This window comes from Pipra filicauda, unplaced genomic scaffold (genome assembly GCF_003945595.2).
Source record: "Pipra filicauda isolate LSUMZ 115617 unplaced genomic scaffold, ASM394559v2 scaffold36_size6622888_pilon, whole genome shotgun sequence".
NCBI classification, from domain to species: domain Eukaryota; kingdom Metazoa; phylum Chordata; class Aves; order Passeriformes; family Pipridae; genus Pipra; species Pipra filicauda.
Genome location: NW_024104498.1, coordinates 5,126,440 through 5,231,912, shown reverse-complemented (window position 1 = coordinate 5,231,912; position 105,473 = coordinate 5,126,440). Strand labels below are relative to the sequence as shown.

At 48.6% G+C, this 105,473-nt stretch overlaps 6 protein-coding genes across 9 annotated transcripts; 3 read left to right on the top strand and 3 right to left on the bottom strand.

Annotated features, from left to right (window-relative positions):
- The first annotated feature begins 22,453 nt into the window (after positions 1 to 22,453).
- Positions 22,454 to 31,379, top strand: LOC114001782 (fatty-acid amide hydrolase 1-like). Its single transcript, XM_027747245.2, has 15 exons — positions 22,454 to 22,845; positions 23,972 to 24,085; positions 24,791 to 24,934; positions 25,240 to 25,373; positions 26,364 to 26,570; positions 26,973 to 27,013; positions 27,589 to 27,713; positions 27,898 to 28,023; positions 28,292 to 28,389; positions 28,774 to 28,873; positions 29,160 to 29,200; positions 29,776 to 29,815; positions 30,379 to 30,487; positions 30,804 to 30,949; positions 31,041 to 31,379. The coding sequence occupies exons 1-15, from the start codon at positions 22,678 to 22,680 to the stop codon at positions 31,167 to 31,169; spliced, it is 1,722 nt and encodes a 573-aa protein (XP_027603046.1). The 5' UTR covers positions 22,454 to 22,677; the 3' UTR covers positions 31,170 to 31,379.
- A 2,676-nt stretch (positions 31,380 to 34,055) lies between these two features.
- Positions 34,056 to 44,807, top strand: LOC114001766 (vitamin D3 hydroxylase-associated protein). Its single transcript, XM_027747223.2, has 15 exons — positions 34,056 to 34,348; positions 35,353 to 35,466; positions 35,803 to 35,946; positions 36,288 to 36,421; positions 36,742 to 36,948; positions 37,482 to 37,522; positions 38,097 to 38,221; positions 38,587 to 38,712; positions 39,429 to 39,526; positions 39,986 to 40,085; positions 40,318 to 40,361; positions 40,946 to 40,985; positions 43,103 to 43,211; positions 44,102 to 44,247; positions 44,542 to 44,807. The coding sequence occupies exons 1-15, from the start codon at positions 34,130 to 34,132 to the stop codon at positions 44,668 to 44,670; spliced, it is 1,776 nt and encodes a 591-aa protein (XP_027603024.1). The 5' UTR covers positions 34,056 to 34,129; the 3' UTR covers positions 44,671 to 44,807.
- A 2,342-nt stretch (positions 44,808 to 47,149) lies between these two features.
- NSUN4 (NOP2/Sun RNA methyltransferase 4) lies at positions 47,150 to 59,988 on the bottom strand. Of its 2 annotated transcripts, none has more exons than XM_039384732.1 (6): positions 59,834 to 59,988; positions 58,677 to 59,098; positions 58,370 to 58,533; positions 58,067 to 58,221; positions 57,303 to 57,427; positions 47,150 to 51,050 (listed from the first exon to the last, which is right to left on the bottom strand). In XM_039384732.1, the coding sequence occupies exons 1-6, from the start codon at positions 59,963 to 59,965 to the stop codon at positions 50,915 to 50,917; spliced, it is 1,134 nt and encodes a 377-aa protein (XP_039240666.1). In that variant the 5' UTR covers positions 59,966 to 59,988; the 3' UTR covers positions 47,150 to 50,914. The 2 variants fall into 2 exon arrangements, with proteins under 2 accessions (XP_039240666.1, XP_027603027.1); XM_027747226.2 differs by lacking the exon at positions 47,150 to 51,050 and adding an exon at positions 56,100 to 56,526 and having other exon boundaries at positions 59,834 to 59,980.
- Positions 59,989 to 60,920: 932 nt separating this feature from the next.
- Positions 60,921 to 62,210, bottom strand: LOC114001749 (cytochrome b-c1 complex subunit 6, mitochondrial). Its single transcript, XM_027747177.2, has 4 exons — positions 62,115 to 62,210; positions 62,001 to 62,021; positions 61,648 to 61,809; positions 60,921 to 61,173 (listed from the first exon to the last, which is right to left on the bottom strand). Exons 1-4 carry the CDS (start codon positions 62,136 to 62,138, stop codon positions 61,141 to 61,143), a joined length of 240 nt encoding a protein of 79 aa, XP_027602978.1. The 5' UTR covers positions 62,139 to 62,210; the 3' UTR covers positions 60,921 to 61,140.
- On the top strand, positions 62,095 to 70,961 carry LRRC41 (leucine rich repeat containing 41). 3 transcript variants are annotated; one of them, XR_005564827.1, is made up of 10 exons: positions 62,095 to 62,580; positions 62,660 to 62,746; positions 63,246 to 63,316; positions 64,083 to 65,211; positions 65,628 to 65,873; positions 66,756 to 66,920; positions 67,143 to 67,241; positions 67,730 to 67,852; positions 68,731 to 69,089; positions 69,992 to 70,068. XR_005564827.1 is itself a non-coding variant. In XM_027747173.2 (10 exons), exons 1-10 carry the CDS (start codon positions 62,454 to 62,456, stop codon positions 68,934 to 68,936), a joined length of 2,148 nt encoding a protein of 715 aa, XP_027602974.2. In that variant the 5' UTR covers positions 62,095 to 62,453; the 3' UTR covers positions 68,937 to 70,076. The 3 variants fall into 3 exon arrangements, 2 of the variants coding, with proteins under 2 accessions (XP_027602974.2, XP_027602973.2); XM_027747173.2 differs by having other exon boundaries at positions 68,731 to 68,806; positions 68,912 to 70,076; XM_027747172.2 differs by having other exon boundaries at positions 62,097 to 62,580; positions 68,731 to 68,806; positions 69,992 to 70,961.
- Positions 70,823 to 90,291, bottom strand: RAD54L (RAD54 like). Its single transcript, XM_027747176.2, has 18 exons — positions 90,225 to 90,291; positions 89,990 to 90,079; positions 88,725 to 88,844; positions 87,913 to 87,973; positions 86,159 to 86,294; positions 85,304 to 85,373; positions 82,937 to 83,225; positions 82,352 to 82,476; positions 80,392 to 80,542; positions 78,366 to 78,492; positions 76,219 to 76,293; positions 75,684 to 75,814; positions 75,466 to 75,576; positions 75,199 to 75,322; positions 74,817 to 74,895; positions 74,544 to 74,723; positions 73,031 to 73,194; positions 70,823 to 71,834 (listed from the first exon to the last, which is right to left on the bottom strand). The coding sequence occupies exons 1-18, from the start codon at positions 90,225 to 90,227 to the stop codon at positions 71,633 to 71,635; spliced, it is 2,238 nt and encodes a 745-aa protein (XP_027602977.1). The 5' UTR covers positions 90,228 to 90,291; the 3' UTR covers positions 70,823 to 71,632.
- Between the last annotated feature and the right edge of the window lie 15,182 nt (positions 90,292 to 105,473).

Genomic DNA, 105,473 nt, shown 5'->3' with positions numbered 1-105,473 from the left:
AGACACAGAGCCTGCAAGGTGTTTGACTGTCTGACTTCCACTGAAATCAACAGATGTCAGGGAAACAGTTTTCTCCAAGCCCTGATTTACCAAAGACTCATCCAGGCAGCTCAGCCAAGACCAGTTAGTGCCAGACTCACATCCATGTTGCAGGACTAGGAGTAGGGTGACTGTATTGCACCTTGCACCTGCATCCCAATTGTTTTCCTCCTGGGAGCAGGGCAGTGCTGGGACAAGCCAAGTCCATTTCAACTGTGCTTTTCTGGAAGCCACGAGGCCAGAGACCATGCTCAGTGACTTTGAGCTTCCAGCAGCATCCACTCCCCACAGTTTTCCAAATCACTTTCCTGACAAGTGCCAAGCAGGGAATGCAGTGGCCTAAAGCGAAGTTAGTTCGCTCACACACATAGAGGCAAAAAGCATATCCAGTCCACCAGCAAGGTACAGATTTCCTTCAGCTTGGCTTTCTTTCAAACACATTCTCTCTGCATTAGTAAGGCAAAATATCAGTGTTGGACTGCACCGTATCCACAAGAAAACACATAGACAAACTGATACACAGCAGTGTGAGGTTATTTCAACATAACTAAAGCTCCAATAAAAGGTGGTGTTGGTAGGACTTTTCATCTCCCTGGAGATCAAACTTCCTGCTTATGTTTTTTTTTAATAGGCTTTGCAGTGGAAAAACACATCTCATAATGACGGGTCCACTGTAGGACTGGACTGAGAAACCTGGGTAGGGTTATAACAGCCAGCCTAAAATGATGTAAACTGACCTAAAGTGCTCTGTGTTGGTGACACTGTCTGTGCAGAACTGTTTTCCACTCCAACACACACTGTGACTGTCCAGCTCCCAGCACTGCCCATGTGAGGTTTGCAAAGCCCCCCAAACCACGGGGTTGTTCCTCTTGCAATGGGGAGAACAAGGGCACTGAATGAACAAACCCAAGGTCACGCCACCACCTGCAAAACAAACCAGGGAGGTCTCATTTACAGAAGGCATCTTTAAGTGGGAGAACTCCTTGCTACAGGACACTGGGAGGCTAGAAGTTACATGGTATTGGGCATGGGGAAGGAATCTGATGGGGATGGAACTCTTCGATATGGGAAGATGCTCATGAGGTGACCCAAGGGGTCACACCACCATCAGGGAGTTCGTTTGAGGCACCTGCTATTTCCAGACTGACTTTTTAGCTCTCATTGTTGTACAGTAAACTACACCATCGCTTACTGCAAAGGCAGCTGCAAGCACAGTTAAATCTGACATGCAATATTTCTGCTAATTTCCTCATTATTTCTTTCTTATTGAGTCAATTAATAGGTCATGAGCATCACAAAGGCTCTGTGAGTTAAGCCAAGTGTCCATCTCAGTGGTTTGGTGGCCATGGCTGGGGTGGCTGTTGGGGACAGGAGACCATCTCTCCAATGACACTGCAAAAAGAAGCAGAGAAACACAAAGCAGTTCCAAAGCCGGCTTAAAATCTCCATGCTGGTCCCCACAGCTGCCCTGGGAAACATATGAGAGAAACTGAAATCCACTGTGTTACCCTGGAAAAACCTTTGCTGATGGATTTTCATGTGTACAGTCTCGTTCTTTAGTTAAAAAATGAACTTTCCTGTAACAAGATAAATCACTCGCCTAGTGGAAGCAACTCAGCTCCCTTCAGCTTGGGCTTGTTGAAAGGAAAAAAATACTCCAAAGTTGTGCCAGCTTCAGTTTTTCTTCGTGTCACCAAAAGAAAATCTCGTCTGATATCTTATGGAGTCCAGCCTCCCCTCTTCTCCAGGTAGAACTGGGAACCATCTAGTAAAAACTTCTTGTGGTTGCCCAGTGGAGACCACCAAAGATGAAACTCTGCCCCCAGGAGATTATCTGCTGCAGAGAGACCCGCATGTGGAATTAAGGACATATGTATTGCTGTGTCAAGAGAAGAGAGAAGCATCACAGCCTCCTGAAGATCAGCCCTGCTCCCCCCCAGCCCTCCCACCCCAGCTAAGCTATCCAACGTATTTCCCTCACCTCCCCACAAGAGGCACCTTAAAGGAGAAAAAAATAGGCCTTCTGATCCAGTCTGAAACATGAGATATCTCTTGAACCCTCAATAACATCTTAATTTCCTCTCCTCACTCTCTTTGCTGGAGACAATTACTCAGACAGGATTGTTTCTCAAGTAAGAAAAAAAAAAATTACATTAGTGGGGAACAATGGAGGGGAGACCTGATGGAGCAGAAGAAGTGAATTAGTTTTGCCTTTGGAGACACCCACGGAGAAAAGGAAGGTGTCTGAGTTGCCTCTAAGTAATTCCTCTTTGCACAGAGCTCCTTTAAACAGCTTAAACAAAGAGAGACGAGAGACGGGCTTTTGAGTTCAGCCCCATTTCCCCAATTTTGTTTGTTTGTTTTGCTTCCACCTGCGTTTTTAAGTCCCTCCACCTCCCAGGCCGTTTGCAGGGCTGTGTTACCTGCAGGAATGTGTCATGTCTCCCCCAGGTCTCAGCACCAGTCAGGGATGGGAGGGGGCTTCACATCTGCCCATGTTCCTGAAGCTTTCCGCAAGGATAAGGGGAAGGAAGGGAAAGGAAAGTGTCAACTGAGATAGAACTGTTGTGTTTTCCAAATCAAAAATTTAAGAACAAATTGACCTGGGGCACCCAAAAGAAGCAGAGGAGGCTGCAGGGTAAGCAAGGGAAAACAGGAAAGCAAGGAAAGAAGAGTAGTTTTTCACGTAGGGAGTCTGAAAGGGCTGAAATTCCAAATAGAATTTTATCTAAGTGCTCTTTAGGTCCAAGCAGATGATCACATATTTTTCCTCATTTCAGTTCATTTTTAACTGAAAAAACATATATTTCTTCTTGGCACTAAACAGACCATTGCTAGTAGACCAATCTTTTTTCTTTTCATTTCCCACCAGTACCTGAAAAAAATCTCTGAGGGAAAAAACCCAACAACAACAAAACCAAAAAAACAAAACAAAACAAACAAACAAACAAAATACAAAAACAACAAAAAAAATTGCTTTTTACTCATCTTTACTTCAAAAACTGTTGAGGTTAAGACCTCAAAGCTTGAATTGGGACCTCAGCTCGGCCCTTCCAATTGGCCTTTAAAACACCTCTTTTTGGCACATCTCTAGGGGCACGAGGGGCTCCCATGTCTGAACTTTCAGACTGTCAGGCCAAACAAAAGTGAGCGGGGCTCTCTTTTTCTTGGGGATGAAGTGGAACACACACCAGCCAGGATGCCTGGTACATTGAAAAATTCCTGTGCTGTCACGCTTAACTAATAAATCGTTGAACTATGTAAACAGGGCTGGGGATGCTCTTTATTTATTTATTTGTTTAAAAGGGAGGGGAAAAAAAGCAGCTTGTCCATAGGTTGCTTGCCAAATGCTTGTCAAGCGGTGGGGGAAGGAAAAATCAACAACAAAGGAGTTTAAAGACAAAATATTAAGAACCCCAAATTGGGTGAAAATTGCTTTCTGACAGATATCACCTATTGCAAATGAGACAGAAATACAAGTAATCTTGTAAAATGAAAGCCAAGGACAGACTTGTACCTGCCTTAGATGAATAAGTATCCCATTATCTTGAAGAATGAGGGCCCCAGGCTGTGATTATGCCACTATTGTATTCTAAACAGCGTGGTTTGTCAAATGGAATAAATCCTAGCAAAATCAAATAAAAAAAAAAAAAAAGGGGGGATCCAATTTGAAGCCCAGCACACGATTTATTATTTTGTTTAATGTCGCCCTCTCGACGTTACTGATTATCGGGCAGATAGCGCCGTGTTTAAGCATGTGTTTAGAGTCACCCGTCCCCTGCACGGGCTCCCCGCTGTCCCCTGGCTGTCACCCAGTGCCAGCGAGCCATTTGCAGCTGCTGACTGCCATCACCAAGCTCGACAGCCTCAGTGTGGCTTTAGGTGGCCGTGGTACAGGCCGGCGTGGTGGGGAAAGAAGCTCAGTATTTGGGTTTCCGCTTGGAGGAGTCTGGTGGTGACACTGAGTGACGTGACGAGGGGCACTTTGCACCGTGCTGGCAGTGGCAAAACAAACAGGAGCTAAGGGCACAAAGCTGCATCATAAATTTATGAGGTAGAAGCAAATCGTCCACCGACCTTCTTCTCTTTTATGGATTTGGGGTAACAGTCCATTTCCCGGCGATTCCTGTAAATGTTCCTCCCCTTTCAAGGGTGCCATCTCTTGTTTTACGATGTCTTAAGCTTGATTGAAAAAAAAAAGAAAGGAGATTAGAAGGGCCAAACAGATAATACAGGTTATTAGATGTTACATGAAATACTTGATTTTGCTTTACCTGCTCGAGTCACAGGGTAGGACTGGACATGAAGCTGCCTTTGCACAGGGTGGAGGCATTACAGTAAAACTGGAATGATGAGTATTAAGGAGCCAGATCTAGAATCATAGAATCATTTAGGCTGGAAAAGACCCTTTAAGATCACTGAGTCCAACCGTTAACCTAACATTATCAAGTCTAGCCCTGGTTTATATTCAGTTGACTTCCAAAAGCTGGAAAAAGTTTCCAAAGGTTGGAAAACTCCTCAGAAAGCCGCCCCTGGCGTCTCCCACTTGCACTCAGAAGAGGATGTTCAGGAGAAGCTGGTACAACCACAGACAAATGCAAAATGGATGGAAGGAGCAGGCTCACTGCTCTTGGAATGTGCCTGGAGAGCAGTTTGCTGAGGAAGGAGTATTCCTGGATCACCTCAGTGGAATTACTGCAATTTCTTGACATTTATTTGATGGTGCTCTGAGCTCCTCAGCTGTGAGAAGAAGCTAATGACACTGCTTTTAACTGGCCTAATCTATTCATGTGTTTTCATCTGTATAAATCTTTGAGTTACATAAAAAAACACTGACCCAGGAGCAGAATGGGAGAAAGAATACGTAAGTGATAAAAATGGACATTGACCACAGAGCACCTTTTTTGTCTGAGCCCTTGTGATGGTCCTTCCTCCTCCCATAACCCCATCTCCTTGCATTTGCCATGAATGAGGAGTGGTTGCTCATGTTCTGGTACTTTGAATGACTAAAGATTATTGGAAGCATAAGTCTTAAGTGCAAAAACACAGCAGCTTGTCAGGTCCTTGGGGCAGGAGCTCTTACAGCATGCAAGTAGATTGCCCTCACACAACAAGGGCTGATTGTAGCAGCGAGTGAGCTGACAAAGTCTAGGAGTAATAGCAAGGAATGATGGATTTAAAGAGTCAAAAAAAAAAGCGGGTACATTTTATTTAGGCAAAGTTACAATTGAAATCAATAAGAACTACAGAATGTAGCCTTGTAATTTCGCTTGAAAGCATTATTTGTTAAGGACTATGAAAAACGGAGGAATTTTAAAAATCTAATTTATTTTACATTAAGTTTTTGTGGGCTATTTAACTTTCCTGAACCTCGTTGCTTTTGGACATGGTAATGGCACTCAGTCTCTGTTTCACTCAAGTTTCGTAGTATTGCCAGCCATTAGCATAAAGAAAGTTACTCTCAAGTTTTTAAAATAATTAATGAGATTTTGTCATGTAGATAAAGGACAACTTGACTTCAGTAGTTGGCTCCCACAGGGGAGAAACTTAATTTAAAAGCAGAGGTGCTTTCATACTCCCAGATCTCTGGGAGCTGGATTTTAACCCCTCTGGCTTTCACCACCCTCAGTCCCAAAGCAGTGCAAATTCTGGGCAAACAGTTCCTCTTGCTGGATTTCTGCAGCTTCTGCAAAGTTCTTATTCATCGATGGATCTCTTGACAAAGTTTTCTCGGTGCTTTAAATCAGGCAAGGGCTATAGAAAAATGCAACCCCTCACTATAGAATAGCTACAGGTAGACATTATCCAGAAAAGCTAATTTGTTCCTTTCCCCAGCTATTTTGAGCAGCCCAGAAATGACATTACCTGCAGGACTTCCTTTTCCAACACAAACCAGAAATGATGGCAAGGTTTCTGTTTGCTTTGTGCAGAACAAGTGAAAAACATTCCACACCCACATAGTCAAACGAAACCCAGATTTTCCTAAAGGAATCTGAATATTTTACCAGAAACACTTTCTTTCTGGTGAAACATACACATCCAAGAGGTCTCACATGGGTCCATCTGTCGTGTTTCAGGCTGGGAAAGGTGAGGACACCGGCCCCTTCAAAATCTCTCTCATAAGGTGCTAATCTGTAAAAAGACAAAAGCATCTTACAGGTGGAAACATCAAAAGCCTGCATGACCTTAGCTTTCTGAAATGAGCACACAGGGGAATTTAATACTACTTGATTCCACTGCCCAGGCAAGCTCAGTGTGTTTGTGTTTTTGTTTTATATGAAAGTAGCTTCAGAAGTTTCCAAAATTTTTTCTCTTTCGCAACTGTTTTTGCCTCTTGGTTTTGAAAACACACTTTTGGTTTTCAAAATACACTTTCTGTTTATTTCAAAATTCCTTATTTCAAAAGTCTTCTGCTTTTCTGGAACTTCTGTTTCTTATCATCTGGAACATTCAGAAGCAAGCCCCAAATATTTCCAATTAAATTCCCACCAGGATTCCAATCCCACCTTAAGAAAAGAGGGAGAAAAAGAAAAAACAGTAACTCATATGCCCAGTGAAAGCCATGAAATCCCACGTGAAAAAAAAAAAAAAAAAGAAAAGAAACTGAGCTTGAGACTTTCTAAAGGGAATATCTTCCCTTAATATAGAGATTTGCACCTAAAAATCTTCCAGCCCTTTCAGCACCGCTTTTATTGTAATTATTATTATTTTTCCCAAGCTAACCGTGCTGCCTGCCCGTGACACCCTCAGCAATCCCCTGATCCCCTCTCCTGGCTTCTGAGCCATGTGGAGAAGCTCTCAAGAGCCCACCTCCCCATTCAGGGCCACGATTATGCTTTCCCCACCACGCTGAAAGCCCTGTGCAGAGGGGAGGGAAAAGAGGGGAGAAGAATCCAAAGGCATTCTGGCACCCCGGCCCGATAAGAAACTTTAGCCCTATTCAGCGACTGACAACCGCTTGTAGAATATGATCTTAATCCTGTTTCTAACATTCTTTCGCCCTTCGGCCGCCCTATTCCAGGCTGTATTCTTCCAACCGCCGCTTTAGCAAATCCCCCCGAAGAGAATTACTGGGGGGAGATAAACATCAAAGGGAAATTCAAGAAATCTACAGTAGGTTCACACAGTGGGGGAAAGAGGGGCAGGTGGGGGCCGGTGGAGAGGGCTGGCTCTGCCCTTGCCCTGGTTGCATTCCTCAGGGCTGCCTCGCTGGCTCTCTGCAGAGCAGCAGCCCCCCCCCCCCCAAACCTGCTCAGCAGAGTGCTATTTTTAGGATTTATTTTTTATCCTGCTTGAGGCTTTTTTTCTTTCCCTTGGGAGTATGAGAGCCCGGTGATGCAAAGCTCCGTACAGAGCCATTGTGTGTAAAAAAAAAAACAACCTTTCCCCAGAGAGATGCATCACCTAAATGGAGAAGATGGAGGTGGGAGAAGGAGAGGGCGTTTTCCTGGTAGGAGGCAGAAATTGGGAGACACCAAGGGACTTGCCCATCAGCACATGAGAAGGCTGATGTAGAAATGAAATGAGTGAACATCATTTGGGAGTCCCCAGTAATTCCCATCAGAAGCAGGAACCTTCAGCACTCAGAGACACAGTCCCATGGTCTTTCCCTGAGGAGCTTCCAACACAGGTTATCATCTCTGGTCTGGAAGCAGCCTGCATCTGAGCCCATGAAAAGCATTCATGTCTGGCACAAAACTGTGAGTCTCCTCTGATGTGTAATTAAAACAGCACCAGTAAGCTACCCCTCCAGCACTAAGGAACAGGTGGGATTCTGAGGACAATGCCAGTCTTTTGATCTTGTCTTACTACAGTCTTCTAGAAACCAGTGACCTTTCTGCTTAATGTGCAGCTGATGGAGAAGGATGAGCTCCTACCAACCCCAAGTTCACAAGCTGTCCAACATGACCAAGGTGACATATGGACCAGAGATCCTCCAAAGGCCCCTTCTAACCCAAATTACTGCTGTAAACACTATGATTCAAGAGGAACTGACTTACAACAAGGCACAGAAAAATCAGGTCATTAAAGAGAGCGCAGAAAATTGAGAGACCTAAGTTACCCCCAGCACTGCAAAAGCTTCCCCCTACTAATTCTCCCACGATCACCATCTTTCTTGTTCACACTAACTCCATCAGCACTTCTTTCCCAGCCCTTTCTAGCTGCAGGGAAACTTGGGTAAACACAGTTTGACTTGGTGCTGGCAACAGCCTTGATCCAGACAGGAGGTGAGTCTGAAGAGCTCAGAGGTGCCCTAATACCACCCAAGCATGCTCCTCAGTTCCCAAATGTTTAAAAAGCAGTTTTATTCTGAAAAAAAAAAAAAAAAATGTTGCAAGACGAGCACTATGAGCCTGTGTAGCAGCTTCCAGGAGGTAAAAATCTGATCAGCTAAAAAAGAATGCAGAGGCCTAAAAATAGAGCTCCCACCACCCACGCTGAACGATTAACTTTCAGTTGGGAAACAGGACAGCCTTGACCTTGAGCAAGTCAAAGATGCCTGTCTCACTGCCACTGTCTCTGCTGCACCATTACGTGTGGTTTGGAGAAAGAGCTTCACATTCTTGTTTCTGGTTTTCCTGTTTGTCAAAGGAGCCTGAATATCCCTGAACGTTCATTGATGCTCTAGTTTCACAGATTTACCCCAAATAATACTCCAGGACCCAGCTGAATCAACAAGGATCATCACCTGTTATCAGGGTATAAGCTATGGTGGAGCCCTTTCAGCTGTTTTCTCTTGCAATTATACTTCCAAACTTGTTTTATTTGATGCAGAAAACCTTTGAATATAGCACACTGATGCAGAGGTTCACCTTACAACAGTTATTTTTCTTTCTTTTACCTCATTTTGTAGTTTTAGCATCTAACCTATGCAGAGAAAACTGGGGGGGATGGGGTGGGATGAGACATATTCCACATTTCCATCACATTCAACAAGAAAGAAAAATCACAAAAGAGTGTTCCATTTTCAACCTACACAACTGCTGTCACAGATTTTTGGTGTAACCTCTTGATTAAAGCCATGCAACACCCATGAGGTACTTTTACAACCATGGACAACCCTGAGAGAGGCCATAAGATGCATCTTCTCTCTATTCATCTCTGGTTAAACCTGAGATAGAAAAACATGTCTGGTTTTGAAAACCAGTTCAAGAAGGATGTGTGTTAGCTGGAGAGAGTCCAGAGAAAAACAATAACTGGAAAACAGCATTCATAAAGAAAAATTAAGACTATTGGTGTTGTTTAACCTGAAGAGAGAAAGCAAAGGGAGTTTCAGACACATGCGTGCTGTAACTACGTAAAGGGCTGTTATAGAGCAGGAACTAGTCCTTTCATTATGTCCTCAAAAACAAGGCAAGACCCAGGCTTAGAAATATAATCTTTGAATTTTGCTGATCAGAGTATATTTAGGGCTTTCTACCCTTTTAGCACTTCCTAGGTCTCATATCTCTTTGGGATACGCCCTCCCACATCATTTGATATGTTGGGAATAGTTATTCACTTCTCACAGTATGTGTGGCCTGAGGACTCAGCTACTGCTAGACAGGTCCCAAAACCTCTCTTTCAGCTTCATAATCTAGTCTGTCACTCCGCACATCACAAGCCAAAGGACTTTGGTGAATTGACTCCCCCTTGAAGCAGCGAATCCATCCTCCAGTCTAAAGCCTGCCAACAGGGAGGTACCCCCCACCTCACCTTCAGCAAATAATTAGCATGGTTAATTACCCTCACAGCCCATGTTAATCTCACTATGAGATCCTGTCTCATCCTAAGGCTCCTACCTCCTTCTCGGGTTGCTTGAGATTTCACCCCTGATTGCTGATGGCATCCTTGGTCCTGATGGTTATGAAAAGCTCAGTGAGATCAGTTGCACAGGGAGGCTTAAGTGTTTCCAAGACCATAATGAAAATTCCTTTCTGTCGAAACTGTGACCCAGACATGAAACCCAACCCTCAGTGGGAGACTTCTGGTTTCATAGGAGACAAAGCCAAGCACACTAAAAAAATTGTCACTCTGTTGGAGAATGAGAATTTATCATTCAGGTGCAAAGTGCTCCATCAGCCTCCACACACTGGTTTACCTAGGGATGTTTTTCTTGGGATTTATTTTAAATCAACAGAATGAGTTTGGGAATACTTTTTGTCTGCCAGGTCTGGACAACAGGACAACCAAAACATTGGGAGGTTTTCAGCATCCAAGACACCTTTATTGTATCATCCTGAAAGTGTTTATTTGGACTTGAGGGCTACTTTGTTAAAGATTTGGAAAATGTAGTGGTGACTACACATCACTCATCTAGATGGTTCCACTAGGCAGAGAAAAAAACAGGGGGAAGCTCATCCTATCCATAGAGATGGAGTATTCAGCCACCCCAGCAATTAACTCCATGTATTGTTTGTCTGCTGGCAACTGCATTCACCAGAGTCTGCTCTGTATATCCAAGATGCGTGTCCACGCCTGGCTTGATGTCAGGATGTGTGAGCCCAGAACCAAAACTTCCATCACATGGAAAAAAGTAAAGATATCTGGGCATCCATTGTTATTTGATTTCACTCATGACAATGTTAGCTCTGACTTACATTTAAGTAGGAAAATATTCCCACAAAGTCTGTGCCTAAGATAAAAAGAGCACATAGAAATCCTCATCTCCACCCCAATGGGTTGCTACAATTTTAACAGAGAAGGAGAAACTAGTCGAGGGGAATGGTGGTGTTGCCCCATATTGATACTGCAGCTTTGAGTTTTAGAGTCCCAATTCACTTCTTTTCCTTGAATTTGCCCAGTGACATCTCTGCTTAAGTGGGGCAAGCAAGAATGTGTCCACGTTCAAAGTGCTGGGTTACAGATTTGGGCTTTCCCTGTGTCCAACAAAAGAGATGCTTTTGTACGACCAAGCTCGGGGCTGATCCTGCATGTTCACACTCAGTATGTTCAGGCCAGATGAGTCCCAGGATTCTACCATATTCCCACTCCCCTTTCCCAGGGTAAACAGTTGAAGAGGAGAGTTGGAGGAGCAGGATTTGTGGGCTGCAAAGCTCCCACGTGCCAAACAATGTGATCACAGCCGCAAGGATGTCCTCATGCCAGGGAGGCTCTCGCTCTTCCTCCATACCAGATCATTGCAAAATCAGTTTCTGGGAGGATTCTGCTTCTCATTTATTTCTCCTGGGTCTGTCCATGCTTTCCCCCTTTAGCTTTGCCAAATTTTAGCTCATTCTGAAAACAGTTCCAATTAAATGGCTTTTCAATCAGTTTGATCACAAGTGTTCTTGCCAGAAGTGCGGCACGTCCATGAAATCAGGAATTTCCTGCAGGACAGCTCTACTTTCTGAAAAAAAAATATTTGGATTTTTTTCTTGGAAAATGATCAGTTCAAAAACTATTTGGCCCTGTAGCCAACATTTTTCTTTTTATTTCTTCCAGAATTTGGAGTAATATTCTCCCCCTCCCCCTAAAATTTTGTTCTCGACAAAATATTTCATGGATAAAAAGCAAACCAAAAGTACTCTGTACTGGCTTGGAGTTCAAACAGGCGGGAATTTTCACACAGCCCAGACCTGGGGCTTGGAAATACTCTGGCTTCTTGACAAAGCCCATTTAGTAAAGTAGCTCAGAGTGCCCGTGTTTGTCCAAGGCACACCTCCAACCACTTTAACACCGGGGAGGCAAACCTAGTTTGAATAATTTCTAATATAGATCTGCTGAGGCTTTCCTTGCCAGCAAATATTTATTTTTGTTAGCAGCAACTATGCGAGAGACATACTTTTGGGGTTGGCTCTCTTCCCCTTTCTCAGCTTCTTGAGGACCAAGTCGTGATTTTCTGTACATCATGGTTTTTTTCCCCTCGTTCCACACTCACCAGTCCGGAGGATCGCTGTGATTTATTCAAGCAACAAGGGTGCACCCCGTGGTTATTCACCGGACCAGATTGATGCGAGATAGAAGAGCCAGGCTGTGCTCCCCCCTGCTCCTGATGCAGAGAGATTAGATGAGGAAGCCTGATAGCCTGGCTCTGGAAGCGAGCAAATGAGCAACCCTAAATACCTTCCTAGACCCGGTGACCGTAAGTCCTTGGCGGTGACTGGTCCTTGTGGGATAATGCCAGGAATAGGCATATTAAGCACATGAATGTCAAGTCCTAATTCATCTCTCTAATGTTGTACAGTAGCAGGACTGTACCCCCCTGCTGTGGTGTAATTTCACGCTGAGGAGTCTGATGGGGCTTCCTGCAGACTGATCCTTTATGGATCAGAAAACTCACTTTCTCTTTGTGTTAGAGGGTCCGGAGATTATCTTATTAACCACCTCCGTGCCAGCACAGATTAAACACCAGGCTCTGCCTCTTCTGAGGGCTTCTTTTTGTGCGGCTTCTCCCCTCCCATGGGCTCACATCGCAGAGGTGAAGATCGTTAAACACCCAAGCCTCTACCAGCAGGTTTCACACTTGCGTGAGCAGATGGACTGTTTTGCTCAGATTTTCTTGGCTCAGATGTGACACTGACCTGACTTGAACCCTACATCAGTTTAAGGAGCTTGGTGCATCCACATTAGGGTTCCCTTATCCCCTTTCCAGGTTCTTTTCTCCTCTCCTTTCCCCAAGAGGAGCAATGTTTAAACAACTTCAGGGCAATGCCCTGCAGGCACCACCTGCCCCAGAGCAGGTAGTTTGACTGCAGGAATGGGTCCACCTTGAGTGCTACACTCTGTGGGACCTGGCCACCTGGAGGAAGGGCTTCTTTTCCCCCATCTCAGTCCACCAGACTACCACTCCTGTACTGACTCCACAAACATCTCCAGACCACACCATGGGGACAGCAAAGTGTGGCAGTGACCATTTAGGATGTTCTTGTGGCCTCTAAAGGTGTCAGGCACTGCACATGGGTCAGGAAAGGCTGCAGGAGGGAAGGAAGAACCACATATATTCTCAGACACTCCTCAGGATGTGGGCTTTTCCAATCTGAGGAGACAAAAGCCTTCTACTTTCAACACTAGACCATGGCTGCCTCCCTGAATGATGCCAGAGGGCCACCCTGTAGCCACATCCCAGCGGGTAACAAGGGATGATAGTTTATAATCTCATTTTCTAGGCTGGCTGCCCTTCTGGTGCCCCTCATGCTCCATGTAAATCATCTGGAGTCTGATTTCTTTGGCTCACAGGGCTGTTCTTTCCTCGTCTGCTTCTAACAGGCTCCTGGCTGAGCAGGGACCTTGTCGGTGAAGAAAATACCAGGACAGCCCCACCAAAACCAACTTCAGTCTTGATTGAACAAAATGCTGCAGTCAGAACCAGGCTCCCATCCACGTGCAGTTTCAGCAGACTGGGAGTGGCTCCAGCATGTTCACATCTCCTGTTCAATATATATGTACTTCCCAATCCATCAGCACCGTCTCTTGAATTAGGGTTATCCTATTCCTTTATTCCTTCACCTGATGCACTTTAAAAAGGCAGTTCAACGCAGCCCTCAGTGGATTTCAGTTATTTTTAGGATATTGCTCCTATCTGCTTGTGTTGTGTCGAGCCACAGAGCTGGTGGCAAGTTTCACCACCACCAACAGGCTTTTTGCAGCTAATGAAAAATAACCTGCTTTTTATCTGCAGAAAATAGCATCGCCTGGGTCTCACCATGGCAAATTATTTAATAGCCCTCCAAGCATTAAATAGTTCTCCCCTGTCTATAGGGGTGTGTGAATCTCTTCCCAGCTGTTACCTTGCTGCATTGCTGAGCACCTCGACTTGCTGAGCAGAGCCACAAATTACAGCCATAGCTGTCCTGTCTCCTTCTAGACAGGGGGACAGAGTTCTATGTGTTTGCAGAGGAGGGAAAGCCACTGATCCCATCCCAGCACCTTGTACACAGCCACAGCACCCACAGAAGAGCCCAGAGCAGGATTCCAGCCTTCAGCTGCCTTGCCCTCTGCCATGAGCAGTGCCCTGGCATCATGGTCAGGAAAAAGGGATCTATCAGAGGGAAATTGTGATGCTGGGGGATCGTTTTAATAATTGGATCATTAATAGAGTGGTTGGGTTTTCTTTTCTAATGCAGGGAAATTAGTGAAGGTTTTGTTGTTTTAATTGTAATATTCTTCTTGTTCTTATTTTATTTTCCCATGAGGGAAGAAACAAACCCCTCTGTTCTACCCCAGCTTCCCTTTACAGCAATATGACAAATGGACAGCAAATGAGAAACATCTTCTCAAATTCCTCAGGAGGAACTGAACTATTCCTTTTTTTTGCAAACAACCTACTCAAGAAATACCCTTGGAGAAATGTGTTACTTGAATCCTTTATTTTTGCAGTTACAATCTGACAACTCTCTCTGCCCATGTGATCTGAGTCAAGTTTGGCTTAGGCTTGGGGCATTTAGGTTCTTTCCAGCCAAGCCTACGAAGGAGATGGCGAAAGACTTGGGAAGGTGATGGGAGAAGGCTTATTAAAGGTGATGGAGAAAGGTGCTTGAGGTTGTGCATGTCCTGAGATCCCACTGGGTGTGGGAAGCAGCTGGCAGCTAGAAGGAAGGTCTCCAGCCACAGAAGCAGAGCTGAAGCCATCACTGGCAGAGATCACTGCAGGTCACAAGGCAGCCCCCCAAAGGACATGTCAGAGTGACCCAGTGTAGGCAGAGCTGCTCACTTGCTGCGGGGCTGGAGCAAAAGCCACGGGAGAGCTTTTGCCTCCCTGCATGGCGGGAGCAGAGCTGCAGGTCCCTGTGCTGCTACTGCCCACACAGCTGCGGGCAGAGTTAAGGGGACAAGTGGGGATGGCAGCATCCCTGTGGCACAGAGGACTGCCTTCATCCTGCAAAGGAGAAGATTTTCAGCCTGAATAAATGCAAAGCCCCCTATTCTGCCTGGCACAGTGGGTTTCCCTGAGACTCAGCCCACGCCTTACCGAAGGACCTTTTCCAATCCGTGAGCTGTCAGATCCCAGAGCAGAAGGGAAGACTGTTTGTTTAGACCTATGTGGGTTAGGCAGCTCAGACTTTATTCTTGCACTTTGATAGGTTCCTAAATGAAAATCCAGTAATATTTTAAGCAGAACGAGTTTCCCATGAAAGTCATTTCTAAATCGCCCGGCTCATCCTACCTGTCGGCTGGATTCTCCATCCTCACTGGCCTAAGCCCGGTGTAACATCACTGGTCCCAGTGCTGTTACTCCAGGAGCTGAGTCTGGCCCTGCCACAGAGAGCATCGCTGCTGCCTGCCTTTAATGAACATGTAAATAGACGGGAGGCTTCGGAGCAGAGTAACCCTGCAGTCAGGAAGTTCTCCAAAGCAGCTCGGGAGAAATAATACTTTATTCCTGGTGGTGCAAATAACTGATAGGGACTGGCTAAGAAGGGTTCATGCAAATACTCCTGAATTAAGCTCCGTCTGAAGTTAGAAAGGAAAGATGATAAACACACCCGGCTTTAAAACTGCAAAATATGCTTTGCAGGCATGAAACCGGGGGAGTAACAAAACTATCTGACATCATATTAAACAGCAAAGCATTTCTTATTCTCAGGGATGCAGTTACCTAAACCAGAGTCCCATTAAAGAGTCCTAACTATTATTTACATTTCTAAATCTTAAAACCATTAACAAAAGCCACTTAATTCAATTACTTTCCCTGAGCACCGATGTTATTACATTATTGTCACGAAGCCGAGTTTTGGCTCTGGGTTTCTCTTTTTTTCTTTCTTTAAATTCATTCCTCTTTTCTCCACGCCGAGTGCCTCCCTCCCACCTCCCTGTCTTCCTCTCTCCCAATGTCATTGTGTAGAACTAATGGGGTAAACTGAAATGGTATCTGTCCTCATTGACAGGTTTATGAGAATTTAATAAAGCGTGGCGCGGATAAAATGAGATATTACAAGGCCACACAAAGCTGATTGACTTCTCCACGTCAGCATTTTTATTTGGTTATTTATTTATTTATTTATTTTCAACACAGGGGTGATCTCACCAGTCCTTTGGTGGTGCTGGCCCGGGAGGGATGAGAGGGGAAGGGAAGACATGGGCAATGGGAGGGACCAATCGATTGATTTGTTTGCTGCGAGCACGGGCCACAGTGCTTTGTGGCTTTCCAATAACTCTTGGAAGACGATATGGCAGGAGTCAGGAAGGACCTTCCTGCCACTGCCTGTGTTTGTCCCTGCCTCTTGAACCTCCACAGTGCCCGGTGAACTCGCCAATAACTGTTTGGCACGAGTGTGGGTCCCCACTTTTCCATCGAGGGGGTCTGAACCAGGGACCAGCTGCTGGTTGTACAGGACATTGCAGAGACACTCGGCATGGACGGAGCAGGGGGGGCCTCAGTGTTGGGCATGATGTGTCCCTATAGAGGTGACAGCTGTGGTGATGCTGAAATGGACCCCTATAGGCCACCTGAGGACCCACCTGAGACACAGGGATGTTTACACAGATTAACACAGACCAATCACAGCCTGCAGCAGGGCCCAAGAGGTCACCAAGAAGAAGGATGTCACCAACCAGATCCTTCAAGGCATGGTCCTGCTCCGTGCCTCAGTTCCCCCTTCTGCCTGATGCCCACCGTGCTTGTGTAAATGTAAATTGAAGGTGACCCGGGGGGGCTGCACAGATCAAATCTCCCCCTGGGAAAATCAACATGTATGCCTAAAGTGTGTTAGCTTCCATCCCACAGCAAACAGGGCTAGCTGGAAATCTGGGCTGTGCAGTAACTGGCTGGCTGTCTCCCTCTCCTGGTCTGTTCAGAAAGCAGGGATCTCAGAAAAAGAAAGGGGAAGGGAAAGGAGAAAAGGAAGGGGAAGAGGAAGGGGATGGGAAAGGCGAGGCAAGGAAAGGCAAGGAAAGAACTCAGTGTTTGTGTACTTTTTTTTTCCAGGCAAGGAAAACCACAATGCCAGTGGCCAAGGAGGTTTGGATTCAGCCCAGTCACACTCAGAGATGTACAAGAGCTCAGGACCCTGCTATGACTCAGGACCCCACTTAAATCTTGACCCCACCCTATGGAATAACATAACTTTGGGAGAAGACTGTCAGGATTAAAGTTGGGGCTGCCCCTGTTAGCCTCAAAGTTTGGACTGTGGGGCTCCAAACACAAATAATATTAACTGTTTCCCTTTCTCTGCAATGTGCATCCAGAGAGGGTGGAGATGCCCTGGCTCATTCAGTTTATTCCAATGTCAAGCACTGGAAGAGGCTGCCCAGGGAAGTGGCTGAGTCACAAAACCTGGAGGTATTTAAAAGATGTGTAGATGTGGCACTTCAGGACACAGTTCAGTGGTGCACTTGGCAGTGCTGGGTTAAGGCTTGGAGTCAGTGGCATCAGAGGTCCTTTCCAACCCAAATGATCCTATGATTCTACTCAAAGGCTCAGGCAGCCTGCCAGACTTGAGGCACAGTCCTGGTCATGGCAACAAACCCTGGCAGCAGCAGAGCTGCAGGTCTCTTGAGCACTAACAGGTCAGAGGATCAAGTCCTGCTGGGATGTCCTCCTTAGCAAAAACAATCTGGCCCAAATGGACCAACAGCAGAACTCCCAGCATCTTAAGACAGCAAAAAACCCACCTGAAATCAAGGCACTGCTCCCCACAAAAGCTTGGTCCATCACCCAAGGGCCCGAAAAGGGCTTTTTGCATCGTACAACGTTCCTTGTAAGTTCAGAGCATACAGAGCAGGGGTTTAGGATGCAAAAGCTTTCGAGCAGGAGATTCCTGTAAGGACAGCAGCTCAATCCTGCTCTCTGGTGGCTACAGTCGAAAGGCGGAACGCATCCAGCAGCCTCTTTCCTCGATGCAGCAAGAAACGCTCACCTGGTACTCCCCTTGGGCTGAAAAGGCTCTTTGGTCTTTATTTATTGATTTAGCTCAAGGTTCAGCTCAGAAGGCAGCTGTGCAAAAGGAGATGGAGATCACGGAAGGTTTTAGGTTCCCTGCTTGAGCAGAGCATGGGGCCATCACTGGAGGGGACCCATGGGCTCCATAAAGGGGCTGCAACCCACCACCCTTCCTTTAAAAGCCCCTCAAAATCCTTGGTATCATGGCAAGCATCCTGCTACTCTGTACAGAGCGCTCACAATCCCTGCAACAGCCTTTCCTGCCATGTCCCAGTCTGTAAACATCCCCCTCAGCATTATGTGTCCCTTGAAGGGCCACAGGGTGGGGAGCAAGCTGGGGAGCATTTCTTCTACATTTCCTCACCCCGTCCCTGCTGAGATGCACCCATGCTCCCAGCCCCACTGATGAGGCAGCACGACAGGCTCTCCCAAAGCACGTGGCATGAGCAGATGTGCCTTGGGAACACCATCTCTACCACTCCCACCACCACCATCAGTCTCCCAGGTCTGGGCAATGACTGCCTGCAACCCCAGGGTTGGTTTTATCGGTTCACCACACCGTGAGGCAGCATCCTATGAATACTGAACTCACCCCTTGATATTCTGAGGAGCGTTTAACCATGTTCTCCATACTGGCTTCGCCCTGTAAAGTTTTAAACACAGAAATCACCCCCGTTCTTCTCTCTGTGATGAACAACAAAGGAAAAGAAGGGGTGAAACTTGTCCCTCCATTCACCTGCTTTGCTGTCCTAGCTCTGCTTCCCCCTGCTCGAGTGCCAGAGCCGCTCGGTGTGTATGTAAATCTGTGTCAGTACCCACAACAGCCCCCATCTCCTGCTCTCTTCCTCTGAGCAGACAGAGTAATTACAGTGCAGCAGTGCCAGCACAAGGCATTTCTGCTGATGAATGCACTCAATCTAAGCACAGTTTTATGTATCATTAATTCCTTTAGTGTTCAAAAAAATAACTTTTTTGATGGCAGATAATACTGTAATCACTCACAATTGCCAATAAAATTATCTTCATTCAGCTGTGTAAAACAACTACATGAGTAATTTTACTCACTTAGAATTTCCTTTTTTTTAATTTATTTTTTAATGCAAAACTGTTTAGATTCAGATTGTTTTAACACAGACGCAACTAGAAATAAGTTCCCACTCCCCCATTTATATAGAAAAGAGGTTTTCAGAAGCTGAAACTAGTTGCTTAAGGTGTCTTGAGCAATCTTAGGGATCTCCCAAAGGGTCCCTTCCATCCTAGGGATTCCACTGCTATGATTTCTTCAGCTTTTCTGTACTCTCCATCAAGCTACCATGCAACAGCTGCCAGGTGCACAAGTAGCAAGAGAGTTTGTGCAAGTGCAAGTTGCACATGCAAGTCATGGTCCTCTTCTAGGTCAACTCCTCCTCCACTCTGCTGGAAAACACGTGAGCACTCCCTAATCTGCTTCAGAACAGAGTCCACAACGCTGGCACAAACCATGGGTTCAAACTGACCGTGGTACCTCAGACACTCCAGTTTGAGGCAGCTTTGGAGCTGTCAGCCCTCCCACTGACAGACCTCTGTAGCACAGGCAGCAAGGAGAACAAGAATCTTCCACAGGCAGAAGTGACTACAAAACGAGCAATACAAGTGTCAAGGAGTGAACAACTTGGTTGAAACATGCAATTTTCTTGCAGGGGCAAAAGGAATCACTCCCACGTGACGCTACCTCTTGCCCAAGCTGCTGGGCAACCTTCTCACAGGGGTTAAACTCCAGCTCTGAGAGGAGTTGCTTCACCTTTTTGCAGATCATGTTGACTAATCCCACTTCAGAGTCAGGAACCTAAAAGGAGAGGAGAAATTAAGCAAGAGGGACTATTGGCTGTTCTAAGTGTAGCTTGGATCTTCTTCCAGAGGGCTAGATCCTGGGAAGTGGGTGACTGGCAGCTGGTGGCAGGAGCAGGTTGTTAATCTCTGGGAAACAGTCCAAAACAGTAGGGTGAAATGGAAGAACAGAAGTGTAGAATTCCTGGATGAACAGTTTCTGATTTCCTCTTTGAAAATAAGGGGAGTAAATGAAATTAGCTGTGGGAGGCCAACAGGAGATGCTACTTCCCTCTAGAACACAGATAAACTGTGGATCTCCCTACTGCAGGAGGCTGTGAGTGCCAGAATTGTGTTGCATCACACAAGAAATATGTGTGTGAGCACACAGCTATTAGTCACTCTAACCTAACCTCTGGCTTGAGAGGCCACAGCATTCCGGACACCAGGAGACAGTGCTAAGGAAAACACCGCCCGTGTGTTTGCCGTGCTCTTGGCACTGCTCTGGTGTCAGGTGAACAGGAACCAGCTGATCCTTCAGCCTGAGCCGGTCTGGCTGACTGTGTGTGATTTGTCACAGATAGGAGATGACGCCTTTCTGCCCCTCCTTTGGTAACTGCAGGGTTACAGCATCTCTGGGTTGTGGTGTCCCAGTCACAGCTCTATGAACACGGGGGGGGGGGTGGGCAGTGGGGAAAGATGTTTTCATGGATCCAGCTGATTCTTTCACCTATCCTTATCCACAGGCTGCAGCCCTGCCAGGCAGCGAAGGAGGAGCAGGGGTAGGATCAATCTTTGGTTCCAGTACCCCAAGATTCAAGCCCCTTTTTGCAGCAGCATATGGGCAGTCCTGTGGACATAACAGCAGAAAAGTTCACTTGCTTATCTGGCGAGGACACACCAGTGTCCCAGAGGGACATCAGGGTATCACTTTCCCCACAAGCCAGCAGTTGGCCCCCACCCCAGCCCACAAGGAGCAAGATCGGACCCCTTTAACCTCTCTTAGACCTTCCCAGGCACATCCTCCTGGGCAGGGCATTCCCAGTCGCCACCTGCATACGCTGGAGCCCCCCATCCTCTGCTCTGTGTCATCCCCTGGCCCTTCTCTGCTGGCAACTGGGTCATAGCACAGACCCACTGTGTTTTTGGATTTCCCATGCTCTGATTTAACTTTCTGGAGCTGGCCAGCCCCAGCAGAGACCCAAGCTTTACCACTGTCCTGCCTGATGCCTCAACCCCACTTATTCACCCCCATACGCTTTGCCAGGAACGGGGAGAAAGAGAGTCTCTGGCAGCAGCTCCTGGCATAACACTCCTGTTTTGTTTTCCTCTCTTTCACAAGATGAACTGCAGAAGTTGAAAATTGTTCCTGCATGAAAGATTTCAAACAGGGTTTAAACTAGGGGGAAGAGGGTTGGAGAAGTAATTTTGTCTTCCACGAGAACTAGTTTTAACTTCCGTTTCTCCAAAGTTCCCCACCTTTCTTGTTCTCATGTTAAAACACCTCAGGTGCACATGGCTTTACAGCCTGCAAGGGATCAGCCCTGTTTTGGCGCTGTGCTACCACGGGGTGAGATCAGTGCAGCTGAGGGTGAGATCAGTGCAGGAGCCTGAAGCCTCCAGGGTGAGAAAGAAGGAAAGATTGAGATAGGCATGGCAGACAACATCTGCTCTCACCAACCTTGAGCTGATTACATGCTCCTGACTCAGTTCAAGGGCACTCCCACCAACCCAATCCCCTCACAGTTCCTTGTGAGTAGTCTGCAAGCATAGGACTGCAGCGTCCTTGGGAGTTTGCATTACTGTGTAACCCTCTGAGTCCCACCGTCTGAAAAGGGAGGGGAAGGGGAGGGAAAAAAAAGAAGAAAAAAACCCCAACTCAGCAGGGAAAGCCGCCATTCTTGCATGTAATTTCCTTGACCCAGATAACAGGCAGCTGCTTGTCCTCAGAACAAGAAGCCGTAGGCCACAAGTTCAGGAAGGGCTGAGTATTTCTCAGGCTTCCACATAGTTCAGCAAAGAGCCCCAGGACATGGTGTACGTACAGTGCAGCAGTTCCTTCCGAGGCAGCCAGGCACTGGCACAAGTGGTTCGAGTGCTGCCAGAGCAGCCCTGAGATCCTGAAGACTGAAGTAAAAAAAGCCAGTGGCCTGAGCAATAAAGGAAAATCGAGTCTGGATGCATGTAACTCCATCACATTTTCTAGCTCAGCATCTGCCCGCGGGTGGGTTGGGCACAGCTCGTCCTGCTGGGAGGCAGAGAAAGTGAGAAAATATCCCAGATCCTTCCCAACAGGTTTTTCACAACCCTATGGGCAGCATTAAACCGGATAGCTTGAAATATTTGCTGACTAACTTTTGGGAGTGGTGAAGTTTTTTTTAAGGACAAGACCCCATGTCGGGCTGGTGGCCAAAGAAATTATTCTGGACTTTCCCTCTAAACGAAGTGCAAGGCAGCGGGGAGCAGGGATGCCAGAGTTCTTTTGTTGGAAGCCGCGGCACTCAGCATAGCGCGGGCACACCCATGCTCTGCCCGTGACGAGTGAACTCCGCTGGCCACCTCCTGGGACATTTACTGTTTCTTTTTCCCATAGAGTTGCTTCGCTCTAAGAAATGCAAAGGAGTCAGGTATCTTTGGGACTCCCCTCGCTGCTGTTTTGATGCTCCAAGCCAGGACTGGCCCCAGAGGGACGGAAAAATTACGGGGATATCAAAGCCTCGCTCCGGGAACGGAAAAACGAATAAACCTCACCAGATAGAGACCACCCAGCACAGGGAGGGGCGAGCTGTCACCCAGGAACTCTTCCTGCTGCCGAACCTCCCCCTCCCTGCCCGCGCCGCGCCCGCACAGCGGCAGACGGGTGAAATCCCTCTCCGGCTCGGAATCCTGCCCAGGTTTTGCCTCGCTCTCCGCACCGGCGGGCGGGTGCCCTTGGCCGGGCCGTGCGGGCGGCGCCGGGCGCGGGCGGAGCGGGCGGTGGTGCCGAGCGGGGCGGTCCCCGCCGGGCCGGGGGTCCCCGCCGCAGCCCCGCCATGCGGGTCCCGCTGCCCGCCCTGCTCGGCGGCTCGGCCGCCCTCCTGCTGCTGCTGCTGCGATGGCGGCGGCGGCGGGGGCTCTGGAGGAAGGTGGCGGAGGCGCAGCAGCGGCAGGAGCGCAGCCTGGTGCAGATGGAGACGGCAGCGCAGCGCTTTCGGGAGCAGGTGAGTGCCGGGAGCCGCAATCCTCGCTCCCAACACCCAGGCGGGTGGGCGAGCCGAGCCGCCTCTGCCCGCCGGGGGCTCCTCACCTGGGCGCTTTTCCCGTCGCACAGCCCCTCCGTGCCGCCCTCCCTGAGAGGCGCGGCTGCTCCCGCAGGGCTGGCCCGGCTGCCAAGCGGTATCCCGGCTCCTCATATGGACCCACGGGGATTCGGTGTTGTTATTTTCCCTTTCTGAGCCAACGTGTGCGTGTACCCGTCGGCATCGCAGCGATCGCCGCTGTCGTGGGGATGAGGAGGAAGCGCTACCTGGGGCAGCGGGGGATAACGGGATAAACAGTCACCGGCAGCGAGGAAAGGAAAATCCCTGTCTGAAAGCTTTCCGGCACCTTCGCCGTGGTGGGAGGCTCAGGCCGGTTGAGGGGGCAGCTGGAAGAGGCGAGAGGCGATGTGTTATCAGCAGGGGCCAAAGTGCAGCCGCAGCTGCAGGGGGAGATGCGTTTGTGCCCCACGATCCCGTTAGGCAGCCCAGCCTTAGGCTGGAGCAGAGCCATTCGGGTTCAGAGTCCAGCTTGAGGGGAGAGTTTTGACACGTTTTTCATGGTATTTAGTAGGTGGTGAGGAAATTTCTGCTGACCCAAAAGTGACCTGACTGCTGCCAGCCAAGGGGCTCCCTGATTTTTGCGCTTCCCTGTAGGATATCTTGGTGGTGCCAGAAGAGCTGGCTCCGGGTCCGGGTTTGTTCCTTGGCGTAACAATGTCTATAATCATGATGCCAGCTCCCACTCTGTAATTCAGCAGAGAGCATTGCACTAAGACGTTCCCCCAGGCCTGGCCATGACCTGTAAGAACAAGGCTGTGTGAAAGGCAGTATTTTAATCAGCACATGCTTAATGAGGCTGCTCTAGCTAGGAAGCAAGCCTGAGAAAGCCTGGGCTAGTACTGGCCCTGCAGGTTTCACACCATGCTCGCTGGTATCAGGTAGAGCAGGATGTGGTCTTGAGGCAGATTCTACATTTAGCTACTAAATTGAAGATATTTTTTTGTGGGGGTTACAAAGGGGACCAAGGAGAAAGCAATCCACCAGCTGAAGTAGAGGTGTAACATTGCCTGTTCAACCTTTCCCATAGAATCCTTCTGTGAACGTAGTCTCCATCCTCTCTCTGCCTTTGCCGGAGCTGTCCAAGAAACTCCGTGATGGCTCCCTCCCTCTGGACCACGTCTTCTATGCCTACGTGGGCAAGGTGAGGAGCAGGGGTGGTGGGGCAGCATCTTACCCACAGTGAAGCTGGCTTTTTTTTGGAGAAGCCCAGCACAAGGTTCAAACCTGGTTTAAATGCTGCCACTGCTCACTGGTTAGTGAGCCCTTCTGTGCTTTTCTGTGAGTGAGGAGAGAGCTGGGCTTCTGACTGCCATAGCTCTCAGCTTGGTTTGGAACAAAAAGTAGCAGCAAATTCAGCATCTGGAGAGCCCATACCTTCCTAGGTGAGTCCACACCTTCCCTGGGCAGGTATACCCGTAGGGAAGTCACAGAGTGCTGCTGTTGTCTTCCCTCCATCTCCAAATGGGTTGGTAAACCTCAAAAAGTCGGTGTTCATGTTCATTCTCTACTTTTGCCATGATGTCCTGATCACCTCCTAGGTTCCCTCTTTGGGATTATCATTTTTGCCACCCCAGAAGCTCAGTCAAGTCCATGGTATTTATCTGGGCTGAGTGCCTCCTTCATCATGCACCAGCTGGTGCTATGGCCCACCCTGTGTCCAGAAATAATTTTGAAGTTTGGCATGAAAATGTCTTGAAAAGGAGCAGAAAGGGCTGCCCTGATACCGACTGCTCAGATGGGGAGATGGAAAAGGGGGAAGAGGGAGGTATTCCTTTGCAGAACAGAAGGCCGCTGTGCAGTGCTGCAGGCTGTGTCTCACCCGTGGGCTTTGCCTGCTTTCCCCAAGGCCCTCCAAATCACCACAGAAACCAACTGCATCACGGAGTACCTGCAGGAGAGCGAGACCCAGCTCCGGAAGGCGAAGCTGACGGGGAAGCAAGGTTTGCTCTACGGGGTGCCAGTCAGCATCAAAGACTCCATCGACTGCCAGGTACTGCCAGCGTGATTTTGTGCGTATCCTGAGATCCGTGTGGTTTGAAGTTTGGTGGCAAGGGGAGGTTTGACCTCGGCATCTGGCTTGACTTTGTCACAGCTGATGAGGGAGTTTGCTGCCCCGTCTCCCGTATGAGCCAACAGAGAAGGCTGGTCAGATTTACTGTCAATGCACTAAGAAATGTGTGTGTGGTGGATGGGTTGTTGGAGGTGTGTGTATATGCTTAAATATATAGATAAAAATACGGGGGCAGGGGGGATTGTGCTCCTCCATTTGGAAACCTCGTTGTCCTGTGTTCCCAGGGTCACGATTCCACCATGGGTTTTATAAAGAACCTCAATAAACCCGCAGCAGAGGACAGCGTGGTGGTGCAGGTGCTCAGGAGACAGGGGGCAATTCCATTTGTCAAAACCAATGTTCCCCAGTCCCTCATCAGGTAGGTGGGTGCTCCATTCCCTCAGCATAGTGTTGGTACTCCCTTCCTCATCTCGAGGGAGGGTTTCTACCCAGTCTCATTCTCATTTCCCTCATCTTTTTATGTAACAACACCTGGTCCCCATCCCTTATGTCTTTGAGTTTCACTTAAAGTAAACACATTTACGCTGAGGATAAAAATTAACTCTAGTTCCAAATGAAATAAAGAAGCAAAAGAGGACGAGGAGAGAAATTGTTGCTCTTCTTTCCTGTGCTGGGTGTTTTTAAATCACTTTTTTTCCTTTTTTAAATTAACCTCTCAGAGGTGATCCTACAGTGCAAACACATATTCATGGAAGGGGAAGCTAGTTTAGCTAACAACCTCAAATTATCCTGCCCCCAAACATCCTGCTGTATCTGGCAAGACCACTCTTGGTGTCATTGATATGGGGTGAACTCAGGTGTGCTCCGCTGCACAGTGTCCCTGCATCCTGCCAAGTGAGCTCTGGCAAAGCTCCTCTGTGGGTGACTATTGCCCAAGTCCTATGAAATGCCTTCCTTAAGGTGATGTGGCAATGGCTGACCATGTTTCAAAAAAGCCACACAGACGTGTTGCCTCAGGAATTATCAGATTTTGCACCAGTTCCTGGGGAAGTCCAGTGTCAAATATCGCTGCAGTTGGCATTTGGCCTGTTCTCAAGCAGGGGCTCAGCTTTGGGTGTCCTGTGGCACTTGGGACTAGCTGAACAAGGAGACTTTCCAGAAGGCTTAATGTATTTGTGCTACCAGAGGTTCTCTCTGGGGAAGGCTTAGTGACACTGAAATTAGCTGTCAGTGAATTCAGGTATTGGGACCACCAGGAAAAGCCTGGTGGTCTTCATGGGATCTTTAAGAAGCTCTGTCAGACTAAGTGATGTCAATGTAACAACCTTCTCACGGTCTTTTTGTTGTGACTGGGCTCCACAGCAGCAGATACCTGCATCCCTCATTTGCAATCTCTCTCTCTGTTTAGCTATGACTGCAAGAACATAATCTTTGGTCAGACGCGCAACCCTCTGCTCTACACCAGAACTCCCGGAGGCTCCTCTGGTGGAGAAGGGGCACTTGTAGGAGGTGGTGGGTCCATCTTGGGCATTGGGACGGATGTAGGAGGGAGCCTGCGTTTTCCTGCTGCCTTCTGTGGGATCTGTGCACTCAAACCCACCGGGAACAGACTCAGGTACTGTGAGAAATGCAGCGATGTCTGTAGGTGGGACTCACCCTACCAACCACTGTGCTGGGATGATCCTACTCCTGTGGGCAAGGGGAAACTTGGGAGGAACTGGGAAGGGCTTGTTTATCACTTCTGCCTGGGCATTTTCTGGAGCTATATGGAAGGAAGCATCTGTTCTCCCAGAATGGAGATGGGGAAAGTTCTCCATCCAGATGCTAAGGGGGTGGTTGTTCCTGACTGACGGGACACTTGGGCCTAGGCTGGGGTCTCTCTTGGATTTCCCCTTGACTCTTCCTTCTGCCAACCTTTGCATCTGCAATTTTAATTAATACTTGCTACTGCTTAAAGCCTTTACCTTCAACAAAAAGTACTCAGCTGCTGTGTTGTGTGTGTCTCTTCTCTTTGCAGTAAAAGAGGAGTACTGTCTGGAGTCGTTGGGCAGAAGGCAGGTAGGAATTGACGGCTATCCCCCAGGGAGGGCAGCAGGGCAGGGAAAAGAAGGACCCTCAGATGGTTATGGGGGACTTTCTCCAAGACCCATATATACAGGCAGATTCCCTTTCAGGGACTTTTTCAGAGAGCCACCCCCATACCATGATTTCTGAGAAACTGAAATATTTGTGAGCCCAGTGGAGCCGTTTGGGTTACACATAAACCACAGCACACTCTGTAACCCACAGGTCGCTGCTGTTTTTGCCACTGCTTCATGGGAGGTGGGATTAGCAGTCAAAGGGGGTGTTTAATGTTGTCCTTGTGTCATTATTGACAAAGCTTTTTGTTTATTTGTTTTGTAAATCATTAAATGGAGACGCCAGGGCACATATTGATGGACAACAGCTCTGGGTCCATAATGATGGACCTGGTGGTGGGAAGACACTTGCAGGCATATCCCCAGCCCAATTCTTAAAGAGGAACTGTTACCAACATTACACTAAAGACAAAATGATTCCAAAAGGTCCTGCTTTTGCAGAACATGCCCTTGAAAGATGCCCAGCCATGAATGTTCTCTTTTGGTTTCTTCCAGTGGCTGCAGCAGTGGGGCCATTGGCAAAAGACGTGGAGAGCCTGGCGCTGTGCCTGCGGGCGCTGCTGTGCGAGGACATGTTCAGCCTGGACAGCACAGTGCCACCCCTTCCCTTCAATGAAGAGGTACAGGACCTCAGAGGGGCTGGAGGTCTCTGGGAAGAGCTGCCATCACTCAGGGTGAAAACACCTGACCTGCGGGTGGGCACGTGGGCGAGAGAAGTGCTGCTTTCCAGACCTGCCCTGTGTCACAGGTGTACTGCTGGCTGCCCTGGTATCCTTCCAGCTGGCGCTCTCCCTTGCTCTGCAGGTGTATTCCAGCACGCAGCCCCTCCGCATAGGGTACTATGAGACCGATTTCTTCACCATGCCGAGCCCTGCCATGAGACGTGCCGTCCGGGAGACGAAGCAGCTCTTGGAGGAGGCCGGCCACACGGTAGGAGCCGTGGGCTGCTTGGACATCAAGGGGCCAAGCCCATCCTGTATCTTTTGACTCGTCGGTTGTTGCTCAAAGGGAAAACATAATTTTCAGGGAAGGATGGGTGAGGTGGGGAGGATGTGGTGACCTCAGATGCTAGAGGCTTTCCTGAGGGCTTGTCAGAAACTCCTCAACCCAGCTCGGCTCATTTTAAACCCTCGATGGCTTCTCCCGCACAATTTCCTTGTGCCTCTGCCACTGATTCCTTCCTCTCTTATCCTTCCAGCTGGTGCCCTTCGAACTCACAAATGTGGACTACGTGATCTTTAACTTCTGCGTCAGGGGAATGTTTGCAGATGGAGGCACTTCCTTTATCAAGAAATTGTAAGTAATGCCTGGAGCAGTTTGGTAGGGTTGGTGCCTGTCTATAAAAATCCTTCCTAGGGTCTGGCTATCACATGGATACAGGTAGCAGATCTATCAGATCTATCAGGTAGCAGCTTATAGGCACTGGGATTTACTGGGGATCTTAGCATCAAGTAATTCAGCTGAACCTTGGTTCTCTTTTGGATTGTTACTAGCCTTGATAGATGAAAGAAGACTGGGAGCTGACATCCTGTAAATACTGTGAGAATCAGAATTGCCCAGTGGAATGGAGCAAACCTCTTTGTCACTTAGATATGCTGTTCAGAGGGGTTGGCTTGAGAAAGCTGATCTGCTGTGATTGCTTCCTACCACTGCTCAGCTAAACACTCCTTTCCCTTTCAGCAATGGGGAACTTGAGAAAGTCGGCGTGGGGCTGCTGATCTGCTTGGCAAAGTCACCACACTGGCTGAAAACTCTCCTCTCCTGGATTGCCAAACCTTTCGTAAGCTCCATTTCTTTCTAGCATAGACAGAATTAAGCAGTATGTGGTGAATAACTTGTCTCCCATTGCAATAAGGCTTTGTCATAGAGAAGTCTCTTGGCATTGCTTCCTGGCTGTGCTCAGACACATCTCCAAACTGGAGTGATGCTATTTCTGTCCATTCTCTCCCCACTTTGGGGAAAATCCACAAGTCCTGCCTGACCGCTGAATAAATACCTTATATTTGTGACTGAGCTGTCTCAGGACACATCAATTATTTGCCTTTTTTTTGCTTTCTCCTTCTCAGGTACCTCGATTTTCAAGTATCATAGCAAATATGAGAGCAAAGTGAGTAAATCTGAGCCTAACTAAGGGTGTGAAGATTTGGGTTTCTCTTCTGGGGAGCAGTGTTTGCTACATTAGGGACACTGCCACAGCTGCACGTGCCTGAGGGAATGCAAGGCAGAAAACACAAGGGTGGGAGCAAACTGAGAACAGTTTGTGTCAATGCCATAACCCTTCTGGGTTTGGGAAACTGTTCTGGTGTTGAGGTGGGAATGAGAGCAGGGGCTCACAGCCTCTTAGGAAGTGGATGAAGCCTGTGGGAATGAAATACAGTGTTTGCTTCAGCACTGGTTAATGCATCCATCATGCCACAGGGTAGGGACCCCATAAGGCAGAAAAAAGGTGTATGCACAGGGAAGGAGACTTGCTCTGCAATGTCAGTGTTGGGCAGCTAGAGATAAAAAAGGACTCAAATTGTGTAGCAGAGAGGGTATGCTAAAGTTCTCTCTTCCCTTGGCTGCAGCTCCAGGGGCAGAGCTAACCTGTGCCCATCTGCTTTTTGCTGCTCTTCCCTGCTTCTAAAGATTCTCTTTGCAACACCTTTTGATGCCTTTCATTGATTTCATTTCCTTTTTCAGCACAGTGGATGAAGTCTGGAGTCTTCATCATGAAATTGAGGTAAAGTATTGCATTTTGGGGTTAGACAGTTTTTGTTTGATTTCTCTTTGGGAAAAGGCAGATTCAATGCCCACCAAGGTTAGGAGATGATCAGTGATGTAAGGTAGGAACATGTCACTCCTCAGCCGATCTCACTTGGACATGAGAGTACTCAGCACATTTAAAGATTAGGACAACATGTAGACAAGTTCATGATTCTGAATCAGGCCTGTATTTTTTACACCTACACTTTGAAAACGTAGGTCATCACCTGCAGCAGATTTGCCTTTGTTTCCATTCTTGTTTCCTCGAGACCCATGACCATGTCCCAGGTCACCATGTGCCCCTGCACTCAGTCGTTTCCCACCTCCAGTTTACCAGGGAGAGGGTGCTTTGTATGCTGAGCGGGCTGCTGGCCAGGCAGCAAAAGGTTGCTGGATTTTAGCAGAACCAGGCCTGATGTAGCCTGTTGGCTGATCCCAGAGAAGAGCCGAGAGCGTGGCCGGATGCCCAAGGAGAGCCTCGACCAGCAGCCATGGGACGGCACATCCACCCCACTGACCACCACCAAATTTCCTCCTCAGGACTTTTGCCACCAGTTCATTGCCCAGTGGAAAAAGCTGAATCTGGACGTCATGCTCTGTCCCATGCTGGGCCCGGCCCTCGGCATCGGCTACCCTGGGAAGCTCTCAGGTAGGGCTGCCTCCAGCACGGCCCTGCTGTGGCACTCCACCAGTATCCATGAGAAGTGTTCCTCCTCCCCTCACATCCCCAGGGAGCTGGCCAGCATTGGGAAGAGCTCGTCCCTTGGGACAGCTGCAGTCCCAGCCCATGGGGTACTCCCGGGACAACCCCCCTGGTACATGTGGGAGCCCAGGGGCCGGTTTCTGTCCCTCAGCCCTTGAGTTCCCAGTGCAAGTGCCCTGTTTGGTGGAAGCTCACGTACACCAAGGGGGGTGAAGGCTTTCCCTGTGTCAGGCTGGCACTGTGAGCTCGCCCTCTCCCCCAGTGGCAGTCAGCTACACCATGCTCTACAATGCCTTGGACTTCCCTGCTGGCGTGGTCCCTGTCACGATGGTGACAGATGAGGATGAGGAGGAGCTGAAGGACTACAAGGGCTATTATCGGGATTGGTGGGACCGGACCCTGGCAAAGGTGAGTGGTGCCAGGTTCCCCAGGGGCACGGGCACCCCCATCGCTTCCCCTGGACGTCCTCATGCCCTCTCCCACTCTATCTGTGCCCCAGGCCTTTGGTGGCAGCGTGGGGATGCCCGTGGCCGTGCAGTGCGTGGCCTTGCCGTGGCAGGAGGAGCTGTGCCTGCGGTTCATGAAGGAGGTGGAGAGACTCGCTCTGAAGAAGAACAGTTTCTTCTGAGACCCACGTGCTCGCCTGGAGCAGGATCCCAGCTCACATCAGCGTGGGTCATCCTTCGGTCTGACCCACAGGACTCATGTTCCCCTCAGTGAGGATGTGGTGATGACTGGGATTGCTGCTGGCTTTGGGGTGCAAGGGGAAGGCAGGGTGAGCTCTGCAGTGGTGGAGTTCTCCAGTCATTGTCCTAATACAGTACCTTTTGTTATCTGAGTCTGTTATTTCAGATCTGTGTTTGTGTGTGGGGTTGGGGTGGATTTTAATAGCCCTCTCAACACCCCCCAGGGAAACACAAGAACACAATCTTTCTCATACAAATGGGGAAACTGAGGCACAGGGGACTGGTTTTGTCTGAGATGCTTGGGCTCCTACTTGGAGTGCTGTAGGAACAGGGATTTCAAAGCTCCCTGAGGATGAAATCTGGTGTTTTCCTTAGCACAGACCAGCAATCTGAAGTGAAAGCAGACTCTGGCAAGCAAGGAGGGAGCTGGCCCAATTCCCACAGCACAGTGCTGCTGGCACCCTGCACACCATGAAGGAGAAATCAGTAGAATCACAGAATGGTTTGGGTTGGAGGGGACCTTAGAGATCATCTAGTTCTGCCCCCCCTGCCACGGGCAGGACACCTTCCACTAGACCAGATTGCTCAGAGCCCCATTCTACCTTGCCTTGAACACTTCAAGGGATGAGACATTCACAGATCTGGGCATTCTATTCTTGTGTCTCACCACCCTCACAGTTAAGAATTTCTTCTTACACCTTATCTAAATCCACCCCTTTTCAGTTTGAAGCCTGTATTGAGCAGCGTGCCAGGGTTGGATGGATGGCACAGAGCCTGCCCTGCACACCTTCTCCTCCCCTTTGGCCCATACCAGTTTTTCCAGCAGGGTTTACCAGCCACTGGCAGCCACTGGCACCAAGACTGGCAGGACTGGCTGCTCCCAGCAGGTTTCCAAGAGTGTTCCAGGAAGGAATACCAGAATGCAAAAGTGTTTCCACAATGCGGGAATGTCAAAAGCAGATGGTAACAAAGCTCTGGCAGGATTATTGTTTGGGTTTTTAGTGTATTATTGTTGTTTAAACCAGAGCTGTGCAAAAGCATGGAGTCTTTTCAAGAGCTGGGAGAGTGTTTATCACAGCCAAGGAGAAAGCAGTCCCCAGGACCCCCATTCTTTATCAGCAGGCTTTGAAAACAGGAGGGAGGGAGCTTCAGGCATTCCATGACTGAACACTATGTAAAGCAAAGCCCCAGAAGAGTCTGGGTGGGGTTTTCCACTGGTCACAGGTGCTCTCTGCCCACACAGAAGATGCTGGATGGGGTTATCTGTTTGTATTTTAAAATTCAAGCCCGGAGGAGCTCGTGCCAGGAAAGGCAATGCCACCAGCACCCCTGCTCCCAGAGAGCCAAGCACTGTTGGTTTAACTGCTCTCTCCCTGGCATGGAGGTGGGCAGGGTGCAGGAGTCCAAACCACAGAGCCACCAGTGAACCTGAGCGTATAATTATTCCTCACTGGAAGCCCTGAGTCTCTAGGGAGCCACGACCACGGGACAGTGCACCAGGCAGGGCCAAAGCTGCTGGGCGGCTCTGGGGACTTGAGGCTGCCGAAAGGGCCAGCTGCAGGCTGCTCCCAGCAGTCAGCGGGGAGAGGTTGGTGACATACACCCCGAGTTGTTTGCCTCGTTCTTCAGCCTTCCCTGTCCGAACAGGGGTGATCCTCCTCACCTTTCCAGTCAGCAAACAATTTATCTACAAGGTCTCACTTCTCGCCCAAACTCCCTCCCCTGCTGCCACAGGAATAATCCCACCGGGCGTGTCTCTAACAGGCAAGAAGGTAACAGGGTAGCAGCACAATCAATCACTTCGGTCCCCAAACCAGACCTCTCCACCAGAGAGCAATGGTTACCCTGAATGCAGACCCCTTACAAGTTCTGCTACCCTGCTGCCTGGAGCAGGGCCAGCATCTCCTCAGGTACAGCTGGGTTGCGTTGCATCTTGGCAATGAGCTCTTGGAGGCATGCCCTGTTCCTTCCCTGTGGGTTTGCAGATACCTGAGGATCGAGAGAAGCTTAATTTTTTCAGCCCCTCCTCTCCACACTAAGCCACAGGACAGTCCTGGGCAGGGGCAGCACCCATGGCAAGGGGCAGCTCCTGGGGGTGGTAAGACTATGTGGTCCAGCTCCTTGCACCCTGCTGGCTGGAGGATGGCTTGGAAACTGGAGAGCAGATAGGACTCTGCATCCACCAGAGGGGATTTCCCAAAAGTGCTCACCTTCTGATCCAGGTTAACAAAAGGCTTTTCAAAGGGGCTTGGCTTGAAAATGATACAGAGGAGTCATACTCCTTGAAGGCATCTTCAGATGGCTCCTTCCATGCTGCATTTCCAGAGTCACCTGCATTCTCTTCATTCTCCTGAGCTCCTACCTCTCCACAGGGGCATTTTCACTCCCTGCATGAGGTTCCCCAGAACAAGCAGAGCTACATTTTCCCAGGCTCAAAGGGCTGCAGGTGATGCTGCCTGAGGGACAGGGATGATGGCCAAGCACCTCTAGTTAATGAGTGTAAATGTTAATTAATTAATAGGTCTGGGTATGGTAGGGATAGCCCAGACCTGGGCTTTGCAGGCACTCAGCTTTGTGTGCAGCCAGGGACAGCAGCAAACAGTGGCTTGGGGAAACACAGAGTTGGGGGACACCCCAGCCTTGGGGAAGCCCCCCCAAACTGAGTAAGCTGAGCATATGGCTTTGCAGCCTGACCCACAGCACTGCTCCAGCAGGCAGACCCTTTCAAAGTCCATGGTCTAGAAAGTCCATTCCTGGACTTTGTTAAGGCAACTCTGCTTCAGAGCTGATCCTGCACAGCAGGGCAGTCACAGAGTCTGCATTTATCTGCCCTCCTGAGGAGAAGGTGGGAGCCTCAGGTGTCTGTAGCTGGACCCGAACTGAAAGGACGGGGAGAGAAATCATGACCCAAGAGCGACTGTGGCAGGTCCTGGATCCATCGTGGGGGGACCCTCGTGCCCTCTCAGCCCTCTCAGCTCTGCTCTGCAGTTCAGCTGCAGCTGTCGTGCTCCTGAAATGGCTGGGACACAGGCAGGTCCAGCAGAAGATGCATGAGGCGAGGAGGTCTCGGGATCTGGCCCTGGAAAGGATGGAGAAGGCGGCTCGCAGGTTTAAACAGGAGGTAAGTTTGAGGGAAAATGTGTGTGGGAGGAAGGAGTTACATTTTGGATAACCAAAGAAATGGGGGAGCTCTGATCAATCCCTCTCTGAATGGTAGTTAGGGCACATGCATGTTTTCCAGGGTCACAAATCCAATGTTTTTTAAGGGTCATCACCCTCCACTGTCATGAAAACCCCTCCCATAACAGAGAGTGTAAAGGAAGTATTTCTTAATACAGACCTGTTGAGGGAATTCTGAGTATGAAAGACAGATTGGAGCTTGGGACCTTCTCAATCAGATCACCACCCCAGACCTCCATATGCCCTTTCTCCTCATCCATCCCTACTGCCAAGCCTTTCCTCTCCCATCCTCCTTACCTCTCCCCCTCCATGGGGACCTGACTGCCCTGTCACCCTCAAAGTACAAGGGGAGTTCACATCCTTCCAACATCTGCACATCAGTGACCAAAAGCCATTTCCTCCTGCCCATGCCCAGGTAAAGAAGCACCTGGATTTTAGGAGATCAGGTACTTGGAATTGGGATTTGTCTTAGACCCATAATAAACACCTACCGCTGTTCTTCTCTTGGAGGGGAGGTTGCAAACAGCCTACACACTTTTTTTTCCCATGTTAATGATAAATTTTGTAAAACTTTAGCTGGTTGAACTGCTATTCAAGTTAAGAGTTAGAGTCAGAAGAGGGGTGAAGGCCTGTAGGAGAGTAAACAGAGACAGGTCAAACCGCTCTTACAGGTTCACACAAGTCTCCAGTGAAGGAGCAGTTTTCTCCCTGTTTTGATCCTGGTTTTATGAACTAAGACTCAGCTAATTTCCCCGTCAGCAAATTCCCTGCTCCAGCACACGCAGTGCTCTGTGGGAGGTCTGCATTTCTACAGGGCATGTCTTCTAAAATTTTCTGTTCAAGGTGATTGCTGGGCAGATGTTAGAACTGGGTATTTGCAGCCTCAACACCAGCCTTTACTTTTGTTTTTTTTTCCCCTCTGCACTCAATTTCTTCTCCTTTTAGAACCCAGGCACCCAGACCACACATATCCTCTCGCTGACAATGGTGGAGCTGGCGGAGAAGCTGAAGGAGGGGTCCCTGTCCCCAGAAAGTGTCCTCTACTCCTACATGGACAAAGTGAGTGATGCTTTCAGCATGGAGGACAGTGGGACTTTCAAATTAAAAACCAGCTCATTTCCTGAGAGAAGCAGCAATGCTGGGGATTACAATTTGTCAGTACTGGGATGTCTGAAGCGTGGCTTACAGGCAAGTAAGTAGGACAGAGATCCAGGGCAGAAAATTATCCCAGAAAGAAACACCTGAAGTTTATAGATAAGATCTGAAAAATATATGTTGAAGGTTTGAGGAGATTGCATTTTCAGTATATACTTATATTCATATACTTATATGAATATAAGTAATGTCTCTTTCCACCCATTCTTCTGTCTTGCTGCTCCTCTCTGTTCTGGAGAGGCTTTGGAGGTGAATCGGGAGGTGAACTGTGTGACAGACTTCATTCATGGCTGTGAGGATCAGCTCCAGAAACTGAAGAAGCAGAAGGAAAAAGGGCTGCTCTATGGCATTCCCATCAGCATCAAGGACCACATTAACTGCAAGGTACACCCCTGATTCCCCTGCATCTTGGCTTGGAGCTGGAAACGGGCCAGGATGTCCCATCCTCACCTCAGGACTGGCTAAGAGTTCTCTCAGACAAGAATCTGGATCAAATATTGTGGGACCAGCAAACCTGCCTTTCTTCTGATGAAATCTTGTTTTCTTCAGAAATTTCTAACCCGCTCTGATCGGGTTTTCCCTGGGATAGTCAGGTCCTGTTCTGCCTCTGAGAAAACTTAGGTGGGAACTTTGGAACTGTAACAATAACAGACATAAATCATGATGCCTCCTGTGGCAAACAGGATTTCTCCTGTACGTAAAGAGCTTTGTTTCCCATCCCCAAGGGCCACATCTCCTCTGGAGGGATGGTGAAGTTTCTGGGCCAAGTGAAGGAAGAAGACAGTGTCATCGTCCAGGTTCTAAAGCACCAGGGGGCAATCCCCTTTGTGAAAACCAACATCCCACAGACAATGATAAAGTAATTGCACGTTTGCCTTCATGAAAACACTATGATACGTGACTCTTGCTATCACAGAGAGTGTTGGCAAGCTCCCTCCCTTGTCCAAGCTAATCATGCACGTTGAGTTAATTGCCTCCTTATTGCAGTCTGAAATGATTTCTCTCGTATTTGATGTCTCTTTCTCCTTAAATTCAGCTGTGCCAACAAATCTACTTCATGCTGATTCTACCTGCTGGGATTAATTCCACTCTCATCCCTGTACAGATCCTCTCTGCCCTGTATTTATGGTTTGCAGAGGCAGGAGTACCTCACTCACCTGCTGATCTTCTTCTCCCCAGCTACGACTGCAGCAACCTCATCTTTGGCCAGACACTGAACCCTCTAAACCACCAGAAGAGCCCCGGGGGCTCCTCAGGAGGGGAGGGAGCTCTGATCGCAGGGGGAGGCTCCATCCTGGGCATCGGCTCGGATGTAGCTGGCAGCATCCGCCTGCCCTCCAGCTTCTGTGGGCTCTGTGGGCTCAAACCCACAGGCAACAGGATCAGGTACATCCCACCTTCTGTCCTCTTCTTCCACCCAGTGTGGAGACTGCAAGGTGCCCCCCAAAGTGCATCAAACTTTGCAGTAGTGTCCATGGTTCCCTCCAGGCTTAAGTTAGCACCTAACCTGCCCTCGTGCCAGCTTGAGCTAAAGGTTCTATTAATGATACAAGATGACTTCTACCTGTTAGCACAACAAAGACTTATTCAGTTTTTAATAGCCCTGACCAAGAAGCTGAAAGCAAATGCTACAGGGTCACCTCCTTTTCAGATATTTTCCAGCCCTTGCTTTGCTTGTAAGAGTTTTCTGTTTAGCAGAGGTGATTTGTCCATAGATGAGGAATTAGATGCACCAGGGAAAGGAGATGATTAGCCCCTAGCATCTTACAGACCATGGAAGTTTTTCTAGCCTAGGAAGTGCAGGACCTTTTGCCCTACTAGATGTTGACTGAGGGCAAATGGGAAGTTTGCGGCTTAGTGTGGTGACCTGCCTTACAGCCAGAGCTGCTGCTAATCTGCTTCTCCCATTATGTTCCCAGCAAACAGGGTGTCGTTTCTCCTCTCGTAGGAATGCAATCAGGTAAGTCCATCCTGATGACATGTCACTACCGTCAAACCTTTGCTTCTTACATCTCCTACAACTGAAATGCCAGCAAGGGTGCTTGCTCAACGATGTGTCTCACGGCCAGTCAAACCAGTTACCTATTAGACCTGCCATGTGTTACTACCTTTTTACACCACTTACTCTCTCCTGGATGGTGGCAGATGTTTGCTGAATCTGAGCAGAAAGGAATCAACACCTGTCCAGGCAATGCAACGTGTAGCAGGAGAGGTGTGAGATGCACATCCCAAAGGCCTGGGATATTTCACTGGAGATGTGTCAGGAGACTGCCAGCTTCAGCTGCTGCTGGGCAGCATTGCTGTTGGCAAGAAGGCTGCAACCCTTCCTCCTTGTGCCTGCAGAAGCCTGGCCCAGAAGCCTGGGCCTGCTTTGAGACTGACAGGTTATCCCTGCTGGACCTCCTTGTACGCTACACTCATTCCTCATTCCTCTTCCCTGGCCTGACTGAAACTCTTCCCTGCTGGACCCCTACCGGTAACATGGGACAGCACCAGCCCACCTGCCTGCAGTGACAGGACCTTTGTCCTTGCAGTGACAGCGATGCTGGGGCCGATGGCGAGGGACGTGGACAGCCTGGCCCTGTGCATGAGGGCGCTGCTCTGCGAGGAGATGTTCCGGCTGGACCCCACCGTGCCCCCCATCCCCTTCGATGAGGAGGTAATCCCATGTCTCTATGTTCCCAGCAACAAAGTGAGACCTCAGGAGAATCCTGTCTGGTTTCATGTCCCAAGATAGCAAAGGATCCAGGGAAATACATGTCCATATGGACAGAGGACACCCAGCATGAGTGACCGAAAGAAGCAGCCACATGGCAGGGTTGGCAGGCAGGAGGCGGCGTCAGAAAGACCATGCCAAGGACCACTGGTGCAGACCTGTGTTCTGGACAACACTGCTTTTGCCCAGCCCTATTGTTCCCATCATTCCCCCAGCCCAGGGGAGCTCAGCTGGTGCCTCCCTGAGCCCTGGGAATGATCCAGTCCTGCACGTGTGGTGTGTGTAAGTCGTGGCTCCTCCTCTCACAGGTTTACACCAGTTCAAATCCTCTTCGCATTGGGTATTATGAAGGAGATGGTTACTTCCAGCCATCACCCAGCATGAAACGGGCCATCCAGCAGACAAGAGAGCTCCTCCAGGATGCAGGGCACACGGTGGGTTTCCATGCCTGTGGTTGCTTGGAGCTGTTACCTTGCTCCTTACAAAGTCTGTACAAATCACTTTCCATCTCCACTTTTCCTGCTCATAATAGAGGAAGGCAAATGCAATGGTTTATTTCCCAAACTGAAGTGATCTTGTTTATATTTCTGGCCTAGCAGACATGATAATTATTTTAAGGTATCTCCAAGTCACCCCAAGCACTGGTTTTTTTCCGTCATGTTTGCTGTTCCCATAAATATCAAGCACAGCAGTTTCCATGATCCCTCATCTACTAAACACAGCTTACAGATTTCTTGGTGGGTAAGTGGGAAGCGAGGCGGAGCAGTTAACCCCCCCAGGGACTTTCAGCCTAAATTATTCTGCAGTTCCACCAGTGGGGATTTCTATGTGGGAGCTGTTCCAATGATGCAAATTAATTTTAAAAAATTGGTGTTTTGAAGCCTCTAATAATTCTTCTCTAACATGTGGAGGAGTGGAGCCTGTGCCAGGTCACAGTAAGTGGTTTTGCCTTGGAAAGGACAGCAGGCAGATACTGCTAACCCAGCTCCCTTTGAAAATGGGGTCTTGCTGTCCTACAGCAGCGAGGAGGGTCTAAGCTTCCAACTACTTCACTTCCCAGGCATCTCACTGGTGAGGCAGCAAGGTTCACAGAGGGCTCTATGAATCATTCATCTTTGCTGCCTCTTGGACAGGGATGGTTTCCTTGCAGCTTGTTCCCTTTGCACCGCCCAAGATTGACTACATGGTAGATGAGCTGTTCACCAGAGGGATTTTCTCAGATGGTGCTGCTCACCTGGTGGACTGCTTGTGAGTAAAATCCCTATTTTGGTGTGGGCTGTGAGACTTGGCACTGTATACTATAGCCAGTGGTTGCATCCAGAGTGTTTATATTCTTGTGGGTGCAAACTGATACAGGAGCAGCAGAGGAGCAGTCTCTGGAAGGATGAATTTAGCGTGGGCAGCAGCCAGTTCACACGCATGGATAACATGGTAGATACCCAGCCAGCCACTTGCTCACTTCAGGGTGAAGCAGGCCCCACTGCAAAGCTCTCCAGAACTTTTAAAGCACTGATGACATAGGCAGTGAAGTACTGATTTATCTGTAACATTTGCTGTGAGCATCTATTGTTCAGTGTTTTCCTTAGAAACAGGCAGATTTGTCTTTTAGCGAGTCCCTTCCAAGACAAACTCTGCCTTGGAAGCAGCACTGCTATTGCTGTAGCTCTGGCACAGTGAATTGTCCTTTTTTACTCTCTGCCCTTCCAGCAAAGGAGACATCGTGGATCCTAACCTGAAATCCCAGTTCAATACTTACAGGCTTCCTGCTCTGGTGAAAAGGATCTTGGCTTTCCTTTTGAAACCCATAGTAAGTGTGTGGACGTGTCTTATTTGTGTTATAAGAAATCAGCAAGGTGGGAAGGTTTCCATGTGCAGGGAGGTAGGGGAGTAAAACCACTTCACTGGAAACCCTACCAGTTCTTCAGAGCCAATTCTGCTAGGACGGGAAGTGTTTCCCAAATGCAGTCACATGGTAACCAGCTATTTCAGCTGTGTTGTTAATGTTGACTAACCCCAAGTTTTTCTCTTCTCTCCAAAAGTACCCACGAATTGCTCGAGATCTCAGTGCTCTCTGTGGAGTGGGGTAAGACACACTGAAGTAGGTCTAGAGAAAGTTGATGTGCTTGGATGTCTCCACCCATACGTGCAGGGAGATGCCAGGGCTGTGTGGCACAGGCTGAGCCAGATGAATATAGGCTTCCTCTGCACCGCCTGGTCTCAGCACTGTGTTATCCAGGGCTGTTCAGCCAGAGGTTATTTTAAGAGCTTAAGGATCTTTTTAGTGACAGAAATCAGCACAGGGAGATATGGGAATCCACCATCAGGTGGATTCTGATGCCCAGAGCATCACGTGCCAAGTTAATGCAGAGGTCCCTGCATGCATGTGAGGTACCTGCACCTTCAAAAGAAGGAGAGACACACCAAACTGGGAGCAAGTGAATTTAGGAGACTGCCATGATTTCTGTCTAGGTGTTCTGGCATGCTTTAACATAAGCTCTTTCGATGCACCTGTAAGCACATGTGAACCCAGCTGAATCAGCTGGATGATGCCATAGCTTTTTCCCAGAATGGTCATGCAGTTTTCATAAAAATGGGCTGTCTGTGCATTTTCCTAATTCTTTTCTGTTGCCACAGTCACAAAGCTGATTAATTCTGTCACTTTTCCAGATCTGCCAAAAACCTCTGGGATCAGCACGGAGCAGTGGCGGTAACGTGACTCTTATTTCCCTTTTTCCTTACTAAATGTTGTGAGAGATCTCTAAAGTTTCTAAGCAATTGCTTCACACTCAGCAATGTATTTGGGGTTGGAAACGAATCATCATCCTTTACCCTGCATTGTCTAAGCAAAAATAGTGTAAGAACAGTCATTAAAAATGAGAGTTCATTTTTTTTTTTTCTTCTTTATGTCTCTCGGTGCAAATTCCTTATTTCAGACATTAGGTGATATTGTCAAGAGCTAAGGCCATGCTTGACCGGTCAAGCAGAGACAAAGCAGGAGTCAAAAACTGTGTTTGTGAACTCTGTGGAACCTTGGACAGGAAGCTTTCTCCTGGGCAGCTGTGTCCAGTGCTGCCCACAAACTGATCGGGTTCCTCTTTTAAACCGTTTGGGTTTTATGCTTGCGTTTGATTTTATTGACTGGTTCCTCTCCTCCCTGCTCTGATGGTTGGAAACTTTCATATTTCCCGTGCTCTTTATTCCCTTCCAGTTTATCCTTATTTTATTTCTGTCCTTGAGTGCAAATAGCACCTCTCCTCTCTGGTATTTTCCTCTGCCTCACTCCTACGTCTATTTATAGAGAGCAATTGTATCCTCTCTCAGCTGGTGTTTTGCAAGGCTGAAGAGGCTGAGCTGTTTTAGTGTCCACCCTCAGGGCAGGATCTGTTTCCTGGGACACCCTCACAATCCTCCCTGAGGAGAAACATGCCCCCAGCCTGCACCACCCAGCCTCTATCAGTGCCAGTCACTTGATGGATGAGCAGGCTGCTCTGACAAATTAGAGGGCAGAGGAAAAACTCCTACAAAGCTGCCTGGTCACTGGGCTGATGGGAGTGTTTGGAAGGAAATGGATTAGGGGTTTTTTTAAGGTGAAAACAGATTCCTCTCCCATCCCCCCCCCAAAAAACCACAAAAAAACAAAACCAGCACAAAAATACACATAAAAACACACATGAAAAACCCAAAGAAACCAACAAAAACCCCCACCAAACAAGCAAACAAAACAAAGGAACGCTCCCCCCCCCAAAAAAAAAAAAAAAAAAGAAAACTCTTTAGAAGGTTTGATGGCTTCAAAGATATTTTCAGTTGCTTTTGTTCAGTGAAACAATATTCACATGTTTTCATCTACTGCAAACAAGAGCCGATTCAAAACTTTTGGCTAGTGACCAGCTTTTTTCTCAGAAAAAAAGAAAAAAATAGGGTAGCTACACTGCCAGTATTTCCTGGAAACCCATCTCATTTGTTGAACTTTCATCAGGAAGAATCTCAGACTGCAGGTGGAAATCGAGGTCAGGCTGAAAAATAGCTCCAAGGCCAGGGCTTTTGTGAGAGATGTGGAAGACTCTTGTACAGAAAACTTGGAGTGAGACAGTTGTGCACAACAGGGATGGGACCATGGGACATGTGTCTGTATGTAACCAGACTGTGGCTGCAGAAACAACTGTGCTGTGGTCCATCCGTGTCTGTTTGCTAAGACAAAGTGGAACAGCTCTTTGAGGATGGATTAATTCGTCGCCTGATGTTCAGCAAAGCTGTAGTAAACCAAACTACAAACCTAGGTCTCTCTTGGATCTGCAGGACAATCCTGAAGCTTTGCCTCCTGCATTGTGGGGGGATGTCCTGAGGCTTGCCTTGCTGTCTCTTGCTGCCTCTTTTCTTCGCCTGTATACCCAGGCAGAATGAAAGAAGTATTTGTGAAAATATTTTGGATTCGTGTCTTTTAGAACTTTCTGTTGAAATAACCAAATCTTTTAGGAAATGTGATTTTCAGTCAGCCAGACCTAATTCTTCAAACTGCTGTTGATCTCCATTCAATACAATTCAAAAACAAAACTGTTCATGGGAAGGATTGGGTTAATGCTTGACGAAATCAAGTGAGAAATGCACACCTAGCATTAATGTCTAGGTCTGGGTAGCACATGGTATTCTGACAGGAAACCTAAAGGAGGAAGAACAAGGACCCTTTCAAAGCACAGCTCAGATTTTATCTTATTTTTTTAGTTGTATCCAGGAAGGTTTTTTCCCCTCCTTTTCCTATGTGTCAGCACTGACCTGCCACTGCTGTCCAACAGACACTTTTGTCATCTCCTCTATCTTTCCTCCCAGGTTTACCGCACGGAATTCATTGCCAAATGGAGGAAGCTGAGGCTGGATGTGATCCTTTGTCCTGCCCTGGGGCCAGCCTTTAACCACGGCTATGCTGGGAAGCTCTTTGGTAAATCTCCACTGAGGTGTCTCTGGGTGCATCCCTGGCCGTGTTTGTGGGCAGAGCTGGAGCAAGATATTTTGGTCTCTTGGACATTCCCCAAACCATGTACATTGCTCAGTTTCCCTCTGTGGAAGAAAGCAAGGGAGAAGTCACCTCAGTGGGTCTTCTCATTCCCCCACCTCATCTGAGCTGCTGGTGTTGGATTATTATGGGGCAGCCATTAGTGGCACATCTGTCCCCAGTTGTACATCAGTGAGTTTCCCTTCATTGTCTGTCCTGTAGAAAGCCCAAGAGCTACTCTTGCAGCAGAGAGTGGCAGTGAGGAGCGGCTGTCAAAGGGGTGGTAGACTTTGGTACAGGGCCAGGCTCTTCTGAATGCAGCTGTCTCACATTTCCCAAGACTTTGCAAAAAGCAGAAAGGCCCATTGCGTGTGACTGGCAGAAAAAGGCATTTTTCTATAGCTTCCAACAAACAGTCAGGGTCCTCCATCTCCCTAGCAATGACCTTTTGGGATCCAAAATCCCCAAGATGATGTTAACATAACTGGACATCAGGAATATCTTGAAAAGATAGCTGAGACTTTTCCCCAGGGAGTAGGAGATATAGATGCAGACTGTGAATCAGATCAAATACTCATGTCTGTCCCTCCCAGAGCAGATCTGATCTCCACATGACTGACAGGTGAAGGTGTGGGTCTCTCTCTGGTCTCAGCAGCCATGTGGCCCTCAAACCTCTCCATCAAAAAAGTCCCTTTGAGGCAGCATGTTTTCAGGGTCTCTTCAGGTCCAGCCATTCCAGATTACAATTCCTGCAGCCCGAATTATCATCTGAAAGCCACTGCTAGCCCCACACACTGAATTTTGCCATTTTGCATGCTCTGTGTGATCTTTTCCAGCTGCGACCTCCTACACCAATTTATACAACGTGCTGAACTTCCCTGCTGGGGTGGTGCCGGTCAGCACGGTCACGAGAGCCGACGAAGAGGAACTGAAGCATTACCAAGGGCACTACAGAGACCCTTGGGATAAGAGGCTGAAAGAGGTCAGGGGGGAAAAGGCTTAAATCATAGAAGAAGGTTATGACTGACACAGTGACACCTCTGGGATATTGTCCCAAGGCTTGTCTACATCTCCTGGTGAGAGTGGGAGCTGGTTTAGCCATGCAGTTGGCATTCTCTGTGTTACTACCCTGTGTGTGGTGCAGCAGCAAGGCTGGTGTGTGTCAGCCTGACAGCTGTTCCCTTGCTTGTCTTCCTCTGCCTTCTCTTCCCATAATGTCTCGTGCCTCCCCGGGCGCTCTGGTGCTCTGACTCAGCACCGTCCTTAACTTTTGCAGGCTGTGGAAGGAGCTGTGGGGTTGCCAGTGGCTGTCCAGTGCGTGGCTCTGCCGTGGCAGGAGGAGCTGTGCCTTCGCTTCATGAAGGAGGTGGAGATGCTTGCCCACAACACAAAGAGAAATGTGTGATTTCTGGGAACCAGCCTTCACTGTGATGACTTTTCATTGCCTGCCCTTCACTCCAGCCACCTTCTACCCGATACAAAAGTAGATAGCAAGGCTCTGAACTAACATTTCAATAAACTGGCACAAAATGCTGTTTGAAAATAGCAAAAATCTCACCCCTGTCTAAGTTGTCCTTCATTGTTAAACTGAGTCAAAAAAGCAAAAGAAAGCAATGAGAGTTAATGCTGTAACAAAGGAACCCCATGACAATAGTGAAAAAATATCTGTTGTATGGTGTGAGACCAAACAGCTGTTTATTGCAATATTTTACTTCCAGCAGCGGAAAGGAGCAGACGATTGTGGGAGAGTATAACCTGGTAAGTGCAGAATTCCCTCTCTGGCTGTGCCATTGGTTGGCTAAGAGACTTTCTGGCAAAGACTTGCAGTCAGCCCATCGGTTTAAATAGCTGCCAGGAGAGCTCTCCTCCACAAACTTGTTGGTCCCCTTCCTGAACTCATTTGCTCCCTTGATCTCCACATCATCCAGCAGTTTAATTGTTCAGGGAGTAGTGGAAAGCTTAATATTCTGTGAGAAATGGTAACTGGTCTGTCTTCACTCCTGTTCCTCATCATTTCTTCCAGTTAAACAATGGGAAAAGATGTGGGTTTATTGCCTATAAACACTTCAGGGAAAACTGAGAAAGCATTTCTGTGCCTGCGCTTAGGCCATTCACACTGTTTGGTGTTTCCAAGAACACCGTGACAACTGTGTGCTGTTTCTTGACCCACCCTTTGCTCTCAAGGTGAATGAAGACACTGGAGGGAAAGGTGGGAGTGATGAAGCAGATGCTTGGAATAAGCAAGTGTGTGTTGAAACAAGGCGTGTGTTGAAGCACGGCACGATCATTAGCAATGATCACTAGCAATAATTCCTTCTCCAAGCCTCCATATTTCTCCAGGCACCAGGGCTGGAGGCAGTATTTTCCCAACAGGAGGAGAGAGCCAAGGGTGACAGTGCCCTTGTTATTCACCTGCCTCCCTGGGGCAGTGCAGGGATGCTGCAGTCATCCAGCCACCTCCCATGGCCACAGGGAGGTCTGAGTCACACAGTGAGCGTGACACAGTCACACAGCCTGACTCACCATCCTCTGATCCCCACACAGTCAGGAGAAGATCCATGGCACAGCCCTTCTCCAAGGAGATGCCCTGATTCTGCAGGACTGCTGCTGGGGGCACCACCCACTGAGATCCTGCTGGATGACCATCACTATCTCAGGCCAGGAGCAAAGGTTTTTAGCTGTCCTCCCATAGGGAGGATGGGAGCTCACCATTAAACAGGTAACCTGCCTGGGTAGTATTCCTGGATAGATCTGAGCATGCACAGACCTTGTTTTTCAAGGCAAGAATAATGTCCTTTGCTTGTCTATCCCTCTGTACCTGTGCAAGGCTGAGAGAGTCCTATTTCTAAAAGGAATTTCCCCATGTATCCTTGCACTCTGCATTCCAGCCGCTCCTTGTGGATGGCTCTAGAAGAGATTTACTGTTCCTCCCACTTTCCTCCTGCCTCCAGCCAGTCACTAGATCTCAGAATCCCAGAGCACTAGCTCCGAGGACACAGCACCCAAAGGGAAGTTCTCACAATGATCCAGCAGATGACTGAAGCAGAGTGCCTGGATGCTCTCAGCCCTGGTCTCAGCTCAGCTACAGCTCTCCTGGCACTGAAGTGGATGAGGTGGAGAAGACATGTCCAGAAGAAGATGGACAAGGTGTGAGGGAAACAAGATACAAGCTTGGACCTGATTTAGAGGTCTGGTCAGGAATTTAAAGGGCAGGTAAGTGCCTCAGCTGGACAGAGAGTAAAGCACATTCCTGAGTAAAACTTGGAGCCCTTCTCAAGTCAGGTGGTCCATGATATCAGTTGTCACTGCTGCATAAATGTGGGGGGAAAGTAGGGAGGGTGATGCTGAGAGCAATCTGGTGAGCTCAGGTGTTGAAACACAAGGAGAGAGAGGCCTGTAGTAGGGCAAAACTTCAGGTTTTCAGCACAGTTCTTCCTCCAGACCTCCTCCGCACTGGAGAAGGAATGTCAGCCCCTTCCCATACCCACCAGCAAAGTGTTATTGTGTTTCCAAGCCTTCTGCAGCTCCTCACCATGAGCTGTTGGCTCAGGCTGTGCAGCCCTCGCAGACCTGCACTGTGTGTTTGCAGAGTGCTTGTTCAGCTGCCTGGCACTGACCAAAGTCCATGCTTTGGTCTGTCTCAGAGAATTATGTACAAATGCTGCTTGGGCCAAAAGAGCTTTGTTTTTACTAGTTTCTTTCATCTCCAGCACAACAGTCTGGCTGTGGTCTTTGCTTTGATTATTTTTCCTCCTCCCTCTTGATTTTGATAAAAATTTAGATCTGCCCTCCTCAACCCATATTTCATTCTATGACTAGATAAATAACCAAGCAAGGTTGAGAGATTGAATCATTAGGCAATCTAGCTTTTTCATTTGGTTTTACTTTACTTTGCAGGATTTTTTCTTTATTTAGCGTGTCACAATGTTATATAGTCACAGCATCAGGAGCAAATAAGACTCCCTAGAAAACTGATACCAGCAGGACATGAGTTGTTAGAACAGGTCAGTTGTCCCCTTACAGTATCTGAAGCACACAGAGCTCTGTGATGTAGCAGGCAGTGACAGAGGACATTAGGGACACAAACATTTCCAGGATCCCAGACATTCACTTCAAACAAAGTTTCGAGATGGTAGTTGAAGTAGCTAAAAGCAAATGTTTAAAAAGGAGGTGAAGTGAAACACCTGAACATAGGAAAACTCACCCTTGAAACACAAAAAAAACCCCCAAAATTAGGATTGGTACGTCCTTCAGTCTGAAACAGCTGTTTGCTGCACAAATCCTCATCTCGCCAAGCAGTCAGTCTCGTTTTGTTCCTTTGTTTGTTTGTTTGTTTTTTCCTGCCACTGTTCTCCTTTTCACTCAAATCATCCAGCTTCCCTGCTGCCCTGCTTGCCCATAGGAGACCAGTGAAAAGCCCAGCTTCCTGCTGTCAGCTTTGTGCCCAGCCATGGAGCAGCTGGGAACATCCCAGTCCCTCACCATCAGGGTGCTGAAGGCTCTGCTGTCACTCAGTGGGGACAGATGTGAGCAAGACACCAGACATGATGGAAGAAGTAGGAATGCTCCTGGACTTCTGGTGAAGAACTAACAGCTCCCTACAGCATCTTTGCTGATCATGTCTCTACCTTGCTGGAGAAGTTGTAAGTAGGATCTGTACAACCCACTTGGCTATGGAAAGGCTCAAGGAAAATAGTGCAATACTCACAAAAGTGGGAAAGATGTAGGGATGATTAGGAGAGAGAGCAGCCCCTGCTGTCAGAGGTGTCATGCTTGGTATGGGAGGTCTCTCTTCCCATCCTATTGCAGTTTATTCAGGGAAAGCCAACAGGAGTCCTGGCTGAGCAACATGGAAAAGCATTGATAGAGACAAACCCTCACCTCTCAACTGATGTTCTTGATTGTTGGAAAGGTGCAGATTTGGTAGTGGCAAGTTTCTTACCAGCTGTTATGTTCTGTGAGTGCTGGTGGAGTTGGACTGAAATTGAGGAGAGTCTTATGCTCTGAATAGATATTCCAGGCTGAAATGAGTCAGAAACTGGAGAGTCCCCAGAAAACATTTATTCAGCCCTCTGAGCCAACTGCAACAAGTTCTCCAGAGGGGACCAGCCCAAATCACTATGATTTCAGTATTTTGTGAAATGTCTTTAATATTCTTTCAGAGCAGCATAGTTAACATGCCTCATTTTGTAAATCATTTCGAAAAAGAGCACCAGAGTGTTTGGTTACAAATACATGAACACAAGATGCAGCTGTAAGGATTTATTCTTCATCATTTTAATCAAAATGGAGTCAAAACTGACTTAAAAATATTTATTACCAATTTAGAGGGAAAACAGCTTAGTTATAAACAATTTCTGTCAAAACCCATTCTGCTTAAGACCTGAAGGTGTTAATGGAGCGTGATGACAGTAAGTTGATGTAGTTTTTGCTCTTGCAAGCAAAGATGGTGCAGCCTTTCCTGGGCACAGGAACAGTCTGTCTGACTTTGTCTGACTGCCTTTTTCTGGGATAGTCCACAGTGACGGAGATGTCGTGGGTGCTACAATGAAATCCCAGACCCAGCTGCTATGAGTTGACTCTTCTTGTGAAAAGGGGCATGCATGGCTTTCATCTAAACACCACTGATGGGTTTGACCTTGGACCTGGATCAATTCAAATGACAAAACACTGTGGACAAGTGAGTGTTGACCTGTAAGTCAGGTAGGTCTATCTCCCCTGCTATGGACTTGAGATTTAACTTTGGACATCCCTTTGCTTCCTTGTTTTAGGTTCCCTTGGATGTGTGGCCTTGTGGTGGCAGGAGGAGCCCTGCCTCTGGTTCACAAAGGATGCAGAGATGCTCACACATTGACAGGAAAAGGGGGTTCCTCAGCAGCATCCGGCCATCTGGAAATGCAGCTCTGCCTGCTGAAAATCTGCCCTTTGAAATGCCAAGTCAGTCTGGACACAGCTGTCCCTGTCTCTGTTAAACATTTACTAAGTGTCTAAAGGGCAGGATCAGAGCACAGGTACCAATGCGCAAGTGGATGTGGGAGGCCAATGCCCTGACACTTCCCAGCACAGGAAAAAAACCCTCCCACATCTGCTCAGCCCATCATAGGGGTTCTGGTGCTGTCACACAGGCCAAGAGCCCACCTCTGTCTCAGGAAGCGCTTGCGTGGGTTCCTGGAGGTTGGAGAGGGCTCGGTACTGTCGCGTGCTGACCCCATTAACGTGTGCCTTCCAGAGGCACCAGCTGCAGCCAGCACCGTGGAGTAGGAGCTGGAGGGGCTGCGGGCATGTCCCCTTGCAGTGCCATAGCTGAGGAGGCATCCTCCAAGGAAGGTGCCACTGGAAGGGACACAGTAAAAGGCCGGCTTAATTTGTTACTACGCCGCTAACTCCCGTCAGCTCCAGACTGTTTCTGCAAGGACGCCAAAGACAATTTTGTTCAGAGTCCATAAATTTCCCTAGTTAAGAACTAAGCTAAGAACATTCCCTACTGACACAAATTGTGACAGAAAACAACAGTGAACTCTTATAACTGCTAAGAACGAACATGACAATGAAAAAATGAGCACTAGAGGACTACCTAGCCCTGAAGAGAGAGGGCTCTTCAGCTTCCTTTCCATACCCAGTTCCACACTCCTCTAGAATCTTGCAAAGTTTTGTAATGCACAATCCATAGCTGCCCAAATACTTTTTCAAAGGGGGAACCCATAGGGAGCACCCACCATCCAAAACCAACAGAGCAGACTGCAGACAGACCATGGCTGATGTTGGCTGGGTTGTTGCCTTCAGCTAAGTGTGTGGCTCCTAGTGCTTGTAGTGAGAGTCATCTCTGCTGGAAAGATGTCAGACACCAGCTATTCCAATGTCTGGTGGAAATAGTTTGCTTCTGGCCTGCAAGCCTGTGGAATTTTCCACTCCTAAAGCAATACCAGCGTCATGGAGTGGAACGGCCTCTCCCGGTGCGTGCAGACATCACGGCAGTGCTGAGCACGGACCTCCTGCAACAGCCTCTGGCCACCATGGGAGTAGCATAAGGGATTTGGTGAGCTGGGGGTACCCCACAGCTGTGCATCCCCTCGGCATACATTCCCCATCCCTGTGCAAGGAAGTCTTGCAACTTCAAGCTGTTTTTTCCCCTTTTCCCATTGTCCTCTCAGGCTACACAGGAAACAGGAGAACGGCTATTTCCTTGTTTCTTTTGTTCAGTTGACCCCTTAGCCATTCCCAGTGGAGAGTTTCCCACAGCCCAGAAAGCCCCTATAAACCCAACACCCCAAGATTCACTGACCAAACGTCACCTTTTCCGTTTCCTGGTTAATCATTCTCCCTTGCACGCTCCACAGACGGCAGCTTTGCAGGGGTCAGCTTCACACTGAACTATTTGAACTATTTGCTGACCCAAGACAGTGGTGCTGAGAGGAGGGATGGGTCTGGGGAGGCAGGAAAGGTCTTCTGCTCCTGCCTTGCTTTTCTTTCTCACTCCATCCCTGCAGACCCGAAGGCCACATCATGATCCAGGAGCAGCTGAGGCAGCTCCTGCCACAGAGGAAGGTGGATACTTCTGCTGCCCTCACGCTGCTTGGCAGGTCAGTGGCAGCTGTGGTGGTCTGGAAATGGGTGGGCAAAAAGATGATCCAGAAGAAAATGAAAGAAGCTCAGAAAACCTTGGATGAGGGTCTGAAGAAAATGGCAAAGGCTGTCCAGCAGTTCAGGGAGCAGGTAACCCGTCCTTCTATGGCATCCCCATCAGCATCAAGGATCACATCAGCCACAAGGTTCTTCCCTCTGTGCCTGTGAAGTGTCCCACCATGAGCTGGGCTGGGTGGTGGAGTGGTGGGACATGGAGAATGGGGGAGGCACCACAGAAAACCTGGCCATGTCTGAGGCTGTGGCCCCACACCTTGTTGCAGCTGCAACCCTGGCAGTTAGAAACCTTGTTGTGGTCTAACCCCAGCAGGCACTCACTGCCTCACCCTCCCCCATAGGTGGGATGGGGGAGAGAGAATAAAAAGGGTGAAAATGAGAAAATTTGTGGGTTGAGTTTAATAGGTAAAGCTGTGCACACAAGCAAAGCAAAACAAGCAATTCATTCACTACTTCCCATGTTCAGGCAGGTGTTCAGCCATCCCCAGGAGAGCAGGGCTCCATCATGCGTAACGGTGGCTGGGGAAGACAAACACCACCTCTCCGAACATCCCCCCTTCCTTCTTCTTTCCCCATGCTGAGCATGGTGCCATATGGCATGGAATGTCCCTCTGGTCAGTTGGGATCAGCTGTCCTGGCTGTGGCCCCTCCCAGATTCTTGTGCACCTCCAGCCCCACCACGGGTGAGGCAGCAAGAGAAGCAGAAAAGGCCTTGGCTCCCTGTAAGCCCTGCTCAGCAATAGCTACATCTCTGTGTTACCAGCACTGTTTACAGCACAAAATCCAAAACACATCCCACTACTACCTACTGTGAAGAAAATAAACTACCTCAGCCAAAACCAGCACAAACCTCCATCAGCAGGAAAAAATCCAGGGATCAATAGTTATTGATTTCTCCTCTGATACATGACACAGTACAGGCTGCACTAAAGTTGAGGGCTCTAAGCCCAAAGCAAGCCCCAAATACCAAGGCTAACTGAAGAAGGCTCTCACACTGTGTTTATCTGGGATGAATATTCCCTCCCTGAACATCCACTGATGGCTTCACTTGGGCAGCAGGAGACTGGGTTTGATCCTGAGCTAGTGCACCTATGGAGTTGTATTTGTGTCAGGGAAGAGAAGGAGCATCGGCTTGCCCTCCAGCTTCTGTGGGCTGTGTGGGCTCAAACCCACAGCAGAAAGGCTCAGGTGGGTGCTGGGGTCTGCCCTTCCAACCCTGCTAATTGCCAGACTCAGCCAAAGGGGAAGGTACTCAACAAGTACTTGGAAGAAATAGAGAGGATGATTCTTAAGAGGTGGCTTGCTTTGCTCAAAACCTCTCCCAGCTGACAGCATGGTTAGATTTTGTGGGAAATGGACATGTTTTCATTGTAAATCTAGCCTGGAGATAAAAGTAAGAGGGGGTTAAAGTGGTTGAATAATGCCAAAATGGGACATTTTTGGTTAAAACAAAACTAAGATTTGTTGGGATTTCAGTTTGAGGGTTTTTTTTCCTTTTGGCCAAAATTTCTCATTTCACATAAATCAAATACTTGAAATAATTTCCTCCTGGTTCTGGTCCTGAACTGAAGGCCCCGCTGTGCTATTCAAGTGTATTGGGAATATCTCCCAATTACTGAAATGACAATATACTTCTTTCTTTTTTTCCAAAAGCCTGTCTGGAGTGACTGGCCCTGTCAATGGGATCCTGGCAGGTACAAGAATTTTTAATTGCTTTTCTCTGTATCCTGTGAAAAGCCCTATGTCTTCCTCTAGGAAAACCTGAGACAACCAAGACCTATCTGGAGTCCATCTGAAACATCCCACCTCACTGCCTGCCCACCCCTTGCACAGCTTCTTTAAGGGTCCAGTTGTCTTTACAGTACTGGTTTCCAGTAACATAGCTTTCTCTGAGGGCACAATTCCTAATTACTAGGGGGAGAAAATGGGCTAATCAGTAGTTATCCTGTCTGCCTCCTCAGTGGGCATGTAGTTTATCAGATTGAGAGAACACAGAGAAGAGTGGAGGAGGAAGGCAAACAGCTGAAGGAGCAAACAGCTGAAGACTTTTAGGGGAAGATGAGAAAGGATCAGAAACTGCTGCAGCAAATAACTGAGGGCATTTCCTTTCCCTCTGCTGCAGACCAACTTCAGAAGGTTTTTTCACCTCTGTCCTTTGTAGCAGTGATTGAATCTACCAGTGTAGAGAGGCTGTGCTCTCTCTGAAGGGCAAGATGAAGGAGGCTGGAGAGAAAGGCAAGGGTAGACATTTGGGAAGGGGAATGTATGGAAACTGTAAGCAACAAACCAGAAAATTAGTTACTCCCTAACACCTGGAGCTTTTGCCCCCTTCTGCAGTGGGTGTCAGCATGGGGGCAGATCTACCTCCAGCTGGGTGGGTGTCACAAGTGAGTGGTTTAGGTCACTTAAAGAATTACTGTCAAAGGCATTGGAAAAGGGGGCAATACCTTCTCCTCTAAGTGTCCATATTTGGGGTGGACTGGATTTACAACAGGCTCTCACCTGCTCTCTGCAGGGGTTGTCCTTCTATCCTGGACATGGCTTCAGCCTTTAGGCACACAGCTCCCTAGTGCTGCACTGCCCTTAGTGATATCCTGGCAGGACTGAGGGATTTGGATAGATAAGGTCATACAGGAAGCCTGTGGAAGAGAACGAGTACTAAATCCAGAGTACTCATCAAAGAAACCTTCTCTCCAGCACTTCCAGACATTTGCTGCTAATTGCTTGGCCAGATGCCAAAGGAAACTTTAGATTGTGAAAGCTGTATTGTTTTAAGTAACTGCTAAAATCACCAGGGCTTATCAACCCAGAGGCCTATTTAAGCAATTCCTCCTCCTCTTAAAGCTTAAAGATGTTGCTATGATTTCCACTTGCAGGTCAGTGAAGGGGATGTGGAATCATAACCATCAAATTCAGGTATGTTTTGAAGACTTTCCTCTCTGGCATCTTGCTACAAGTTGAGGCTTCATGGCAAGTGCCAGGTTGGAAAGTCATCGGTTTGGAATGGGGTTGTGCAGGAGAGGAGGTGCTGGGGAGGAGACAGGACAGAGGGAAAGGCACAAAAGAGAGAAAGGAATGGGTAGATGGGCTTCTGGGTCAGCTCAGACAGGACTTTATCGGTTGCCCACACGGCTCACGCACAAACATCCCTGTTCAACAGTCCCAGCACAACAAAGGCTGTCCTGGGAGAGGGAATGGCTAAAGAGGGACCTTTCCAATTCCTGGCCACATGCTGTAGAGGCAAACATGCATTCCTCTGCCTCTTCCCTCGAGCACTGCTGACTGCTGCTGCCTCCTCAGTTGTGCCAGAGCCTGGTGCACACCCTGAAAAAGCTGAGATGCCCCAGGCATGGGCATGGGCTTCATGTCATCTCCCTTCTCCTCCCCAGGGTGTACTGCTCAGAGTTCATCACCCAATGGAAGGAACTCCATCTGGACGTTGTGCTGCGCCCTGTCCTGGGGCCTGCCTTCACCACGGGATACCCCGGAAAACTCCTCAGTGAGTGAGTCTGGGACCTTCCTGGGAGGGACCACAGTGGTTGAGACTGGAGAGAAACAACCGGTACCAGGGAGCTTCACCACCCACCTAAGCATTTTATGGGAATTAGGAAGGAAAAGTAACAACCATAAAGCTATCTGAGCAGGTGGAGACAGACACACAGTGCTCAGGGGCCTCAGTGAACATGGAATGTGTAAGTTTGAAACAAGACAGGAGGCTGTGACTGGCTGGATTCTCTCTTCTGCTGCTCTCAGCTGCCATCTCCTCCACGATGCTGTACAACATCTTGAACTTCCCTGCTGGGGTTGTACCCATCAGCACAGTGACAGATGTGGATGAGGAAGAGCTGAAGCTTTACCAAGGATGCTGTGATGACCCCTAGGACAGGAAGCTGAAACAGGTATGGAAAGTGGTGGAGCACACTGATGACTGACATTCAAGAAATAGTTTCACTCGAAGAGTAGGGCTCAAATCACAACCTCCCCACTCTCTGGGATGAGCCACGTGCCTACACCAGGTGTCCAGAAGTTGCTGGAAGTCTGAGCCCCTGAGGTAACCCCTCACTGCTTGTGTGCCCACTGCAGGCTGTGCCAGGAGCCGTGGGGATGCCCGTGGCAGTGCAGTGCGTGGCCTTGCCATGGCAGGAGGAGCTTTGCCTGCGGTTCATGGAGGAGGTGGAGACCCTCAGCCGTGAGAAGAGAGAGGCATAGCCCCCATGGTCCCCTCAGGGCCAAAGGGACAGCACTGCACGACTGCCACTGGCAGTGCAGAGACTACAAAGAGGAGGGAAGGAGGAAGGAAACACCATTTCCTGACCTCTCTCCTTGCCAATAAGCACGGATCCTGTAAGGAACCAGGATGCCATGCAGACAGCAGGACTGGCTTAAGCTGGGTTCAAATGATGATAAATCTATGCACTGCACCTTCCTGCAAGGATGGACATGGGTGAGTTTTCACCCCTTCACCCCCATTTCCATCGATGCTGCCCCTTGCAGAAGCAGGGTGGTGCTGAGAGAAAAGGGTTACAAAATCTCAATAATACTTTCTTGTTGGCACTGGAGTAACTTCATATGGGCTGCCCTGTGAGGGATACAGCCTAGCCCACCCTATGCATCACTGTATTTTCCTCACAGAAATAAAAATGTAGCTATTAAGTGACTCTTATCATAAACTCCAGTAATCATTCACTGATGGCTATGGTTCTATTAGTTACTATTCAGAATCATACAAACACCTGCCCCTGAACATTAAATGGCATCTTGCACAGGAGCATTCACACTTTCCCACAGCCTTCCTGTCTGTGAGGCATAGCAGCAGTCACTGGCCTTTCCACAGCACCAAATCTCCAGCATCACAAACATATTTTCAGCCTCACAGGAGGGGCATTCTTAGGAACCTCTGATTTCAGGACGTCAGGCTGCTCTTTCTGAAGGCAGGAGATAAGCAGAGACAGATGCAACTCATTTATGCAGATGGTGAGATCTGGGACAAAGACTGAGATCCCCAGATGGTGTTTGTTAACCCAAACCTGCTCATGTAGGATCAAAGCAGTCAGACAGGAGGGAGAAAGCAGCACCCACACAGAGCCATTTATCCTGCCCCACACAGATGGATAAATCACTCCCTCTGATAAGACCTCTTTTTCCTAGATTAAACACCTCAGTCTCAAACAGATAAAATATTCAGGAGACTTCACAGCAGGTCTTTCTCATTTATTTTCTATGCCTGCAGTAAAAAAGCAGGTTTCCTTTGGGACACTTTAAAAAGAAAAATAAATATAAAGCAGTTGTACTTTCCCTGGAAATTTGGGATATTTCCTGACAGCAAACAGACATAGTCTGTTGCCCCTTCTACATCCGACGTAATTTGCAGAAATACATAGGTCCAAAGTTGGCTGTGAGGTGAGGCAGAACAAGCTCCCCCAGCCGGCAGCCTGAGAAGAAGGAAAACGTGTCCTGGAAGAGCATCCGAAAGTGGCTCAAGTCCTCAGCGTGGACACTGATGTTAAACTGGGTTTCTGCAATTTCTACCGCTCTCTCGACCACACACTCGTTCTGCAGCGGGGAGAGGGAGCACGTGGAGTACACCACGTCTCCTCCTGGCTTGGCAGCGAGGATCCCAGCCCTGCAGGCAAGATGAACACACGCATCATCACAGGAAGAAGAGGAGTGTGGGGCACAGGCATTACCACCCACCAAAACTGGGGAGCCAAAAGGTGACTCATAGGAAGTGACAGACAAATCTTGAACTCCACAGACTCAGCAGTTTGTGTCACTGCAACGTGAGGACTGTTTTAGGCCAGGGCAATGAGTCAAATGGATGCTTAGACTGATAATGAATTTAACATGGGAGAGATGCTACTGGAGAGCAGCTGGAAGGTATAACCCTGCAGTCATGTCCAAGGGAATGGGATAAGAGCATGTAGAGGGGAAGAGACTCTTGCAGTTCAAGCACTGCCATGGGACTCTCTAATCTGTTTCCTTATTGTCACAGCACGGTGAGTCCATCCAGCCTTCCCAGCAAAATGGGGTGATGAAGCAGCCCATGTGCTGGGAGATGTGGGCACTCAGGAATCCTCCAGGGCTGATCAGTGGGATCTGGGAGACCATCACCCAAAAGGACAACACAATACCTATCATGCTCCTTAGACCCTTCTCCCTAGCTCCTACAGCTACTGCTGGGGACAGGCAGGACCTGTGATCTGACCAAGAATATTTGCACCTTCTTACACTTATATTATGCTTTGATGCATTCCAGCTATTGCTCTTCCAGTAAACTACACATGGTTTCCGCATTTCCCAGTTGGGGACAGACAAAGTAAAAAGAGGTTTCAGTGCTGGCCACAGAGAGCTACTACTGTAACACAAACAGCACGAGGACACAGCATCGAGCTCACTCACATCAGCAGCTGCAGCTGCAGCATGGGCAGCATCTGACGCTCCTTGGTTCGCCTCTTGTGGAAGATGTTGTTGTCCTCCTCCATGGCAGAGTGCCTGTCCGTCGTGCAGGGCACATCCACCAGCACCTGCAGCAGCAGAGGTCCCTGTCAGTCCCATGCCCAGGTCGAGCTCAGTGAGTCCCCTTGTGCAGCTTCCCCGTGCCCACCTCCTCCACCCTCACCACACACAAGCAGCTCCCGGTGCCTGAGCACGGGCGTGCACCACACTGAACTGTAATCATCTGGCTGCTCTGGCATTTTGGGAATGTGCAAACAGACCCAGAGATGGTGGAAAACATCCCGCACTCGCACATGTCCTCGTTTAATGTTCCTCCTCTGGGTGTCTGCCTGGAAGACGTCACAGAAGCACACACAGCCAGTGCTCCTACAGCGACGCCTCCCAGAGCATCAAACCCAGCCCCTGAGGCTGGACATGGCTGAGAAAACAGAATTATCTAATCTTCACACTTAACCCCTTCCAGGTGATGGACAAGAATAGGACTTCTACATGGTATTACACAGGCAAATAAATGTGTAACTCTGGATGCACATACCCACTGGATCCTGAAGGAAGGGATAACAGGAGGAAATATTACTCCCTATGTGTCTTAGTCCTCTCTCTTTCTCTGCATTTAAGATTGTGGAAAACTACACAGTTATACTGTAGGATAAGCTGCTGCCTTCCTCAAAAAGAGGGTTTATCTTCACCGGTTCCCAACAACCTACCTTATGGAAAGTGCCACCGTCCACATCCTGCCAGTCCCTTCCGTCGTGGGATGTGACACTCACAGTTTCCCTGATTTCTCTGGGAACATACTTATGAAGGATCTGGTGCAGCCTCTTTGTCCGGGAAATGGAGACATCGTTGGCTGCCAGATGCCCTACAGGGACACAACAGGAACACTGGAAATTGCAAAAGCACACCTGATTCCCAACTCTTATACTCAGAAATGATTAACAATCAGACATTAATGAGCACAGCACGCTCTTCCAGCCCTGTTTAAGGATGGGGAACAAGGGAACACCCACCTCCACTTACACAAAGCCCAGTCTGCAGCAGAGCCAGAGTCTTGCCACCCGGAGCTGCACAAAGGTCAAGGACAAGGTCATCCTGCTGCACATCGAGTGCAAGGACGGGCAGGAGAGATGCTGCATCCATGAGATAATAACCAAGGAGCCCCAAAATGTCTGGCCTGGAAAGCACCAGTTTGTATAACACAAGCAAATGTGCAAGGGGAAAAGAAAAGAGCAGTTGGAAGTGAGGACTGGGATGTAGGGAAGCAGCAGCCCCCAAGGCTGGCAACGAGAGTGGGTGGTCTGTCCAGGGATGTCTCACCGTGCAGGGCAAAAGCGTGTGATGTCACCCCTGGGGAAGGTGTAACACTTGATTTTGGGGCTGATGGAGGCACGAAACGGTGGCGATGTCTCTGCCTGTGTCATTGTCTCTGCCTGTATCACAGTCCTGCCCTGAACACTGCCCTCCTGGGAGCCTCTCACTGCTTCCCTCGCAGCCGCCCCCCGCTGTGACTGCTGTGCCTTTTGGAGGGCTTCGGAAACGAAATCGGTGGCATTCAGCAGCTCCAGCTCTTGGGTGACGTGGTCGACAGCAGAGAAGTTGTTGAGGAGGGCGCCGTACTTCTGCTCACAGAGCAGGCCGGCACGGACAGAGGGCCACAGCTCCCCCAGGTGCAGGCTGTAGCTCGTGTCGAAGTGGTGCAGGGCCAGCCGTGTGGATGGGATGCGGGGGGCCGTGGTAGCCTTGGGGGGGAAAAATACCAGAGACATTAAAAGACAAAACAGCTCGGCATCCCAGTACCTCCACCCAGCCTCCACGTTTCTCCGGGAGAATCCAGCACTGGATTCTGTGCTGCCAGAAGTCCACAGGGCCTTTCCACTGCCCCTGAAAGTGGCAGGGACAGGTGAACCCCTACATCCACAGGCTGGTGGTGCCCTGGAGAGGGTTCAGGAGCACGAATGTGACAGGACTCGAGGAAAAAGCACGAAGCTGATTCGGGAGAGTTTTAGGTTAGATATCAGGAGAAGGTTTTTCACCCAGAGGGTGATTGAGCACTGGCACAGGCTCCCCAGGGAAGTGGCCAAGGCTATCTGAGTTCAAGAAGCGTTTGGACAATGTGCTCAGGAACATGGTGTGATTCTTGGGGAGTCCTGCGCCGGGCCGGGAGTTGGACTGGACGATTCTGATGGGTCCCTTCCAACTCGGCATATTCCATGATTCCATGAATGGCCGAACGATTCCACGATTCCATGGATGGCCGAAAGGGGCTGGGTGCAGGGGGTGGGCCCTCGGGGAGAGAACGGCCGCGCACTGAGCAGCGGAACGAGGGTGCAGCGAGAGGGGCGAAGTGGGGAGGTCAGAGGGGGGAATGGGGTGCAGAAGGGTGAGCGGGGAGACACGCGGGTGCGAAGCAGCGCGGTGGGGGTGCGGGTGCGCCGGCAGCCCCGCCGGGAAGGGACCCCCCCGGCCCCGCTCACCCACTTCTCCTTGTGCCGGTGCCGGCGCTGCCCCGCTCCCAGCACCGCTCCCAGTCCCAGTCCCGGTCCCAGTCCCGGTCCCGGTCCCCGCCGCAGCAGCGCGGCCGCCGCCCCCCCGAGCAGCGCCGCCATCGCTCCCCGACAGCGCCTTCCGGGGCGGGACCCGGGAAGTGATCCCGGCCAGGAGGGATGGGGCTCTGGGAATCCGGGTCTGGTAGCAGCGGGCTGTACCTAAATGACCTTTGGAGTGCCTTCCAACCCAACCGTTCTGTGGTTCTGTGATTACTCACCTGGGTTGGGGCTGGGAAGGATCCAGCAACAAACGGGCTTTGCGGCAGGAGAAACGCGCGCGCGGCTGGACCTCGCACAACAAAAACTCCTGAAAGTAACGTTACCCTGACCCTAATAAAAATCTGTTTCAGTCCTCTAGGGATCAAGATTGAAATCCACCAGCAAAAAGACTATGGACCACTACATGGGTAAAGAACAGCCAAGTTAAAAAGGTGGCAGGCTTAATTTCACTTCGAAGAACAGCTGAGAATTTTTCTGCCCTGTGCCATGTCCTAGTGTTCCTGCTACTGAACATCCTGCTCACAAAAGGAAGAGGAAGAGCACAGACAGGACAGTCTTAGGTGACCAAGAAGGGACTGGTGACTCACAGAGAAAGGCTTTATGTCCCCCAGGTGACCCGGTCAGGGTTTGAGAAGGTGAACCAACACCATACGCCTCCACAGCCACGTTGTTGGTTTCCTGGGCAAGGAGGTAAAGCTGGCTGCAGCCAGGAGGCTCTTCCAGCCACTGGCAGCAACAGGAGACAGTGAGGGACAAGTGACAGCTTTCTCCCAAGGGTGGGGAAGGAAGTTTTCTCTCCTAGAAAAGGGTCTTGAAAATAATCTTTGTGGCTCCAACAGATAAATTCTTCCCCGTGGGACTGGGCTGCAGCTGCTGCATATCATGGCTGAAAAAAAAGGACACTCCCACAAGTGAGGATGACTCTCTCTGCTAAACTGGGCTCTGATACCCACTGATTTCACCTGAACCCAGTGCAAATCAGAAGCACAAGAACCTGGAAATAAACAGAAAGCACTTCCATGGGAACTCTGAACATTTTAATATGGAAAATTACAGAACATCAACATGTTTTTTTTGCACAGCTTCACATCTTCCAGGAGCACGGAAGCAGTGACACGCTGCCAGGAAGCTGTTTTGTTGATGCTCAGCATGGAGGATGGACGGCAGGAAGCAGAACTGTGATCCAGGAACCGCTGACACTGGCTGTGGAAGCAGGTGGACGTTCACGCCCACCTTCACTTCAGTTTACTAAAAAGTTTGTGAGCAACCTGGAAAAGAGAGAGAGAGAGACCTCAGTAATTCGTGGTTTAGGGATGGAAACCAGCAGTGTTACCACCTGCCTCTTGGTTTTCTGGACCACCAATGCCCACAGCCCTGCAGCTTCCCCGCAGTTCCTCTCATGGTTCTGAAACAAGTCACTCAAGAAAACTAATGAGACGTCTTACAAAGCTTCAGCTCAGGTTAAAAAGGCTAAACTTTAAAATGTCAAAGACTGAAACAGCCAAGTGCCATCTGCAGGCCACAAACCATGGGTATGACTTATTTAACTGTTTAATAACCTACTGAATCCCAGCTGGATCTGATGTAAAAGGAAGGAACCAAGCATTTAATAAGAAAACACAGTTTTTCAGAGCTCCCTCTGACTGAACAGCTACCACATGTCACACTCGACCTGCCAGCACTGCCAGCAGCGTGGCTGAAGGCAGCTCTGCCCCCAGCCCCAACAGGGCCGCCGCACTCACACAGTGGTCCCTGGCGTGCAGGAAGTCGAAGAGCTCCTCCGTGCACTGCTCCTCCGTCTCGGACCGGGAGGACACCCTCGCGTCACACAGCTCCAGCCGCTCCCGCGCCTTCACGCATTTCTCCGTCTGCTCGCAGTGCTCCCGCACCGTGGTTAAGGGATCCTGCGGACACGGGGCCGCGCTGAGCACCCGGACACCCCCTCACGGCGCTTCCCCACGAGCCCCACGGCTTCAGGAGGGAGCCACGTCGCGGCTCGGGCTCAACCCCCCTCCCCACCGGGTCCTGGGCCTCCAGCACCGTCCGGCCCGAGGCCCCCGAGCCTGGCAGTCACCGACGCGGCTCCCCGTCTTACCACCAACTCTTCCTCTTCCTCCTGGGGAAAGAAAAGAGAGCACAGCGTTACGGCCGCCCAAACGCCCCGTGTGCGCCGTCCCCCGGGCGGATGGGAGGAGGATCCCCCGCTCACCTCGGGCTCCCCGCCGCGTCCCATCGCGCTCCCGCCGCACAGAAGGACTCCGCAGGGTCACCCGCCGGAACTGCCCCTGCCCGCACCGGCAGCGGAAGCGCCTCCTCGCCAGGGCGAGGCTTCCCCCCGCGGCGCGGCCCTTCCCAGCATGGCCGCCGCCGGCGGCCGCGCCCCTGACAGCGCCAGCACGGCCATTGCTGCGCTCCCTGTCCGCTTTATCCTTTCTTCTCGGGGCCCGCTGCCTTGGAGCCGGCTCGGCTCGGCCGCCGCTCGCTCGTCCGGCCCCGCCGCCCGACGCGACCTCCCCAACGTGGCCGCCCGCTGCCGCCGCCTCCCAAGATGGCGGCGCGGGGTGGGCGGGCGGTGCCCGAGGCGGCGATGGCGGCGGAGGGGCCGCGCAGCCTGTTCGCGCTGAGCGCGGCCGCCGTGAGCCGCAGCATGGGCGCCCTGGAGCGGGACGTCTGGGGTAAGGCGCGGGCGGCGCGGGGCGGCGGGGCACGGGGCCCGGGCCTGCCCGCACCCTGCCGCCTTCTCCCTCTCCGCAGCGCTGCCCGGGCACCTCCTGCGGGGGCTCCTGCCGCTCCTCACCATCTTCCACCTCGAGCGGGCCGAGGGCGCCGCGCGGAGAGCAGGTGACACCGCCGGGGACGGCGGCGACCGCGGGGGGGACCTCCGGGCGGGAGGGATGGGGGCCCCAAAGTGATGGGGTGGGAGGCTGCGGGGATGCCCCCAAACCTGGAGGGACGAGTCCCACACTAGAGGGACCCTCCGCTGGAGAGGGGAGCCCCCACCCAGGGGGGTGAACCCTCTGTGCAGGAGGGATACCCCCAGAACACCGTCCCTGCCCACCGGGGCTGGGACAATCTCTTGCATCCAAACCCTCGTGCTCTGTCCCACACCCCGGCAGAGTTCCCGCGCCGCTTCAGGCCCTGCTGTAACTTCGCTCCTTTTGAGGACGAACAAAATCTGACATTTTTAACTCGTGCCCCGTCAAAGGCGGCGGTTTTCCCCCTGCCTGTCCTTGTGCCGCAAGGTCTGGGTCTGTGCTTCTGGCACCCCAGTGAGCCCCAGGGCAGAGCACTGGGATGGGGAGAAGGGTGAAAGCACCCCGTTGATGGTTTTTCCCCCCAGGCCTCTCGACACAGCCCATCTGGCGCCAGCTGTGGGATGACGTGATGAAAACGAGGCCACCCAACTCAGAGGTGAGGAAATGCTAAGGTGGGAGAAGGGGCACGACACAGGTGCCGTTTTCCATGAGGTTTTGTTTCTGGCCACTTCTAAGCGATTGCTGGGACTTGTTTATAAGCGTTCGTAGAGCTCCAGACCAAGGCGTGACCCTGGTAGCACAAACATTTTGGGAAGCAGGGTTCATAAAAGGAACGGAGGTGTGCAGCCACATCCTTCATCTCCCAACAGTGAGTTTGCCAAAAGAATAAATTCTGACTTCAGAGATTCTCAGGGGAACAAAGGATAAAAATAGTATCTTATGTTGTGCTTACACCTATGCTGGTAAAAACATGTGCTCTTGTCTTAGAAAGCACAAGAAAAATACTTAGAGAAGACAGTGAGTTTGCAGAATGGTTTTATGTAGGAAAACTGAAGCAGCTTCATTGAGTCATCATAAAACAATCATTAGCAGGCAACTTAATGACAGCCTGTAAATAGATACTCAGGAAGAAAATTGCCGATGACGTGGTTTCCAATAGGCAAAAACATGGCTCAGCTTCAAACCACTGAATATGTTTAAACTGGGCCAGAAGCAGAATGGAGAGAGCCATGGGAGTAAACTCAGGTTTTCAAGGAATACACTGAGGAAGGATGTTGAGAAGTAGAAAGGTGGTCTCAGTGGAGGTAGCAGGAGGGGTTTTTGGACACCGCATTTACCAGGTTAGCAGACAGCAAAAATTTAGCTTAAAAAGAACGAGAAAAAGGCTGAACTTTTTGTTCCTATGCCCTGTTCAATTGCAGAATATCACCTGTTGGAGGAAGAAGTTCCTTGAAACGTTCTTCTCCAATGTTCTCCACGGTGTCTTGGACGTTTCCTCCGACTGGCGCCTCAACGACCATCACTTTTCGCCGCTGCTCCACAGCTCCCCGCACGTGTCCCAGCTCACCCTCTGCAACATGCTGCAGGGCGCCGTGGAGCTCGCTGCTGAGCACAACCACAAAGTGCTGGAAAACCTGGCTGGCTCCCTGCGCATCCTGAAGTTCCAGCACCTCCTCTCCTCCGACCAGTCCATCAGGCGTTCGCTGGTTTTGCTCCTCCACCGGCTGATTCACCACGGCTCTGTCAGCCAGGTGTCCATGTATTCCTGGCCTGTTCCCGACACGGTTCTTCTCGTTCTCATTTTGAGCATGAGCGCTGGGTTTTGGCGCTCAGGAAATGCCCTCGCTTATCAGTGTGGCCTTTGCAGAGAGGACAGAGCCCCAAGCCAGGAGTTGGTGCAGGAGCGAGCAGAGAGTGGCCGTGACGCTGAGAGGGAGGGGAGCAATGGTGAGAACCAGAAGGGATTCCCTGAGGCCCCCGTGGAGGCTGATGCTCACCTGAACTCTGTCCTCTCTGTCCCAAGAAGTTCTCCCCTGCAAAACCAACCGTGTGAGGAGGCCAGCAGCGAGGGGCCCTGTGACCACACCAGCATTCAGGGGGGACCTTCCTCTCGCTGTGGCTCAGGGCAGTTGTCCTGTCACCCTGTTCTTCGAAAGACACGCAGACGGCTGAAACCCGCAGTGGGGAGGAAACATCGCTGCCTCAGACGGAGCAGGGGACCCTATGCTGACCCAGAAGACCTGTATGATTTTGTTTTTACTGTTGCTAGAGAGGGTAATTCAGGGCTACTTGACAAAACCAGCAGCACGGAGGACAAAAACACAGAGAACTGGACTAGTTCCTCCCCTGGATCTCCGTGCACTGGCTGTGCTGGCTGTAAGAAAAGAGGAGGACCTGCTGGGATCTTTTCTCTGAAAGCTGCTCACCGCTTCCGAAGTGTGTCCACTCTGGAATTGTTCTCCATTCCTTTGACTAGGGAGACATGTCGGACACTGAGTAACCTGCTGAGCTCCTGGGTGTCTTTAGAAAACTTGGTTCTGTCTTACAATGGTCAGTGCTGTGAACAGGGCATTCCTTCCAGTCCTGCTCTAATGGTCTGACTTACTGCTCGGGTGTTACCCTGGTTTTGTTTTTACTGGGAGGGGCATTGTAAGAGTATTGGTGCCTCATCTTGGGTGTCAGGAGAGATTTTAATCAGCTTGAGGACTTGTTTGAGGGAGAGGATGGGGCCCTTCTGCTCCAGAACACCCCCAGCTTTGTGCTTAAACACCCTTCAGAGAGGGCGAAGGGAAGAGCTGGATCTCCATCTCCCACGTGCACAGTGTAGCTTTAGAACACACGGATGCAGCAGTCAGTGAGTTTAGCCTTTGACTCGGGTTGCGTGGCCATTGGTGCAGCTCCAGCTGCGTGTGCATCAGTGTCTGTACGGACACAGCTAACACCTCTCTGTACCAATGCTGTTCCAGGCCTGGATGCCAACATCTGCTGCATCCTCTCTGGGCTCCGGGCCCTCTCCCGCCACCCGGGCTGCCGCCTCCGTGTGCTGCGCGTGAGTGACGTCTTCTCCCACATGCCTTGCATGGAGCTCGTTCGCTGCATCCTGAGCGCCTTCCCACAGCTCCACACGCTCTCGGTCAGCTTCGACCTCAAAAACCAGCCGGAGGGGAACAGGCCAGAGGGAAATCCAAGTTGCAGTGAGGTAGAAATCCCAGGTAGGAATCATCCTCCTGAGTGATGACCAGGACTTGGCAGGCAGATACGGCTGTAAAAGCCTGGCACGCGCTTCACACACACCACACTATTATGGTGGTGTGTTATTAGGCAATTACAGCCTTTCTGATTTAGATGTTGCAGTTTGTCACTTCTGGCCTGTGAGGTGCTCTGTGGAGCCTGAGTCTTGGAGAAAGCTGTATGCCAGCCTGCTGCAACATCAGCTTCGTACAGGGCCAGTCATAACCTGCTGGCTGTGACTGCCCATGGGGAGCGTATCCCACCAGATCTGTAAATTGACTGGGAGCTTCCCTTTTGTCCATGCCATTGACTGTGAGGTTCTAACCCTTAGTCAGATCCTTAAGCAGAGGGAAGGCATCCCTTGATCATCTCAGTACCACAGAAGGTAGCAAAGCAGTAGCCAAGCCTTTGGGTTACAGCCTGGGAGCTGCAGCAGCATGTGCTCAGCTCACAGGTCCCCGTCACCCTTATTAGCCCTTGAATGGCCAGAAAAGCAGTGAGCAAAGTGTGAGCGAGTCTGCAGGGGGCTCAGCAAAGAGCTGTGCTCCGGAGAGACACTGACTGGTTTGTGCATAAAGAGTGACCTTTTCTCAAGCTTTACTTCACTGCCAGAGCCCTGTAGAAATTAGCAGCCCTTTGGTCTGGCAGGAGTCCTGGAATGAGCTGTAAGTGACTGACATCACCACAGGTCTGAGTTGCCACGGAGCTCTGTGGGGCAGGGCACGTTTCATAAGCAATTTCTACCAACCTAAATGATAGTGGTGTCAGGCATACAGGCTTCCTGCCTGTTGTGGGACCAGCTACATTGAAGATGGGAGCTCCAGGCCAAACTCACTCATTGTTGCTTGTTTTTCTTCCCTTAGAAAGCTGCCTGGAGCAGCTGGAGATCCGATTCCCCAGGGAACCTCTGCACACCACGTTCCTGCAGCCAGTGCTCAAGGCATCGAAGTCCCTCCAGCAGCTGTCCCTTGACAGTGCCACGCTGCCCTGCTCTCAGGAGCTCGGGCTCCTTCTGGAGGCGCTCAAAGGTACCCCTTGGGCAGCATCACTGGGGCACACAGTGTAGCTTTCTTCAGTGTGGACATCCTTGAAGTCTCCTGAGAAAAGGAAATGGGTGTCAGCCATGGCTCCTTTTTAATTACTCACAATCCAGCACAAATTACCTACAGTCCAGCTCAGTTTCTGGGTGTTAGCTGGTAGCTGGGTCAAGGGTGTACAGTGCTTTACCTGAGACTTTGTTTTGCTTTTAGAGTGTACTCCAAATTTGAAGAAACTGAGCTTTCATGATGTGAACCTGGCTGAGCACCAGAAAGAAGTTCTGCTTTTGCTTCAGGATCCTGTCCTGCAAGGTACAGCAAACTCCTGGGCGCTGTTGCTTGGAAAGATGCTGCCAGTGGCTGCTTTCAGCTGGCTGACATTTAAGAGGTGATCTTTGGACGTGTAAGGTTTAGCCAAATGTCAGCAGTCCCTGGAGCAGATCTGTAGCTGCTGGCAGAGTGGGAACGTGCCTGGTTCTTTGTGCCAGCAGGGCAGAGAAGAGCAGCTGCAAGGCTGATGTATGGGGCAGAGAAGAGTCTGTAGTCTCAGCTATAAAACAAAGATTTTTAACCTGCAGAGCACATCAGCCTTTAACTGGGTCAGCTGGCAAAGCCACTTCCCTGGGTGTGATCTCAGCTGTCTTCCTGACAGAGCAGAAGTGCTGTTATATGCAATCCACGGCTGGAGTAGCTTTGTTATTCCATATGGATTAGGGACTGGAGCTGTCTGCAGAATGTAATCATGGCATAATGAGGCGCAGGGAGTACTCACATGTACTGTCAATCCATTTCTTCCGCAGAAATCACGTTTTCCTTCTGCCGGCTGTTTGAAAGCTCTACTGCTGAGTTTCTGTCAGAAATAATCAATACAGTGAAAAGAAATTCATCCCTGAAGAGCCTCAAACTGCCCGGGAATCGCCTCGGTGCGTACAGTGAACACTGCCGTGGGGCCTTAGACCAGCTCTCTTGGAGGTAACTTCAGGGCTGGAGTCACTGACAGCTGGGGACACTGCAGTGCTGAAATTATCACATCCATGAACAGAATCCATTTAGCTCACAAAGTAAGGAGCACTGGGTTCATTTTTTAAAGGCAGAATTTCAGTTGTGATCAGCAACGTACCAAGGGCCCAAGTGCCGTGCGGGCATTACAGTTGCTTTTCTCTGCAGCAAAAGCAAGTATCAGCAGGTCTCCAGATTTGACTGAACACTGATCTTCCTCAGGCTCTTGAACAGGAACAGATCCAGCAGCAGATGTTCTGCCTCTCATTCAAAGGCACAGATTTTGCCCAAGTTTGGGCATTTTGTGTCTTAACAGCTGTTGGCAGCCACTGGAGGGATGGGAACAAGTAAAGTTTGTGACTAAGTGGAACTGAATTTTGAGAAATGATAGGCTTTTTGGATCAGAAGCCAAGCAGAAATGTTTGAGAAATTAATTTCAGGTGAATCCAGAATATTCTTTTCTGTTCTTTTAATGAAATAAAACAGAAAAGCTTGGCATAAGCTGAATACACTTAATTTCTAAAACAAAGCTGCATATGGACTTCTCAAACAAAACCAGAATTTTTCTAGTCAAACAACTGTCCTATGAGCAGATGTCTTCATTGCCTTGAACACTGTACTCATGGGGATGAATTCACTTTAGGCCACTTAGGGGGACAAACTGAGGGTGCAGAGATGGGCCCTTTGTGCTGTGTTCACATCATTACAGCCTCCTTTCTGCACTGTTATCCCAGCCCTGTGGCCATTTAAAATTTCAAAACAGTTCCCAGTTTGCATCTAAGTGACATTTCTCCCCTTTTAGGGAATCACAGGCTGGTTGCCCTTGCAGACATTTTCTCTGAAGATTCCTCCTCTTCTCTTTGCCAGCTGGATGTCAGGTATTCTGCTGCACTAAACACTGAATTTCTTGTTTGGGGAGGGACGGAGCTGAACTGGGCTCTGGCATCATGAGAACCTGAGCATGGTTTTGTTCCTTCCTTGAGGGAATGTGTGCCCAGGAAAAGCTGAGAGTACTGCAATGGGCACATACAGCCTCAGGAACCTCCAGCATCTCTGAGGCATCTCACTGTTCCCTTTATAAATGAGTCAAGCTCCATCTTAAAAGCGGCTTTGGTTTGCTGCTCCCTTGGGAGGCTGCTGCAGGCCCTCCCCAAGCTGTAGGTAAGAAGTGACATCTCTATGTTTATTCTTAGCCATCAGTATGAACAGCTCTGTTTCCACTGCCCCTGTGGAGGGAATGTCATTGCCTGTCAGATCCTGTGGAGGCCTCTACATTCCTTTCCTCATCTTTGGTCTTTCATCTGAAGTGCTGCTCTCTTCTTGAGCCTGAGTGGCCATAAGGATAGGCAGTAACCTTCATGAAGTATGTGGGGGGTGGCACTTCTGCAATATTAACAACTGCATTGCATGATTCTGCCCCCACCCTTTCCTTACATCCTAATGGCTCAGGTTGCAGACACACAGGCTTGACAATTTATTTAACCATGGCTACTCCTTCAGCAGCCTTGAATCCTCATTGTTACTGTACCTCTGACAAGATTCAAGTCCAGCATGCAACTTGATATTTATTTACACAGCTGTGCAAGGGAAGTGACCTTTGAATCTCCTAGAAACACCAGGACCTGACAGATTTTCTCAGAAGGAAGACATAAATGATCACTTGCTGCTGAGGCTGGTGCTGGGACTTGTAGGTTGGGGTAAGCCCCTTGGTCCAGGCGGTTGACAGCTGCTGTGAGACTGAAGTGCTCCTGGCACTGCTTACCCAGCAGCTTGGGTCCAGCAACAGTTTAAGGCCACATCTAGATCTACTTAAGTCAGTGGTAAGGAGGATAATGAGTTTAACTTGTCAGCAGTTACCACCTTAGTTTTAAAATGTTTCCAGCCCTTCATATTACTGTGCTTCAGTCTTGTTTTTCACACTTTGTACTGCTGAAGGTGCACTTAGCCTTGAAACATCCCCACTGTACCTGCACTGGCAGTTACTAGAGGGAACAGTAATTTAAACTGCTCAAACTATAGCCTAGACTCTTAATGACATTTTTTATCTTTCTTTCCCTGGAAAGCTCAAATTGCATCAAACCTGATGGGCTCCTGGAGTTCACAAAGAAGCTGGAAGGCCACATCCAGCAGCGAGGGGGACAGATTCAGTTCACACACCTCCGCCTCTTCCAAAATTGGCTGGACCAGGATGCAGAAACAGCTCAAGAAGCGCTTCAGCGTCTCAAAGCTGTGTGCAGTGTGGTCAACGACTCGTGGGACTCCTCCCAGGCCTTTGCTGACTACATCAGTGTCATGTGATGGACACAGGAGCAGAGAAAACCCATCAGCTTGAACTAAGCAGTTTGGTCCCAGGCCAGGACGATTGATTTCACAGCACAGGTGGGGGTTTCTTCCCCTGCTTCAAGCAGTACAGAGTTGTTCTTGTCACTTTTCTATTCATTTGAAGGGTTATGACAGTGAAGTGACACATGAGACCATGTGGGTCAACAGCTATATTTCCAGGTGATCTAAACTCTACCATCTTCCTTTGAGTACTTTAAGTGGGACATATATCAAAGGGGCTTCTGTGACTTCCTCCAGATTTCTGAACAAGCAGTTATTTATTTCACTGGGTATTGTGACAAATTTCATGTTGTTTCAGCCAATGCCTCATCCATAACCACCTCCATTGTGGGAGAGACTCACAAGCCATCTGGTTGTGGTCCTTGGCAACCAGCTCTAGGAGACCCTGCTTTTGAGGAGGGCTATTGCACAGTATCACCTGAGGTCCCTTCCAACTTCAGCCATTCTGTGAAATAAGAACTCCTTCCTCCACTTAAAGGGAGTAGAAAATAATCTTAAACAAAGCCCCCAGGCCCTTCCATTTGGAAAATTTTACTTTATACCAAAAAAGATGCTTTATGTACCAAGTAGCTTGCTGTTTATTTGCAATCCTGTTGCCCCTTTCCAATGTCTGCAGTCATTTTACAGAGGTTTTAAATAGTTTGGTCTTTTGTAACATTTTTACAATAAAAATATATTTAAGACCCATAATGTACTAAAGTGTGAATTTTATTTCTGGCTGGTAAGGTGATCTCAATTAAAACACTCTGCTAGATCAGGGGATCCTGCCCATAACAAAGCAAGTGGTTTTAGAAATTAGTTACCACAATAGAGCCTGATTTTCTACTGCCTGCATGATCCTTCCAGTCAGATGTTCAACATAAAAGCTAAAATTTTTTTCTCTTGTACAAATCCTGTTGTTCCCAAGTAATAAGCCAGGTTCACATTTCACAGCAGAAATGGATCCTGCAAGTTTTGATCAGCAGCTGTAAGCCATAGCTGTCAAGGAAAAAAAAAACCAAACAAACACATGACTGCAAATCAAGCACTCTAAAACTCCAGGCCTAACTTAAACCTGGCTGAGTCGAAGGCACAGACACCAACAGTAGGAGAACCAGTGCTAAGTCAGATCAAGCATGCAAGGTCCTGTTATTCCCATTTCCCAAGGGGATGTTTTTCAGGCACACAATACAACAGCAGAGAAAAAGCCACGGACTCCTTGCTGTTGCAGTAGACTGAACACTGCCGAGGGCCCTTCCAGCCACTCAGAAGCCACGCTGTTCTGCTATTCCACAGCCACACAACAGTCCAGCAGGCACAGCTACCCACTGCCCCTTTCCTTGAAAGGGATTAAACTTGCCCCCACAGGGGACAGTAACCTGTTAGGGAATCCCTCGCTGCTCCTCATGGGAGTGATGATGGAAAGCGAAGGTGACGGCGGCGTCCCAGGCAGCCTTCAGCACGGAGTCCTGCAGCCCCCGCTTATCCGCACAGTGGTGCCACTGGGACAGGTCCGAGGTGCAGTCGGAGCCTTCGGGAGGGGGCCGTACCTGGTGCCCGTTCACACAGCGACGGCACTTGATCCTGGAACACAGTCGGTGCAAGATCAGTGCAAGGCTCCTCTGCTGCTTCAGTGTATGGGTTGTTTAAAAATGCAGCCCCGGAACATTTGGATTAACTCCCCTCCACCTGTAACACCAACAACTGGATTTCCAGTTTCTGAATTACTACCGTGTTTCATTTAAACACACAATTACCTTCTGGTGAACTTGACAAATACAGAGTGACTCACACATTCTGGAAACCCAGAGGTTTTGTTTCTAATGGCACTCCCTCTCCACATTTAACCACGTGGGAATAGTCCAGCAGGACCCAAAGGAAGTTGAGGTGGAGTTTCCCCTGAAAGGTGTGGGACATTGCTTAGAGCAGCTCTGGAGTGACTGCTGCTAACTCCTTCTTAGTATTGCATCAGGATTCCTGAATTCAAAAGAGCACACTATACTCCAAAATGCTCCATCCTGGCTCCCACTACAGCCACCTGGTTGTGCTTGGGCGGTTTTGGAGATGCCCTACTGAGCTGTCACATAAGGAGACAAAGAGCAGCAGCAGCCCTGCCAGCAAGGGCTGTTGCCATGCAGACTGGATACCTACACTGAGCTAAGCTTTGAGTCACCTTAAAACTAATCCTCTTCATTTCTTGGCTGAACTAAGAATCTTAACCTTCACAGTGAAGCGTTTTTCCTGCACTCCCTGTTCTCTTTCTGGTGGCTACAATATCACAGGTCTCAGGAGTGGGGGAGAAGGGCAGGCAATGGAGGATTGTTTTAGTCCCTGGAAGAGCACTTGGGTTGGCTTCATGAATTCTTAGCAGATAGAGAAGCCCTAGCAGTGGGAAGCAGTTCAGCATTCAGAAATCACAGACCAACAGGAAGAGAGCGACAAGGAAGGACCAGGTTGGGCTCCACCAATCTGAGCAGCTCTGATCCATTTCTCTCTTTTCACTAACTGCAGTATTTTACAGTTTCCAACCACAGGCAGCAACAAGATAGTTTGCTCACTTGTCCAGCCAGCATAGCTTTTCTAAGACAACAAAAAGGGGGGACAGCAAGGAAGTGCTCATCCCCAGATAGTTAACAGCTTCAGAAGCAGAGACGCTTGGGGCCCCCCCTCTGAGTTTCCTCCTGCAGCCTGAGGAATGCCTGAGGAATCCCTGAATCACAAGACCAAACTGTGGAGTGGTTCTTTTGCTATCTCAGCCACTCATCATTCAGACTACTCACTTGTCATGGGTGTCACTGGTGGTGGTCTCATTCAGTGTGAAGAGCTCCTTCAGCTCCCCAAGGGAGAAGTGCCTTTCTACATCCTGCTCTTCATCCACCACACAGCTGCTGAGGGCCTTCTTGTGGGTCTGGCGTTGGAATATCTTCTCCTCTATGGTCCCTGTCTACACGGGAGAGAGTCAGAGATGAAGCACAATTGGGACACCAGTGTTATAGGAAGTGTCACAGATCAAACAGCACTAAGCTGTCAGGAACCCTCAGGGCCTTGCCAAGCCAGTACAGATGACAGGCAAGTTTTACTGTGCTGCACTCCAACCATGTCTATTTGGTTCCTGATCCAACCCCACTCTGCTTGTCTTTCACTGTGGCTACAGGAGTGGATCCAGTGGACATATGGATGAGGAAGAGGTGGAGCTGCCACTCGTAGCTAAAGCTCAGACACTGCACCAGGTTGTGCTGACAGGAAAGAAGGGGAAAGAGCTGAGCAGCTACAGCTGCTCCCTGACAAAAAATCCCAAGCACAACCTTGCCAAAACACAGCAACAAGGGCTAGCCCTGGGTGACACAAGCATCAGAAATATTTGCTGGCTCACCCACACACAGATCAATCACACCCTGTCTGGAGGGAGATGACTGCTTGTAAAACAGATGTGCAGAAAGCCCAGTGTGTGCTACATTCTGAAGGCAAAAATCTAAGAGCAAAATGTCTGTTTTGCAAACAAACATAATACCAAGGAGGGGGGTGATTAGTCATGATTTGCAGACTGGTTTCCTAATTCTAAAAGCAGTGCTTCCAAGTGCAGCCAGGCCAGAGAAGCAGAGTAACTCCATTAGGAAGAGATGGGCAAAGAATGTTTGTTTTGTTAAAGTAAAAACAATAATTGGTCAAGGAACCCAAGCTTACACTCAAGAAAAACCCCCAAACCCCCAAAACAACCTTAAAATACAGATTTAAAAAAAAATAAAAAAGAATAAACCCCAATCTGAAAAGTGTTACAGTAGCCTGAAAATACTAGTCTCCTTCATGGTTTTTCATTACAGAGCAGCTACCCCACCTGCTAACTGGCAGCCCCATCCCAAATGCTGCTGTAATTCCAGGAATGTACCTGCTGTTTCTTAAGCACACGTACACCCAACTAAAACAGGCAGCAGCCTGAAAAACAGCAACTTTGGCATGAGATGTCCCACAAAATTAAAGAAGTCAGATGCCTAAACAACTTCAAAGGAGCATCTCTTATCTGCAAAGCCACAGTTGTTTCAATTTCTCAGAAGCCAGACACTGTTAGAAACCAGGGGCTGCAGTAATGACCCTCCAAGCTAGAGCCTTCATGGTTTTCCATGGCAACACATCTAAGGGTAGGAAGCAATTAAGTTCCAATCAATTCTGGTCACCAACACAAAAAGAGTTCTTTCCCTCCTGGCCCAAATCACAGCAGCTGCAGCCTGGGCTGGCACCCAGTCTGGGCTGGCACCCAGAGCTCCACGCTGGGGAGGTGAGAGGAGTCTGACTCACCGAGAGCAGTCGGTAGATGTAGCACATCTTCTTCTGGCCGTCCCGCCACACGCGAGCCATGGCCTGCTCATCATTGGCCGGATTCCAGTCGGGGTCGAACATCACCAGCCTGTTGGCCCCAATCAGGTTCAAACCACAGCCACCTGCTTTGCTGCTTAACATGAAGATGAACTCGGGGCTCTGGAAAAAGGCAGGCTTGGATTAGACCACACTTTTACTCACAGCCCTCAGAACTGGCAGGAGACCTGCTCGCATCTGGCAGGATCCACTCACCGAGGGGCTGTTGAATCGCTCCACAATCTTTGCTCTCTTTTTAATGGACATGGTGCCGTCCAGCCGGACATATAAATACCTAGAACAGCATTTACTACAATCAGACTGCTGCCATCTTTGGAGCATCCTACTTATAAGAGAAAAATCTGTCAAAACCAGCCTCGTAATGGGCTTTAGGAACTTTTGCAGAGGGTCAGAGACTTTCTGCTGAGTGACCCCAGCAGACAAAGCTCAAGCCACAGTAGTTCCAATTCAGGAACACTTGAGGTAAAAGAGATCATGAGTTCCTGCTGATAGAAAGTGTAGAAATAGACAGTTCTTTTACAGTGTAGGCTGCAAGTACAGTCTCACAGGATTAAAGAAGCAAAGCCCAAAGACAAACCTTCTGCTCCTGCAGAGCTTTTCAAATAGATCCAGTGTCTGAGTGTAGTTAGACACTAAAACCACCTTGTCACTACTGGTGCTTTTGGTGACAGCAAGGATGTAATCCAGAACCAGCATCTTTCCTGGATAAAAATGAAAGAAAGAAAAAGCTAGAGCAGAAGCTCCCAAATTCCAGACCTTGGAAGGGCACTTGATAAGATGCTAAATACAGTCTCATGGCTGCCTGTGCTAGTCAGCACATCTGTACTGTTGAGTTCCACAGTACCTGAAAGCTGGGGCTCCACAGATTTGGTGCTGTAGCCAGCAGGGAACAAGTCCAGGGCTCCCATAAATCCTTCTTCCTCTTCCACACACTTATCATGGATAAGAGCAGGGTCTGCAGAATAAACAGAGCTCAGAAACTGTGGAGTGCACAAGGGAGACTCAAAAAAACCCCACCAACAGTGCAAAGCCCAAAGCCACTACATGACTGGAACAACTCACGGTTACAGAGCTTCTTCAAGGAAGTGATGGAAGAGAGAGATGACACACTGATTTTGCCCTCCTTCAGCTCCTCCACTGGCTTGGCTTGCTTCAGGAAGTTCTTGTACAGCTCAGCCTGCAGAGGTGTCAGTCTGAAACAGAACAAGAGCTCTGCAGTCTCAGCTTGCACCCAAACCAAAGCCCATCTTGCTCCACTTGCACAGTGTGTTCCTTTCAGCTTAATTTTTTTTAGCTACAGTATGGACAGATTAGAACAACCCCCAAAGCTGCTGGTAGAGCATTGCTATCCCAGCCCAGAGCTGGAAGAGAACCCTACAGATGCTCTGCACGGCCCAGGGCTCTGCTGCACAACACCAGAACCCACCAGTTGTGGGTTGCCCATCCTGGCTTCAGGAGGAAAAGCAACATATTGCCAATGGCTACGACTTCATTCCTAGAGGGAAGCAGTCACAAGAACTGAAGGGCTCTTCGCAACATTTTAGTCCTTCCTGTTGCTCATCCCATTTCCCAGGCACAGTACATGCTTTTTTGGTACCTGCAGCAGACCACCTGCTCAATCTTCACTGGCAGGTATTTGGACAGGATGTCTGAAGTTCTTCGAATTAAACATCTGCAGGGAGAGAAATTAAGATCAGATGCTTGGATGACATCAAACCCCTGTTTTATCACTAGTTTTCCTCACGTGGTCAGTCCCTTTGACATCTTATCTCCAAAAGCCTGTGACAGTCTAACACACAGCAAAGGCCAGACACCATCCACACGAAGCCATGTTACAGAGCTCAGGATAACCCACTGTCTTTGACAGACTTCCAAATGTGGTTCATGAAATTTGGAGGGCTCAGGCTTGATTCCACCTAACAGAGCTCAGTCACTTACAAGAGAAACTCTGCTCTTCCTCAAAATACCAACAGCACTCACAGTTTGAGCTGCAAAGACCAGTAGGATGGACAGCAAATGAGGATAGGAATTAACCATCACACACCGTGGGCATAATCCAAATTACAAGCAGGCAGCTCGCCACTTAGTAGCCATCCTCAGCCAAGATGGCCCAAGGTTTCAGCAAAGGGCAAAATCCTTTGGGGCTCTGGAAACGCCCCATGGAGCAGTTCTACCACACTTAAGAAAAGATGGGATGAATTAGAAAAAGTGCTGAACTGAGCAACTAGAATAAGAGGTGCAGAAACCCAGTTCTGCCAGGAAACATCAAAAATATGTTACAAAACCTAAAGAAGAAAGCAGGGATGTATGACAGCCCCAAAATCTGTCAAAGGCTGGTAAATAAAGGAATAATCTGATCTCCAAACCCATAAGCAGTAGGATGAAAAATAATAGGCTTAAACTGCAGTAAGGGAGATTTATGTTACACATTAAGAGCATTTTCTAACTGCAAAGACAGTGATGCCCTGGAAAAGGTGTCCTAGGGAATTGCAAGGTCTTCAGTGCTGGGTGGGGGTTAAGAAATGGTTTAGGCCTAACATCTTCTACCTTAGGACAGCAAAACGGATTAGATGCCTTCTCTGGGGCCCTTCCAGCCTTACACCTGTGATTCCACATGGCTTTGCATCACCATCCCATTTGCAATTCCTACCAAACCTATCAGATTCATCTGTTACTCCTTGTGTGCTCCATCTTCCCTATTTGTGTACTATGACTGTTGCACAATAAAGGAAGGGACACAGACCCCAACAGAGCCAGCCACAAGCATTTCTGAACACACTTTTACACCCCTTTTCCATCAGCTATAAAGAGAAATTAATGCACCTAAGGAATAAAAGCTTTTCTCCTCCCAACGTTTCCTTTTTCTTACACTTCTGCAGCTGATCTGAGTCAAGGTCAGGACTGTCTCTACAGAGAGAGACTGCACTTAGTGTGAAATTCAATTTATCATGACTATGCACTATTGTATTTGTGATGGTTGCAAAGGATTGGTTTAAAAACAAAACAAAAGAAACAAACAAAAAAAAATTTAAAAAAAAATTAAGACACCAGGAATGCTGAGAATTCAAGAGCCTTTTCTATAAAAAGCTCTTAAAGCCAAGCAACTGCCAGCAGATGTGAATAAACTGGTTGCATTCATGAAAACAGGCTTAAACAAATATGAAAAAAATCAACCAAAGGTAAGTAAGACAGCATTTTACATCACAGAGGTGCTTCTTGGGGAACAGAAGTCTCATCTCTAACAACAGTAGTCTGTCCTCTTAGCCCAAGAGAGCCAACACAACTATGAAAGAGTGAGCTGGACTCTTTTGGGTCTTGGGCAATCAACAGCACAACTGAGTAACATTCCTTATACTCCACCTGCTACTCAATATCTGGGCTGGATGGATCTCAAGTCTGACCCAGCCTACACTTGCAGTTATCTTAACACAAATAAAAAGATGCTGGCTTATTATTCAGATCCCAGGAGAAAACAGAAACATAAGAGTCAAATAACGATTCAGTACCTGAGGGTACTGCTTGGGGGTGACTGCAGCTGACTGTACCACACCAGCACTGTTTTCCAGACTAAAGCTACATGCTATATAAATCTCTTATGCAATAAATACTTGCACAATCACTTGCTGAATAGACGTAAATGGCAAGAGAATTCATTGCAGCTACAACTGTAATTTGGAAAGATAGCAGGGCTTATGCAAAGGGCTTATGCAAAAGCTCTGCAAAGAGAAGAGGGATGAAGTTCACCTGTTCACAATACTGATCAGCTCTTTAAGCCTCTCTTCTCCCTTGTGTCTCTCAGCTTCACTTGCATCCGCATCTCTGCCTTTCAAGATGGGCATTTCAAAATGTCTTTTAAATTCCTGTGCAGTACCTGTACAAAACAGAAGTGAGAAGGTGAGAACTACTACCAAAGAACCTCTGATCGGTATCCCACAGCACCAGTTATCACACCCCAAGCACAGAGTCCAGCAGATAAAACAAACCCTCATCCCATCCATATGACTTGGGTTTTTTCTAGCCAGGAAAAAAGATTCAAACAAGGCAGGCAAATGAGTACAACAGAAAATCATTTTGTACTCCGACAACAATGCACAGCCAAAGGTCACACAATTTCATTTAAACCATCAGGCACATACTGTTTTTGTTCACATTCTAGCTGTACTTTTACTCCCAGATTTTGTCCTTGCAAACAAACAGCACAGGCATTATGTGTGCCTACTCCAAAATTATCTGTAATCAGTTGCTTATTACTGGTCACAGGCTGAAAGTGGGAAAAATGACTACTGCATGCATGCAGCTTTGCTGCAGCAGTTCCACTATGAACCTCATCTCAGGAAGAACGAACTGGAAGTACAGGGAGACTAATCTTGCCCAGAGTACAGGTCAAGGGGGAGGTGGGTGAAATCACATCAGCTCCCTGTAATAACTACCCAAAATTGAAGCACATGGAACAAGCAGATGTAGAACATCTACCACCCCATTCCATCCTTTCCTTGAGAACTCCTGGGGGCAGAACAGCTGAACAGAAAAAGATTCAGCCCAAATATTGCTTGTAAGGCTAATAATTCAATGAACTGTGTTTAATCCAAGTTGTGCATGCACTAGAATTAATAAGAAGCCTCTTGGACTGGATGCTCAACAACCTGAGACAATCATGTGTGAGGAGTTATAGCAACAAATAAATGATTTACACATTTGTTTATTTTAATTCCTTGGCAGAAAGAAAATGACCTCTTGACAAAGACAAGCTATTCCACACTGAAAAGGAGTAGACCTGCTCCCAGTGATACAGGAGAGGATGCAAAAATTACTTTGATTTTGAAACAAAGAGCTTGCAGACATAAGCAGAGCACAGAAGCCAGAGACAGAAGATTTCAGTCTGCTACCAGCAGTTGTAGGTGTTTGACCCTGAAAACTCACACTAATCAGTATCTCTCCTCCAGACTCTTTTCTGTCTCAGATGAAGTTAGCCCCATATTCATAGGCCTCCCTTGCCTTAAAAAACAAGAGCAGCCTTAACTCCAACTGCTAGACATCACCCTCAGCTTTCTCTGAGAGTATCTGAAAATGGGATGGCAGACTGCCAGAAATTTGGGCTTTGTTGCCTAACTCTTCCACAAGATACATTATTCCACCTTGCACTAATCACTTCATCCCCCTGATGGGGATGAGAGCAGGGAAAAGCTGCCTCCCAGGATGCCTCTACACTCAACGCAGACAGAATGTCACATCAAACGCTCCTCACCATGGAGCCTCTCTCCTACAAAGACATCACTCCTGGCTTAGGTTTCTGAATTTGCTATAACCTGGGAGTGTTGTGGCAAGTACCATTATGAGCTGGACCTTCCTGCCCAGCAATTCCTGTGGTACCTCCAAGGTCTTATTGTCAGAGAAACTCCTGGCCTATGTGGACATTTTAGCTGACCATTATAGCTACTCAAGATCAGTCACGTAGTACTCATATATTCATTTCACCTTAATTGATTTCCCTCCCAAAGTACCTGTTACACTGGTGTACTTTAAATTACAACCTTCTTGAAACAGAGCTCTGGTGATATACAGCCTCTAGAACAAAGGACCTTGATCTAGACTTTCTGGATACAAACTGAGAATAAGTCTCATTGAATCGCAGAATGGTTTGGGTTGGAAGGGACCTTAGAGGTCATCTAGTTCCAAGCCCTCTGCCATGGTCTTTCCTCCCACTAATGTCTCGGTTGTTGCTGGCCAGCAACTCCCCCTCCCTCGCATCTCTCACACATTCACCTCTTACCAAGGATGCCCGAATTGACGAAGTGCACCAGGCTGAAATACTCGAGCAGGTCGTTCTGAATGGGGGTGCCCGAGATAAGGACTCGTCGAGGTGTGTTTAAGCTGTTGAGAGCTTGGTAAGTTTGGTTCTCAGAGTTCTTCAGTCTATGGCCCTTTAAAAAACAGAAAAAAAGGAATTAAGCCGATAAATCCAGTGGCCCTGTTGGGAAGCAGCTTGGAGAGCCTCGTCAACACTGATACGCTGTATCTCCCACAAGGCATCTCATCATTTTTCCTATTCCCAGTAGTGGAGTAAGTGTTGCAACAGACTTCTTTCAAAGGCAAGAATCTGGTGGAAAACCTGAAGCCATTATGTGAGGAAACATGACATTACAAGCTTCCCAGACCAGGAATATGAGTCACATGCAGGCAAGAAGGCCTACCATGAAAAGAACAAGCACCACATGGTATAAGAACTGTTTCCTGTTCAAGGACAAGGATGTTTTAGCTACCTATACCAGGCACTGAACTCTGGACCAGTAAAACTGCTTCACCCAAAAATCAAGATCACAAGCAATTCAGTCCACAAGCAAAGGTCCAGGATTGCCAGACCTTTGCACACTAATAAAAAGAGGTTCTGCATCTCTCACAGGGTAACCTGAATACAGGCCCCATTTCTCATGCCTGATAAAAGCAACTTTATTAGCATCTGAGTGCTACGTAGGACAAAGCACAAGTGATAAGATGCTCTTTACAAGTGCCAAACCACATCAGAGATGAGTATTTATTGAAAGCATACAGAAGACACAAGGCCAAGGACATGCATTCCCAGCCTCCCTATCTGCTGGCCCCATCCCAGGGGCACTGAGAAGTACAGGCAGTCACGGACTGAGTAGATAAAAGGTGTATGGGAAGTACACTCATGAGGACGTTTGTTCTTTATAAGCTCCTCTCAGCACTGTTCCAGCAAGTACAAAGCCACACCACTGGGTGGCACCACTATTTAACAAATCCCCTCTATGAGGCAGTTGTGGACACCTCAACAGCCACCGAGGCCCCAGATGGATCGTTTCAAGGAGGCAGAGGACATTTGTTTTATTTTGTCCTTCAAAGCATCTCTGGCTCTCGCTACCTATAAATAGGGAACTATAAACGAAAAAACAACTCGATTTCAGCCAAGTGAAAGCAGAGCTTGACAACACGGGCTTGGCAAAGCTTGATCCAGCAGTTGGTGAGCTGGGAGTCATGCCAGCTCTGTTTCCTCTTGAACAAGCAGCATGAAGTGACTCCTTACCTAGCTCTCGTACCTCTACCCCAAGCATGAGACAACAGAGAGGGGAAAGAGGGTCCTGCCATGGGGGTGTTCTTCAAACTTCCCCCACAGGCACAGAATAAGATGGCCAGATAAGATGGCTGACAGCAGCCAACACTACACACAAGAAACAAATCCCAGAGTTATTTAGGCTGGGAGAGACCTTAATGGTCTCCAGTCCAACTCCTTGCTCCAAATAGAGCCAAGTTAAAAATTACTGGGCAGAAAATGAGGCCAGGCCAAACAGAAAGTATTTCTCACTTGAGTACAGACAAAACCAAATGAAAGCCAGATCAATGAGCCAGGGCCAGGATCTCTGACTATGATCCCAACACAGTCAGGCAGGCAGTGGACCTCCTTTCTGCTACACATTTCACACTGAGAGGGCCCTAGCAGGTGCCCCCACCCTGCCAGGGAACTACAAAGCAGCCACAGTTACCACCAACTGGATTTTCCTCATATCTTGGCTCACAAAGACACCCTCTCTTGTTCAGGCTCATAGAGTCTGGTTGATCTGGTTACTCAGAGCCTCTCAAACACCAGAATGGGTGCTGTCCACAGCTAAGCCTTGTTTCCCACTGTACACTTCCCTTTTAAGAACGCAGATCAGGTTTCACCCAGATCTTGAGAAAATGCCAGGAATGGATTCTCCTTAAAGATGCCCCAGTACCTCATCACATATGACCAGCCCAACACTGCCCTTCTGCAACACCTCAGCGTGGAGTCGGAAGGTTTCATAGGAGATGATCAGGATGGGTGAAGGCACTCGCAGGCCACGCTGGTTCATAAAGCCAACTGCAGATGGAAAAGGGGGGGAGGAAAAAAAAGAAAGGATGATGAAAAGTAATAGAAAATGAGTCAAATAGCCAAAACTTTTGCCTTAAAGATCTTGGAAAACCTGCCTGTTTCAACTGCTCTGCAGCATGCCTTCCACACATGTATATCCATGCTCCTTTCCCCACACTGTCCCCATTTCCATTACCCTCCCACCTCCTTTCCTGCCCTGTGGTTGGAGCAAAGTAAGAGGCACTGGGACTGCCCTAACTTTACACAACTGGATCTGGATTATTCCAAAAGATCAACTATTACTAAACGTGCAAGGGTCTGATCTAAACATGTCAGTGGAAAGACTTTAATCAATCTCCAGAGCTCTAGTGACAGCTCAGAGATGTTCACATCAGCTGCCGTGGGCTTCTCCCAATGCAAGATTTTGACCTAAAACAGCCAAGTGCACAGTTTGCAAACATTTCTGTACCTAGTTTACGGTCAATCTCTTCTTTGGAGCCTCCATCAATGGCCAGTGGCTGGATCCTTCCTCCCAGCCATTTCTCCACCTCGTTGTACCAGTTTCTCACCAGGCTGGAGGGAGACACCACCACGGCTTTCTCGATTTCAGGCTTGCAGTCCGGGCTCTGCCGGAGGAGCGTCCACATGAGCGTGATGCACTGCAGAGTTTTGCCCAGCCCCATTTCGTCTGCCATGATACAGCCATGACTCCCGGGGATCCGCCGGCTCGTCACACAGTCCCACAGGAATTTCACTCCCTGCCAAAAAATTGTTCTCTCAGAGCAGGATGGGGACACCAGCAGCAGAATGACAACTTCATTACCACAATGCACAGGAGTGATACTGCAACAACCAGCACACACACATCCCCGGGGACATGCAGTGTTCTAATGAGACAGAGGGAAATCACCCGAGACACAACTAAAATGCAGCCACATCTGGTTTGGAACAACATTGCTGGTGCCAACATGTACCTCATAACACGCAGGAAATCATACTACATTTTAATTGTACAGTTATAACCAGTTTCCTGACATGAATTCCCAGAAATTTCTACCCTTGACTGCATTAGGCAGGCCCAGGCCATAAATTAACATGCATTGATCACTTCAAAGAGGTTAATCATCTTAACGACACCCAATTAGGTAATTTTAAAAGCACAGAATTATAGAGTGAGCAGAATTGTTTCTGCTGCCCGATTAATTCCCAGAATACTCTTAGCAGCCTTCATCACTTCTGCCTAGAAGCACAATGACTCACCTGGGGGCTCAAGGTCCAAAGCAGATTTAGCTTTAGAGAAGGCACAGGGCTGAGGTTATAACCCACGTCACATGGTGGGAGAAGAGCTCAGCCCTGCATTAGGCTCTGACACATCACTGAGACAGATAAAAGGGGGGGGGGGGAAAAAGAGAAACATTCTGCAAAATGTTCCTCTACCATGTGATGATAAGAGAGTCAGAGAAAACCAGGGCATTGTGCTGGGAAAGTACAAGCTCCCTGCATTGTGTCAACAGAGCAGGGAGCAAGGAATACAACCTAAACACACCTGCACAGATTCACCCCTCTGTACTCCACTATTAAGGACTGGAAGATGGAGCACCTTCACTTACATTCTCAAGTCCTTTTCTTTCTTTCTTAGGCCCTTAGCAACAGGCTAATGGAATGTATTTAAGCCAGTTGAACAATTATGACTTATATTACTATCTATAAGCCTGCATTTGGCTGTGGATCCAGCACCTGGGCAAAAGTCACAACAAAGCTGGAGCAGAGCTGTACAACTCTCTAGGAGAATCACCTGCATAAAACAGCACAGGAAAATCTTAGCAGGAAGAGACTTACTCATCAGACTAGAACAGAAAGTGTTGTATCAGAAATATCTACCTGCCAAAAACCAGCAGAGACACCAACATAACTTCGAGTACTTGACAAAAGCACCAGCAGGAAGTAGCTCACACAAAACCAGAGTGCCTCCAGCCATGTAGCCAGGGATGAGCACTACACTGGGTCACAGGTTCAGGACCAGCTCTGAGATAAAAGTACAAGCTATGAGCAGCCTACAGCACCCCCAGAGCCATGTGAAGATCTGCCAGGCAGGGACACATCCAGCTTGACCTGCTTAGCCTGCAAGATCAGCAATCACAGCTTCCATCTGTGCTGCCTCCAGGCTCAAATGATAATATACTGCATCTGGGATGAACTTCTAACTGTCCAGATACCTGCAGTAGGTATTTGGAGGTTTGTACCCACTGCTGCCATATTGTGATGTTGCACATATTTACAACATATTTTTTGGCACTGTCCACTGTCATGTGTAGGTCAGAGACAGCTCACACCTGTAAAGGGCAGCCTCCAAATAAAGCATACTGAAGTAGGAACCTACTCCACAGTTTGTTGGGTAACATGGAACCAGAAAGAGGAACTTCAGTGTTTCCTGGCTCAGGAAGTGCAGATCCAATCAATTCTGCTGACCAGTAAAACAGTAGTGGACAGTCTGCCCTGCTTGACTCAAGACTGGGTTGCAACAGAGTTTATTGCAACCATATCCAATCAGCAGATCTCCATCTCCAGACATCAAGGTAAGTAAAGGCAGGACTTTCAGCCCCGACTCTTTGCTTAAAAAAGGGACAAAGAATATTGGCAGCATTCAGGCATCTAAGAGGATGGTTAAAACCATGTTCAGTTCACATTTGCAACAGCCCAGAGTCCCTTCGACTGTCACAGACTGTCAGTCTGTGAGGTCTATGCAGACCTGTAACAATTCCAGCAGAGGAACTGCAGCTTTTTGAAATGCACCAAGCCCTTCCACCACACCCTCAGGTCCCGATGGAAAACTTACTTCTCTCTGATGGGGTCGTAAAACACGGCTGAGGACAGGATCCACCACAACATGGACAGGTGCTTTGTCCCTGCAGGAGGCAGTCGAGGAAGAAGACTGTGATTAATGAACCCAGCACAGCATATGTTTAGGTTTTGTTAAATCTCACTGTTACCCTGAGGACTTCCCTCTGGTACAGGGGAAGTAACTGCCAAGAAGAAAGTGAAAAATGGATTAATTCAGTTCTGAGAATGAAGTCACAGAGGCCTGATCCACAGTCTAAACCATCAGTGAAACCATGTAGGTGGGCTGTGGTTAAAACAAGGGCAGAATGTTGTTCAGAGACACAGTTAAAAAGTCATTATTGTTTTTCTTGTTTCGATAACAATATTGTAATTGTATTCCCGGAGAGAGAAACCCCCTCCTCTGCCCATGAAGATCCAGCTGACAGCCCTTTTAAGTTATAACAGCGGCTTAAAAGAAACTACTTCAAAATTAAAACCATTAGGCAGCCTAACATTGACTGTCAGTCATCTCCCTCTGCTTGCCCTTAGATGCTGATGTTTCCTGACTGACAGCTAAGCCATAGGATTTTCTAAACAGCTTCTCCATGCGTGCAGGCTCATTCCCTGCAACAGATTTAAATTTTTGATGTGTGGGAGATGAAACAGTCTATGGAAGAACACAAACAATCCTGCATGGGTACATTCTTTCTTTGATTGTTACCATATCTGAACCAATTCAGAGGCAGAACACTTGGAAACAAACTTCCCTTGATGTTCAGACCCCAGCTCAAGCACGTCTGGGAGAAAAGCAAATAAACCTACACCTAGGAGGAGGTCAGAGCTGCAGCATTTCTGCCAGGTGATGACTCACTTGTCTATTTTCAGCTGGTCGTGGGCACTCAGCACCGGGGGCTCGTACAGAACCAGAGCTCCTTCCTCAAAGGGGTCATGGAGAGGACTCCTCACTCCCGCCCGTTTGATCCCCAGCGCGCGCAAGCCCAGGGGCCCTGAAAGCGAAAAAAGGCACAACTCAAAGAACAACATCTTCCTGGAAGAGAGCTGAGCCTTGCAGGAGAGCTGGATTACGTTTAGGAACAGTGAATTAATTGGGTGCTGGAGTGGAGGTGCACGCACAGCTGGTGCAGACAGCAAACTAAGCAGGGCCGTTGTTTGGCAGCGCTCTGCGGGCGCACAGCGGGAAGCTCTGCGGCAGGGAAGAACAGAACGAAGGAACAGAGGAAAAGAGGGAGCAGTGGCACTGCTGCCCGAAGATGGCTGTTCTGGCTTTTTGAAAGCCAAGTAGGGCTCCAGAATGTGCACCTCAGCAGCTCAATAAATACACTCCCACATACAGTATATACTGGATCAAATCCTCTTTTGGGATCACCTAACCCAGACTTAGCCAGAGATGCATCTCTGATGCAAGGTCAGGAATTGATCTTTAACAGTGATGAAGTTCTACAGTATCATAGTTAGCATCATACATACTGCCACTACTTACTTGCTAGAGTAGAATAATATTCTAATATTATTTTCTCTCTGATGACCAACAGGAGATGTTTGACCCTGCAACCAACTTCTTTGAATAACAGAAACCAAGCTCGAGTCCCTTTTCCTAGTACTGTATTTTGATGTCACAGTTTTTCAACAGAGATGAACACAAAAAGAGCATAAGAACAAAAAGAAATCCCCTTTCCCACCAAAACTCGGGCAACTGTGCTCCCAGGATTGATTTTGCTTGGAAAAGATTCAATCAGGGTCTGTTTGTCTGCTGCTTGCTAAGGTTCCTTGCAAAACAGGACTGTATCACAAACTGAGGCAGCAGCACACACACGCACACACACCAAGAAAAGAGCATGCTGAACAGCCACACTTCCCAAGAAAGAGAGAAAGATAACAGCCAGAGAAAGCAGCTCTCACTTATAGCTCTGTTTCTGCCTCCTGACAAATCCGCTTTTCCACAAAGCTAACTCTGCCAAACTCTTCTGGGGCTTGTCATTCCATATTCAGTGTCTGCTTACAGGCGTATTTTTATAACTAAAGTTTGAGTGAGACTGGTTGATCTGCATTCGAGTTTTTCAGCTGGAGGGTGAAGGGGAAACAGGGGACACGAACAGGCCCGTTTGTTTCTGAGATCTTGTGTTTCACTGATTCAAACCAGCTGAGGCTTTGAACTTCAAAACTATCTTGTTTTGAAGATCACCTTGAGGCTCAACACACCAAGCCAAGCAGAAATAAAACTGGCACATACGATCTCTTTCACCTCAGCCTTCTGTCTGTTAGTATCATTATTTAAATGGTAAACCTTCGTGGCTTGGAATTCATCTTGCTTTTGTATCCGTGATACAGTGTAAAATCTCCTGGCACTACATCAAATGCATAGCAGTAAGACTACAAAATCCAATTCTGAAATGTGGGATTATCCAAACTAAATACTAGTAAGAAATATGAAGACTTTGCTAATATGCCAGTATTTTTCTTTCAAAATTAAGTCAGGATTTCTGGAACACATGCATCAGTGCAAAAAATAATAATAATCCCCACAGATGTATTTGACAGGCCTAAGCATCATCTGTTTTACCCGAGCCAGCCAACACAGACAATCCTTAAACCTCCTCATCTTACCTTTATAATTTGGAATGGGGACTTTGAAGGGTTTGGACAAAATGCTGCGGATAAAAGCCTCCTAGGAATTCAGAAAGAAAACACATTTAAGAAGCCTGAAATCAGAGATTGCTCAAGAAGGCAAGTCCAGGACATTTTTCAAAAACTCAATTTTGCCAAGTGCTCAGAGTTCCTCTATTTAATCTATTCAAGCTTCAACTCCAACTATTTTCAAGAAAATCCAAAAGGATGAAAGTCACAAATCAGCACTATTCCCTCCACCAACTCCGCTTTTCAAAATGATTTTCCTTTGGGTTTTCTAATGCATGAAATTGAACTCCCATCTTCCTAAATCCACCAGCTTTATTCATTTCTTTAAAAGCTATAGCTTCCCCTTGCCTTGGTAATTCAGTCAGGCAACTCATTTCCTGTAAAGGATCTGGGTTACCATTGCAGGAACATCCATGCTGGATCAGCAAGCACCCAGCCAGTCCAGCATCTGGTCTCCAGCAGTGGAAGCTTGGGGAGAACCAGGCAAGCAGCCAGCACTTGACCCACCTGGGGGGAAAGTGACCCATGTCCCTGGGCATTGTCCTTCAGCTGGGCCCCACAAAACCCTCTCCTTCAGGATTTCCACTACAGGAAGCTCCCCCACCACACCTCCTTCAATATTAAATGGCTGGAGCTGGCAAAAGACCTCTCCTAAAGACTCTGTGTGTGTGTGTGTGTGTGTGGCTTCCATAAACCTCCGATTAAATGGGGCCACGGAAGCACTTGGACTTCCCCGATGGATGAGCACGTGCTATGGTGTGCCAGCAGCAACACCCACTCACGTGCTGAGCGCTGTCCAGGCAGTGGGGTCTGTTGGTCAGAGCAGCCAAGGGTTTCCGGAAAGGCGACCTGTAACATTCCCCGCTCTCCGTCTCACCGCCGGCCTTCTGCCTCTTCCGAGCCTGGAAAACGGAACCGCAACAAAACAACTCAGGGGCATCTGGCGAGACCAGAAAGGTGCATCGCTGTCACACTCAGTGAGCACCAAACCACACAGACCATCAGCCAGGCAGCTGAGCAGCTCTGAGCAGACACAGCCACCACTCGCCCCCACTGCCAAATAACGGAGCCAGCAGCACCACCAAGGTCACTGTGCCCTAAAGTTTAACCTCTACCTGAAGCTTAAAATATTCTCCTAGCTAAGAAAACAAGAACCGCCTGCTAACCTCTAAAAGGGCAGGCTTGTCCACACTAAGATTAGTCCTGTCCCGTCCCCCCGAAAAAGCGGAATTAAGAAAAGAAGGGTCAGTAGCAGAAAACAAACTACATGCACGTCCCCAGAGGCTCCCATGGCACCTGTTGTTGTGCAGGTGAAAGGCCTCACACTGAAACCTACATTTCCAACACTTAGAAAGGCATGAAAATAAACAAGTCATTGATCTGTTTACAAACTTAACACAGTTAAGTCAGCTTCTTCAGCCTCTTCACCTTGAGGCACGGTTTCAACCACCTGCTGGCATAGAAAAATGGATTTGACACAGAAAACACTAGGTGAGACTCTCTGACCCGTCTGACATAGAACATAATTGTAAATTAGGATTAGGGCTGGGACTAGTGTCATTATGAATGGCTAAACGAGGTCTTAACTGTGTTTTACAGATAATCGGTGAAATTGATGCTCCTGTGTCCTGTTACAAAAGACGTAACCTTCTGTTTTGTCTTAAACACTGACCTATTCCCAGTTACCCAGTCACCCACCCCTTCACAAAGCACTGGGAAGCTCTCCCGGGGACCAGTTTTTCCCTAACCACGAGCATCATCGGTACACAACGAAACTCTTCCGTCAGCCGCATGCCCAGACACAAACTTTTAGCGCAGGTGGCGAAAACAGCATAAACGCGGGGGCTGATGCCCAGACACAAACTTTTAGCGCAGGTGGCGAAAACAGCATAAACGCGGGGGCTGATGCCCAGAAGGAGGATCCGGCCCCGGGGCGGGACTTGGATGCGCCGCCGCCGCCCCGCATCCCCCTGCCCACGGCTGCGGGGGCAGGGGAAACACACACACACCCTGCACACCCCAAACCCCGCCGGGGCCCCTCGCTCACCGCCGGGGGGTGCCAGTCCTCCTCCTCCTCTTCCTCCTCTTCATCGCCCGCCTTCCTCTTGGCCAGCTGGCTGGGGGCCAGGCTCCTCCTCTGGGACAGAGGCACAACACACACGTTCACACAGAGTGAAGGGCCGGGGGACCCCGGCGCAGCCCCCCCCGCCCGGAGACCCCCCCCCACCCCCCCCCCCCCCACAACACACCACCCCCCCCAAACACCCCCCCCCTTTACCCACCATCGCCTCACGGATCCTGATCCCGGCCCCGCTCCCGGCCCGCGCGCGCCGCGCCGGTGGCGGGAAAACCGCCGGACCGGCCCCGCCCCACGGCAACAGGCGTGGCTAAGCGAGCGCCGATCCGCATCGACCCGCTCGGCGCTCTGCGCAGGGAGACGGGGAAGGGAAGGGGGAAAGGAAAGTGAAAGGGGGGAAGAAAAAGGGGGAAAGGAAAGGGAAAGGGGAGAGGAAGAGAAGGGGAAAAGGGGGAAAGGAAAAGGGGGAAAGGAAAAGGGGGAAAGGAGGAAAGAAAAGGGGAAAGGAGGAAAGAAAAGGGGAAAGGAAGGGGGGAGAAAAAGGGGAAAGGAAAAGGGGGAAAGGAGGAAAGAAAAAGGAGAAGGAGGAAAGGAAAGGGGAAAAGGAAAGGGGGGAAGAAAAGGGAAGGGAGGAAGGCATGGTGGCTCAGGCGCTGTCAGGGAGTTGGGTGCCATCTCCACACAAAGGTGTGAAGACGGACTTGGGCTGTAAAATGAAGCAAGCTGGACACTGGATCCGAAGGCAGACCCCCAGCAGACCCCCATGGCTGCAGTGATTCCTGGCAGCAGGAATTACAGCACTGGGTGTTGTGACAGGGACAGGCAGGTGACCCTTGGCACTGAGGAAAGAGGAGAGGGAGGTGCCATCCCTTCACAGTTGTATCTCAATTTGGCACAATCTTAGGTTATTTTGCAAGCTTACCTGTTCTGACAGGTTTGACATTATACATTGTCTGTGACATTATGGCTGATGCAAAACCTCTGATGACAGGCCAGCACCGTTTTCTGCACTCATGGAACAAAAAGAAAATCCCTTTGGTACACTCTAAAGGGTATTTGTGGGGGTTTGGGGTGAAAAGCAAGCTCAGGGCAGCAGCTATTTCAGCGTAGATTTGTTTTGCATCGAAGAGAAGGGCAGGCTAGTCCTCAGGAAAGATCAAGGCTGTTGCTGTTCCATGGATCTCAGCTGACATGATAAATGAGGACTGGCGCTCACCAAGCAATTTAAAGGACAGACATTTTACAGGGCGCAAACCCACAGCATTTTGAAGACACACAGCTAAATTACCCTTCTGGCTACACAGGGAAAACCCAAAACAACTCCATGAAATAAGCCATGTCCTCTGACACGTGCAGTTAACCCTTCTGTTGTCAGGCAGGGAAGGCATCCTCAAGATGAGATTCCCACGCACCTTGTGATACTAAGATGTGCTGCTCAAAGGCCTCGGAGCACATCCTCTGGAGCCTATGGATTGCTGGAGGCCTCAGCAGCTGACAGTGTTAATAGATCCTGGGAAATCTTGCAGATCTCCAGGCACTGTCTGTGGAGCACCTGGGGACAAGGCAGGGAGTGAAAGGTGGCCTTCAGTGCAGTCCAGCAGAGCAAACATATGCAAAGCCCTCCAGCTCTTGAAAGGACTTTGTTTTTCCTTCCTTTTTCCAAAGGAGAAAGGGAATGATGGATTTCCCCTTTGTTGGTTGTTTCACTGGTAAACCTGGGGAATAAATTAAATGCAAAAACTTACTTTGGTCACCCGCAGTTGCACAGCTGACCTTCTTAAACATCAAGAAAACCCCTTTGGCAGTATCCCCATCTCAGTTAAATCCTGTTTTACTATTCAGTTTATTAAACATCTACATTAATACAGTTATACACCTTTAAAACATAAAATAGGGTGGATATAAGACAAAACCAAATCCTTGTGTTTGTAGGACTTGAGGTGTAAGTGGGCATAGATCCCCTGCAGCCATTTTTATACCCCCTGAATATCTAGTACCTTAACCTTACTTTTTTCCCCCCTCATCTTTTTCAAGTCCAACCATTTGCCAGCATTTTATTCCTCAAGTGCTTTCAGAGCTCCGTGATGAATGTTAGATGTTGCAATTACTGGCTCACTGGGCAGAGAGTGGTTCTATAGGAAGGTAATTGGCTATTTTTCCTGTCATGAATAATATTCACATTAATAGCCTCCCTCACCATGGCTTTGAGAGCAGTTCTGCTCTGTGCTTTTTTTTCCCTGCGATGGGAACAGACACATTTTCTGGCCCAGGCCGGGCTGAGTCAATAATGAGGGGAAGGGGAGGAAAAATTCCTGCTCTTCGTAGAGCAGCAGGAAAGATCTTAGTCATCTTACACCCAACACAGAACTGCTGAGGACTGTGTCCTGCCACAGCTTTTCCTCTCAAGTCCCAGAGGGAAATTTGGGGTGATGCCAATGTCTGATTGCAGCCAGCCCACTCAAGACTCAACCACACTACAAGCCTGGGGCAGGGTGGACATGCATGAGAGACACCTCCTCTCTTCCCAAAGAAATTTGCTAAGAGTTAGAGCAGAAAGAAATACATTTTTCTTTTTCCTGAAGGGAAGACCATAGGGCTTGCCCAAAGCTTCAGGAGCAGCCAGGGACCAGGTCAGCCCTTTACAGTGCTGTGGGTCCCAGAGCAGACACTGCTCAGTGTTCTCTTTTCCACTCTTCTCTCCAAACTAGCACCTTCAGGCAGAGGTTAAGTCCTCCCTCTCCCCCCTCTCTAATTACACAATTTACTCCTTTTCTACTGTAATCAGCTCCCATTTATACAGCCCTGAGAGATCGCAGGATAATCACTATGGGGAATAATCCTGTCATTTCCCTTGCTGTCTCTGCAGGATATTGAGTCCCTCCAGTACAAGAAAGGAGAGGGGAGGATGCCAAACATCTTCCTCAGGGACTCTATAGGATTAGCTGAAAAAAAACAGTCAAAAAATATTTTTAAATTATCAAACAGAGCCTGTCTTCCTGTCACTACCATGGTCTGAGCTCATGGCACTCCCTCGGTGACAAACACCACCACATCTCAGTGGGACCACAGCAGCTCTTCACTGACCTCCCTGAGCTGTGGGTTCTCCCTTCTTTTACACCCTCCTTGCCTCCTTTTTTTTTTTTTTTGAGGCTCCTTCCTTTTCTGTGGAGCACAGACCCTCTCCAGTTCCCCATGAAAACTCTGAAGAAACGTGTTGGAGGAACTGGGGCCTCTTACCCTGCTCTTCACAGGCAGGAATAAGGACAGGTCCTAGGCAAGAGAACTTCTGACCTTCACAGCAGGCAGAAAACAGCATGAGGGAGAGATAATGCAAGAAAATATCTCCTAATGGAAGGACACCTCAGACCTTGTCTAACAGCTTCAGCCATTATGCAGTGAAAAGAGGAGGTGAACATCTGTAATTATGATCAGAAGGGCAGAGCTACAGCTTTAACAAACTCTGGCAGTGCCACCTGCATCTTCTCGAGTGAAGCTCTGAAGAGACCAGGACTGCAGGATGAAGATCCCGGTGCACCAGCGTAGTTTGACCATATTCAGCTGAGAAAGTAATTAAATATCCTTCCAGTTAATTCCTTTGCAAACCACGAGAGGGAAACTGAGTATGATCATAACAAGTTACTGTCAGCTGGAGTTGTGATCCCGTTTCATCACCACCAGAGACAGCTCATCTGCCCTTCCAACAAAGCCACTTACTGAGAGAGGAAACATTAAGTGCTTTAAAAATATTAACTCCAGGGAGAAGAATCTTTTTCCTTTCTGGAGGTCAGACGCCATTCCACCCGCAGCCAGGCCACGAGCTGGAAGGAGGCAGAAGTTCAGCAGCAAGGATCCCAGCACTGCTGCTGCTGCTTTTGGCATGTTTGCATGATTATCAGCCAAAAGAAAACTGAGTCATGAGCCCAGTGTGATGCGAGTCAGGCGGCTGAGACACATCCCACCCCCGGCCGTCTGGCTGCTGAGCTGCCACAGTGCTGGAGCACTTAGAGCTGTGCCCGGAGGCGAAGGGCTGCGGGGCTGACCCACATCCCACCCAGCCATCCCTGCAGGACCCTCTGGCACACCTTGAGCCCCCTGTAGCCTGAACCCCAGGTGAGCACACCTGGACATGCACAACAGCTCTCGTGTCCCACAGTAGAGTGGCACAGCCGGGTAACCCCTGCCTGTGTTGGTCATGGAGCCCTCCGCCACCACGCATTACATACCACATTTCACAGTTTTCTTTTGATTCCTTTATGACTGCTGTCCCTTTGGCTCCAGTGGTACCTAATCCTTATTACTGTTAGAAGAGAGAAAAATAAATCTTTGCTAATCTTGTTTATTTACAAAAAGAAAAAAAAAAGACCCACAAAATCCTATTTCCTTAAAGTAGCAAAGGCAGAAGAAACAGGGGAAAAAAATCTGCACAGCCACTGCTCCAGTGAGCTCTGAGCCCCCCAGAAATGCTGCACACTCACTCTCTTCCTCATGGGTTTGGTGCATCCCTCTCCAAATACCTCAGCCAGGCAGAAAGGGACCTGGGGGTACTAATTGACAGGAAGCTCAACATGAGCCAACAGTGTGCCCAGGTGGCCAAGAAGGCCAATGGGATCTTGTCCTGTATCAAAAATAGCGTGGCCAGCAGGAGCAGGGAAGTGATCCTTCCCCTGTACTCTGCGTTGGTGAGGCCACATCTTGAGTATTGTGTTCAGTTCTGGGCCCCTCAGTTCAGAAAGGATATTGAGGTGCTGGAGCGGGTCCAGAGAAGAGCAACAAGGCTGGTGAAGGGACTGGAGCATAAGTCCTATGGGGAGAGGCTGAGGGAGCTGGGGTTGTTTAGCCTGGAGAAGAGGAGGCTCAGAGGTGACCTCATCGCCGTCTATAACTACCTGAAGGGAAGTTCTAACCAGGTGGGGGTTGGTCTCTTCTCTCAGGCACTCAGCAATAGGACAAGGGGGCACGGGCTTAAGCTCCGCCAGGGGAAATTTAAGTTGGATATCAGGAGAAAATTCTTTACAGAGAGAGTGATCAGGCATTGGAATGGGCTGCCCAGAGAGGTGGTGGATTCACCATCCCTGGAGATTTTTAAACGCAGATTGGATGTGGCACTGAGTGCCATGATCTAGTAAATGGACTGGATTTGGACCAAGGGTTGGACTCGATGATCTCGGAGGTCTTTTCCAACCCAATCGATTCTATGATTCTATGATTCTCGTCCCTGTGCTGGAAATCAAGCTGCCCTCGAGGGCAGAGACCTCCACACTGTGCTGAGCCACAGACCATGGCCTGAAAGCCATGAGGTGGAGAAGAGACCTGTGGCAAAGGGACAGAAGGAGGATGCAAGAAGAGGGGTGACCTCCAGGTAATGCAGCAACATCCTCCAGAGACAAAGCCCTGAGCTTTCTCCTTCTACGTTGTTGCTGCATCCAGCACTAATCACAGTCTCTGTCATTAATTTTATATTAATCAGCTGATTCCTCCACTCTCATGGTGCTGAATGAAGAGCACCTGTAAATGGAGGCTCACCCACCAACCTGAGTTTAGCATCACTCACCTACAAAGCAATTTCCCCCCATTGTGAGAAAAACCTGCAAAAGCAGCTTGAGTGCTTCAGGCATTTCCCACTCCTTGGGACTGCTCACTGCTTTCAGGAGCCAGCCCTTCATTCGAGAGGAAGGCTGTCCCCCACAGGGTATTTTCCCCTGCACCACCTTTGCATCTAATTTAATTTTTTTGCCAAAATGTTTTTAAACATGCATAAGTCTGACTCAGCAAACCAAAAGATTTCATTTGACGCAAAGCGAAATGTTCTATTTTGTTTATAAGCTAATTAGCCAGTCTTATCTCATGTACCTTTATAAGCACATGCAAGCCAACAACACAACCTGCAAACATGAAAAAGCCTGGATTTAGGAAATGTCAGAGTCGAGCTATACTGGCACTTAAAAAAAACACTCCCTCATTTCTTAAGGCGAGGAAGGGAGGCTGAAATGCCTTCCCAAATTCAGCTTGATTTTGCAAATTATTTTAGCCCTGCTGAAGGTCCATTTTTTGCAAGAAATTTACAATCAGTTGCAATTTTCCTTGCCAAGCTCAGACACAGAGCACTCAGAGAGCTGCAGAACAAATCCAAGGGCAGATCTCAGCCCTATGGACCGTGATCCAGCTGGGTCCTCACCACTCACCCAGCACCACCACCAGGATCTTTCGGGGCTGCGTTCAGTGGTGCTGCCCGTGGGTACAAATACTCCTTTAATGCAAATCAAGTTGCAGGACCAGGACTGAAATAAACAGAATTGCAACCATCTTCCCATAAGAGCTATCTCCATTACATCACTTTCACGATCTACAGAAACACCCACCATAGTCAGCCTGGGTGTGAAAGCTGAATGAATATATATGAATATGTAATACATACACACACACCACTTACTTTCTATGCAGTTAATCTACCAAGCACCCTCCACCACGTTTAAAAGTATTTGCTTATCAGCTTGAATGACCAAGAAGGACTTTCCTGCAAAAGTGTTTTTCTCCAGGGCAGGAGTATTGACTTCCCTCCTTGCTGCTGTGCCCTGCAGAGACCAAGTGCTGGCTCCCTTTGGAGAATAGTTTGGGCCAGGACCTTCCCACGATGGCACCAAGTTGCCCTGTATGGCTCCAGCGAGCTGTAGGGCCAGCCTGGGAACTCACAGCATGGACCATACAACCTTAAATGCACCTGGCCCCACTGGGTGGGCAGACCATCATATTGCTCAGCTAGTAAGGGATGTGTTACCTCTAACCATGTGTGACTGCTCTCCCTCACCCCTTTGTCTTTACTTAGAGAAGTCCTTCCTCTGGCAGGAGGCAAAATATTATTCTCTCTGCTCCTGATTAAATCTCAATATATATAAAAAAAATCTGGCTTCTATAAGTAATGGCTCAGGAGAGAGAAAACATCATTTCATTGGGGCAATTAGAGCGGTCTAATTAAACCTAAGTCTTCTGATCAGGCTCTGCTGATTAAGTGGGTTACAGACACTCTGGATAATATTAACAAAATGAATCAGTTAATTACATGACAATCAATAAGCAGCAAAAAGTAGGACAAGCAATTTGCCTTTAAATGACCATCTAATTTCATGAACATGATACATGTTTGTAAGTGTTAAGAGAAGGGGCAGACATGACAGATCTCTTAGGCACTAAGATAATTTCTGATAGTTGCAATTCCTGAAAAGCAAAGAATTTACAGCATCTCCCTGAAAAAAAAATTACTTTTTTATAATAGCTTGCAAAACAAACAGGGCACCAGTGAACACAGCTACTGGGGAAAAAAAAAGACTCCTTCAAACTTAGGGCTTTAATAAAAGTCTTAGTTTGGAGTTGTGACCTCAAATGGTCAGCACTGCTTTGAACAAGAGACATTGTGGTCTTGAATGATTATCTGACTTAGAGCTCCCATCCAAATTGAAAATCTTGTTGAAGTGGGAGCTGGAAAATGACATTGTTAAGGAGGCAATTTTTTGCCCTGAAAAGCTCACAGCCTGAATGGAAAGACTTAAAAAAAAAATAAAGGGGAAAAACTATCTTGTGAAAAATAAAGAACTATCTGTTGTTTTCTTTTTGCTGAGTTCAAAACAGGCAGACTGTGAGGGACTTACAGCATTTGTAATGAGTGCTTTTAATCGTTTGGGTTTTTCTAAAAGACAACAACAGAAAGCCTTATCAAGATGGCTATTGAGAACTTCTCCTCTCTGAAAGCAGGCTTTTCAGTCAAGCTAAAAAGCAATAACATTTTCAGGAAAAAAATTCAGTGAGAATGTCATAAAAAATGAAATGTCTGACAAGCACAACAATCTTCCCAGCCTCGAAAAAAGGGATTGGGTATTTTATTTTTGACTTTCTGCTTTATGATTTCAGCTGGATGGATAATGCAGAATCAGGAAGGTGACTTTTCCTTCTTCCAGAGGTGGAGACCTGAGGACCAGACAGATGAGTCTTAGCCCAAACCACACCTGCAATCACAGACTCATTTAGGTGAGGAGGGGCCCCTGGAGGTTTCTGGTCCAGTCACCCGTTCCAGCTTCCAAGGACCAACTTCAAAGATTGAATCGGTTTGCTCTTGGCTTTTTCTGGTTGAGCTTTGAAGGTCACCGAGGATGGACACTCCAGCACTTTCATCATGGTCACACTGATTCAAGTTTTCAGCCTTCCAGTTCAGTGCCCTGATGAAAAGATATCCTAGTGTCCCTCAGTGCCCTGGGATTGTCATGGAAGAAATCCCAGGAGGGCTGGGATACGCAGAGGCACCTATAGTCACAGGGGAAGTAGCCTTAAAAAGAAAGATGTGTGAGCCAGAGCTTTTTGAAGCCTTCAGGCTCTGTCCACATCCTTCAGCAGGGCTGGGAGTATTCGAGTCTGGGTGCTCTCCCAACCAGCCTCATCCAAACCAGCCAAGCTGTAGACACTGAGCCCCACCACAGCCTTCAAGCTGGCTATCACAGCTTCCAGGGCTTGTGCTACCTTGTTTGTCACCCTTGTTTGTTTTCTCCACCTGTGTGAGACTGTTTATGAGCCTCTGCAGCAATAAATCAAAAAGGAGGAAGTTCAGTGCCACAACCTGGACCCAGGCAAGGAACTGGCTTGCCATTCATGAGCAACCATTTGCTATCTTGCACAGGAAGTGGATCAAGCTACTGAGGGACTTTCAGCTCCAAAAAATGCCACTATAAAAAACCTGAAACTGCCAGGAAGTGGAGGAAAGCGGATTGCAGTGAAATGGGTTGGCTGTCCCAGCAGCAGGTTTTATTGACGCTAAGAGCTCCGGGCTCCTGGAATTGCTTTCCCAAAGTCTCTCCAGCTGGCTGCTGAGTTAGAGAGTCAAGGCAAATACCTTTCATCTTTTTTAAGCTTTATTTTTGAAGGAAGCAGAATTATGCTGCTGTTCTCTCTCTCTTTTTCTTTTTTTTTTCCCCTAATAACTTTTAAATCCTTTGGCTGCTTGCACCAAATTTTTCACAGGGAGAACAGACATGCAGTTCTGACAGGTCTGGAGAAAACAGGCAGCTGAGGAGAGGAGAGAGAAACTCTGCTAGTGCAAAATGCCTCTCATCAACAGCCACTCCAGAGCATGGAACATCTCATTTGCTGAACACCATGGAGTCCAACCAGAACTCGGCCCCCAGGAATAACTCCATGGGAAACGGGCTGTGCTTGGTTCAGCCCATCTGTCTCCCAGGTAAGTTGTCCTGCTTTACAGCAGGGTTTTGCAGTTTCCCCTGAGCAATGCTTTTGTGCAAGCAGCAATACAGAGGTGATTTCCAGCATGGAAGGGGGTTGTGCTCAGGGCTTCTTTAGTCCTAAGCTGCTGGAGCACCACATGTGCAGCTGTTAAAGAGTTCTGCTGCATCCTGGAGTGTTTCATCAGGCATAAGCCACAAGATGCAACACGGCATCCTTTCTCTCAACACAGCTGAACACCGTGCCAGGTTTTGGGTACCTGGTCTCAGTGTGTCAGGAGGTGAGAAGAATGACCAGCAGTATCAGAGCCCTTGAAAATAAGAAGGGCAGGAGGAGATTGAAAAGGCTGTGATTGTTTTAGTCTCAGAAAAGGCAAATACAAAAACAATCTGCAAATTTACAAGAAGTTCTTGTGGAGTAGGGAGTCTTCTCTGTGATGACAGCAAGTAGGAAAGGAAGTGGTAGGCTTCAGTTGCAGCTCAAGAGGATATGGGTTAGAAATTAAGGAAAACCTTATCTGGACAGGGATGGCATTCTACCTTTGCACTTTTCAAGAGCAAGCAATACACCCTTCAGCTGGGTTTATGCTTTGGGTGGAAGTGACCCCTAGACCTCCCTCCTGACTTAATTTCTAGTTTTCCATAAGAAAGCCATTGTCACTCAGGAGACCACAACCAACTTAATGCTCTGCCTGAAATAGATGGGCAGGATACAAACCTTAGAAGAAAGGATGCTGGTTTGTCAGCTTGCCTGGTGTGCTCAGTGCTGCACAAAGCCCAAGGACAACTCCTGCCCCATTGCTCTGGACAATAAGGATGCCACAAGTTCCAGATTATCATTCATGCCTAAAAGTCCTGTCTGTATTCAGGAAAACCTTAGAGCTTTCCTCCACGCCACAACAAAACTACAGTGAATTAGCATTTTAGAAGCTCTGCTGAATCTATATTTGGTAAGAACAATGGGATTGTTGCTGATTTAAACTCAGTCAAACCACCATCCCACTATATAGTGGAGAATTTCAGTCTGGATCTGGACTTTACCATTTCTATCCAGAACATTAGACTGTCTGTAGTAAATCAACCCTTGCACATTGAGTTGCAAAACCTCATTCACACAGGAAGTACTTATAACATAAACCCAAAATCTCCTGCTTGCCAGAGCAAAGAGGCCCATGCCCATGCCCAGAATATATGTGCAGTGTGTATGGATGCTCATGTTGGACACTACTGATGCCTCTCTGAACATTAAGAAAAAGGCTTTTCCCCTTCAAAGGCAACCTACTAACTTGTTCTTCTTGGAGGGTCTCTTTTGAAGGCACAAGGACTCTAAAGCAGCTGATTGTGCCACACAGAGTCTCATCAGCAAACCTGGCACGTCTGTGTGCAGGAAAGGAAAAAAAAACACCTTGATCACTACTTCCCATTTACCTTAACCAATCCTGCCCTGATCTCACAAAACCCAGGGTGCTTGGAGTACAGAGGCACAAGTTCAAAGAGACAGCAAGAAGTTAATCTGAAAGCAAAAGGTGCTCTTCAGGCAGGTCGGAAGAAGTAATTAGAAAGCACAGCTATTCCAAAGGTTTAATAAATGACATTAAGGCAGCCATTATACACTCACTAAAGCACAAGGGTCCTCCACTCTTGTCAATCAAGGAAAAAAAACCCACAAGACTGTAGACATAGGGACCAAACTGCAAAGGCAGAAGCTCTAGGGCCCCTTATCACCTCGCTCAAGGAGGTGAAGGCAGAGACTCTGTTGGTGAGGCAGGAAACAAGCAGCTTCAGGAGGCCCACATCTGTCAAGGCTTTTCTTTGTTTACTTTTGCTTCTCCTACCCCCTCCACCATCAACATTTACTGTGTTCCATGAGCTCTGTGGAGCTCCATGAGCTTCCCCTTTCCATAGGCAATGTCCCATTTTGGTGTTACACATCCAAAATACACTGACTTTTTAGTTCAGCATTTTAGTTGTTACTTCATTCACCTTCAGAAACCGTAGCCTGTCCCACTCCAGTCCTGTGAGGCCAAGTGACAAATCACAGGGCACTTACACTTTTGAATCTCCCAGCCCCAGGCAAATGTAGCCCTGGATTCAGGATCCTGTTGCTTCAAAACTGCAGATGCAGAAGATCTCCTTCTGCATAACTCTTCCATCTCTACGTTCTTGTCTGCAAAACACAGCTAATCATTGTGCAGGTTTTGTCCACGTAGCTCTTAGGGGCTATCCAAGGACACGGCGCGTGAGGAGCCCCTCTGTCAGACAACACAAGACCTGCATGAGCTTAATTGCAGGCGAGGTTGGCAGTGAGAGATTGCATCTTTTATCGGGAAAATTGATTCGCAAAAGCCACGAGGAGCATCTTTCTCTCTGCAGGCAACATCAATGCACACACTTGGATCCAGAGCTAGTGTTTTTCCCGCAGCATTTCACCACCCCCTTTCAAACCACCCCTCTCTATCTCTGTCCTGCAGCAGTGTGACATTCAGACAACTGCTTCCCGACTCAGGCTTTTTGCACCCCACAGCCAGGCCTGAATCCCACAAGGCAGCGATGCAGATCCAAACCCTCTCTTCTGCACCAGATGTGTGCCAGCTGAGCAGCACGAGCTGCGATCCCCTGCTCAGCTGCCTCTGGCTGAGGGAGCAGGCAGAGGTTGTGGCACCCAGCTGCTGCCGAGGGGCAGGAAGGGAAGGGGTGCCACTGGGCAGCACAGCACATCCCTTCTGCAGAGCAGCAGCTTCTCCCTCTTTCTCCCTCTTTCTCCCCCAAGCCCGGGAGGCACCAGCCATGTTATAGAGTGTGATGCTGCTTCTGATGCTCGAGGGCTCAGAGAATTGCCTGGACAGTGAGCAGGCTCCTGCTGGAGTTAGCGAGGTGCCCGTGTGAGTGTGTGATCCCTGATGCCACCCTCTGCTGTCAGCTCTGCTCACAGGCAGATCGCTGTAGTAAGCCTCCCAAGCCGCTGTGGAGCTGGGACTGCTGGCAACAGTAGGAGCCCTTTCCCGTGCTGTAAGCACTGATCCCTCCTAAAACCTGAAGCGATCGCATTAATCAGTTTGCTTCGAAGTAGGCCATGCGAAATGTGTTTGAGCCTGGCTGATAAAATGGGGGGAGGAAGAAGTGCAAGGAGATTAGAAAGGAATCGTGCTTAATTTGGGAACATCTCTGAAGATTTATTCCAAAGCATGAAAGCCATGGAGAACGCTCCCGCCCAGAGATTAAAGATGCTGTGACTCACATCTCTGAGGCCTGACAATAGCTTATTCAGGAGAGCTGCCTGTAGCCACAAGAGAGAGGATACAGTTTTCCCAAAGCATTTCAATCTTCAAGAGGAAAAAAAAAGACTAGACTTCATTAATTTCAACAAATAACATGAGGTGCCTTCATCCCCATCTCTCCTAAACTGGCTATAGATCTCTGAGCTTTTGTTGGCCTGAGAAGAAGCCACACCCAGCAGTTGGGGTCAACTTCTGAATCGCCACCTTCTGGCATTGCCAATTGCATTTGACCTCCAAACAAAGCAGAGAGAAGAAGCCAGTGGAAGGCCCTTTCCAATAAGGGAGGAATGAAGCAACCATCACCCCTTGCTTGCTGTGCCCCTGCATGTCTCCTTCTTTCACAGAAGTGAATTCCAGGGGCTTCAGCTGTTTTATCATGTTCTCCCTGCTGCACATCCAACTGTGTGAGCATCACACGACCCTTGAGCAGGTGTCCCCATTCTGTGATCCCATGAGTGGCCCACTGAGCACTGAGTGGGTGAGTGGATGGTGCCAGGATCTCAGTATCTCTTTCCCTGCGAGCTCACGATGGTCCCACTGTCCATGACAGCTCCAGGTGAGCCTCCAAAGGAAAGAAAGTGAGGGCGCAAGAGGGTGTGTGTAGGAATTGGTCCTGTGTTTTCTGCTTTACTTCTCTCATCAGGTGCAGAAGGGAAGGGGATGGTGAGTTTGGGAGAGATGGGATGGCAGGTATAGGGAACAGAGGGATTGCTGCCAACAGACTGCCTATGCTGAAAATCCCTTTGGGAGTGCTGGTGTGATCAAGCCTTGGGGATGAGCAGCAGGACACATCCAGGACATCACGAAGAAGGAATCAGATTCAATGCTTGATTGATGTGGGCACAACTTTGACATCATTTCTCACAACAGTGTAAACACAGCCCTGTGTTTTTACTGACAAGGACCTTTTCTCAGCTCACCCAGTGAGGCATTTGAGGCTGATGTTATTGACACTGAGGTTGAGGCTGACACAGGGTGCAGGATTTGGGGGGTGTCAGCTCTTGTCTAGGGAGCTCAGGCTGCTGCTGCAGAGAATGTTACCAGCCGTGTCCCTCCACAGGACCCTGTATGGGACAGCACACCAGCAGCCTGGGGACAGGGGGAGCAGAAGGCAGGAGAGCAGCCACGGTGCTGTGCTGCCGATGCATGAGAGGTTCCCCTGCATCACTGTGCAACAGATCACCTTTGATACAACATTACAGATGGTCCTTTCTGAATAGCTGCCACTGCTGCTTCTTGTTCTGTTCTCCAAGAGGGCTGGAGAAGAGGCAGGCCCAACCCCATAAGAGGCTCTGCAGAGTTTGTTTTGATCATCCTGCTGATGGGGAAGGACAGCCAGAGCCTGCTGAACCTAAAAAGGCTGTGTACCAGCTTTAGGCATCCAGGTAATTGTACTCATCTCCCATCCATCATCCCAGGAATGTCAGCATCTGTTGCCAGAGCTAATGCCCTTTATACCATTTCTTTCATGGAACCAGCTTGAAATGGATTTTGAAACAGAAGCAAGAGGCTGTATCAGTTTTCCCCTTGAGGTGTGACAGTGTGTCTGCTTTCTGCCAGGTTATGTTATTTCTGTTCTCTGCTGCATGTGTGTGTGTTCCCCTGGCTCTGTTCACTGAGACAGGTAGAAAGGATCCCATCTTTCCAAAGTCAGGCTGATGGGGAGAGGAGATGACTGATAACATCATGTAGCAGAATGACAGCCCTCACACACACTTCCACGCCGTGTCCATCGCCTGCACTTTGTTTGCCAGGGGAAGGGTTCAAGGAAAAGATCTGAGGCACATCCCTTCTCCACAGCTCAGTCAGCCCTTTCCAAATCAAGAAATCCATCTGCCAAGCTGTGGAAGAAAATTGAATTTAAAGGCTAGTGCACAAGGTTGCCTCACCTTTGGCAAAAGGACCCCATCAAAAGGCATCCCCAGATTTCTAAGCAGTTCAAGGTCATAGGATTGTTTTTTGATGTCTTTTTTGAGATTCCTGCTTTAGAATTTGTCTCTCTAACTAGAAGCTGTAGCATTAAGAACATGCAAAGAAGTGACAGCCATGCCCACAGGTGCCCCTGATCTTCTGTTGCTGTGCAGCAAGATTACAATCTTCTGACTGGAGATGGAGTTGCAAAGGGAACCAAAAACCAGAAAGAGTGCAGTATTCTTTTTTTTCCACATTGCTTGAAGTTTAAATATTAACAAAGTAATCAAGATTTCCCCCATACTTAAGCAGAAATCTTTTAGCACGAGCACAGTGTCATTCAGCAAACACAGCTGCCAGATCTGGTGCAGTGGCAGTCTGAGACACTGGTGTAGACTTGCTGTGAAGACAGTCCTCTCAGCCCCAGCCAGGATCCAGGTGGGGATCCTGGAGGAGCCCTTACAGGAGGCTGAAGATATATTTGTTCAACCTGCCTTTTAAACCCTCCACAGAATCATAGAGTGTTTGAGGCTGACAGGGACCTCTGAAGGTCATCTGGCCTGGGTGGCTCAAGCAGGGCTGGTTGCCCAGGACCATGTCCAGTCAGCTTTTGAATATCTCTACAGGTGGAGACTCTGAAACCTCTTGGGTCAACCTGTTCCTGTGCTCAGTCACCACAGTGGTGGTACCTGGGGTAATTCCTCAGGTGCAGGGCTTTTCACTTGCTGAACATCACAGAGTTCCTGTCAGCCCATTCCTCCAGCACATCAACGTCCCTCTGGATGGCAGCATGACCTTCTGGTGTATAGCCACTCCTCCCACGTTTGTATCATCAGCAAACTTGCTGAGGGCACACTCTTGCCCCATCATCCAGGTCATTAATAAAGATGTTGAACAAGACTGGGCCCAATATTGACCCCTGGGGTACACTCTTACCTGCTGGACTCCAACTAGACCTCATGCTGCTGATCACCACCCTCTGGATGTTGGCCTCCAGACATTTTTCAATGCATTTCACTGTCTGTTCAACACAGAAGTCTTGCT

What these genes read in the sequence shown, in the direction of transcription:
- LRRC41 (XM_027747172.2), top strand. Translation starts at nt 62,454, where the DNA reads ATGGCGGCGCGGGGTGGGCGGGCGGTGCCCGAGGCGGCGATGGCGGCG. An exon ending in CGAGGCCACCCAACTCAGAG is followed by an intron (nt 63,317 to 64,082) that starts GTGAGGAAATGC and finishes GTTCAATTGCAG; the next exon opens with AATATCACCTGTTGGAGGAA. An exon ending in ACTGCCCGGGAATCGCCTCG is followed by an intron (nt 67,853 to 68,730) that starts GTGCGTACAGTG and finishes CTCCCCTTTTAG; the next exon opens with GGAATCACAGGCTGGTTGCC.
- LOC114001749 (XM_027747177.2), bottom strand. Translation starts at nt 62,138, where the DNA reads ATGGGACGCGGCGGGGAGCCCGAG. An exon ending in GACGCGGCGGGGAGCCCGAG is followed by an intron (nt 62,022 to 62,114) that starts GTGAGCGGGGGA and finishes TTCTTTCCCCAG; the next exon opens with GAGGAAGAGGAAGAGTTGGT. An exon ending in AGGAAGAGGAAGAGTTGGTG is followed by an intron (nt 61,810 to 62,000) that starts GTAAGACGGGGA and finishes CCGTGTCCGCAG; the next exon opens with GATCCCTTAACCACGGTGCG.
- RAD54L (XM_027747176.2), bottom strand. An exon ending in CCCCATTCCAAATTATAAAG is followed by an intron (nt 86,295 to 87,912) that starts GTAAGATGAGGA and finishes TTTCGCTTTCAG; the next exon opens with GGCCCCTGGGCTTGCGCGCG. An exon ending in CTGATCAGTATTGTGAACAG is followed by an intron (nt 76,294 to 78,365) that starts GTGAACTTCATC and finishes CTCTCCCTGCAG; the next exon opens with ATGTTTAATTCGAAGAACTT.
- LOC114001782 (XM_027747245.2), top strand. Translation starts at nt 22,678, where the DNA reads ATGCGGGTCCCGCTGCCCGCCCTGCTCGGCGGCTCGGCCGCCCTCCTG. An exon ending in CCCTTCCCTTCAATGAAGAG is followed by an intron (nt 27,714 to 27,897) that starts GTACAGGACCTC and finishes CTTGCTCTGCAG; the next exon opens with GTGTATTCCAGCACGCAGCC. An exon ending in TGGAGGAGGCCGGCCACACG is followed by an intron (nt 28,024 to 28,291) that starts GTAGGAGCCGTG and finishes TTATCCTTCCAG; the next exon opens with CTGGTGCCCTTCGAACTCAC.
- LOC114001766 (XM_027747223.2), top strand. Translation starts at nt 34,130, where the DNA reads ATGACCCAAGAGCGACTGTGGCAGGTCCTGGATCCATCGTGGGGGGAC. An exon ending in TCTCGTAGGAATGCAATCAG is followed by an intron (nt 37,523 to 38,096) that starts GTAAGTCCATCC and finishes TTGTCCTTGCAG; the next exon opens with TGACAGCGATGCTGGGGCCG. An exon ending in CTTTCCTTTTGAAACCCATA is followed by an intron (nt 40,086 to 40,317) that starts GTAAGTGTGTGG and finishes TCTCTCCAAAAG; the next exon opens with TACCCACGAATTGCTCGAGA.
- NSUN4 (XM_027747226.2), bottom strand. Translation starts at nt 59,965, where the DNA reads ATGGCGGCGCTGCTCGGGGGGGCGGCGGCCGCGCTGCTGCGGCGGGGA. An exon ending in TGGGCTTTGTGTAAGTGGAG is followed by an intron (nt 58,222 to 58,369) that starts GTGGGTGTTCCC and finishes GTGTCCCTGTAG; the next exon opens with GGCATCTGGCAGCCAACGAT. An exon ending in CTGCAGCTGCAGCTGCTGAT is followed by an intron (nt 56,527 to 57,302) that starts GTGAGTGAGCTC and finishes TCTTGCCTGCAG; the next exon opens with GGCTGGGATCCTCGCTGCCA.